At 37.3% G+C, this 144179-nt stretch overlaps 7 protein-coding genes and 3 pseudogenes across 7 annotated transcripts; 5 read left to right on the forward strand and 5 right to left on the reverse strand.

Moving 5' to 3' along the window:
- The first annotated feature begins 2713 nt into the window (after nucleotides 1-2713).
- LOC131535729 (interferon-induced very large GTPase 1-like) lies at nucleotides 2714-8572 on the forward strand. Its single transcript, XM_058768285.1, has 3 exons — nucleotides 2714-2797; nucleotides 3794-5319; nucleotides 5395-8572. The coding sequence occupies exons 1-3, from the start codon at nucleotides 2714-2716 to the stop codon at nucleotides 8570-8572; spliced, it is 4788 nt and encodes a 1595-aa protein (XP_058624268.1).
- Nucleotides 8573-18099: 9527 nt separating this feature from the next.
- Nucleotides 18100-22551, forward strand: LOC131537367 (E3 ubiquitin-protein ligase TRIM35-like; annotated as a pseudogene).
- A 311-nt stretch (nucleotides 22552-22862) lies between these two features.
- Nucleotides 22863-38768, reverse strand: jpt1b (Jupiter microtubule associated homolog 1b). Its single transcript, XM_058771647.1, has 5 exons — nucleotides 38587-38768; nucleotides 35971-36110; nucleotides 31285-31397; nucleotides 27945-27975; nucleotides 22863-23320 (listed from the first exon to the last, which is right to left on the reverse strand). Exons 1-5 carry the CDS (start codon nucleotides 38640-38642, stop codon nucleotides 23205-23207), a joined length of 456 nt encoding a protein of 151 aa, XP_058627630.1. The 5' UTR covers nucleotides 38643-38768; the 3' UTR covers nucleotides 22863-23204.
- Nucleotides 38769-39664: 896 nt separating this feature from the next.
- sumo2b (small ubiquitin like modifier 2b) lies at nucleotides 39665-46010 on the reverse strand. Its single transcript, XM_058768511.1, has 4 exons — nucleotides 45854-46010; nucleotides 44696-44827; nucleotides 41851-41922; nucleotides 39665-40376 (listed from the first exon to the last, which is right to left on the reverse strand). The coding sequence occupies exons 1-4, from the start codon at nucleotides 45872-45874 to the stop codon at nucleotides 40314-40316; spliced, it is 288 nt and encodes a 95-aa protein (XP_058624494.1). The 5' UTR covers nucleotides 45875-46010; the 3' UTR covers nucleotides 39665-40313.
- A 1164-nt stretch (nucleotides 46011-47174) lies between these two features.
- nup85 (nucleoporin 85) lies at nucleotides 47175-57895 on the forward strand. The gene is made up of 19 exons (XM_058768510.1): nucleotides 47175-47402; nucleotides 47768-47861; nucleotides 47969-48125; nucleotides 48213-48283; nucleotides 48357-48400; nucleotides 50381-50450; nucleotides 50794-50915; nucleotides 51006-51140; nucleotides 51257-51379; nucleotides 51459-51590; nucleotides 54050-54156; nucleotides 54243-54326; nucleotides 54526-54591; nucleotides 55230-55381; nucleotides 55531-55648; nucleotides 55737-55837; nucleotides 56757-56908; nucleotides 57152-57244; nucleotides 57326-57895. The coding sequence occupies exons 1-19, from the start codon at nucleotides 47370-47372 to the stop codon at nucleotides 57422-57424; spliced, it is 1953 nt and encodes a 650-aa protein (XP_058624493.1). The 5' UTR covers nucleotides 47175-47369; the 3' UTR covers nucleotides 57425-57895.
- A 1084-nt stretch (nucleotides 57896-58979) lies between these two features.
- gga3b (golgi associated, gamma adaptin ear containing, ARF binding protein 3b) lies at nucleotides 58980-71133 on the reverse strand. Its single transcript, XM_058768509.1, has 17 exons — nucleotides 70886-71133; nucleotides 69988-70072; nucleotides 69840-69912; nucleotides 69637-69735; nucleotides 69076-69199; nucleotides 68901-69004; nucleotides 68432-68512; nucleotides 67819-67956; nucleotides 66081-66162; nucleotides 65880-65996; nucleotides 65527-65778; nucleotides 64702-64775; nucleotides 64462-64613; nucleotides 64005-64288; nucleotides 63118-63287; nucleotides 62360-62470; nucleotides 58980-62089 (listed from the first exon to the last, which is right to left on the reverse strand). Exons 1-17 carry the CDS (start codon nucleotides 70932-70934, stop codon nucleotides 61979-61981), a joined length of 2106 nt encoding a protein of 701 aa, XP_058624492.1. The 5' UTR covers nucleotides 70935-71133; the 3' UTR covers nucleotides 58980-61978.
- An 838-nt stretch (nucleotides 71134-71971) lies between these two features.
- Nucleotides 71972-83236, reverse strand: LOC131535952 (sterile alpha motif domain-containing protein 9-like). The gene is made up of 6 exons (XM_058768507.1): nucleotides 82904-83236; nucleotides 81679-81769; nucleotides 78569-78746; nucleotides 77642-77701; nucleotides 77442-77494; nucleotides 71972-77306 (listed from the first exon to the last, which is right to left on the reverse strand). Exons 5-6 carry the CDS (start codon nucleotides 77463-77465, stop codon nucleotides 72855-72857), a joined length of 4476 nt encoding a protein of 1491 aa, XP_058624490.1. The 5' UTR covers nucleotides 77466-77494; nucleotides 77642-77701; nucleotides 78569-78746; nucleotides 81679-81769; nucleotides 82904-83236; the 3' UTR covers nucleotides 71972-72854.
- Nucleotides 83237-99420: 16184 nt separating this feature from the next.
- On the forward strand, nucleotides 99421-100492 carry LOC131535920 (uncharacterized; annotated as a pseudogene).
- Nucleotides 100493-111210: 10718 nt separating this feature from the next.
- On the forward strand, nucleotides 111211-120316 carry cygb1 (cytoglobin 1). The gene is made up of 3 exons (XM_058770412.1): nucleotides 111211-111452; nucleotides 118723-118954; nucleotides 119404-120316. Exons 1-3 carry the CDS (start codon nucleotides 111319-111321, stop codon nucleotides 119569-119571), a joined length of 534 nt encoding a protein of 177 aa, XP_058626395.1. The 5' UTR covers nucleotides 111211-111318; the 3' UTR covers nucleotides 119572-120316.
- A 16251-nt stretch (nucleotides 120317-136567) lies between these two features.
- The window catches only part of LOC131537405 (uncharacterized), an 8301-nt pseudogene continuing 689 nt past the window's right edge, over nucleotides 136568-144179 (reverse strand).

A 144179-nucleotide genomic window follows, 5' to 3' on the forward strand; every position in this document is an offset into this window, starting at 1 on the left:
AAGTGAAACATTTTGAAATATGTGTAATTTCATTGTCTAAATGTCTCACAATGCCAGGATGTTTGTTTAATGTGTTAACATATAAAACCACAAAATATAAAAGTAGAACGAGTGTTAACACTATGATATTAGAGTCTATAAATGTTTGGCACAAAGGTGTGTTACTGTTCAAGTCTCAGTGTTCAATCATGTGTCCTTGACCTTCACTGTGTATATTTTTATTATAATGTATTGCAAATAAAATACAAATAATAATCAAAAACCCACATTATTTTACTCTCCTCACACTCTTTCATACCTGCCTCAGTCACATTCATATTGATGGCTCATTATGGGAGGCCCTTTGTCTCTCAGGTGTGAAGCACTAAATATTCACGGACATTGTCACTCCCTCACATAAGGGCATTCTATCACAAAACATGTTTTACAAATGTTAAATCAATATATTGTTTTCTGTCAAGTCAAGTCAAGTCACCTTTATTTATATAACGCTTTTAACAATACAGATTGCGTCAAAGCACTTAACAATATCAAATTGGAGGATAGAGTGTCAGTAATGTATAATGATAAGAATAAACACTCAATTTTCAGTTAAAGGCATTTCATTATTGAATTCAGAGATGTCATTGCACAGATACCATTTAAACTAAACTGAGCTAGACAATCAAATCGACAATAATCGCTAGAAATTAAGTGAACGTGTGAACAGGATAATTTTCACATCATTTTGTAGCAAAAACTCTAGTCTACCACATCCAGTTCTCAAAAATATTGTGAACAAATGTCCTGTATGTGTTTTATGGCCTTATTTCAGTGACTTAAAAAATGTAGTTTTTCACTAACCACGCATAAATTGTTTTCTCAAAAACACAAACATGTACTTTCATACTGCTCACATATTATTGTAGCCCAGTTTGTGCTGAATACACTGTTATCAGACTTTAGACATTAATATGTTTTCAAGATACTGAAAAAAACACAAATGTCAGGGCATGTCAAAACTTCTCCAGGGCCCCAAAACAATGCCTAATAATGCTTAATTATATAATAATTAATAATGCCTACCTTGGTCAGGGTGGGAGAACAGAGTCTGATTCTGATTTTGATAACACCAGGTGGCCCAAAGCACCTTAGCTGGCAGAGATAATTCCTCTTCTGTATACCCAGCCATGGCCCCTCCCATTATACACCGACCTCCTGTCCCAACCAAACGGGGAAATCGTCCACCCTCATCCAGACAGGGTGGCTCTTTGGGCTTGGCCCATGAAAGGGCAGATTTGAACACACTGGGTCTTCCCCCATGTGTCATTGCCAATATTCAGAATGCTAGAACCTCTTCTACATGATCCCTGTATGATTGCAAGTAGTGTGTGTTTGAGGAGTGGTGTGAGGAGCACTGATGTGAACTGATATGAAATCATCAGTGCTCAGTCTCTGATATTTCTTTTTTTTTTTGCAAGACCTTATTGATGATGGGAAATCTTTTTCCACTATTAATCCACTGGGTCTGAGGGGGGGTCCTGGAGAAGTTTGTGTGTTTTTTTCAGTATCGTATATTAGCATATTAATGGCTAAAGTCTTCTGAGGGACCTTCTGAGGTAAACCATACCTTACATTGTCAGGTAAATTCTGGGTTATTCCTCTGAGCGAGACTTCTTTCAAAAACAAAAAATAGCCAAGATGAACATGATGAATCTTCACACTTGATGTGGGTTTACCTGTTTGTGCGTCTCACCTGGACGACTGTCATATCAATAGCTGCTCGGCTCGTGAGAGTGATCACATTACAAATAATGAGCTCAGACAGAAAAAAACTGTATCTCTCTTTGGTTTCATACGTATTACTTTATCAGAGAATATTTGTTTTTGACATGATTTACTTCATTTAAAATTAAACATTTCAAGCTTTCTATACATATATTTATTGTGTATGTGAGTTTCTTTATTTTACAAAAGCACATTATTTTGTTGTTATTATGACTATACACAAATAAAAGTAGACCCTTTGCAGTTTCATACAATGCTTTATTCTTATCTATATGGTTAAACATTATGGAGTATTTTTAGTGCTTTTCACAGTCATCAAGAAAAAAATGTGACAGACCACACCAGTGAGTTCTTCAACCCCAGAAGGTCTACTTAGCGGCTATCGCTGCATGTCATGTTGGGTTTGATGACACTACGGTGGGGCAACACCCCCTTATTTGTAGGTTTATGAAGGGCACCCGCCATTCCCTTCTGATCACTAAAAGAGCTGTTCCAGAATGGGACCTCTCCATAGTGCTGGAGGCATTGTCTCAACAGCCTTTTGAGCCCCTGGGAGATATCTCCCTTAAACTTTTGTCTTTTAAGACAGCTCTGCTCATGGCCTTGGCTTCTGTCAAACGCTAACTCTGCCTTTATGCCAAAATGCTTCCCAGCATTCACTTGTGAGGTGATTGAGTTTTCTGCCTTTCATCCTCCAACATTCTCCTCTGCGGAGGATCAGAGGCTGAATGCTTTGTGTCCTGTTCGTGCCCTGCGGGTTTACATCAACAGGACCAGTCTATTCAGAAGGAGTGATCAGCTCTTCATTTCTTAGGCCCCCCTGAACACGGGGAGTCATATTTCTAAGTAATGCCTCTCTCATTGGCTCGTAGAAGCCATCTCTTTGGCATATGAATCCAAGGCAGTGTAACCTCCAGGGGGCCTCAGTGCACCCTCTACTAGAGGCATGGCTGTCTCTTGGGCTCTGTTTAAAGGGGTTTCCATAAAGGACATTTGTGCCACTGCAGGCTGGGCCTCTCCACATACATTTGTCAGATACTAGCAGCTTGATGTTACCCAGACATCAGTAGCTCATCCTGTTTTAGGTGTGGGCTCTTTGTAGCCTTTTGCTCTTAGGCCCTTTTTGCTCTTAGGGGCAGTTCCTTAAACAGAAAGTACACAATCCTGTCTGTCAAGCTAGACTTGGTGCAATTGAATGCTTCTACAGGGGTCTGGTGCTGATGCCTTTCCCATAGGTGGATCTCTCCGCTTGATGTTTCAGAGAACTGGGGTTACGAACAGTAACCTATTGTTCTCTGTGACACTAGTGCCACCTAGTGGAATTACAAAAATAAAGCATATTGCCTCAACAGGTAAAAGCGAACAGCAATTTAGTAAGCTAATACACTGTCTAGAGAGAATGCTATCATTTTGCTTATAATAACCCATCCAGTGTATTTGCACAGGGAGCATTTCACTCAGATATACATCAAAATAGGTAAGAAAATACAATCACAAATTCCTTTTCATGCCAACTTTAAACATTCCACACACATTACAATGACAGTGATGGACAATCTCCACTGACACATAGTGGGGTTCACTTGGGTCACGTAATCAAATAAGACAGTTTGTGATTGATCAAGTAATGTTTGATCATGAGTAAAAATTATAGTTGAAACCTGACAATTAAACATTAATTGATGAAATAATTGATGAATGTCTTTTCCCATGTAATGCATCAACCATGGTCCAACACTGGCTAAACAACCTCTGGCTCAGCCTGCTACAGTAGCCACTCCCCAAACACTCACTTTAGGTTGAGCTTCTTTGGGGGAGATAAACCTATTAATGGCATACTAATAGTACGCAATGAACAAACTCGGTTTAACAGAATGTACAAACAAACAAACACAAAAGTGAACTTAAAAATATATCAAATCGCCTTTCTCGTTACCAATACTGAATGTGATTCCATGGAAATAACTGAATACAAAAAAATTTGTAAGTATGTATTTACTTCTCTATCCATCTATTTATTTAACAGAGAGAGAACAAAGACACTGGAACAGCAGGAGTCAGTCCAGAGCATCACCTACAGCAGGAAAAGACTGAAAGTGAAAAAATAGAGCCTCTATTTCGGAGACTTAATCTTCACAGGGACAACAAACTGAGAGCTGCAGATGTTCTTCAGATAACTGAACATTCATTACAATCCCATGAGTCTTGTGCTGAAGAGGAACTGATTCAGACTTTCATACATAAACTACTGATGATGAACTACAGAGCAAGATACATTAATATTAACAAGGCCAGTGATCAGGATCAAACACAACAAAGAGACAATGACTCATCTGAAGATGAGGGCAATATTTTTGATTATGTTCCTGACAACACCCCTTTGTCAAAAACAAGCCAATCTGAGCGAATCCACCCGATGGATGTTCAAGTGGCTGTGTTTCTTTGTGCTGATGATTTCCTGAAGCAGCTGATGGTGACTAAACTGTCCCAGTGTCAGTACGCTCTGCCTCTGCTTGTTCCTGATCCATTCACACAACAGACTGAGTTTCCTCTCTGGACATTCAGACAAATCAGCAAGAGCTGGAAGATGAGAAACAACAACGAGATCATCAGTCAAACCCAGCCGATCTATAAGGCAGAAACTCCAATGGTGTTTTTCTTCAGGTTTGGCTCAGTGTCTTCATCCAAGTCTCAGCTGATGAACAGTCTGATCAATGAGAAACACAACACATTCTTCCACAGGAACTGCCCAGGCAGCAGCAGAACCAGAGTCCTGATGGATGGAGTGGTGGAGATAGCCTGGTTCTGCCCCTCTGGGAAAAACACTGATAAATTCACTAACTGTGTTGCGTTCTGTAATCTACACGGTGATGCAGGAGACCATGAGAAACAGCTGCAGATCCTCACTGAAATGGCCTCAGTCAATGTTGTTCTTCTACCGCGACTGGACAGGAATGACAGACATGCAGCAAAGATTCAAAACCTGTTCACAATCAAAAAGCCACTCATTTGTCTTCTTACTGAGGATCAATCAACTGTAATGAAGATGAAGAAAGGGAAATTTCAAATTGGTTTGAAATACAGAAATAAGTCAGATGTATCTGAAGAACTTAGAAGAACTATAAATGATTGTCTCTTAGAAACATCTTCTACTTTCAGACTTGAAGACGTGTCCAACCACTCAGACATCAGAGTAGATGAGAAAAATGATGACTGCAATAGAGGAAGAGAAGCAACAGAGCAGATGATGAGTTTACTGGAGAATAAAGATCTTACAAAAATCAAAGAATTATTTCTGCCCTGTCAGGGGAAACTGTGGCATCAGTGGTGCCAGAAGAACAAACAACTACATCGACCACAAGGAGAAACGATAGAAATGGAAGCAAGTGAAAATAAAGAAGAAATGAAGAAAATCCGGGAACAACAGCATGATTCTGTCATGAGTGAGTTTATGACGCTCTTTAATAAAGAAATGAACTCACATAATGAACATGAAAGGATGTTTTTTCTCAAATGGCTCAGAATCCTCCTGGATGAACATACATCAGCTGACCTTTCTGCTTTACATCATAAATATGATAAAACATGGTCAGCAGTCTTAGAACTGAAAGACAACAGAAATACATCTAAAGAACATAAAGCCAAACAAACAGAACTTGAGAGAATCTCTGAGGAACTTCAAGCTGCAACCTTTGGTTTGGAGCACATCATGAGGGAGATCGGTCAGATCTATGAATCATGTTCATCTGTGAAGAAGAACAAGAAAGACCTGCAGATTCACTTCTCTTCTCTCCCGAGTCTTGCAGCAGAAATGATGATCTCTGGATTTCCACTAGAGCTGATGGATGGAGATGCTGCTCATGTTCCCCTGGTCTGGATCTCTGCTGTTCTAGATCAGCTCATCCAGAAACTGGGAGACCAGCGAGTCTTTGTGCTTTCAGTTTTAGGGATTCAGAGCTCTGGGAAATCCACCATGCTGAATGCCATGTTTGGACTCCAGTTTGCCGTCAGTGCTGGCAGGTGCACCAGAGGAGCTTTCATGCAGCTGGTCAGAGTGTCAGAAGAGATGAAAAGACAGATGAAGATTGACTATATTCTGGTTGTTGATACTGAGGGTCTTCGTGCTCTAGAACTGGCTGGAAGATCAACAAGATATCATGACAATGAATTGGCCACATTTGTTGTTGGAATTGGAAATCTGACCTTGATAAACATCTTTGGTGAAAACCCATCTGAGATGCAAGACATTCTTCAGATCGTTGTTCAGGCCTTCATGAGGATGAAGAAGGTAAATTTGACTCCCAGCTGTGTTTTTGTGCATCAGAACGTTTCAGACATCACAGCTGGAGAGAAAAACATGGAGGGAAAGAGGCGACTGCAGGAGACACTGGATGAGATGACAAAACTTGCTGCTAAAGATGAAGTCTGTGATGCAGAATGTTTCAGTGATGTCATTAGATTTGATGTTCAGAATGATGTGAAGTATTTTGCTCAGCTCTGGGAAGGCAGCCCACCAATGGCACCACCAAACCCAAACTACTGTGAGAACATTCAAGAACTAAAGGAATCTATTCTTTTCCATGCCTCTAAATCACATGGAATTATGCTGAAAGACTTAACAGTTCGTATTGAAGATCTCTGGAAGGCTTTACTGAGTGAACGATTCGTCTTCAGCTTCAGAAATTCTCTGGAGATTTCAGCCTACAGGAAACTGGAGACAGAATACAGCAAATGGTCCTGGAGTCTTCGCAGTGCCATGATGGAGACTGAGAACAAACTACACAACAAAATAGAAAATGAAGTAATTCATGAGGTTGAGGAAAATGATCTTCAAACAGAACTGAAGAACACAAGTGAAGAAGTCGAAAAATCAATGTCAGAATTCTTTGAGAAAGACAAAGATAAAGACATACTGATTCAGTGGAAAACATCATTTGAAATAAAAATCAAAGATGTTCAGGGAAACATTGTGAGGGAAACAAAGAAGAAACTAAATGAGGTTCTTCAGCAGCGAGTCTTGAAGAAAGAGATTGATGCTCAGAAGACACATCGTGAAGACACTCTCTATGAAAAGAGCAAAGAACTTGCCTTAAAGCTAAAATATAAAACGAATGATGAAGAAACACTGAAGAAAGAGTTTGATTCCTTTTGGGCACAGTGGATAAAGAAGATAATCAAAGACACTCCTCCAATCAAAAACATTGACCTAATGAGAGATGTGAGAGAGATCCTCAGGGACGTCTATGGAAGTGTTTCTGTAGATCACTGGAGGGAGAGCAGTGAGTACAACAAAGTTGTCACTGTACAGAGTTATTCAGATTATGTACAGTTAAAAAAATCCAGTGGAATTATAAAACAGGTTAAACATGCCTTGAACTCAGCTAAAGAGATGCTTGGTTATGGTCCTTTATCTAATGAGGATGAAACCCAAATAAGATCATTTGTCACAGATGTTGTTCAGCAGACAGACAAAGAGATTCAGTCATTTAACATTTCAAAGATGGGCTACAACAAAAGCTTCATTCAACAACTCACAGGTTACATCAAGGCAAGAGTTGTAGAACATGAGGAAGGACGAGTGAAATATGTGTTCAAGAATGAATTCTTTGTGGATTTGGTTCTTTCCATCTGTAAGAGAGCAAACAATATGATCACTGACCAACACAAGATGTTTAGAGAAGCCAATGATCCTGTCATATATGTTGAGAAAAAGAGAGAAGAGTACTATAGTATTTTCCAGAAATACTGTCGTGGAGCAACATCAGCTGCCATATTTGGTGAGATCATCTGTCAGAAACTTAAAGAGCCCGTTGAGCAGAGTGTCTACAAGAAGACTGCTAGAGATCTGGCAAATGAAATGAGAACAGAATGTCCATCACTGGAAGGAAACAGATTAAAACTGGAGAAGCACATCCTGGAGACACTGGCAGAAGAGGAAGATTTTTACAAATATATGAACTACATTCATAATCCCAGAGATCACTTCAAGAGTTTCATCAGCGATGAAGTCAGTCGGTACATCACAGATAAGTTCAGTGACAGTGTTTTACCCAAGATGAAGGAGAATATTGAAGTCCTGCAGCAGAAGATCATGAAAGCAGCTCATGAATCTACTGAACATGTTCAAGTCAACAGTGGAGATGCTGGTTTGTGGTTGAAGAGTTTCACACAGCAGCTCTCAGATGTGCTGATCTTCTCTGAAAAAGACCTCAGTGGACTGAAACATGATGATGTTAATTTCAAACTCCTAGAAGATGTGATGAGAAAAGAACTTCCTGTGATAATGTCTGACAGTAGTTTCAAGACAAATGCTTTTAATGAAAAACTGGACTTAAAGTTCAGACCAGATGAGCTTCTGTTTTCTCATTTCTGTCAGTGTTGTTGGGTTCAGTGTCCATTCTGTGGAGCCTTCTGCACCAGCATCATAGAAAACCATCCTGGAGATCACAGTGTTCCTTTCCACAGAGTGAATGGAATTAAAGGATGGACTTACTATCAAACAAATGATCTCTGTACTGATTTTTGCACAACGTTAGTGACAAGTAGAAAAAGATTTCGTGTTTCAGATAAGTGGTTTCCATGCAATGAATACAAAGAAGCAGGAGGAGTTTATGCAGAGTGGGACATCACCCCTGACCCTCATGGACTGCCGTACTGGAAGTGGTTTGTGTGCAAATTCCAGGAAAACCTGGAAAATCGTTATAAGAAAAAATTCAAGGGTGACGGTGAGATTCCAGTTGACTGGAAAACGAACAAAAAACAAGATGCTATTCAGAGTTTGAAAAAGTTGATTGTTACAAACTAATGTAACAGATAAGACTTATACCCCCTTTTATACCATTGATTCAAAGAACAATCTAAAATATAAACATACAATTCCCCTTACATTATAAGACTCCAAAGCTGTTTCTTAAATAAGGCACTTGTTTACACTATTTTCCATATAGTGAATGGAACATAGTGCACTATAGAAAGGATAGTGAACAATTCAGACAGTATAAATATGCTTTCCACTTGGGGAAAATTGAAGGATTTAAGGATTCAGTAACACTTTAGAATAGGGAACACTTATTAACTATTAACTACGACTTTTCCCTCAATAAATTCCTAATTTGCTGCTTATTAATAGTTAGTAAGGTAGTTGTTACGTTTAGGTATTGGGTAGGATTAGAGATGTAGAATAAGGTCATGTAGAATAAGGCATTAATATGTGCTTAATTACTACTAATAAATGGCTAATATTCTATTAATATGCATGCTAATTAGCAACTAGTTAAGAGACCTTAAAATAAAGTGTTACCAAGGATTCTTAATAGCAACGTTTCAAGAGAGCAATAATACATTTCTGTTGTTTTATATTCCAATTTGTATTCATTTTTACTCGTTTTTTAAAATCATGAATTTATCCTTTAACAATTTTCCTAAATATGTCATTTAATCATATGTTTGTGTTATATTAAGACAGGGTTCCTCAGATCTTTCCCTGGAGGGCCAATCTGCTACAGAGTTTAGCTCCAGCCCTGATCAAACTCACCTACCTGTGATTTTCTAATGATCTTGAAGACACTGATTAGCATGCTCAGGTGTGTTTGATTAGGGTTAGAGATAAACTCTGCAGGAAAGCGGATCTTGTGGGCCAGATTTGAGGATCCCTGTATTAAGATATTTCTATGTATGCTTGTATCTTCAGAATACAGACTTGAATTATTGAAAGATACATTTAACATAATAAAGAATTTTATATTTTCCTGTCACTTAGGCACGGTGTATAAGATTTTTAGCTTTCTTCACACATTTCAGAAGACTTCTTACATTCTGCAGAGATCCAACTCCTCAGGCACATGCCACCACAAGCCATGATAGAAAGTTAAGGAAAGTAAGAAACCAAGAACAATATATGTCTTCCTTAGATGTAACGTTTGTCCTGTACATCGGCTTCGGAGAGAATACCATTATAATCTCCTTTGCGGTAGAAGCTGCTTACATGTGGACTAGCCACATGGGAAAAAGAGTAATCGTGAAGATATTGAATTAAAAGTAAATGCAGCTTTTGCTTTTTTAATCAGCATTTCCACATACATACTGCCCCTTATAATCATAAACTTTACTTACCAATTGTTTCATTTCTGCAAATCAGTATTTGTGAATGAATGACTTGCTCTACCTGTTGCTTTGGTCTTCATCACCACCTGCTGGTGAGCAACTAAAACAGCTGATGGAGAGCGAATAAAACAGCTGATGGAGATTATGCATATGTACTCTATTGCTGTAAAATATTATAGGCTGTAGTTTTAAAGAGACTGAATATTTTGGAAGTGAAGTCTGGAAGGTGAATATGGATTATTGAATTTTTGATAATGAAAATGTGTATGAAATGTTTTGAATTGAAATATTCACAGCTTTAACTATTGAATTCCAGCCCCTAAAAATGCAATCCCTGTAAATACAATGCATTAAAATGTAAGCACTGTTAATGCGATGCATTATTTTTTGAGTTTCATATGCTGATTGTGGTTGTTTGTCTGAACAATAATGCAGTTCAAAATGTTTAGTGCACAACATATTTTCAACATTCTTCAGAATATCAAATTGCCACAACACTATTGGATCTCACACAGCAGTATTACTGGATTCATGGTGCACAATGTAAATGTATTAACAACACATCACACTTGGTTAGACTTTAGATGAAATCAGAAAATCAGTCCACTTTATGTTGATCATGTTATTATCATCAAGGAGCCAAAATCACCTGATCTAATTTTTTCATTCCTTCTTTTGACAAATGTTTCATAACAAGCACAAGCACAAGTCAATGTGTCCAAAAAACTAGAAACACCATAATCCAACCAAGCTATTATTTTTAATAAACCATAAACAACTAAATCTCTGTTAAATCTCAATAAGAACTTTTGTGCATGTATGACAGAAATAAAGTCAAACTGGTTTGTAATAAGTGAAGCTTGTAATGATGTTTTTGTTGTTTAAATTAACTATCTAAATGAATGCACCCATTTAACATTTCTGCTCAATATAAAGGAACACGTAATGATATCAAAGCAGTTCAGCTGTCAGAAAAATCCAGTGGCGGGCCGTGCATTTCACATCTAGGCCTTCAGTTGCGTCCTACATGAATTAATCCACCTCTTAATACCATCATAATGATGCCACGGCTAGAGAAACCATAAATATTACATAAAAATGCAGTATAACAGGGCATTGCATCACAGACAGGTATCTCATGTAGCGAGAATGAATGCTATTACTAAAGCAAGAAACCCAATTAACACAATTCAACAAGTTGCCGCAGCTGTGCAACGCACTTCATAGCTGAAGCATTAACCTTACAAGGGTCATTCTACAGAAACGTCCAATTTTCTGTCCCTAGACTTTAAAGAAATATTACAATTGAAATACACATTAGGGTTACAATTTTTTTATATTTTAAAATGAAACAATATGTTATTTGAACAATTACACCTTCCTGAGCCGTCAATGTGGCATTATTATTTTTTTTATTAATTATATAGAATTCCAAGTACCACAAAACTACTCGTCCCCACAGCCATGTACAGCAGGAAAGTGCTTTATTTTGAGGTCAAAAACAGGATTTTCTACCATTTAAAATACAAAAGTCTATTCATAACTATCAAATATATGATATAAATGGCATAATAAAACAAAATGCCAAAAAAATATTATAAAATGTATAATGAAAACAGTGGTACAGTGGGGGGGGGTTTGCACACCGGGGCCGACTCACCACCGGTCTGCCTCTGTCAGCGCTGCGGCCGGAAGAAAAGACCAGTTAAAACAGCTCGACTCGGGAAACTGAAATATTCTTGCGGAAACTTAAATGTGGCTTTAAATCTGGCAAATAATATCAGATTACAATAAAGTGATAAAAAAGTCCAAAATAAAAATTAACCTACCATAGTGGTTTTTCATCTTCATGATGAGTCTTTCACAGATCCGTTGCCGAGGAGGTGTGTGGTTGTTTTTCGTGGTCATTTAGTACTATTGTATTTAGATTTACAGAAGGCGAATATTTTTCCAGAATGCACTGAAAATCTACAATAATATACTCAGGGGTGGATTAAGGCTGCAGCCTAGGCCAGCCTGTGCGTAAATCCACGCCTGAACATACTGTACACAGCGTATACAATAAGAAACCTGAGAAACAGTAATAATACTGTGCTGATTGCTAGCTCTGACTATACGTTCTCTGACCATCCAATCATACGACGAGAAAATGGTGATGTTATCGTACACCTGCTAGATGGCCCTGGTGCTGCCAGTTCGAAATCTGATTGGTTAAAGCAACAGTTTCGTTGCCATTGATTTTAAGCTACAGATGCCTGCACTGTTGATTCTGAAGGAATCTTTGACTCTGGCAACACGATTGCTGAAATATGATTGGATAAAAGCTCTAATAGAAATATACACTTCTGGAAGGAGTGCAACCGAGAGAAAAGCTATGAAATGAAGAGAATAGACCAGTGGTCACCAGTGTTGGGCTAGTTACTCAAAGAATGTAATATATTACTCATTATTAGTTACTCCTTTCAAAAGTAATATTGTTACTTTACTTATTACTTTCTGGCAACAGTAATTAGTTACACTACTAATTACATTACTTTTTCTTCACGTCCCACAGAAGTTGTAACTGTATCTATCTTCCACATAAAATTCTTCTAAAATGTTACAACATATTTCTGCCTCATCATTTGACCAAAATCCACATTGAATCACAGTCAGAAGTTATTACACTCAATAGTGATTGATAGTGTTGTATTATTACTCAGAAGTCATATGTAGATTTTACATACAGACCTGTGCCAAACTTATGGGAGTAGAGCATGTATAGATTTTTATCTTCACACCCTTACCATTCATTGTGATCACAGCAACAGTCTTCCCTGGGCTGACCCTCAATGACTCTGATGAACAACCACAAATTTTGTCAGGAATCTCCACAGGTACATTTTGTAAATAGGCCGTACTGAAAAAGATCAAACATGTGAATTAAGATCATTTGTATTGACTGAGTAATATAACAGTGTAATGGTTCAATGGTAATGAAGTACATTGCTGAAAAAGTATAGAAGAGATGCTCAAAAAGCTTCAATTCAATATCAAACAAAGATTAGACAAAAAGGCATTATTAAAATAGTAAAGCTTATGAGGCCTAACGATTCTCGGAATGAAATGTATGTTGTACACTCACAAACCCAACATAACTTACCACAATGGGAAAGAGCCTTATCTACAACACAAGTTGTTGGAGGCAGTGGCTGGTAGAACCCAGGAGTCGTGGCATCTCGGTTATGGAGAACATGTCTGGTGTGCATGCTGACATCACATTCAGCACAGTAGAAGGAGCGTGGTTGACAGTCACAACACCGGACAGCAGCTGGATTGCTCCCACACTGTTGGCAGATGTGTGTTGCCACATTTTCTTGTGCCACAGCGGTGTTCACCAGACGGGGTCTCTCTGCCCTCCACCTCTCTGAGAAGAGACTTTGTCGTGTGCTCCAATTCGAGGAAGCTGGGAGAGGATCTCTTGAGGTTCCAAGAGGTGATGCCTCATCATCTGAGGTATTGCTCAGTGAGTGCTGGAGATCTTGCAGAAAACACTCTGTTAAAATAGTATGGAATATTTAAAAACAACACTTTAATACAATAAAAAGTACTGCATGGAGTGCCTTTGACTATGAAAAGGACAGTATTCTGGCAAATTTAAAAAATGTAAATTTACAAAATGAAGTACACACCAACAGTATCTGGAGCAAAGGTCACCTCACAGTTAGTGTCAGGAGCATTGATGGGAGGATCAGTTTTCCGAATGTGATCAGCCGCACCAGATTTAAAACATTTTCAACTTGTCCCAAGGCTTGTGGCACAATTTTACCTCCCTTATAACCAGCCTGAAATGGCCAAAGCTCACTGTTTAATGTTTAGCTAGAGAGAAGGACTAGCAGACATTTTATTTCCCAAACTCAAATGTGGACAGTACAGTTACTTGCAGTTATCTATAAAGTGTCATAAACAGATGAAAGCAAATAAGAATGCTTGCTGTAGAAGCAGATCATTTAAAAAAGAAACAAGCTGGTTGGCTACTGACAACACACTCAGAACAAACACAGCCTTACCAAGACCACTATTTTAGTGTAGTTTATACTGCTTTACACAAATACTGTATGTAATCAATTTATTTTCATGTCAAAAATCAAATGAGTGGTTCTGGTTTGATTGTTTCCAACATATTCCTTGTTTGATACATTCATAAGTGCCTAATCAATGTAGATATTCAATGGATCTTGAATGAAAAACTATACTGACCCTTATTGGACTGATTCCTGCTTGATCTTGGCCTTGCATAGACAATGTTTCCATCAATGTCTCTCTTTCTCCAATGCACCCTTGGTTCAGGTGTCTTTACCGGTGCTGCTTCCTCCTCTTCCTGCAGCTCACCGAGCAAGTCATCAAGACTTTGGAGTTCATCATTGAGTTCTTGATGATCAACCAGGTTATCCAGCTTCATAAACTGTTCTTGGAGTTCTGAATCACTCATGGTGATGGGCAGAAACACAAACAGACAGAAAGACTCACAACAGAGAAGGACAGATACGACAACTAGAGAGAGAGACAGAGAGACAGCGAGCTACAGAGAGACAAGTACAGGTTAACAAGACAGACGTGGCTCTTAAAAGTGCCTTTGGTTTGTGTGTGTGTGTGTGTGTGTGTGTGGAGGGAGGTTAAAATAAAGGAGAATGTTGGAAGCTGGCAAATTTGAAGGACCTGATAAGAGAGGAAAAAAAATATTGAACTCCTTACATTTTTACCAGTATTTTCTTCGTCAGTGTTGGCAGATTGGGCAGTTTTGAGTTGTACTACGTGGAATAAAATGGGCTTGGACAGGTGACATTTTGATATTTCTGTTGTACTCTTCTATTTCTTTAAGGCAAATGACAGACATGGAAAATGAGAGAACACTTAATTTGCTTTATTATGCCATTTGATGAGCAAATGTTATTGTTGTAGTTATGAATTAATCTGTATAGTTTATTATTGGTAAGATTTGTGTGTTTACTATATAATTTTGTGTGGATTTTGATCAATTACTGGAAAACACACCAATCTGGCAACACTGTTCTTCATCTGAACATTTATAAATGGCTTTATAAAGTGTTGTGATTGAGCTAACTTACTGTAATATGGGTAACTGAACACCAACCTGAAGACACATCATATTTACAAATCATACAATCTCCTATGATATTATCCTGCATGATTATATGTGAAAAAAATAAACAAGCTTGAATTTAATTAGCTAACTTAAGCTAGCCGACTACACATTTGGTGCAGCCCGTTATATTTTTATAATATCTGCTGTCATTTACTGCATCACGAAACTGCTACCTTGCAATTCTTAAGGTTCTAAACACAACTTCTTGACCTGATTATACAGTTTTTGTTCCGTAAATGTAAGGATTGTTCCCCTCTGTATTAATTAACTGTTCTACTTACCGAGCGGGAAATCGCAGTGGACCTTGGGATCGCGCCTTACAATGAATAGATAAATAAATAATAGGTTGATTGCATCTCAGACAGCAACATAGTTTTGGCCCAGATCCAGCCCACATCTGGCCCGTGTAAAAATCCATGCGGGCCAGATGTGGGCCGGATCTGGGCCGACACTGCTTGCTGTCTGGGATCGCATTGCGCTGATTAATCACTGATTAACCAAACATAATCACAGCACATTAAATACGTTTATCATCATCAACAAGCCTCGACCAAAACACCAGCATTACGAGGAATACACTACTGCTGTTGCTCGCTGGAGCATTGTTAAAGTCACCGCTGAACGCTGTTTCACATACGCACTTTGATATCAGGCAACGAGTGGTTTTTAAAATAAAAAATCGGTTAAATATGACCTGGGGGACGCCAATCGTCTCGCCCTGCCATAACTAATTTATTGCAGCCTTTTCTTTTTTATTCCTATTTATCATAGTCTCGAGTCCCGTACACACTGCGGTCTGCTTTCCTGCACGTCAAATGTCAACGCCGCGGGCTCTGGTCAGAAGTCTATGGGAATCCCTGCAAGTTAAAACATGACGCCAAAGGATCCTGACCAAGCTTCAATATGTGACGAGTTGGGAGTGAGAACGTGTTGGATGTGGAGGTTAAAGAGAGTCAGTATTGGAGTGTTGGAGTAACTACAGCATCAAACCAGAGGAAGGGACGTGAATTCTTTTGCACTGATGTCTGGGGTGTGGTATGGATTGTGTGAACCATCTGGTTTTCCTCTCAAACAGAAACTTGAGCGTGTGAGAGTTGATCTGGACTATGACAGAGGAACGGTGTCATTCTCTGATCCTGTAACTAACACACATCTACACACATTCACAACCACCTTGTCTTGCCATTCTTCTGGTGTTATACTCATGACCCTCTGAGGATCTTACCGTTCGATTTTTAGTAAACGTTACACCTGTAGATCTGGCTCCACCTGGTTTAGTGGAGTCAAAATAACACGAGGGGGTGAGGAGAGGGGCATTGATTACAGTCAGAATCAAAAACTAAAGAACTCAAATATATACTCAAAATATATACTCAAGCTATAATAACCATTCCCTGTAATATAATAACTATTTTAACTGTACAAACTCCAGCATCGTCTTCAGCTTTATGTACAGCTAGCAGATGCAACCTGCTCCTTATTTCAGCCAGTTGTCCACTGAATGTTCAACAAAATACACATATATTATCATCATTTAGACATTAATTTGTTGCCAGAGATGGACAGGTTTCCTCAGCTGAGTCTGTTTTTTTTTTACTCCACCTGTAGTTGTTTTTTCTTTTCCACAGTCACATTTGGCTGCTCATGTGCTTTGAAATTATATTTAAAAAAACAAGCATTACTTAAGAAGAGCATTACTCTTTTCATCATATTCCTCCATAAATTGTTTTGGTCATAGTGTATTTATGATCATGACCAAATCTTTATTTCAGAAAAAAAAGAATAATCTATGGCCTCTAAGGGCTTAATGGATACATCTTTTAACAAAATCTGGCATTAACTGTCCAGTGAATGCTGTTTCTTATGCTCAGATCGCATTTTTAAAAAAAAGCTTATATTTCAGGTTGGTCCAGCCAATGCTCATGTATCATAAATGCATGTTTCTATGGTAAACAGAGCTTCTAACTATAGCTGCAGTGATGGGATGACTTTACCAATTGGTGATCGGCTCTTTTGTTTAGAAGGCGGGACTTAATCCTCTAGCTACCAGCATATATGGTAAAGGTAACGTTTACAAAAAGTGTGTGTAGTTCTATGTGATGCAGAACAGATGGAGAGACAGAAACTGGTTTGGTGTTTCTGACAATGACAATCAGTACGATAAGCAGACGTGTGTTTATTACCGTGACTTCAGCATGTGAAGAAATCATTTAGATAAAGATTTGATCATGACAGACACTGGAGAAACAATGTGAGCCTCAAACACTCTTACCAACAAATAAATAAAACACTTGCCAATATCTTCAGTCTTTTTTTATTATTGTTATTTAAAGTTCATTTTGAATGAATTTTGTTCAAATTTAACTTGAAGAAATCCTGACGTTCCTGTCTGACCTGTTTTAACAAACGCAAAGGTTTTAAGACATTTTACCTAATACACTTAACAGGAAGAGGCTGACTTGTTTCTCTTTTTCGTCATACTGACCGTTCTCAATTTCTGTGCAAGATCAAAAACGAAATAGCAATCAGGAAGGAAGACAAACACATTTAAGAAGAATTTTTGAGACATTTGTTTCTGAACAGACAGCAGATCTATTCATTTATTCATTTTTGAAACTATCATTCAGGAAGTGATAGTTGGAGCTCAGATGGCTTCCCTATCTGGAGATTTTTCTTGTCCTGTGTGTCATGACATCTTCAAGGATCCTGTTGTTTTATCATGTAGTCACAGTGTCTGTAAAGAATGTCTTCAACAGTTCTGGAGAACCAAGGAAACTCAGGAGTGTCCTGTCTGCAGGAGAAGATCCTCAAGAGATGATCCTCCTCCTAATCTGGTGTTAAAAAACTTGTGTGAGTCGTTCCTGAAGGAGAGAAATGAGAGGCTTTCATCAGGGTCTGAAGAGGTCTGCAGTTTACACAGTGAGAAACTCAAACTCTTCTGTCTGGAGGACAAACAGTCGGTGTGTTTAGTGTGCAGGGATTCACAGAAACACGTCAATCACACATTCAGACCCATCGGTGAAGCTGTTTCAACATGTAAGGTAAGACAGATTCATTTGTGAGGATTAAAGCTAAACTTCTCAAGTACCATTTTGCTGTGTGATAAATGAACATTACATAAGCCTCCAGGGATATAAAGATTCTGACTCATCAGTGAAGTTGTTCCATCGTGTAAGGTAAGAGTCTTTTGTCTCATGTGAAGAACAATAAATAGTCATCAATACAGATATTTATGCACTCATTATTTCTCTCTGCCATTTTACACAACTTCACATGACATATACTGTGCTGTGAAAAAAAGTATTTAATCAGGACTAGTTTTGTCTTATCCAGCTGAACACCATTATGAATGTAGTTTCATATAAGTAGGAACTACAGTGGCAAATACATTTAATATGAGATATACACAAAAACAGAAGAAATAAGGATAAATACAGGCAAACCTTTTCACAGCGCTATAACATATTCTTATCTTCTGTTCACTATGATCTGGTGTTTTATATATTTCTATATTTTTATTTTCTTCAATTCTAGGAGGAGCTCAGTACCACACTGAAGTCCTTTCAAGAGAAACTTAAACATTGTGAAAAAATGAAAGATGAGTTTGAGAAACAGTTCAACACATCAAGGTGAAGAAACAGAATCAAGAGTCATTTGATTCCAATTTATCATGACAAGCAGTAATCTGCTGCTGGATATGTGTCGGGTATCTGAGTTTATATCAGATATTAATGATGTGAAGTGTTGATGTGTGCTGACTGAGATGACTGAAGTGAATGTGTTTTGATTTCAGTCTCAAGCTGAGCACACAGAGCATCAGATTAAACAGCAGTTTGAGAAGCTTCATCAGTTTCTCAGAGATGAAGAAGAAGCTACAATCACTGCACTGAGGGAGGAAGAGGAGCAGAAGAAGCAGATGATGAAGGAGAAGCTGGAGGAGATCAACAGACACATCTCAGCTCTTTCACACACAATCAAAGACACGGAGGAGATGATGAAAGACAATGATGTCTGCTTTCTAAAGGTCTGATTTCAGATCATGTGTTGATTGATTGATTGAGTTGATGATAAATTGTGTGTTTGTTCTGCAGAAGTTTCCAGTCTCAATGGAAAGGTGAGTGATCTGCTGGTGTCTCTGGTCTCTCTGCTTCTGATCCAAATCCACTGCAGTTCTGATCCTGAATGTTCTTCCAGAGTCCAGATCTCATCACAGCCGGATCCACAGATGCCTTCTGGAGCTTTGATTCATGTGCCACGTTACTTGAGCAACCTGCCCTTCAGAGTCTGGAAAAAGATGCAGGACATCGTCCAAAACAGTGAGTCTAAACATGATCTGTGCTCTTACACATACACTAGAAATGATGCACGGGGGAAGATTTACAGATTTTGGCCTTATGTGCATTATAAGAATTTACCTGTTGATTGTGTCTCATCAGCTCCTGTCATTCTGGATCCAAACACTGCTCATCCTCGTCTCCTCCTGTCTGATGATCTGACCAGTGTGAAATACAGTGGGGACAAACTGCTCCCCAATAATCCAGAGAGATTTGATGATTATTACTGTGTTCTGGGTTCAGAGGGTTTTAACTCAGGAACACACTGCTGGGATGTGGAGGTTAAAAACAGTCGTTCCTGGAGTCTTGGAGTAACTACAGCATCAAACCAGAGGAAGGGATTCATTTCCCTTACCAATGGTGTCTGGACTGTGCAGTATGGACTGAATAAATGGGTTGGCTTTGGTGTTGAACAGGATCTTGAGTGTGTGAGAGTTGATCTGGACTATGACAGAGGAACGGTGTCGTTCTCTGATCCTGTAACTAACACACATTCACAACCACCTTCACTGACACCGTCTTTCCTTTCTTCTGGTGTTATGGACTTTCCTCTCTAAAGATCTTACCGTTCAATAGTCAGTAATCATTAAACCCATAGGTCTGGATCTTCCTGCTTTCGTCATGGTTCCAAAATTGAACAGTGCTGTTGATCTGAATATCAGTGCAGCTGTGATTGGGCCAAAAACAGAGGCCACATGCTGATCACATGACTGATATCCAGCACTGATATTGCCTTTATAGATTTAATTGTTCCAAAAGTAATGAATGCTTGTAAATTAGAATTCCGTTTACACATAAAAGGATTACAAAGCTGAGATGATAGCCTAACATCAGTCTTTAATTAATTAATCTGTGCAAATGAAGTACTGATAACCTAAATCAGGGTCTCAAACTCAATTCCTGGAGGGCCACAGCTCTGCAGAGTTTAGCTCCAACCAGCTCCAAATCACACCTGCTTGGAAGTTTCTAGTGATCCTTGATTAGCTGGATCAGGTGTATTTGAAGGATGGAGCTAAACTGTGCAGAGCTGTGGCCCTCCAGGAATTGAGTTTGAGAACACTGGCCTAAATGTTTCAAATGTTTTAGTCACATTCCTCAGTTAATTCTTTTTATTTAAAAATATATTTAAACAATTATATTTTTTAATTTAATCCTATCAAACAATCCCGTAATGTTGGCATGTTTTTGCACTGTAACATCACTTGTTAAAAAAGTAATAGAAAATGTTACAGTGGAGACTTACTGACATCTAGTGGTGCAATTGTGTTACTGAAGCCTTATTACCACAACCTGACCGTAGAAATAATAAACAACCCCGTTTGGCTCCATTCTGTGGTGTTGGATGTTAGTCAAGCCTGTTTATATATCTTTACCCTACGAATGTAGACTAATACTCTGTCTACACGCGACAAATCGAACGTTTTCAAATCCGTTTGTTCTGTTGTTGTTGTGGGAAACAGCGCGAACACGAACCTGTTAAAAACAACAACAACAACAACAACAAAAAACAATAGAAGCCCAATAGAAACCATCACAGAAATTCCAATGGTTTCCATTAAAATACCATTATAAACCATTAGCTTTTTCCAGTAAAACCATTACAAAATTCCTTTTTGTAGTGTGTTTTGGGCATTTTTCCAATACGATTTAACATCCCACCAATAGAATCCATCACATACCAGTAGACACCATTATAGTTTCCATTAAAACCAATACAATTCCCATTATAACCATTAAAACCATTACATTTTCTTTAATAGGGCAGGGATCTATTGTTTTTTTCAGCAGGGGTGTAATACATCAGAAATAGAACAATGTATTTTTGTTTAGTATAAACTTTTGCTGAATGACTGAAGCCCTATAAAGACATTAAAGTTACAAAAGACCATCCTATAATTTTATATTCAGTGTTTATTTCCAGAGAGGAATTAAAATTCTAAAGTCTAATCAGACACACGAATGAGCTCTTTAACTAAGAGCAACACTATTTCATCATCTGTGTCCAGTGCTGGGTAGTAACTGATTACATGTAATCTGGATTACTAATCAGATTTCAAACATTAAGTAGACCTAATTGTAATTAGATTATATTAAATACTTGTAATCAGTTACGTTTTTTTTTTTTTTTTTTTTAATTGATAAGCCTACATGATTACATATTATTTACAACAATAGCAATAAATTGTTCAGAATTTATTAATTTATCAATTTTTGTCATGCAATTTGGAAATAGGAATACAATTTCTAAGTAATTTACCCAGTACTGTCTGTGTCATTATTAGCATCAGCATCATCTTAACATATATGTATTGCTGGTAGATCATCGGATCAAACCTCATGTCACTGTGATAACATCATGAAACTCCACTCTTTTATGAAACTTACCAGGAAGTGACCAATAATGGTCACTCAATTCTAAACTGAAAGCGTTGCTTGCACCTCTGATTGACCATTGACCATTCAAGAAATCAGCAGACATACTGTAACTATGATTGGCTATGCAGCTCAATGCTATAGAAACACATTGAAAACAGAAACCCATTGTAAACAGAAACCTTTGATGCTCTTCAGAGCGCAAACACAAATACGCACTTGATCATATGCCAGATCTATTTCGCCAATTAATGTTATTAGAAGCCACCCCAGGTAACCTAGAAACACCCTAGCAACCACCCTAGAAGCCACCCCAGGTACCGATCTGTTTTTCCGTGTCTGTTCTTCTGATAGACTGTATTGCCTATAAAACATTCAAACTTTAATCTTTAAAACTATTTTACGTATTTCAAACTACTTCAAACTGAAAACCTTCAAACTTTATGGCTAGGCTTTTTCAAGCCAAACTTTACTATCTGGTTTAAAAATGCAATCTTTTACCCCGTTTAATCCACCTTATTTTTCCCGTAAGAGTGGGCGCATCCATTTGTAAATTTTATGTGCAAGGCTTCCGTTGCATGCAGCTATTTTTATCTGTACAAAACAGCTTGTTTTATCAATGTATGCAGCAGTTTCTTATTCACGTTCATATTAGCTTATTTCTCGCTCTCCTATACACTAATTTCAGTAACATTCATTAAATATTTTTTTTGTTACAGGCTTTAAGGTTATTGGCTGTGTTGTTTTCACAAGTTAGAATAATGGAGGGTTTTTGTCACATGGTGTTGTATCTGTTAGTATTTCACCTATTACATCCTCATATGACATGATACACGAGAAAATGTGAATAAAAAATAAATAAATATATAAAATGTGTGTGTGTGAATTTTGACATTGTATGGCAATGCCAGTGGCATTTGAGAGCTAGTGTGAACTTTAGTAGTTCAGCATTGTTTAATGTGGAAACAGGACTGAATCTTAGGTTTGTTTAAAAACATGCCAACATTTTCTGTACTTTCTTTTCCAAGTAACTACTGATGAAAATGTACAAAATTGAGGTTACATAAATTATGGAATAAAATCTGATTTGACAATAACACTCCAATCAAACACCAACACAGTGAAATTCATATCAATCTTTATTTGTACTTAGAAATTTTGCGCAACAATTCTTTTTTTTTTTTTTTTTTGTCCTTTATCCTTTAATGATTTACACCAGGGCAGATTAAAAGTCGATCTGAATCTCTCATGCCATTATTCCTGCAGGAGTGGCTGAAACGGACCTCTTACATAAAGTGCTTCTGTCAACGATCGCTTCTCTTTTTTTTGCAATAGAAAAAATGAAAAGACTGTGGAGGACAAAAAATTTCCATGGCTCACGAGAAGAGTGAAGGAAGGGGAATTCCTTTTAAAAAAAGAAGGGAAAAAAAAAAAACAGAAAAAAAGACCGAAAGAGCAAAGAAAGTTCAGTGAAGGCCGTTTCAGCCCAGGATCAGACTGGATTTGCCACCAGGTGGGTTCCTCCGGCCGGAGGGGTTGTTGGCAGCAGACGGGGCAGAAGGCTGTGCGGCTTCCTCTTTCTGCTCCACGACCTCCTCTGGAAGACACAAACACAGAGCGACAACCATTAGTGACCTACTCCATCTGACACGCTGATTCTGACGCCAACAGCACTGTTTGCAAGTGTGACAGCAAGTATCAAGTCTATATTAACATTGTTTGAAACAGAGGTGCTCAAACTTTTAATAGGAAGGGCCAAAAATTAAACCTGATTGAAGGCCGTGGGACAAAAGTAAATGCATTATAAAATATTACATTTAAATTTATATTTTATTAAAAAAAAAAAAAAAATTATATATGTATATTATGTATATATATATATATATGTGTCAGACAGATGCAACATAGATGGGTTGATTTTTAAAACTATACAAAATAACACCATATCATCCTCATGACAGTAAACACCGATTAAGTTGAAGTCAGTGAACATGGTTTATAACTTATTTGCTGCATGAAACCAAAGGACATCAATTTTTCCCATTCAGTTTGTTGATCATTTTGCGTATTAGTTGGTCTGTGCAGTTCATGCTAATTTTAACATTTCATTGTTTAACCTTCTGACATCTCAGTACTAAGATGGTTCATCTTAAAAAGACAGTTCACCCAAAAATGAAAATTCTGACATCATTCACTCACCCTCAAGATAATCCAAACCTATAGGCGTTTTTCTTCTGTTGAACAGAAAAGATGATATTTAGAAGAATGTAGGTGATAAAACAGCTGATGGTAACTGTGGACTTCCATAGTATTTTTTCCCCATACTATGGAAACCAATGACTACCAGCAACTGTTTTATTTCAAACATTCTTCGAAATATCTTCCTTTCTGTTCAACAGAAGAAAAACACCTATAGGTTTGGAACAACATGAGGGTAAATGACACTTTTCATTTTTTGGTGATCTGGATCCTGAGGCAAAACCAGCTGAGAACTATTGCTCCACAAAATCTTTTTTTAGTGTTGACATGGTACTGAATGCATGTGAAAGCAGCGGTGCATCAGAACTACAATCACAAACTCACTCAGATTTTAAGGTCAGTATATTTGCATTTTCTGGTGATGGGACCATCAGTCTTCCTGGAAGTGTTGGCTGTAAGTGTGTTTGGTAAGGTGTGACTCAGAAACGTCTCACTGAAGGACTCGTCATACGCTCACAGGATCAGCATTCAGCTCATAAACACTCAGTAATGTACATCGGTACAGCCTGAAATATATTCTACATAACTATATGAATGCAGATGGTTTAATTTGACTTTTTATGCCAACCCCAAATAACAAACTGTGATATAATATATATAATTTGACATATTGTGCCAACAAGTACAAACTGCTATATAATTCTTGCCGTAATGGGTGATATAATGGACATCCATAAACTGACTGTAGGATAAAACCGAGAAGAATCTCGCCGAGCAGGTTCATTAAAGTGCAGTTCTTTATACAGCACTACCTATGTGTTTGAACTCTGAGTAAAGACATTTGCTCAGATGAGCTGAGGCCAGATATTATGCAAAACTGTTTACTGGTAAAAAGCCACAGCCAGCAGACATGGAGAACCCAGGAATGGATAATATTTACACTATTTGCATTAAATAAAGGCAGAACATGAACACTTGAGCAGAACTGGTTGACCCGTTGTGTGAACTCAGATCAACCACTAAACACTACATTCATATAATGAACACTTCTGTGCTTAAGAGTTACAGTTTGGTCATAGCACAAAATTAACAGCATAAAAAGTAGATGTGTTTATAAGAATAAGCATAAGTAGCAGCTAGTTTAAAGCATTTAATAATTTTTTTTTTTTTTTTAAATAAAATAAAATTACTAAAACGTAAATAGCAGCAGTAGTAGTTATTATAGTTTATTATTATTCTTGAAGTACTATCGTTTTGATATACAGTCATGGCCAAAAATATCGGCACCCTTGGTAAATATAATCAAAGGCGGCTGTGAAAATTACTCTGCATTGTTAATCCTTTTGATCTTTTATTTAAAAAAAAATAATAATAATTCACAATCTAACCTTTCATTGGATAATAAGAATTTAAAATGGTGGGGGGGGATATCATTATGAAAAATGTTTTTCTCTAATACACATTGGCCACAATTAAAGGCACCATTTTATTCAATACTTTTTGAAACCTCCATTTGCCAGTTTAACAGCTCTACATTTTCTCCTATAATGCCTGATGAGACACCTGACAAGAGATCAGAGACCATTCCTTCATCCAGAATCACTCCAGACCCTTTAGATTCCCAGCTCCATGTTGGTGAACTTCTCTTCAGTTCACCACTCATTTTCTACAGGGTTCAGGTCAGAGGACTGGAATGGCCAGCAGAAGCTTGGTTTTGTGCTCAGTGACCCATTGTGTTGTTTTTGAGGTTTGTGTTTGGATTATTTTACGGTTGGAAGATCCAGACATGGCCCATTATAAGATTTCTAACAGAGTCAGTCACATTGATTTTTTTATCTGTTGGTATTTGATAGAATCCATGATGCCGTGTGTCTAAACAAGATGTCCAGGACCTCCAGCAGAAATATAGGCCCACCACATCAAAAATACAGCAGTATATTTCATTGTACACATGGGGTACTTTTTATCCCCGTGTTCACCAAACCCATCTTGAGTGTTTGCTGCTAAAAAGCTCATTTTTTTGTTTAATATGACCACAGAAATCAGTCCCATTTTAAGTTCCAGTCGTGTCTGATAACTGAATATGCTGGAGTTTGTTTTTGGATGAGCTAGGATAATTTTTCTTGAAACCCTCCCAAACAACACGTGGTGATGTAGGTGCTGTTTGACAATATATATTTTTTAAAGGTTTTCTGACCCCGAGATTCAACTATTTTCTGCAATTCTCCAGATGTGGTCCTTGGAGAGTCTTTAGCCACTCAAACTCTCCTTCTCACCGTGCATTAGGACGTTATAGACACACGTCTTCTTCCAGGCAGTTTCGTATCATTTCATGTTGATTCGAAATTCTTAATTATTGCCCTGATGGTGGAAATGGGAATTTTCACTGCTCTAGCTCTTTTCTTAAAGCCGCTTCACTAATTTGTGAAGCTCAATTATATTTTGCTGCACATCAGAAATATATTCTTTGGCTTTTCTCATTGTGATGGATGATTAAGGGAATTTGGGCTTTGTTTTCCCTCCTATTTATATTTCTGTGAAACAGGAAGCCATGGCTGGATAATTTCATGTTCATAATCACCCTGGAGTGCTCAAAATTGGGAATATGAATGGGAATATACTTCAGATATATTTTACTCATAAGAATTTCTAGGGGTGCCAATAATTGTGTCCAACGTGTATTTGAGAAAAACATTTCATAATGATATTCAAAAAACACATTTTTCAAATACTGTACATTATTGTACTGTAGGTCCTCTATGCCCCGACTCTCTCAAACACGTTGTTTTCTACAAAGTCCCTCCTTCCGACAAGTGCAGTCTGCTCTGATTGGCCAGCTGACAGTGCATTGTGATTAGCTGAACACCACAAGCACGCGTCGGAAATGTAACGCCCCTTTCCATAATCGCAAGCTTCAGCTTTCAAAGTAAATATAAAGACAGTTAATAATGTCCTTAGTTTTACCATCCGTTCTCTCTCTCTCTCAACTCACAATTCAAGGGGTGCTTTATTGGCATGACAAAAACTATACATTTGTATTGCCAAAGCAATTGCAGCTGGGCTGCTTACAAATAGTGTCTGTCTGTCAATACTTTAATAACAAACATACTTGCAGTCACTGATTCAGAAGCGCCAGATTGTCAGAGCAAATTTTGAATTACCTCCTTTCCTACGTTCACAAAACGGTCGTCCATAAAATGCGTTATGATAACATCTGGGTTGTGCTGTTCTATTGTAAATAATCTTAATGATTCCTAACTGCATCTACTTTCAGAAGGCCAAATAAAGTGCTTTTGCTTTCGCACAGAAACACACAGCGTCTCCCTGACACGGCTGCATCAACACTACTGCGGTTACTGAAACCACACCTTCTTTCTTTGCGTGAACATTTGGGCTGCATTACGCAAATATTTCCACATCGTGACGTAGACATGTGGAGGCGTGTTTGAATGAGCCATTTTAGGGGGGCGTGGCAGAGTCTTAACTTTTATAAAGATTCTTTTTGGGTTTGAGACTTTAGTCTTTGCAACTTTAGGGATCTCATCTATGCACGAACAGCTTGTAACACTCCAAAGAGAAAGGAAAACTTTAAATCGCATCATATGACCTCTTGGAGAAAAAAAAAAAAAAGAAAAAAAAGAAAGAGTCAACATACAACAGAATGAACATCAAATCAACAAATGCAAATCAACATAAGACACAAATCAGGGTGTGACGTTTGTCTGGTAGGATAAGACTAGAGTTAGAGTTTTAGTTGGAGTTCTAATGGAATTCCCTCACTCTGTCCCGCGAGACGAAGCGTCATATGAAGTACAGAATCAGTGTTACTGCAGCCGTCCTTAACGAGAAGACCAGACCGAAGCCGGCAGACGTGGAATCATGGAATAAATGTTAACGCAGAGAGGAACATTCCAGAACTAATGCAGACCTTCAGCAAGCGTTTATTCACAGCATTCCTCAACGAATGAGAGTCACACGTCACCAAACCAACAAGACAACCAAATACTGAAAATGATTCTCACCGTTGTTCTCTTGCTCATATTCAATTTGATCCTGCAAAACAAGAGCAGATTCCAGATCAGATGCATTAATAAACCAAACATGGACAGTATTTGCTTCAGTTCAGAGGATAACATAAAACTCAATTTTCTCACTGGATATTCAGTGTCCCACAGAAATGAATCACATTAAGGAGGTTAAAAACTAAGTATTGTATTGTTCAGGAAGTATTACTGTATAGCATTATTTCTCTCTGCACACACAGCATCAACAGAAAAGTAAACATTTCAGAGTGAGATCAAGTTACTAGTTTTGATTCAAGATCATGTTAATAAAAGTGTTCTATAAGAGCAGAGACATTCGATACGGACACAATAGAAAGAAAAGCCTGTAAAAAGCAACATCTCAAAGACAAGCAGATAAATTCAGTAAGAAATTTATCCTGTGAAGGACAAATGAATCAATCTGTCCACATAAAAAGCTCTGTGGTTTCACTGACCCAGAGAACAGCTGTGTGTGTGTGTGTGTCCACAGACCCTGCGGCTGTTGGTTTGTACCCCACCCAGCTAACGGTGTTATTTTAGACTCACATCCAGTCAGTTAACAACATTACTGTGAGCCAAAAACTGTTACAATAATAAAACCACTCCAAACTTTAGTCACAGGATATTGTAGAGAAATAGCAATAGCCATTCAATAGGTCAATCTGATACTTTTTTACAGAATACAATAGAATAGTTAATTGTGACTAGGGCTGCAACTAACGATTATCTTAATCGATTAATTTTTCGATTAATCGATGAATCGGATTTAAAAAAGAAAGAAAGAAAAGCATTCATTTCCAACCCTTTATTCAAAAACAGAACTAAAATCTTTAGAAAGTGCACAAACATGTTGCTCCTTGAACATCCCTGAGCTGTTATAATAAAATAAAAATGGACTAACAAAAAACATACACATGTATGCTTTACATCTGCCAAATATATAGACTTTTGGGGGAAAAAGTGCAAAAAATTAAATAATTTAACAACACTGCGTCGTTAGCGTTGGTATTGTATCAGACATTTGCACTTAACATTATATGAAAATCAAGCTCAAATGGAGTTAATAATGTTTTGACCAGAGAATGACGGAGATGGAGTGTTTTGTCTGTCATTAGAACGGCTGTAACTGTTACCTGAAGCAGCAAGTGCATTGCATTATGCTTTCATCAACTTTTACAGGTTATATAACTTTGATTGTAGCTATATGAGCGCTTAGTTTTTTCTTCTTGTTTAATACACTTGGCCAAAATCTCAAATTAAGCGCTTATGCACATAATGCACAGGATATTTAAAACGTATATAGACAGCAAATAACTAATTCTTCTCCACTCTTCAAACACACAAAAACATTATCCTTTACTGACATAGTGTTTGAGTAAAGAAAACGCTGTACTATTCAAACAATTATTTATTCACCCTTGCATTGCGAAAAAGCAGAGATCTCATCTTCTCCAGGCTGTGCGCGGCGAGTCAATCTGAATGGAGGCGGGGTGAAGTTACGAGGTCTCGCTGAGAGCTCGATGATCCAATGGCGTTACGAAGTTTTACTGACAAGTTATTTTAGTGCTTATCATTGGTTTACTATTTTTAAAACTCTGATTTAAAATAATAAAAACGAATTATAAGCGACTCAAGTTTGGATAATTTTTCACAGCACCTGACTGGGCTAGGGTATGGCAACTTATACTTATACATACTCTGCCATACGCAAACACCGCCCCTGCTCCCACACCTTGGATGACTTGGGTCGCACGGATTTCTCTGCCTCCACTATGTATCTTTCCTCTACCTCCGCTCTTTTTTTTTTTTTTTTTTTTTTACATTTATTTATGAGGCGCCAAACTCTGCTAGCATCCGTGCGCGAGAGAGACCGAGTGTCTTCACTCCGCTCCGCGCTCAACTAAAGTTTTTTTTTTTTAAATAATTAAACGTCTCTGCGTCGCGAGACACAACGAATCGATTATGAAATTCGTTGCCAACGCTTTTAGTAATCGATTTTTATCGATTTAATCGATTCGTTGTTGCAGCCCTAATTGTGACCCTGGACCACAAAACCAGTCTTAAGTCGCTGGGGTATATTTGTAGCAATAGCCAAAAATACATTGTATGGGTGAAAATTATCGATTTTACTTTTATGCCTAAAATCATTAGGATATTAAGTAAAGATGTTCCATGAAGATATTTTGTAAATTTCTTACCATAAATATCAAAACTTAATTTTTGATTAGTAATATGCGTCGCTAAGAACTTCATTTGGAAAGCTTCATCAGCTTTCAGATAAAAAAAAAAAAATTGACACTTAAGACTGGTTTTGTGGTGCAGAGTCACAATTTTCTGTCTTTCCTGAAAGTCTCTGGTCTCATAATACATATACATAAAAATAAATCTTAATATATTCTCCCATGTCTTGAATGTGTCTGGCCTTTATTGTTCATGATTAATCATTTAAATCAATTAATCAATAATTTATTAATCATTTCAAATATATAATGTTAATGCTATAAATGAGTATTCTTTTATTTAAGGATGCAGAAAAAAAAAAAAAAAAATATATATATATATATATAATAAAAAGCCAGAGATTCTAGACCGACAGGAAATGCATTATTAAATATTTATTATAAATTAATTTATTTTGTTAGACTGTTACCTGCAGGCTTTCATCAATAATAATAATAATTTATGTATTTTAAATTTTGAATGTGTACAGTGGTTAATCATGAACCACTGATTAACCACTGTACACTTATTTCAAAAATTTAAAATACATAAATTATTATTATTATTATTGATGAAAGCCTGCAGGTAACAGTCTAACAAAATAAATTAATTTATAATAAATATTTAATAATGCATTTCCTGTCGGTCTAGAATATCTCTGGCTTCATAGTACTTGATTAAATCATTGCACTTATGATTTTCACATTTTATTTTGATGAAAGGTTGCAGAAAACATTTCACTTTTTTTTTTAAATAATAAAAATTTCTGTATTCATTTATTGTATGCATTTTCTGCTAGTCTTGAATTTGTCTAGTATTACGGTTTTACGATTAATCATTGCACACAAAACATTGAAAATGTATTGTAATTTTTTTTTTTCCTCTGCACTTTTTGCACCGCTTATTTTTCCTTCAGAATAAAATGTACAGATGAATTGCTGACAGTAACACCAGGATCATGCATTAAGTAAATAAGGCTCATGTTGACTAAGAGCATTACATCCATGAATGGGTGTGTGAGTGAACTACACTGAATGACCTACATTCACGTCACACTCATTAGCCTCATGTTTTATCTGAGGTGTGTCTGTGAACTCACCGTGTTGTTGGCGGGTGGTTCGCCGGGAGCTCCGTTATCATAGACAATGACGGGCTGGCATCGCCTCAGAGGAGCCGAGGGTTCACCGCACAGGACGCCAGACGCTTCTCCACCTGAGACCACAACACAACACTCACATCAGACCGCTGGCACCGGTACAGATCACAGTGTCAATAAATACAATACAAACTTCTTAAAAAGAAGTAAAGAACAAAGACTGTGCATCAAATCGGCATTTGTTTGGCAGGTAAATCACTTCCGCTGTTTGCATTTACAATTCAGTCATGTCAGAAATATTTTCCATATTGCTGTTCCATGTAGATGTTAATGACTTTGATTTTAAGGTCATTTTGTAGAATTACTATTCAGGTTCAATGTTGGGTCACCGCTTGATGTTTGAATCATAAAACATCCTGTTTGAAATAACATCACCCTGACATGATACTGCGTTTTCTGGAATCAGACGCTGAAATAAACAAAAGACACATTTGCAACAGGTTTGTTTGAAGTGGGAGGAAAAACAGCCACAGTGATCTGAATAAGCTGCTATTACCACAGACAACATTTATTACCACAGACGACACACTCCAGACGACACACACACACACACCTCACGGCTTTGAGGAGTGTTTGAGTGCCGTGACCCTGAGGTCAGAGTCCTCAACACGTCTAGAAGAACAACAGCAGCCGCTTGCTTTTCAACACGCAAGAAACAAAGAGCTTTTGATTTGATGGACAAACCGCGGCATCCTATTGTGAGTCAAGGGAGTGATTATGAACATCAAATGAGCTCAATAGTGACACACACACACTTCTTTAGCAGGATTTGCTCTGGAAGCTATTTTCTCTATGGAGCTTTTGAGTCACAAAAACCAGATATGAAATAAAAGATGAACGTCACACTTAAATTTGGATAAAAGAAAGAAAGATCATTTAATTTTTGCTAAATGTTCCTAAATGCCCAATGCATACGTAATTAGGGACCGTAGGGAGACGGACTCGATGCCTTCACAGGTCCGGTCACTGCTGAGCCATTTTGCAGTGACTCCTGTTGCCATGGTAACAGTGATTCTGCAGGATTATGGGAAGTGGAGTTTTTGACAGGAATAATGTTAACAAAGCCGCTTTAAGGCAAGCCTTCAAGGTTATCAAAAAAATAGCATAATGCTGCAACACACTGGCAAGGAGACAAGAGGCTGTTCCTTTAAATGGAAGACAGTGAAGAAGCTTTGATACGCTGAACAAACTGCTTGTGGGGCTAAAAGCTTATTTAATGAATCGACAGACTATCGACTAATCTTCAACATGCCTGCCAATAAACAGTCGTTTTGGATTGATCTAGTATTAGCTTACACTGGGAAAACAGCGGTTTTATAAGAGATGTCATGGATAATTTTGTGCCAAGTAGTTCTAATTTCATCTTCTCAGAGTATGGCCATATATGCATTATATTATATTATATATGCGCAACATGTCTTTTCAGAGAAGTGAAAGCATAAAAATGTTTTATTATTTTATTTTACACTTTACAATTTTTGCCTGCAGATTTAAATTACAAGGCCATAAGTTTATTTCTCCAATTCAGCAGTACTTGCATACACCAAATGTTTCAGATTTATTCCCATCTATATTCTGAATGTTATTACCAAGGGGTTTGTTGATATATCATTCACCTGGTTTTATTATGTAAGGGATAATCAACGGCTAGCTGTGCATTAAACGATTTGAATGCATGACGTGGAGGCGAAGAACCACCTGACACGCAGCGGAGGGTGATTGCCTCCGCGAAGTGCATTCAAATCGTTTAATACACAGCTAGCCGTTGATTATCCCGTTTATGCCATGGTTATTTGCCAGCATTCACATATTAAAGATGTTAATAATATTTGTGCTGCAATATTTGACCGGAACGATAAAAATGACGGTTATTTTCATCTGTATTACTATTTAACTGTAACTGTATGTTACTATGGTTACCAGTGTTTATAGGAAGCACATTAATACAGAACGTGATTAAACTGACCTGTGCAGTTCAACGAATTTAATCAACACCTGCCAGCCAATCAGAATCCAGTATTCATACAGACCATGGCATAATGTACTTTATTTCCTTCTGTATATTTCAATGACATATTTTAAACTTAAAATGTTTGTTTATCCATTTCAGCAGCACTTACATGCACCAAACTTTACAGTTTTATTCCCATCTATATTCTGAAGGTTATTACAGAGGGGTTTGTTCATATATCATTCACACTGATAAAAATTGCATTTAATTCCTAAAATATGGTGAAAACTTTTTTTCAGACTGTTGACAGTGTTTTCTGATTAATGCAGTGATAAAGAGATATCAAAAATCCCTTCTGTAAAAACCTTCACGTCCAATACATCAGCAAACTAGGACTTTTGAACCTGGCTTTATCCAGTGTTCAGATTTATTCTCTGGAAATGTTTGCAAATTAGTGCATATTTAATTAGAAAATGCCTCATTTGCTTATTTAAACGAAACATTTCCAGAATACAAAACATTTCTCTCAAATGTACTGAGATTAATCAACTGGGAAAAGTATGATGATATCCATTTGTTAAATTTGTACACTATTCACCCTTGACGTCTTGCTTTAATGGAGAAAAGTGTAATGGGATTTGAACTTCCACAACCAACTTATGCTCCATTAGCTGATACAAAAAACAAATAAAAACTAAAACCCCTTTCAAAACACAATAGACAATCACAACGACATCCTGTCAGGCACCTCTGGCCGACACGATGAACTTCCTGTCAAACACGACAGCAGCTCAATCGTAGCAACACTATAAATCAACAGATCCTACACTCATTCATACTGTACATGAAAGATATGAGTTTTCCCTTCATATCTGTCATTTACCATCTCAAAGACCTGGAGCAGGTTGCATAAGAGGTTTAGACTAGTCTTAAAGTTAGTCATCTAATTTTGTTCTTTAAGACTGGGCAAAATTTTTAAAATTCAGTTACATTAAAACGTAGATTAGTCTAAGCTGAATCCAAAATATAAGACTGATTAACTGCTTGGTTAACTGCTAGTTGGTCAAACTAGTTCTTAACAGAGGCTAAGTTTATGCAACTGGCCCCAGAAGACGTAGAGTTCACAGTATAAAATCTTTGAAAGACATTCCTTTTTTGGAGACGCTTAGATCTGCTAATGCATATCCAGTTTGCTTGCTACTGAATTTAAGCTTTGTTTTCAGAGTTACGGCTGTAAAATTTCCAGACGGCCCAAACGCTGCAGCGGGATTCAACATCTCAGACGGGATCCAGGCAAACGCCTTTAGAGAGAATAACCAGATATACGAAGGACACCTGCCCGAATGAAGCATTAGCGCTGAATCAAAGCTCAGATTATCCCCATACCAGCGTTTATCCGTATATGAGCTTGCGCAGGGCTAAGCGCACGACTACTGGCTGCATTCAAAACACAATGTGTGCGTCTCTTCCAGAAAACGAAGCTGCTGTCAAACTCTGAACATCTAAACACAGAGGCGCCTCGCTGTCTACATAGGCAGCTCCCTTCTGAGGGTGCATCCTACATAAGTGACGGATTTGGAGCAGCGTGTGAAGCACACGGGAGACATGATTTCAGTAGAGTTTGACATGTTGCTAAACTAACAACGTGCTGCTTCAAGCATACAAACACAGCACTGGCTTTGGGGAAATCTCTTTAAATTATTAAATAAAATTCAAGTCAACATTTCTCTTCGTAAAACAGACTCTCTGGACTGCATGCTTCATCATGACGTCACTCGCTATCATTCCCAACATCACGAGTCACTTCCTGAATCACTGGACTGTCAGGATATTTGGCCAGGATATGACATCATGCCAAAGGTATGCTGACACACTTGTGGTCGAGCAAGTGTAAGTGAGGACAGATAAGTGTATGTTAACCCTGGAAAATCTTACAAAGTAAGTTTCTAAACACTAGCTAAAGTCACTGCACCCTACATCTGTTTGCAATGTTGTGTATCTGACCAAGCAAATGTGTTCAAACAAAATGTCACTTATAGTCTCCATGTGCTGACAGATGAGAGAAAGATGCTGGATCTGTTTTAAAGACCTAGCGTGAAGGTCAGTTTTTACATATTTTCCTATTGAAACAATAAGACAATAGTGACTCAAAATTGATAGTACTCTCTTGTGAACAAGATGCTATTATTATTTTTTTAATTCATTTTACTATTATGCACTATAACAGAAGTTTAGATATACATTCAAAACCACATTTTTATTTTTTTTTAATTGATCTAAAGTGACAGAGACATTTACGTTACAAAAGATTTCCATTTTGAATAACATTAATAAGAAATGTTTCTTAAGCAGCAAATCAGCATCTTTTGAATGACACGTGACACTGAAGACTGGAATAATGATAAGTTACATTTTAAAAGATTTTATTTTAGTAATAACGTAATTTTACGTTTGTTTCTGTATTTTTGATCAAATAAATGCAGCCTAGGTGAGCAGAAGAGACTTTCAAAAATATATTAGTAATAATTTATAGCAAACATGTGTAAATCATCTTAGTTTTACAACATGTAAGGGTGACAAGAATGCTATGCTGCTTTTAAATAATGCAAGTTTTAAAATAAAATCAAATCCAGACCTGACCAGAAGCAGAATTTAAACCGTGTGTGTGTGTGTTGTACCTGGTGGGTTGTTCCTCCGATGGGCATGAGGGTCGTCAGGTTCAGCAAAGATACTGGAGGCCATCTTGTTTTTGCGCACAGGCTTCTCCTCATCTGTGCCGAAGGAAATGTTAGAGGCTCCGCCAGGGGGACGCAACACCCTACAAGACATGGGTCAGAAGAATGATGCCCAACAAATCAACTGCACACAGTAGAAAAATGAACAGCACATATTGCATGAAAGAAACCAAGTAGGACTTTATGATGCTTGCACCATGCAGCAGTAGAGATTTAAATACATGATAACAGTAGAAATGACCTTTTTACATTGTTTACATGTCAGAACAGGGAAGCAACATGAAAAATTCAAAGCAGCGCACATCATAAACAAGTCACGAGTTTAGTCATTTATGACTGACAATATCATGCTGTTGGTGCATTCATATAGAATTTTGCTTAACAGCTTTTCTTCTGATAGTGTGTTTCCTTTAACAAAATATCAGAAGTCTATTTTCATAAGCTCAGAGTAATAGAAAGTGAAAATCATCATAATAAAATTTCAATAAAGACAATTACATACACTAATTTTCCATAACAAAAATATATAGCAATTATATACTGTCTTTCAGTTTGATATGACAAAATCTTCCAAGAAGGCTTTTAATTATTTTTTTTCTGTTGCCTATTATCAGTTTAAAGCAGGACAGTTCAATAAAATGTGCTTTTTAGTCAATGAAGTCTTACAAAAATCATATTAGTTTTACAAAATGACCTTTAAATAAATAAAGCGTTTTGCATTATCAATGAAAAAGTACATACATTTATGCATTTGGCAGATACTTCAATCCAAATTGACTTCTTCAGTTCATGCATGCACAGGAAATCGAAACCATGACCTTTGCATTGCCCTACATGAATGCGCATTAGCACATCTTTAATAAAATATGCACAATACTGAAAGTAAGAATATCTATGCTGTGATGCAAATTTGTTATGGTGATATTAAGTGACTCATACAACGAATGACTTGGGTCATATTGCCCACCCCTACACTGAAAGACACACACACACACACAGCTGACCAGACCAGAGCTCATCTGCTCACACCAAGTGCAGATTCCAGTGTTGGATGGTTTTCATTCAGCACATATGTTGATTCATTAAAAAGCCACGAGGGCGGGTGTGGACCGACCCCGGATGAAAAGCAGCAGACCCGTGATTGATGCGGTCGAGGGAAGCCCTAATCGATGCTTTTGAAAAGAGCAGTGCTGATTTCAACACCCCTCCCTTCCGCGCAGAACGAGACCAGCTGACACCCGCCGGCAGCTGTCAGGGTCGCCTCCATCCCAACGCAACTTTCTGCTCCTTTTGTCAAAGGAATCGACGGTGCGGCGATTATAAAACCAACCACTGCTGTCTGGATGAACTGGTTAAACAGCTAATGCTTTAACCAGACTAAAGCTTGGGATCAGATCAGGGGACTTTATTAGGGAAGGCGGCCATTCGCTCGAGACCCCACCCAACTGACACAGGAGACACATGGCATTAAAAATCCCTCCTCAAGCCCAAGATGCATGCTGAAAACATCCCTAAATCAGCCCGAGTGACCAATAAACACGCCTGCTCTCGGCTTGACCTACATTTCTGGCCGTTCCACTGAGGGAAACCCCAGACATGCAGGATTTAAAAACTAAAACTGGGGGAAATGACAGGGAAAAGAGCTTCAAAGGTGGTGGTGAGGGTGGCAACATGTTGCAGCAAGACCCAAAACCAGGATGTCTTGTATTAGGATTAACATACTAGACAATGCCATGATCCTCATTTAAAAGCAACAAGATCCAACCTTGTTTCTGTGCATCAGGCGCAAACAAAAGCCACTGCAACATTTTTGACATGCAAATGCCTGAATGCATCTCCATCCCTCCTTTGAAAGTTACAGATGATATCATTTCTGGACACACAAATGCACCTAAAAAAAAATAATCGGTTAGTTTGGATCGCAAAGTCCTTTGGCCAGACAAACCTTCCACTGGCTGGCTGGACGAAATTCAATGCATCTGTTCCAACCCTAGTATCAGAAACCTTTTAAGGACAATGGAGCGTGTATTTTTGGGCCAGAGCTCGAGGTTACACTGACTGAACAGTCAGATGACTGGGATTAAACTGATAAAAATATAAGTAGCAAAGCAAGCATCCATTCACGAAAACAACGCAATGCACAATGCAAATCAACTTTAAAGCAAATCACCCAGTTTGAGATGGCAGTGGCAGCCTGCCAGCCCCATTCCTTTATGCTGGGTGAAGTTTGGGCACCATCCACATCAAAACACCAGACATCACATCAAACTACATGCATACAATGAGCCTGGAGTGAATCTCGGATCAGAATAAGGGTGGAGGAAGAGGATGATGATGGTGGTGGCAGACAGTCTGGGTTAATTCAGACCAAATGAAAACGTGAAATCAGTCCAAATCCATTAAATCCTCGTATTCAGCCTGATAAGCTTCATTTGCATGCGTGCATTGGAGGAGGAATCCATCCATCAGGCCACCACCATCATCATCCTCATCCTCATCACCTCCAGCTCTTCTTTTGTCTCGCTTCTGATCGCAACAAACCCCTTTAAACGCATTTACCTGGAGCTGTTTTTGGCACCAGGCTCCATGCCTTGGAAGGTGGTCGTCGTAGTCATGTTGAGCGGGTAATGTGCTCGCTAAACCGCGCTAGAAAGCCTTCAGCTGGACTGAATTCGCCTAAGTCCTTTATCCCGCATGGACTCCGCCCGGACCAGCTGAAATCCGAGCGCGCCGAAGCGGCCCTTTAGACCAGCCCACGAAGCCCCGCCCACGGCCGCGACGCGCCACCTGATTGGGCGGAGGACAGCGGACCCTGGCGTTTGATTGGAGGATTGGCCGTCATTCTGACAATAGCCTTCATCGGTTTGTGTGATGTAGTTTACTGCAAAATCATCCATAGGATATTGACTAAAACGTGTTATGCGAATATAGTACTTGATTTTTCAAGCTAGTATTTTAAAATACCCTAAGGTTAATAAACCAAAACACCTACATTAAGCCATTTTATAGTCATTTTAGATAAAAAAAGTATAATTTGAATCATATTTTTAATTAATCAAAGTACAATGGATTCTAATTATGTAAAATTATATCTAACGATAATAATTCACTTAATTTAAGAATAATTGCTCAAATTATGCAAATTAATGCAATGCAAAAACAATTTGTGACCCTGGACCACAAAACCAGTCATAAGGGTAAATTTTTTAATTCTGATACATTATACATCTGAATAAATAAGCTTTCCATTGATGTATGGTTTGGTAGGATAGGATAATATTTGGCCGAGATACAACTATTTGAAAATCTGGAATCTGCGAAAAATAAATATTTTTTTATAAATATTGAGAAAATCGCCTTTAAAGTTGCCCAAATGAAGTTCTTAGCAATTCATATTAGTATTACTAATCAAAAATTAAGCTTTTATATACTTAAGGTAGGAAATTTACAAAATATCTTCATGGAACATGATCTTTACTTAATGTCCTAATGATTTTTGGCATAAAAGAAAAATGGATAATTTTGACCCATACAATGTATTGTTGGCTATTGCTCCAAATATACCCCAGCGACTTAAAACTGATTTTGTGCTCCAGGGTCACAAAGATTCAGCGCAATGACTAAAACACACTGACAGTTTGATAAAAAGAGAATATTTTATTTTAACAAGAGTTTAGACAATACAGACAGATGCTTGACTTGTCTGAAACATGAATTCCCTCGTTCGTACTCGAGTCAAAACATGTTTAACACAAGTTACGCACTATACATGAACACTACAATAAAAAAAAAAAAGTTGTAAAACCAATTTGTCTGAATGGAAAACAGAAAATCAATCTGAACTGCAGGTTTGTCTGCTTCAAGTATAATAGAGCAGAATATTTCTTTATTATTTCTTGAAACGCAATTTCGGAAAAGCCTGTGTGCTCGTATTCGAACCAGAACAAAACCCTGAACTCAAACACACGGCTCTTATCCGCAATGATTATTAAGGGGAATACGTATTAGTTGGTCTGTACACAGATGACTGTCTGCATGATGGTCTAGCAATCGCTCGTTCAAAGACTTGGGCTTAACATGTCAGATTTTACACCAATTAACAATCCCAATGTAATAATTACTGTAGCAGAAACCCTTTATGTACAAAACGAAAGAAACACATGATGAACTGAAAACACTATACAACAGCAGTTACAGATAACCATGAGGAGAACCAGGAACAGAGAGAGAGAGAGAGAGAGAGAGAGGTGCAGAGAGATGGGTCGGGGTCGCTAGAGTCGTCCGATTCAGATGTGTCCTCCCGTCTGTTGCTGGAAAACGTCAATTGTGTCTTCATCCTCCATTTCCAACTGCGGAAGAACAACATGAGGTCATTTATTATTCACTATTATTAATAAACACAAGCGATGTGAGGTCAGTAGAGAGCCACATGAGGACACCTCTTTCAGAATTCCCAAGACTTCCCGTTGACTGTGAAATTGACACCTATCTGCTGTAATTACAGTTCACTCCTATCCCATGATGCAGCTGCACAATGATGCTGTCAAGCCAGATTTATTCAGTGGGTGAGATGCAGTCTATTATGTTTGGAAAAAATTGGTTTTCTTGCCTTAATGTTCATCTGAGAGCACACATGACGCCTGCTCTTTCTAAATCAAACAACAAAAGCTTTAAAGTCAACATGAAATGCATTTAACTTCCAATCTGAGAAAACAAGAGCAGGACTTTATCCACCAGCATTTGATTGGATCATAAAAAGTGGCCTACGATATGGTTTTTCTATGATAATACAAACTGGATTCTGATTATTATACTAATTTCATACTGTAATAAACATTAACATTGTTTTTAAATGGCCATAAATGAAAAATTAGATGTTCGTAAATTAGGCAGTACAAGAAACACTACAATATTATTGAATTTTATATACATTTATATTTGTAATGTGTATATATATATATATGTGTGTATATATAATAAAATATTAATAATATAAAACACATACACACATATAAATACTAGTGCTGTCAAATGATTAATCGTGATTAATCGCATCCAAAATAAAAGTTTTCGTTTGCATAATGTGTGTGTGTTCTGTGAATATTTATTATGTATAAATAAATACACACACACACACACACACACATACAGAATATATTTAGAAAATATTTACATGTCTATCTTTATATTCATATAATTTATATCGTCAATAAATACATTTAATATAAAAATAAAATTTCTCTAAATATATATATATATATATATGTATCTGTGTGTATTTATATATACGTAATAAATATACACAGTACACATACATATATTATAAAAACAAAAACTTTTATTTTGGATGCGATTAATCGTTTGACAACACTAATAAATAAATAAATATAAACATATAAATAAATATATATATATATATATATATATATATATATATATACACACACACACCTTTCCCATGAAGCTGCTTTGAAGCAATATTGTGCAAAGGGCTACACAAACTTGAATCGAGCTGAATATAAAAATATATTTTAATTACAAATTTCATTGCAGTAGCTGTTGGGAAGGAACCCACGTAATTATCGTGAAAACAATGCAATTAGGCTTCATTTTCTTAATGTTTTTAACAATGCCATTAAGCATTATTTTAATGAGCTCAATATTCACAAACAGGTTTTATGAGCTTTGCCTTTTCCTTCACAATGAACAGGGTTAATCTGGACTCTGTGTGTCTAAAAACACCTGCACACGCCACACCTGTGCAGAGGGACGTCACCATTAGAAGAAAAGGTGGACACAGAGTGAAAGGCAGTGATGTCATACCTGTGCGGGCGTGTCTGTTTCGTTAATCGGCTGTCCGTCAAACCGGAATCGAATCTGCCTCATCGTCAGTCCCTGAAAACACAAGCGCACATCAGTCCGATGATTCAGGAGCTATATATATATTCACTGCACTATATATACTTATACTTTCAGTTTTCATTTTCATTTTAGTAAAACATTTAGTACGTTTATGTGCTTTTGACATTATTATTATTTTTATTATTACTTTATTTTTCAGTTTTAGTTTTTATTTATTTACAGTTTGTAAATGTTGTGCTTAAACTTAAAGAAAATTAGAAATGTTGCCTTGACAACTAACTGAAATTAAGTTTCATCTAATATTTATATTTTATTTTAGCTTTATTTGAATTAACATTGTTTTTTTTATATAAATATACTTATATATATATAGTTAATGAACCCTGCTGAAAACAGAATAAATATTGAATTACAAATGAATTTGACCGTTTTTTTTTTTTTTTAATGAATCAATTGGCAACTTAGTCTCAAAAGACGTTATTACGCTCAAAATTGTACTATTATTTATATACTGCTATAGTTTTTTATTAATATTTTGGACTAACTTTTATTTCTACACTTTCATTTTCATTTGAGTTTCATTTTAGTTACGTTTTAGTAAATTTGTTATATTTTAGTTACATTTTATTAATTGTCACGTCCTTTTTATTTTTTTTAATTTTAATTCTTACTATTTAGCTTTATTTTTTTATAATTTTTTTTACAGTTAATCATTTTGTTGCTTTGACTTTAAATCAAAATTCGAAATGTTGCCTTGACATCTAAGTGAAATCAAGTGTTTCATCAAATATTTATATTTTAGTTTAGCTTTATTTGAATTAACAAAAAACTTTTTTAATAGTTTTAGTTAACAAACTCTACTAAAAACCAAATAAATCCTGAATCCTGAATGAATCACTCAATTAGACTGGTTATTTTTAATGAATCGCCTGGCAACTCCAAAGACGTTAAAACGCTCAAAAGCAACATTAAAATGCTAATCTGAAGGTACGTCCACAGCATCCGACATCTCAGCGGACGTCCCACCCCTAAAAGGGAGTTCAAAGTCTGAGATAAAGACGGTCGATCAGCTGAAACCTCAAGCCTTCATATTTATTTTCCGCTGCTGACAAGGATTTCCTGACGTCTGAATGAACATGAACCTCAGGGCAGGGACGCTTCCTTCCCCGCGCGCCAGTAAACGCTGTCCTACTTCTGCCTGTGAAACTCACAGCCCCACAATGAGATTAAACCCTCCGCCTCTGCCAGGAAAACATGTTAGTGACCTAAAGATCACGCGTCTCCTCGCGGAGCATCTTAACCTCGTGTGTTTACAGCGCTGTTAATAAAGCCTGCTTGTGCACATGGACATGAAGACTGCATGGACTTCTGATGAGATGAACGGAGTCAAACTGAGCAGAAATGGTGATCAAGCATCTCTTTCTTTGTCATACGTGAACATTAGAGTCATTGTTCTCTCTCGAACCCTCTCTGACATGGAAGAAAGCTTGGGCCGGACGCGCAGGACCATTAAGCAGACATGAGGGAGTGATAAAGCCAGCAGACGGTAAGCCTGTTGAGGAAATACAGGGATGCGCGAGTGTTTATTGATCAGACTGAAGAGCTTTTGTGCAGATGGCCGTAACGTCTTACAGACTGAGCACTGCTGCAACCCATCGGACACATTCACACTCAGGTTAATACTTGGAAAAATTTACTTAATTCAAAAGTAAAATACGTTTTCATTCCACGCTGATAGACATTTGCTCTTGTTTTAAACATAAACTTGCTTAATTTTATTCAGTTTTTCAGAAAACAAGACTTCATATCCTCATTTTGCTTCTCACGTAAATGTATCTTGATTAAGGACGTTTAGATATTTTTATTGGAAGACAAGATGTTCATTTTTTGCAGCGTGTGCAACATTTAATGCCACGACTTTATCAGTTTAAGACTTTCTGCTCTGATTTAATAAATTTTTAAGGTCTTAATTTGCGAAATGGTCAGTTGAAAAACATGTTATGATGTTATGATATCTTCAAAACATGTTGTGCCACTGTTGAACTGTTTTGTGATACTGAAATGAAATATTCTCCAAAACTGGAAAAATAAAGGGAAATTATATACAAATCATACATGCAAATGCAGATTTGAGGTGAAAAAAAAAAAAAAAAAAGAACTGGCTAGTTTTTTTTTATGAAATGAGGAAACATTTTGCTAAATTAATCAATTTGAATTTTTTTTAAATGACACCTTCGGGTTGGTGTATTTTAGTCATATATAAACAGTGTTTTAATGTATGTACAGCTTACAATGTAGATGGGTGTTGCTGTTTTTTTTTTAATAAGATTGTTCTGGGATTTGCTCATTTCTTTTCTCTTTTTGTGTTGTTTTTGTATGCATGAGTTGGTATGTTGCCTTGTACATTTTTTACACAAACATCTTTTTTGTATAATAATAATTGCAATTTAATTATTTAAAAAGTGCTGTTTCTGCTTAGAATTTACCAAAATGTCATTTCTAAACCCTGTTCATTATATTTCACATAGTTGCACTGTATTATTGTTGTTGGTCTTTTGTTGACAAAGAGGTCAAATTCTATTGTAGTTCTTCAATATGATTGAAATTACGAACAGCTTCTGTATTTTGGGCACAACAGGACTACAAAAAGCTGTCGTGATGGTAAGTTTACAGTCTTGTAGCTGATACAAGCTCACATAGGAGAGTGTGTGACTTCATTTAACATGATTGATGGATGTGTGTGTGTGTGTGTGTGTGTGTGTGTGTGTGTGTGTGTGTGTGTGTATGTGGCTGGCCGTGACCTCACCTGTCTCTCACAGTAGGCCTTCATAAGCTTGCTGAGGGGTGTGTGTCTCTTGATTTTAAACTGGACCACTGACCCGTCCTGTCCCGCCACCTTCAGATTGATGTGGTCGTTGTTCTCTGTCTTTACCCCCTCCTGAGAAAACAAAAACACATATGTACAAACGTAAAAGTTTATGAGATATTACATCATTATTCCTTGCATATTTTATGAACACATTTCACTTGCAATGGTTCAATTAAATTATTTATGGACATATTGGTCAATCACTACACAATATCCACATAAAATACTGTAATATTCTAAATAATGGCTCAGTCATCTATAATTTATCAATAGGAGTGCTGTTTGTAGTTTGATGATTAAAACAGAAAGTGAATTCATGTTATAATCACATGATAATAACATGAACAGGGCAAGCCAGAGGCTAACATGTGACTTTCACAGTCAGCACAGACACTAATTTATATCCTCTAACTATCTGAGGTACACAATATGACATGGTCTTATGAAAAAAATCATAATTTTCATTTTGCATATGAATGCTGTCCATCACAAACCTGACAAAAATGACCAAAGGAACCTATACATGATCTAAAAATAACTAGTTTCCAGTCATTGTGCATGTCTCTCCAAATAAAACAGCATCATCTTTTTATGTTTGAAAATCCACTACAATAATAAACAAGCACGTGCATGCTCATCTCTGTGGTGGTTATTTGTGGCTTTGAGTTTTATTAGCATCATTGTGCACGAGCTGCAGTGTTTCACGTGATGAATGGATTCAAATGTGAGCATCAACTCACATCAACTCAAACCAACAGAGAAATAGTTTCCATCAGGACTTAGTCAACAAATACTCATAGTTATCGCGCCTAACGCGTTTCTGTCAGCACTAAACCTGATATAAAACTCATTTGACCGCATTTTCTCCTTGATATTTTAATTTGAACGCGTCTGCGTGTGTCGCGCGCGGTGTGAGCTCTTCACGCGCGTTCACACGTCTTCTTCCGGTGTTTCTAAAGCGGCAGTTACAGTATTTATCCACTACGCGCGATATTTCACATTAAAAATCAAACCATCTGCGCACTTGCGTGTTTTCGCGAGGCCTCGCGCGCTAACTAACAATAAATAATCCCTTCGTTTTTAAACGCCACTCACCTTGGGTTTCTCGTCGGCCATGGTTATTGTATTTGCGCTTCTCTACGCCGCCACACAAAGACTCCGCGGGGACGCGCACGTCCGCGCCCCCGATTAAAAACAGCCGCGGCGTGCGCGATCCCGAGCGGCGAGTCCGTTGACCGCGCTCCGTCGCGATTGGCCAGAGCGGGGTCACGTGATGCCATGCGCGGGACCGAGGAGCCGGGGGGGAAACATGCACGCGCATTCGTGCACAATGTCTTTTCTTGAAAAAAAAATGTTGGACCAAATATGAACAGAAATAACACAAAATGATTATTTTATAGTGGATATCATATATAAACAGACATATGAGACGGACATCCACGAGAATGGTGTGGATTGAGTGTTAATTGTGTTGATTCTGAGGGAATGATCCAGTTCTCCTCACACTGGACTGAAGGAGAAGGGAAGCCATTTTGTTCTTTATGTATTTCACAGATCAAACTGAACGTACCTCGGCCATTATTTATTAATAATTCTAAAACAGTGAGAGGGAACTACAGCTAATAGGTGATATAATTTACACTAAGATCATGCTGAACCTCTTATGAGAAACATTTTATCCCAATGAAATGACAGTAGGGTTTATATATTGGACAGTACATAAAACAGCATAGTATTTTAAAGAAACACTGCAATCTGTATTGAACGTTTTATTTTATTTTTAGAAAACAGCATATTAAAAAAAAAAAAATCGAAACTAAAAATTAAAAAATATCCTATGAGAAGTAAGGGAACAGTGTTAATTATATTGGTAATGACATACTAGAACAGTGTTTTTTATTTAATTTATTTTTTAAATTTAATTATTATTATTATTATTTTTTTTTTTGCCTTTACAAACACTGACCCTAATTTTAAGCTAGAACAGATCATATTAAAACATATAACATTTTTGCATCTTATAATTAAATATTACTTCATGTTCATTAAATGTTTTACAGTCTATGATTCAAATAGCAGAATTGTCCTCGGACCACTGCAATACTTTCACGGGCCTGCAGGGGTCCAGAGGACAACGCCATACGGGGATTGTTAAAATTATTTAAAAAACAAAAGTCTTATTTTTACTCCTTTATTCGATGCTCAATGGAAACATGAAAACGTTTGTGAATGGCATGTTTTGTCATAATAATGTTTTGCTAATAATTCTGCAACAATTGGCACTTCGTAATAAAAGTGGAAACCAATATAAAGCGCATTATAGAAAAGAAAAAAAAAGTACCAGGTACTGTACCCAGTGGAACCGTACCGTGTCGTACCATGCAGTGGAAAAACGCCGTTATATACCAGTTTATTGCGCTGCTTAATTAAGTGTCGATTGGTATTTTGCTCAGGCGTTCAGTGAGTCGTACTAACCGCGCAGGCATCAGGGGTCCTTCAGACTCATGGCGCTCGATTCTGAGCGCTGAGTGTATTGAATATAGTTTAGATCATACAGCTGTATAAAATTATACTTTCTCTATTATTCGGGAGGATTTAATATCTCAGTGTTATGGAGGAGGTGGATGTAGAGCCCAGTACCACGGTAACTGCTGATTTGAACTCTTTCATCTGTTCATAATATTAATGTACGGTACAAGTATTTATATGCGAAGAATACGAATGTGGGGCATTTATAAAGTAGCTCTGAGGTGTTACCATGGTATCTGAAGGTAATATTCTGATACTGTGATATATACTGTTGCGCTAAATTATTATATTTATATACCATAGTACTCCAAAGTATTTAAATATACCATGGTGAGTGTGTGTGTGTGTGTGTGTGTGTGCATTACTAAAATTAAATGCATAAAAATGTTATTTATATATTTATGCTTAAGATAAAATGTCATGTATTCTACACACACACACACACACACACATATATATAATTGATCATGTTTCTTGCAGGTCATTCCCGGCGCTGGACTTCATCAGAAGCACTTGGGTTTTGAATGGGGTCCTGGAGATCTGTTAGTGTATGAGACAAACTACAAACTGCAAGGTATTCACATCCACACTGGAAAGACTCTTGACTCTGTTAATGTGTGAACGAGGGATGAGGAAGTGAAGGCTGTCAAATCCTCATCAGTGTGTTGTGTTTCTGCTCAGGTCCGAGGTCTGCAGGCTCTCTGTTCGTCCACATCGTGAGGAAAGATGAAGACATCTGCTCTCCCATCCTGCGCAAACTCTTCAACGAGTCCCATCTCATCTTCGTGGGGCTGCAGAAAATCAAAGAGGACGTGCCCAGCAAAAACAAGAAGTCGCAGTGAGTCCTCATGCCTGACAGTGTGGAAGAACGTGAAAGCAGACACGCGTCTGCTGAGATGATCTGATGTGTCCTTGTCTCCTGCAGGTTTGTGAGCATCAGTAAGAACTACAGGTCTGTGATCAGAGCTTGTATGGAGGAGCTGCAGCAGAACGCAGGTAAACATCACACGTCACACACGAGGAAGATGAAGCTTTCGATCAGCTGATCGCGTTTTCTTTCTCTTTTCAGTTTCAACACAAGATGGTTCTTTAGCGTCACAGTATGGAGATCAGGTACTGTACATTACACGGGCTAAGATCGACATCGAATCAAAACTGACTGATATATTGTATTTGTATGAGCAGAGCAGGGTATTTTAATGTTTAATTGTCTGATAATTTATATGCAGTTTCAGTTTCATTCTAATCAGTGTTGGTATTGTTAACTAAAATTATCAAAAAACATTTTCGCTAATTGAAATAAAACAAAACTTCAACTGAATGAAAATTAGAAATGTTGCCTTGGCATTTAATAGAAATAAAATAAGTGTAAGTTGCAGTACTAAAATGACCAAAACTAAAACTTAAATAAAAATAAATAAACATTTAAATTGAAATATTAAAAGAAAAACAGCAAAAACAAAATTATTAGAAAAAAATACTAAAAGAACAGATTTTGTAATGATTTTTATTTAGGATGCTTTGTTTTATAATAAATCATTTGCTCACAACAATGAAAACATAATTTCTATGCATTCTGAATGTTATATGCTTTATTATGTAAAGATAAATTAACGTTTAGACTAGTGCTGGGCGGTATGACCAAAAATGTATATCACGGTATTTTTCAAAATTATACCGGTTTCACGGTATATGACAGTATTTTTTTTTTCCATGCATGATCGGGTGTTAACCACATTTTCTACTGATTGAGAGAGGAAAAACTGCAGTAGATTGACTTAGAATGCCCTATTTTACTGTCATGATGAGCGAATATTGTAGAAAAATTCCACACTAAATAGTGACTAAACACGACCCATTAATACATGTTAACCAGGAGTCATTCTCATTTATAATCGCGACATCGTCTGATAAAATCAACATGCATCTAACGTTATACTAAAGATGCTATGCGGTGGTTTTGGCTATATTTTTTGTCTCATGCAGCGCACTGGCTGCGTCTGAGTAAACAAAAAAAAAAAGTGCATAATATTAACAGACGAACTATGCTCATATTTATAATTCCAAACAGTCGCGGTACGGCCAAATGAATGCGGTGCTTCTCTGCCGCTCGCTGCACAGAACAGACGCAGAGAGACGCGACGCTGCGCTGGGAGTCAGATCTTGCGCTCGCGGGGCAGCACTGGCGACATCTTCCAACTGAACCATAGCTAAGGTTTATCCAAAACATTCGCTAGGTTTGTCAGTTTGTATATTCTATGGAAAAAAAGCCGCTAAAAGGGTCTGAAAGTTGCTAAATATAGTGCTAAAGTCACGCTCGTGTGTGTGAGACGCGGGAGCTGGTGGCGGCGCGCGGTGGATATTGTGGATGAGTTCTTCTGTGTCATCACGTTCTACTAGTTCTACAGCTTCAGAACTTTCACGCTTAGTAACACCAAAGACTATAGGTAACACATACAGCTGCGTTCTTGCCACAATGCAATAGTGAAAAGAGACCCCTCTCAAACAGTGTCGCGTTCCGAACGATATTTAAATAATACCGGTATTGCGGTATTTTAAAAATTCATATCATAAGAAAAATAAACACCGGTATTCGGTATGAACCGGTATACCGCCCAGCACTAGTTTAGACTACTACAACCATAAAAATGCCTGCATTCTTAATATTATTTTACATGCTTTATTTTATAAAAAGTTTGTTAATAGACTATGATTGTAACAATAAAAACAATATGCATGCATTCTAAATATTTTATATGCTTTCTAAAGATAAATTAATCATTAATTCCAACAATAAAAACATATTCATGCATTCTGAATATTAAAAAAAAAAAAAAGCAAATGAATAAAAAGTTATAAAAACAATGATACATTTTTCTAAAGGTAAAAATGTCTTTATTTTTTATTGTTCTGATTCTGAAACGATTTTTCTGACATAACAAAGGTCACATGAGCAGAGAAAAATAAGATCATAATTTATCAAACCCTGATGGATAAAGTCAAGTCCTATCCTCATGATTTTCAACCTAATGTTCTGTTTGACTCAAAAATACATCAAATTACTGAAGTTAAACATTTGTCTGATCTCTCTAGGTCTCTATTCTCTTGGCGATCGAGCTCATATGGAACTTGTGTGAGGTTCTCTTCATCGACGCAGCTCCAGGTAGAGATGTCTAAAACTGTCAGAAACCTAGGCCGTTTCTCAAACGGAAGGCTGCATCCTCCGGAGGTCGCATTTGCAGGCTGCATACGTCATCAAGCGTGATTTCAGTTAACTGAGCATTACATTCGTGAGTCAAAAGCATATTACAACAATTTACACTTACCTAAGAACAATGGTCAAATTTATAACTGTTAATATTCTAAAATAAGATTTTCTTTATGACGTATGCAGCCTACAAATGCGACCTCCGGAGGATGCAGCCTTCCGTTTGAGAAACGGCCCTAGATTCGAGCAGGCCATTTGATCCTAGTTTTTCTGACTTGATTTTGTTGCGATGTTGCAGCCGGATCTCTGTTGCTCCACCTGCTGGATTGGGTGCGTCTGCACAAGTCGGACGTGGACACGAGAGCGCGAGAGGTGTTACAGAGCGACAGCCCCGCACTGCATCAGTCCTACTGGGACGTGGTATGAAACACATGACCCCTGACCTCCAGAACATCTGAACGTCATCATCTGTGTCCTTACGTGTGTGTGTGTGTGTGTGTGTGCGTGCAGGTGATCAGTTTAGTCCTGCAGGGCCGTACGGATGAAGCCCGTCAGGTGCTGTCCAAACGGGCATCTCTGCGGGCGGAGAGCAGCTCTGTGTTCAAACGCATGGACGGCCTGTTACAGACCATGCCCATATTTAACGTACGTACATCAGGACACAACATGCATCTGACACACAAGAGCTTATTGCTTATATAAACATTGTCGCTATAAAAAATTGCTAAAATTGAACTCTGCATGTGTGTTTGTTGGTGCAGCCCTCAGGCACTCAAACACTGACCGAGTTTGATGTCAAATGGAGACACTGGCACGAGGAGTGTGACCGCTGTCTCCAAGACAACACCTTCGCTAGCAACCGTCACCTGGAGACCATCTGCAAGGTGAAGAGTCCCGACCTCTGATGAGCTCTGATCGAGTCTGCTGAGAGCACGTGATCCTGACTCTGTCTGTCTCTGTCAGATCCTGGTTGGTGATGAGGACACGTTACTGGAGCAGAAGGAGCTGCTGAGCACCTGGTATCACTTCCTGGTCACACGGCTGCTCTTCACTCACCCTACAATCAAACCGCCCGATCTGCACTACTACGCACAAGTACAGACAACCAGTTATATATCAGTGTCACTGAGATACAGTTCTAGTTTATGTTAATATTTTTAATCAGTTTTTAATTTTTAGATTTTATTTTCTTTTTATTTATTTTTTAATTGTCTATCTAGTTTTTATTTAATTTTTAGTTAGTAATTTTAGTATACAGTGAGGGGGGGGAAATTACTTGATCCCCTGCTGATTTTGTACGTTTGCCCACTGACAAAGAAATGATCAGTCTATAATTTTAATGGTAGGTTTATTTTAACAGTGAGAGACAGAACAACAACAAAAAAATCCAGAAAAACGCATTTCAAAAAAGTTATAAATTGATTTGCATTTTAATGAGTGAAATAAGAATTTGATTTAGTACTTGGTGGCAAAACCCTTGTTGGCAATCACAGAGGTCAGGCATTTCTTGTAGTTGGCCACCAGGTTTGCACACATCTCAGGAGGGATTTTGTCCCACTCCTCTTTGCAGATCCTCTCCAAGTCATTAAGGTTTCGAGGCTGACGTTTGGCATCTCAAACCTTCAGCTCCCTCCACAGATTTTCTATGGAATGAAGGTCTGGAGACTGGCGGCCACTCCAGGACCTTAATGTGCTGCTTCTTGAGCCACTCCTTTGTTGCCTTGGCCGTGTGTTTTGGGTCATTGTCATGCTGGAATAGCTATCCACGACCCATTTTCAATGCTTTGGCCCTAACGGTACATGGCCCCGTCCATTGTCCCCTTGATGCGGTGCAGTTGTCCTGTCCCCTTAGCAGAAAAACACCCCCAAAGCATAAATGTTTCCACCTCCATGTTTGACGGTGGGGATGGTGTTCTTGGGGTCATAGGCAGCATTCCTCCTCCTCCAAACACGGTGAGTTGAGTTGATGCCAAAGAGCTGGATTTTGGTCTCATTTGACCACAACACTTTCACCCAGTTCTCCTCTGAATCATTGGCAAACTTCAGACGGGCTGTACATGTGCTTTCTTGAGCAGGGGGACCTTGCGGGCACTGCAGGATTTCAGTCCTTCACGGCGTAGTGTGTTACCGATTGTTTTCTTGGTGACTATGGTCCCTGCTGCCTTGAGATCATTGACAAGATCCTCCCGTGTAGTTCTGGGCTGATTCCTCACCGTTCTCATGATCATTGAAACTCCACGAGGTGAGATCTTGCATGGAGCCCCAGACCGAGGGAGACTGACAGTTATTTGTTTCTTCCATTTGTGAATAATCACACCATCTGTTGTCACTTTCTCACCAAGCTGCTTGGCGATGGTCTTGTAGCCCATTCCAGCCTTGTGTAGGTCTACAATCTTGTCCCTGACATCCTTGGACAGCTCTTTGGTGTTGGCCATGGTGGAGAGTTTGGAATCTGATTGATTGATTGCTTCTGTGGACAGGTGTCTCTTATACAGGTAACAAACTGAGATAGGAGCACTCCCTTTAGGATCTGTATAACCTTACACCTGTTACCTGTATCAAAGACACCTGGGAGCCAGAAATCTTGCTGACTGATAGGATAATACTTACTTCACTCATTAAAATGCAAATCAATTTATAACTTTTTAGCAATGCATTTTTCTGGATTTTTTTTTTTTTTTTTTGTTATTCTGTCTCTCACTGTTCAAATAAACCTACCATTAAAATTATAGACTGATCATTTCTTTGTCAGTGGGCAAACTTAAAAATATTATTTGATCCCCTGATGATTTTGTAAGTTAAACTAAATTATGTAAAATATAAAGTTTTATTTATTTTTTTTATACTATTTACTGTTTGATTTTATTTTAGATAAAGTTTATTTTTAATAATTAGTTTATTTTTTTCCTTATATATATTTTATTTTTCATTTTTGGAGTTGTTTATTATTATTTTATTACAATTCTTGCTTTGGCAACTAGCTGAAATAAAATAAGTTAAAAATAGTAATATTTTATTTCAGTTAATGTTTATTTTTATATTTATTTTAACGTTTTCCTTTTAAAGTTTTAGTACTTTTTGTTTGTTTGTCATTTTTAATGATTTGTTTTTATTTGTCTATAGTTTTCTTCTATTTGTCTGTAGTTTTTTATTGCTTTTATTATTGTTTATTTATTTATTTTTATTTTGGTTTATTATGGTTATATTAGTAAATGAAAATTAGAAATGTTGCCTTGACAACTATTATTTTAATATACATTTCAGTTAGTTTTTCATACTTTGAATTTTTATTTTTATATATAAAATAATCAAGTTAAATAAAAATTCTAATTGTTGCTTTGACTACTAACAGAATAAAATTGTTTATGGTTTTAGTTTAAGCCAACTATAATAACCCAGCATGCAGCACAAGTAAAGCTGCCTGATATCATACAAACAGCTGACAATTAGTCATGATATCTGAAACTTGATTTGATAGATTCCTCTGTGAATAAATCTATAAACTCCAGCTGTCCAGCTCCATATGTCATACTGACCTTGTGCTTGTGTCGCAGTCAAGCATGAACATGTTTCTGGGTCCGCGGGCGTCTCCGGAGCCTCTGGACATCATCCTGCTGTCAGCCTTTGAGTTTGACCTGCATCAGGTGATCAAAGACTGCAGGTGCGTTAACACTCTCAGTACAGACACGCATTCAGAAGAAGAGTCTGAATCCTCCAAACTAACTCAGACGTTTGATGTTTCTGCAGCATCGCGCTCAATAACTGGTGGTTCGTGGCTCACCTGACGGACCTGCTGGATCACTGCAAACTTCTGCAGTCGCACAACCTCCAGTGCGTATCTCACATCAGATCAAGCCTTCAGATCTGACAGACATTTAGAATGTCAGATTTCTTGCCCATAAAAAAAAAAAAGTCACATTTTCCATTCATATATGTAAATGAACTAAACATACAGACTCCTGTGGCTCTTTGAGAAGGTTTTGGTTGATGTGATGCTCATAACTCTGTTCTGGTTTTGTGTTTTTTGTAGTTTTGGGTCTAATCTGCGTGAGTTTCTGGTTTTGGAGTATGCCTCAGGTCTCTTCTCGCATCACAGGTGATTAAAACCCATTATTTATCTGAAGTGTTCAATCTCATGAAAACAGGTCTAGATCACACTTTACCCTAAAAGAAAAATAAGAAATTATATTTTCCAAAAAAATATTTTTATCAAGTTATATAGTAACTTTCATGACACACAAATTTCCCCATCATTGTAAAGCATTATTTTCTGTATGCAAAATATAAATAATTATTAAAAAGTATATTTAAACTATTAAATGGTTACACAATTATTAATTAATATATTGAGTAATATTTTAATATTTTATATAATCTTTAGATAAATTTAAATAGTTAGATATAGTTCATATAATGAACATAAATTAATTAATATAAATTTGTTAATGTATAATTTAATTTAAATATTAAATAAAAATTTATTACATTTAAATTATATATTATTTTATTAAGTTAGTTACTTATATTTTGTCAATAAATAGTGTATCATTATATATATATATATATATATATATATATATATATAAACACAATTATTTTTATTTACTATATATATATTTTTTAATATGACTCACATATTCTTGACTCTGAGTGAATCTTGATTTACCCAGTAATCGGATCTAATAATGAACTGCTCAGAATAATGTATTTATCATATATGCGTGTGTGTGTTAGTCTGTGGCAGCTGGCGGTGGATTATTTCGATCACTGTCCTGAGTTCGGTCGTGTGTATCTGGAGCTGCAGATCGAGAGAGTCCCACTCGACACCGAACGCAAAGCCATTAAAGTCCTGCGGATCTGTGAGGACAGACAGATGAGTGAACAGGGTGAGTGACCTCAACCCTAAGTTTCAGACTTAAACATTAAAACAGTAAACATTGTTCGCTTTACAAGACTGTAAATGAGCAGCTCATTTTGATTGAGTGCTGATAATCAAAGACTATAGAGGAAGTAAGAGTGGATCTGTGTGTTGCAGTGCGCAGTATCTGTAAGATCATGGCTAAAAGAGCTCTGAGGAACAACAGACTGGGGTCCGCTCTGTCCTGGAGCATCAGAGCCAAAGACGCTGCGTTCGCTACACTCATCTCTGAGAGGTTACACACTATCTCTCTGGCTGTCTATGCCAATATCCATAAGGTATTATATTGGCCTTTTTTCCTAACCCATGCTTTTTTTCCACAGGTTTCTTCAGGATTACAGTAACAAAGGCTCTTTCACAGATCTGGATTTGTTGGATAATCTGGGTCCCGCCATGCTGCTCAGTGACAGACTGACGTTTTTAGGTACAATATGAGCAGCCGATGCCATTTATGAGATTTATCTGAAGCACAAGATCCTCTATAATTCAGTGTGTGTCATATTTCAGTTCATACTCAGATCCATTGAACACTGCTTTCCTGCACAACTGTGATCGATTCCTCAGCCACATTCATAAAAAAACAAACAAACCGTGTTTGTCTTTCATGTAATAACTTGCTCATCAGTCATTGTTTTTGGTAAATGCACATTCAGTTTTGACTTCACTGCAAAAAAAGCCTTATCTTACTTAGTATTTCTATCTTGTTTCTAGTCAAAATGTATAGAAATTCTTAAATCAAGATGCATTTACTAGATAAGCAAAAAGATATTTTGTGACCTTGGCTGTGAAAACCCAGCTAAAATCATTTTTGGGTGATTTACTGTTTTCTACATAAAATCATTCTTCGTAAGGTAAAGAACATTCTGTGAAAATGTAACCTAGATATCATTAATATTGACTAAGACCACATCAAAGATTTAAATCATAGTGAAATTAATGGTTGAAATCAAAACTTTGATGCTTTTTATCTCATCATTAGATTTTGAGACTTAAGTCTGGATTTCACAGAGAGGGTCACAGTCTTGTTTCCTGAGGGGGGAAAAAAAACTAAATTAAGTGTTTTACTTAAAACAAGTAAAAGAAAAAAAAAAGGTACTCTTAAATAAGATAAATTTGATTATTTTTCTTACCCCACTGGCAGTTTATTTTACTTATTTTAAGCAAAATGCACTTAATTTAGTTTTTTTTTTTTTAAATAAAAAATGTAAATTATTTGTTTTTTTAAGTGTTCAGCTTTAAACCATCCAGTCGTCATGTTGCATATGTAAAAATGATTTCTAATGCAATTTCATATTGTCTTTTAAGGTCTTTTAACCATGAGATGCATGACTCTGTGTTTACAGGAAAGTACCGTGAGTTTCACAGGCTTTACGGTGAGAATCGGTTCTCAGATGCAGCCAAACTCCTGCTGTCCCTCATGACGGCAAAGATCGCTCCACGCAATCTATGGATGACGCTGCTGACCGACGCGCTGCCGCTGCTGGAGCAGAAAGAGGTCAAGACAGACAACTCATGCTTTACAGTCACATTTTACCTCAGTGAAGAAATTCATAGGACCAATGAACATTTATCTTCCAAACTTCAACATTTTAAGCTGATTAATTTAGATCAAAAGGCTTTTAAGATCATTTCCTTCATTAAAATAGCATTGGCTAGTTTGTACTATAGCAGCTTAAACCATAAAACTTGACTATTAGTGGCGTTTCATTTAAATCACTGTGTTTGTTTGCATGTGAAGGTGATCTTCTCAGTGGATCAGACGTATGAGCTCATGTCCTGTCTGGAGGAGCTGAACTCAGGGACCAAACCAGACTCAAACCAGACAGACCAGGTACAAATCATCTACAGCATCCCAGAGAAGCTTATTATAATGTTTAGTTGTGAATTAGGTTGTTTTTCTTCTGTGTTTCAGGATGACGATATCGAGTCCACGAAGACGGAGCTCCTGCGACTGGCTCTGGCTCGTAACCTCGCCATGGCCATCGTGAAAGAGGGAACAATAGAAACATAAATACATCTGATCATCCAATCAATCACTTACAGCTGTTTTTCACTCTATTTGTGTCCTGTACATAATTCATAAACTTGGATAAAAACGTGACTTTTATAAAACTTTTTCCAGTTTTTGCAAAAAAAAACCAAAAAAACTTTTTGTCTTCCATATTCATTTATTTTGTCTTTATGAAAAGTCTTATGTTTGTTCATGCTCCTTTGAATTAGTATTTGAGTTACAGGAACTTACATAACCTATTAACTGTAAGAATTATACAGGGATGGAAAAGAATTATAAACCAACTAGTGCATTTTTATTTTATTTTTTTGGTACAAGAAACCTTACTGGCGTTATAGGTACGCATGCTTAATATGCAGGTTGCTTTAAGCCCCAGTCGCACTAACAACTACAACCATAACATTTTAACAGTCATTCTAAGAGAATAGCAAATTAATTTACATGATCAACACCGATGAACAATATCATTGGAATAATGGAGCGATATGTGACCCTGGACCACAAAACCAGTCTTAAGTCGCTGGGGTATATTTGTAGCAATAGCCAAAAATACATTGTATGGGTCAAAATGATCAATTTTTCTTTTATGCTAAAAATCATTAGGATATTAAGTAAAGATCATGTTCCATGAAGATATTTTGTAAATTTCTTACGTCTTAAGTGTATAAAAACATTTTTGATTAGTAATATGCATTGCTGAGAACTTAATTTGGACAACTTTAAAGGCGATTTTCTCTATTTTGATTTTTTTTTTGCACCCTCAGATTCCAGATTTTCAAATAGTTGTATCTCAGCCAAATATTGTCCGAGCCTAACAAACCATACATCAATGGAAAGCTTATTTATTCAGTAATTCTCAATTTCGAAAAGTTGACACTTAAGACTGGTTTTGTGGTCCAGGGTCTCACATGTCTTACTGAGAAACGATAACCACAAACAGCCAATCAGAACATTTCTTAAAAACGCGTACGCGCGCTGCAATGATGTAACTGAAGCGCGGAGTTTGAAAAAAAAAAAACCGACCGTTATCGTCCGTTGGTGCTGCTAATATAATTAATATTGAAGCTGGCGGTTTTTAACGTAAAAGGCTTTTACTGGAGAGTTGTGACTTATTGATATGACTTCACAAAACGTCGTCATTCAGATTCAGCGATGAGCAAAATGTCTGGGATTCAGAAAAAGAGGTAAATCTCACTTAAATGTGTCCTTCACCGCGGGAAAGTGAAGATTAGACACCCTCAAGTATCTCCTTCATGTGTTATTTTGACTAATTAACAAAGCAGCTGCAGTTCAGAGGCTAATTTAATTAGTTTGTCTAATTTCCAAATGCAGTTTCACTTGATCAACTTGAATTAACTTTAGTGTTTGCATCCCATTTTACTCTCATTCTGGTGTATTTCTGAATGAAACAATAGACAATGAGAGTAAATGTTGCTCAGTCATGACATGATCTGAACTATCAGGAAATGACTGGATGGTGAAATTGCCTCTATATAAGGATTGGTAATTCCCACCCCAACAGGAAACATGTAAAGAAGAAAACTAAGCTGGGTAATCCATTTGATGAAGTCTTTAATGGCGCAGTACACATGATGGAATCGTTATTAAACACCAGAGCAGTGCATCTTCATTGTCATCGTTATCCTTAATAACTTTTAAGAAGATTTACATTTGTCCCACATACTTTCATGAGTCCTCCTAAACCATCATTGTCATCAACATCAGACTGGGGGGCTGTTTTATAAAACAAGTTTACCAAATAAGCCAGGCTTATTTCTGTTAGTCTGACTTATCTTGAACCAAATCAAATGATAATAAGTCAGACTAACTGAAATAAGCCTGGTTTATTTGGTAAACTGGTTTCATGAATCAGCTCCCGGATGAAGCTTTGGCGCTTAAAACAAGACACAATAATTCATAATAATACACAGACGAGGTTCCTCAGAAATACTCGAAACACTTTGATGCAGATGCACAATAAAGCCCTGAAACCTCCATCTTCCTGAAACAAGTCAGAATCAGCAGAGATGCTCCATGATGTTCAGAAATACAGTCCAATGTGTTCAAACGCACAAGAATCTGTCATCAATCAGACGAATCCCATCAAAATCACCATGAATTCACCCCAAAATCAAAAAGAAGATATTTTAAGTTAAGACTAGCTTAAGAGCAAAAATCTTTTTTCAGGTTTCACCCCAAAATGAGTACAAATAAGATGTTAAAAAACATCATTTGTGACCCTGGACCACAAAACCAGTCTTAAGTGTCAATTTTTCAAATCTGAAAGCTGAATAAATAAGCTTTCCATTGATGTATGGTTTGTTAGGATCGGACAATATTTGGTTGAGATACAACTATTTGAAAATCTGGAATCTGAGGATGCAAAAAAATCAAAATATTGAGAAAATCGCCTTTAAAGTTGTCCAAATGAAGTTCTTAGCAATGCATATTACTAATCAAAAATTAAGTTGTGATGTATTTATGGTAAGAAATTTACAAAATATCTTCATGGAACATGATCTTTACTTGATATCCTAATGATTTTTGGCATAAAAGAAAAATTGAAAACTTTGACCCATACGAATGTATTTTTGGCTATTGCTACAAATATACCCCAGCGACTTAAGACTGGTTTTGTGGTCCAGGGTCACATATGCAATTACAATTACTGTTTAATTGTCATGCAAATAAATGTCAATATGCCAAAAAGAAAATATTCATGCAAATATGAATTTTGCTTCTTTGGGTGAAATATTCATAATTTTTGTGTGAGATTCACTCGATCGCTGTTGTCAGAGACTAAACACATGATCGTAATGAATTATACGGTTTGCACACATCAGAGGAGCAGCTGCCCTCTTCTCAAAACACATTAAGGTTTGTTTGGGACCAAAATCACATGCGGCCTTTAGCTGATGTAATAAAATGCTCACTTGCTCTGCTACAGCGCTTAAAAGAATCAAATCACTGTCTGCCAATGCCTCCACATAACTAACAACACACATCCAATCTGACAGACTTATGATAAACTCATAACCAAATGCAGTTCATCCTCTATCAAGATCTTCATCGCATAACCTGCAGGCAAAAACACTATGTAAATATGTCATAATTAAATAAACAAATCTAATATTGTCAATAAAGGCTGTTGACTATCAGAGACAGACTGTAATGCTGAAACTTGAGTCCAAATGTTCCTGTAGCAGCAATAAATAAAACCAGAAACAGTGTTGAACTATAATACAGGTGGATAAAAACTCAAAATAGACAACATAATGCTACTCTGACGTTACGTGTGTAAACTCACAGCGTTCTCCATGTAAACTCGTTTGACTGCAGGTACATTCGTTCTGATGCTTCATGACTTCGAGAGCTGAAGTTTGCAGGAAATGAATCGTCTAGCTCTAGAAACAGCAAAGTTCAAATGCTTGTTTGTTGTGAAGAGCGCAAGAACACCTACAACTGTCAGAACAGAGTGAAATCACGGTTAAATACACTCCACGGACAGCAGCAAGGTCACGTGACACCATCAGTATCAGCTCGGCTTCTGAGTTTACCACCATTTACCACAGTTTACGCCAAAATACCACAGTTACTACAGTGCTTGAAAAAGGTTGATTTTGTTTGATTTCTCAAAAGTAGTCAATGAAAAGAACCACTTACCTAAATATATTTTTGCAAACCTGTTACCAAAACTTCAGACATGTTCAGAGCAGTTTACAACTCTGATTTTTAGTTTTTAAATAAATTTCTGCTTAAATATTTTTTAAATAAACACGACAAAAAAATTGCATAAAATTCTCTTTCATCTTTTGTGTCGTGTTTATTTAAAAAAATTTAACTAAAGTTGTATGTATGTATGTATACATACATACACACATACAAACATATATATATAAATAACAAAAATAACTAAATAAAATGCTACAATGGGTTACAAGTAAGGTTGTTAAATAAAATATGTAATAGTAATAAAAATGACAAAAGACAAGAGAAACTAGTTAATAAAATTGTAAATGAAAAACACAAAATACAAAAATAAAACAATTTTAAAATATTTTAAAAACAACTATTATAGTATCTCGATACTAAAATATCACTGGTAAAAGTTTTAACATTTAGCCTAAATTAATACATAAATCGTTTAGTCAAGTTTGTAGTAATTAATTTATTTCAAATTAATTTAATTAAATTTTTTTTTTTTTCAGTTTTCTAAACATAACTTTGTACTCTTATTTGTTGAAAGTGCCAGTTAATTATTGTTTTCCTATGGTATTTTGACAGAAACTATGATTACCATGGTAAACTGCTGTAATGGCAGCACGCAAAAGATCAATCTCTGAAACACGCGCTTTCGCTTCAGACCATCATGTGTGTCACTGACTTGCGTTATTGTATTAATATCCAGCTTGAATTTTCGCGAATAACATCAAGCATCAAATGCTGCTTCACAAGGCTACAGTAAAACACTGATTGAAAATAAATAAACAGCACAAATGAATGACGATACTTTGGAATGAACATTAAAGAGTTCGAGCAGGTAAATGGCGAGATCTACAGGGACCCCCATCTGTCCGCTGGAGGAAACTGATCCAGCTCTCTGACCTCCGAATACTGACGCTCTCCCAGAAGATACGTCAGCTTATAGCGCAAACGCACACGCTCCTGAAACACACACACAACACTGGTAAACCTTTCTGAAAAGATTGCCTAGAGGAAAATCTATGTGTTTTCACATTTTGATTGGTTTGTTTTATTATCTATTACCCCCCTTTTTAATAATAATAATTAAAATTAATAAATAAATAAAAATAATAAATTGCTTTTAAAATATATTTTCAAAAAATATTTAATTTTTAAGAATAAATTTTATTAGATTTTTTTTTTCTAATTAAAAAAAAAGAAAAAAAGTGTTGGATGTGTGTGACCTCCTACCTTGAGTGGGTTGGCGAGCAGCATGACCTGAGTGATGGATGCGGGGGGCAGGATGGGGTTAAAGGGCGCGATCTCTGTACCTGATGGAGGCTGAAGCTTCACTCGCATAGACTGACACAAACACAACACAATACAGGGTCAAGGGTCAAGATAAAGTAGAGGTCAGAGGTCACGATTAACTTTTGGAACTTCCTGTTCAGAACTTCAGAGAGTCATCAAACATGTTCCAAGAAATCTCTGTGGCATTTTACATTTTATATGGACCTTTTTCACATTTCCGGGTTTCTCAGTAGCCAATGTCGTCATAGTTGGGTTAACTCGAAAAGCAGTGAATGGGAGAGTACCACAAATATATTTTTTGCATTTCCATTTGCTCAAATAGGTTTTCAATAAAAGGAAAAAAATTGAGAAAGACTGATATCAGCAGTCAGAAATGTACCATCCCTCCCATTGACACTATATTAGAAACACGTAGCGTTAACTAGTTTGTTTTGTAATTTGATGCAAAGGTAATATAAGACAAAGAATTGTGTTATAAATGTACATACATTTAAAAAAAAAAATACAAATATGAACAACTTTAGAGGATTTACGATGCTGATGACCGTTAAACGCGTCATCACAGTCTTGTGAAAAGGGTCCATTGAAATAAATGTTGTGAATTGGTTCAACTGAATCATTAAAAAGAATTGATTCAAATGAACGATTCATGTAAAATCTCTGTGTAAATCTGTGTTAGCAGTGTGAGGAGGTCGTACCTTGGGCACGGCTGCTTGCAGCACTATGTTTCGCACGGGTAACGGTGCCGTGTTGAGCAACGACACCACCATGACCAGGACGTCCGGTCGACCCGGCGGACAGTCCATCGCAAAGTGCATAAGAACACGGACTCCATCCTTATCATACACCGTCACAGGTAAGACTTTACCTGAGGACACAAGCAGAAACACTGAGTTATAGCTCAGCAACTAAAACAGTCAAACAGGTAAACTGCAGGATCACTTGGCTGTTTGGGTATTTAAAAAGTCACATTTCACCCACAAAATCAAAAGGGGAAAAAAATTATACTCATAATAATTTTATTATATAACTTTAGTGTAATATAAAGAAATAATATAAAGAAGAAACATATATACAATCATCAAGCCTTTAATATAAATTATAATATAATATCATATAGTATAATATAGTATGAATTATAATACAGGATTTTAATTCAATTTTAATTTTGTAAAGCACAAAACCTTTCTGGGTCACATTTCAGACCAAAGAAATAATAAATAATATTTTATCAAATTTTATATAATATATTTATAATGAAAAGAATTATATTCTTATAATAATCTTTTATATACTTTATATATTTAATTTTTCACAATGAAAATCAAGCCTATAACATAAATATGAATATAGGATAATTAAGTTTTTAATTAGTTATAATTTTGCTGACATTTTGACATTATTTTCAAGCAAATATATTAATTAATTAATTAGTTTATTTATTTTTGTGTTTATTGCCCAATTTTTTTAAGCTTCTCGTCCTGTTAGTGTAATCATCAATTGAAAATGAAATACTGAATCTTTTCAGATCAGTTGAATTAGGTCATTCATCAAACTCGTTCAGATTGACGCTGTGGTCACTCACTGGGTCTGATGGACTCGAGCGGGACGCACAGGTTGGACAGGCTGGGCTCTGAGCTCCGCGCCGGGCTGCTCTGAAGCGAGTGAGACGGAGATGAGAAGGGCTGAAAGAAAGGGCTGCCCGGAGCCGAGCCACTCGTCACCGCCTGAGCCCGGGCCACAGCGGGAGAACCAGGCACCGCCACACTCGCAAACGGGTTAGTGGCCTGAAGAGAGGCAGCTGTGGAGCCCATCACACCTCCGGAAAGACCAAAAGTCCCACCAGCGATGCCACTCAGACCAGAAACACTAAGGAGAGACCGAATAAGATAAGCTGAAATCTCATTTATATACTCAAATAAGCTGTCTACATAGGCAGCTCCTTTCTAAAAAGCTTCATAACATCATGGACCCTCATAAGTGACTGATAAGAATTAGGTTGGTTTGAGGTGCTGTTTTCATCAGGAAGAGCAGAACTGTACCTCTTTCCACCTCCAAAGTCCAGCATGGAGAGATCCTGCAGCCCCTGACTGACAGCTGGTGTGTGTGAGGTCTGCGCAGGTGTGTGTGTTGTCGGAAAGACGGCGCTCTGAGCCGAAATGCTCCCAAACAGGTCCAGGCCCGAATCAGGAGCCTGACAGCAAGAGACCAACCAAAAAAATGAAAGGTTCAGTCATCTCTCTGTTAACGTCTGTAAGTCCAAATGGTTTTGTGTGTCCTACCTGTAAGGACGTCCACTGACCAGACAATTCATCCAACTTCGGTCTGTTTGGCACAGAGGGAGGATCATTCAGTCCTGAGAACAAGATAATATTTATGCATGTTATATTGCATGTAAACTAATAAAATAAATAGTAAAGTCATGAAAACTATGGAAGGATATTTAAATATTATTATTATTATTATTATATAAATTATATAATAATAATGAACCTTGTTTTCAAACCTTTTTATATACTCTTTAATAACAATAATTGTTATTTATTATTTTATTTTTATATAAAAAATATTGTTAATAAAAATAACATTTAATACGAATTGTTATTATCATCAATCATTAATTTTTATTTACTGATCATTGTTTTAAAAACAATATTGTTTTAGTAACAATAATTTTTATTTTACTATTACTACTACTACTACTACTACTACTAATAATAATAATCATAAAAGCTTTCAAACTGTTTTAAAACGTTAATAAAACAATTAATAATAATTATTATTATTATTACTATTATTATAACAATTATTTTATCAATTACAACTTTTATTTCCTAAGTATTGTTTTTATATGCTAAATAAAAATTATATTTTATATTATCAAAAATTTTACATTTTCAAAAACATTAATGTTATTAAAAAAACTCATTATTTTATTAATATTATTTCTTTATTTAATAAGTATCATATTACTTTTGATGCCATTTTATAAAAAGGTTTTACAGTGATTTACACATTTATGTGGGGTACTATGTGACCTCTCATGGCCTGTTTCTATAGTATACATCACCAGACAGTGTCACAACAATTTAAAAGAGATTTATTACCGAGAGACAAGAGTTCATCGTCCAGCAGGGAGAGGGAGGTCTGCTGCTCAGGCGGTTTGTGACTGGGGCTGCTCGTCTGACTGCCGTGACCGCCGGCCAATCGGCGAGGAGGAGGCGGCAGCACGGGGATGGGCGAGGCCGTGGGATTGGCTGACGGGACCTGAAGAGGAAGAGAAGGAGGAGCGACGGTCGGGGGAGAGGAAGGTTCATCCAGTCCAGCCAGATCAATCAATGTGCCTGTGGTCTCGCATCCTGAGAAAACAAGAAACATCATGAAGAAAATATGTTGTATTGGATTATCAAAATATTGCCGTTGAGGGAAGATCTGCAGATGATCCCGGAAGCGACGTCACCTTCACCAGCAGCTGGTCTGAGATCTTCCCCCTCGCCGTCGTCCGCCTGTCCTTCTACGGTCCGTTTATAAGAGCTGATTACTCTGGACAAATCATCGTTTGCCTTGAGAATGTCCCCTACAGGAAGCAGATAAATAATAAACAATCCTCTATCATTTTATATTATTTGTTCAGAGTAAAGCGGAGCATCATGCCGTTTACCCAAACTGGAGTCGTTGTCCTCCGCCTCAGTGGCCAGTTTGAACGCGGTGCGTCGTAGTTTATCACAGCGCTCATACAGCTCCTGAACATACACGTCGGGTCACATATGAGTGCTGTTGTCATGGTTACATCAAGTTAATTATACAATCTCTAACCCCTTATTTACACTGCACATGTCTGTGGTGCGTTATGGCTCCAACAAGGTTTTGTTTCGTCCTCCACACGGTGCCAACTCACACTAGGAGCATTTCAGAGGCGACTGGATTTGCGAAACCATATTTGCCTGTCCAGCATTGTTTTTCTTGATTTTTCTTTTTTTTTCTTCTTGGTTTTGGGGGTTCTACCATGGGTAAATTGGCTAAATGGTTTTATTTTGTCCAGTTTATTGTTGTGTTTATTGCAATTTTTCTGCTTTGTTGTGCTGTAGCCTGCATACAAAGTCAATACACTTCAGTTATGAGTGAAAGGGATTAAAGATTTGTAGCTGTGTATTAATCTGCACAGGCTGTTTATTTTGTATTTGAGCTGTGTGGCTTGGACACAGCATCTGTCAAAAATATACTAGGCGCCTATCTTTAGCGAAGCAGTGTGGAGAGCCACTTCTGGGATGCTTCTGAAACGTGCCACAGCGCAGCTGGTATAAACAAGCATTGACTAGAGTGGCCGTGTCAGAGCTGTAACACACCGCAGATGTGTGCCATGTAAATAAGGGGCAATCGTACATACAGGAAACAGTTGTAATCATACAGTACAGAACTTCTGTAATCTGAAGTGTACAAGTGAAATACGACATTTCACAATAACGAAAAACTGAATTGCTCAAGTTTGGGGCTGGTAACCAAAAGTTGCAGGTTTGATTTCAGCTGCTGGGTTAAAGGGACAGTTCACCTAAAAATGCAAGTTCTGTCATCATTTACTTAAGTTGTTCCAAACCTGTATGAGTTTATTCTGAAGAATGTTAGTAAACAAGCAGTTGACGGCATCTATTGACTTCTATAGTACGGAATAAAATACTATGGAAGTCAATGGCTACCGTCAACTGTTTGGCTACTGACATACTTGGAACAACTTGAGGGTGAGTAGAAGAATTTTCATTTTTGGGTGAACTATGCCTTTAAGTTCAGAATGACATGAAGTGCAATAACCATAGGCACAGTCCCAGCAAAGTAAACTGTGGTTAGCCTGTAAATTTAAAATGAACTAAATTTTGAGGTTTCTAAATGGTTAAAGTTGGTTTAGGTGGGTGATCAGCTGGGAAACCAGCCAGCAGGGCTGAGGCTGACCTAGTAGACCAGCTTGGTGTAACTGGTTTAGGCTGCTAAACCAGCGGTTCTCAACCAGGCAACAAGTTGCTGGGTTGAGCCTGCAGTATTTTAACGATATGTTAAAACAATCTGAATGAAAATGCTAAAAACAAAGACACAATGTGAAGACGTAAACTGAAATCACTTTTTTTTTTCCCCCCACACTGACTATTGTTTGTATTGAAGAAAATACAGTTCTTTAAACTTAATACTACCAGTTTCTATTAATAAGTTGAAAACGAGCAGCTTTGTCATAATTACAGCAAAAATAATTGAAATATCTGAGGGTAAGCTGGTGGAGATTTATGATCAAACTAGTTTCCCGCAACAAACTAACTTAACCACCTGATGCTGAGAAACTCAATTGCCATTTCTTTAAACTTTCTCGGTCTGCGCATTTTATAAACATTGATCGTTGTCGAGTCTGATCTCACCTTCATAAGCTCGCGGTCGGCGTCTGACGATCGGTCCCTGTCGTAGTGACCCAGCATTTCGCTCAGGAGCTTGACGTTGTTGTTCACTTCCTCCAGTGTATTGTGGCGTTTGGTCATTTTCTGCACTCTGGCCTCGTCCTGCATGCACAACACAGATTCAGTCTGTCACATCAATGATACCACACCTGATCCAGAATCAGTGTGTGAATCAGAAAAAAATATTGAAAATATGATCACGAGGTCTGACATTAATACAGATCATACAAACGCCACCACAGATGCAACCACCCTTGAACCATTAGGGTCAACGTGAAATAGATTTGCAAATAAAGTAAATAGTCAAATGTTTTGTAAACCAGACATTTATTAAGGAATTAATAAATATTATGTGTTCAAATGCATTATTTTACAATAAATAAAATATTTTTCTTTTTATTTATTCCCTTATATTCCTTTAAATGCTTTCATTTTCATGCAATTCTTTAATTGCATTTAATGTTTCAATATAGTAAAAAGGAAATGTGGTTTCATGTTGAGTTTAAACAGGAGCTCTTCATCCATCTTTAAATATCAGTCAGATCAACATCTTTATCACGTCTAAAGATCCTCTCACCTCCTTCACCATGTTTTTGATCAGTCTGTTCGCCTCCTGAAGATCTTCTGGGTTTTTGCTCCTCAGAAGTTCAGCCAACAACTGCCATCAAATCACAGAACAACACATTTGTTTTTATTTCATAAATGGAAAACACACTGGGCCTCATTTATCAATCTAACGTAGAAACGAGCACAGATCCGTGCGCACAAATCAACTTACGACAGAGTTCACGTGTGATTCATGAAACATTCGTATGCCGCCAATCTCATCGTACGAATGATCGCACGTTGGTAAATGTGGCAGCAGAAAACAATCATCATTTTAAGATCACGCCCCTAAAAACACCCCGGGCGTGATCTTAAATTTCACGCCCAATTTTCTGTTGTATGTTCGTTTCGTAAATGAGGCCCGTTGAGTTAAACCTCCAAATCACATATTTAAATTCAGATTTTGCATACACAGGAAATGATGCCATCAGGCGTCTCACCTTCCCCATGTCCTCATTGTCAAACACTGGGTTTTTGGGGCGTGCCGGAGGGGACGGGATCAGGGTTTTGTCCACTGTCAGTTCTGGGTCCGACATCACAAGTCCTAAAGAAACCACACTTCGATCAGACAGCCGCTCATGACAGACCAGAGAAAGTTCACTCGTAACATCTCACCTTGTCTCTTGAGCGTCTGGTACGCGTCTGCTATCTTGGCCTCATTGGGAAACGCCACCGTCCAGCTGTACAACATCTCAATGATCTTATTCTTCACCTTGTCAGAAACACTGTCCCCCATATACTGAAACACAAAGTTTTTAAACATATTAGTCAATTATGTCTATAAAACACACATAAATGAGTCCTAAAATCAGAAACAAGATCACATTTTTGCACTTCTGGTTCCATCGTCTTGAATTCAGTGGATTTTTGGTTAATAATCGCACTCTTGCAAACTATTCTAACTCAGACTTTCATAAGAAATGTTTTTAAATAAAGACTGAAAGAGCTGAACTTAATGGTGGTGATGTTGAAGTTTTATAGCCAACATTTAGCTTTTGTAATTGTAATGATTGTATTTAGGCTTAAAAATTCAGTTGTGAAGTTGTGTTCATTTGTTAAGATTATCACGATGAATAAGAAGTGCAAGAAACATGAAGTTTTGTTGGTCACAGAGTTTATTTTCTGCAATAATCTAAAAGCAAATGAAAAAAAAAGAAAAACAGAAAAATCACTAACCTTGGGTGAAACCACTTTAATCAGCTCATTTAAAAACCTATATCTGGCTATTTCGTTGTGAAATCTTCGCCCACAGTTTTTCATACAAGCCTCTAATACCTGCAGAGACACAAAACCATGAAACATCACATCATGTAAACATCATCTGTAAAGAAACTCCTAATAAAGCAGCAATGTTGGACTAGTGTTAAAGCATCCCTCACCGTCAGAGCTTGAAGGGCTTCCCATTCTTGAGAATGGATTTTGTGAACCAGGAGTCTCACAGCTATCTGAGGACTACAAACACACATGCAAACACAGTTAGAGAAGAGATCCTGTCGTTTTCAGTCATGTTGGATTACTGATGCTTACCCTTCTAACTCCTTATTGATCTGGTCACAAAACCCGATTATGTATTCCCAGTCCTCCTGCCTGTTGGTCGGGTGTGTGGCTTTGTCTGTGGAGGACACACACCATCGTAAGGACCAAACAATCGGCCCCGTTGAGCTCTGTGTCTGTGATACACTGGCACAACCGTGTGAGGGCCAATCACAGGGATGCATATCAATACCACCATCAGTGATTTCAAGAAAAATATAAAGAAAATAAAGAAGTCGTCCTTTACAAAAAACCCTATGCATGTATAATATTAGCATACTCATGTACAATTGTATTTGCATGGTATGATCATGGTGCATGTCCAAAAAAAATCATTGTATTATGATGGTTAGTGTACTATTTGACACCCTGGATAAAATCATTTAAATTGATAATAAGTGATGAATTAGTAATTGCTGCTGTAAATCCTGAAGCTCTGGGTCTGAACTCTGGACTTGGAACTTTAATCTGGACTCATGATCTGACGGTCAACATGCACTCTGGATTTATAAATCATACTATAGAGAAGGATTGGCTCATGAATATTAATTACTAGACGTGACGTTCGTACACCGGGCATATCTGATTGGCTGGAAGGCAGACGCTGGTAAGTGGGCGCTGGCGAATTAACGAATCCTACTATGGTGAAGCGTTGGCTCTTAGATATTATTTATGCATTATGATTGGACGCCCCGAGAAGGTTACCAGGCAACGTCAACATGAGATGATTAATATTCATAAGCGGACCTTCGTCATAGTATGATTCGAAATTCCGCTCGAAAAACCCGAACAAGAGCGTCAGACGCGTCGGTATTAATGCATGCATTGAAGACACAACACAGCACAGTTATTTACACTTATTATGAAATGCAAATGATAATAATGCACGTACTGAGCCAGGATTCCAGTGATTCTCCCTCCGGAAACGCCATGATCCTCATTTAAAGCTTTGACTCCATAAATGCACACATTTCCTCCTTAAATACCACCGACATTAGTCAAATTAAAGTGACTGTAATAAAAGCAAACATCATCTGTTCCATCCGAGCTTGTATGAAGCGACAAAATCCTGCTTTATTTATATTTTTAAATGAATAGTGCATCAGCCGGCAGTATCATTAGCTGCCTGTATGGAGGTCCTTGATTTAGACGCCTCTGGTGATTACAAAATAAAAGTCACTAGCAGGACGAGTCTTGTAGGATTACAAAATAAAAGTGAAACTAAAATATTTAAGGTGCTGTTGTTGTTTCAGAGGAGCGATTTGTTAGAATAGAATAGAATAGAATAGAATGGAAAAATCGTGCAAAAACAGTACTAACACAGAGGAATAACATCTTTAATTACACACCAGGGTTGGGACACAGAAATGCAATGGTGGAAAACATGTTTTATATTTTAATAAAACATTGTTTAGTATGTTTATTTAGCAATTAAATTATGGGGACACACAACTGTCTTTGATGTCTAAATGAGGAAACTATTATTTTTATTTAGCTATTTTATACAGTAAGATAGCTTACACTGTAAAAAAAAAAAAAAAGTTGAGCCAACTTAAAATTTTAAGGCAACAAACTTCAGCAGTTTTTTGAGTTTTCTCAACTTGTTGTTTTAAGTTTATACAACAAAAATTTGAGAATCTCCCACAAAAACAAGTTGAGCAAACTCAAAAATCTGCTGAAGCTGGTAAAAAATGTTTTTTTAAGTTCGCTCAACTTTTGTTTTTTTACAGTGTAGTTGTAATAAATATGGTAATATAAATATGACTTTCGTGTGACTATAGATGAGGAAACACAATACTGGACCATTTCGAAGAATTTTAACTAGAATATGTATTAGATTTATAGTGGATTACTTTTTACCTACTTAACACTGGTTATACAACACAAATTTCTGCAGTGTTGCTTTGAAATAATTCTGAAAAGCAATACACATATCTAGACTTGACAAGATGCAGGAGTGAGTACAGAAGCCAGGAACGGAAGTGATAAGAAATAAGTTTATTGGATAACCTTTGTCTTAACAGAAACAAGTTAAACAAGTGTTATGAAAGGATGCAGTGAAAGGAAATTCACTGCTTCTTAACAGTATCAATGAGGGTTAAACATTATTTCTTATACAACATATTGACACGCAGCAATAGTAATACTCATCAAAAAAATAATAATAAATAATTGAATGAAAAAAAATCTGTAGAAAAACAGTTAATGTCTCAGCAGAAAATTACCAGTGTCTCTTCTGTTAAGTTTACAAACATTTCCTTCAACCATAAAACATAACAGAATAATTTAAGATTAAAAATAATAATTCAAAATACATGCAAAACACCTGTGAAAATCATTATGGAAAATTCCTTTATATTAACATTGTAAAATGGGCCCTATTTTAGTTAAAGTTAAATAAAAGTAAATCTAATATTAATGATATAAAATAAATGAGTAAATGTATATGTATATATCAGTATATGAGTAAAATGCATTTAGAATCTGTGTAAAAGAAAAAAAAAAAAAAAACCTAATATAACTGAATTACAACACAGTTGCATGTGTGCTGTCTGGAGGTCATTGCATTACTGGCATTCACCAAACTCTCAGTTACCTCTCACATAAAACATTACTTTTATGAAGTTCACATCAAACACAATTTTGCATTTCTACTAAAACAAAAGTCCAATAATATGCAACATTAATGGTAAAAGATTGATTTGCATCATAATGTGGCAAACCAAACTAATGTGTAAGAACAACTACAGGGCTTTGGGCCCTTTGACTTAAGAGTTTGTCTGGAACTGGAAATCTATAACGTTTTCTCATTCATGTTTCTCGAGTCATCAGTCAGATCCATTAGATCAGGTTTGCAAACCTTATGACTCAAAGTCTATGTCAAGTGCAATTGGTCCATTCATTGAGAATCCGATGAAGAATGTCACTCTTGTGCCATATTCTTTATGTAACTGGCTTCTGAACATTGGTTCGACCTTCACATTTGCAACTCTGATAAAACCACCGCAAATTTTACCAGAAACTCTGTAAAGTTTCTCGCAGCCTCTCAATTGCTTCCATATTTTTTCATCATCCCATTTAGTAGAGATATTCTGCTCAGATCCTAAACAGTTGTTTATATCCCTGTGGGAAATCAGGCCACCATATCCTTCATCCTTCCCCAAGTAAAAGTGGAAAGCTGCTCTCTTTCCATTAGACACAGGTCTCAAGTCCTTCACATATGACAACTTCATTTGTGACACAAAAGTTGGTAATACACAGTCCTCCTCTTTCCGTAACAATAAAACTGTGATGTAGTGCAATGGCAGGATCTCACTGAAGGGTGTGGGGTGGTCGATTATTTGAAGCAGTAAGTTACGGAGGTCTTGGTAAGGCATGATGAACTGAGATTCAGGGTTGATGTTGGCCAGAATTACATTGGCATAGATGAAGTTGACTCTGTCCATCAGTCTGGCCTCTTTTAATTTCAGAATAAAATCATACTGCTGGATGATCTCTTCAAGAGCTGATGCAGAGTTATTCTCATACAAATATCCCAGAAGACCGGTATAGGAATCACCCTTGTTCCTCTCCAGACACTGGCGCGTCTGCTCAGTTTTAACCATGAGGTTCATGTGCTCATTGTTGACCACCTCACTCCAATTTATTTTACAAAAGAGGTTAGTGTACTGTTGAAAGTACCTGGAAACCTTGGGCTTTGTCAGTTCTTTTTGTTTGTCTTTCTCTGCAAAAAAGGGTACTAAATTGACAAAGAATTTGTCAAGAAAATAAAAATGATTCTTCATCGTGTCCTTTAGTTGAATAAGATAGCTCTTATGCTTCTGCAATACATGGTAATATTGCTTGAGTTCAGGGTTCTTCCTTGGCAAATCTTCAAAGGTAATTTTACCTGACAGGACTTGACCAAGGCAGTTAAACAGTGGTGTCTTTTGCAGTATTTGTATGACCATAGCTGCAGTTTGAAGTTCACCAAGATGGCCAGCGGTGTTGTTGGTATTATAATCCTTTAGTCTTTGTAATCGTGTCATGGCCTCTATGTTTGCTGTTTGCTGTGTTTCTTTGCAAGCTTCTCCTGCAGACTTGGCCAATGTAAGATACTCCTGAAGACTTTCTGGCTTGATGGGATCATCTTTGTCTTTGTGAACAGCATGTTTGAGCTGACGTACAAGTACCTGTGACACTGTATCACATATGTATGAGTTGTCTTTTGAAAGGTCTTTGGCCTTCTTTGCCCAATTCATGGCTGTGGTAAAGTCAGATTTTTTAATGTAATAGTACCTGGCGAGGAGCTGGAATATTACCGCATCTTTTCTGTAGCACTTTGCTGCATTCTGTAGAATAATTTCTTCCATCCCTGGGGTCTCCTTCATTATACATTGGATAAGAGGAGAAAAAAGTGAGTTTTCAGCCTCAGCCAAATACTGTCTCCTCACCAGCATGTTGTGAACATCCTGCATTAATTTTTGTTTTCCCAGAGCATATTCATAAAATAGGTCTGTTGTGAGCAGAAGGTTAGTGATTTCTGCCTTTGTCACTCCATGAGAAGCTGAAAGCTCTTTCAAACAGCACTGAGCTATACTTGGGTGAATAACTGTCACACCCTCAAAGCTAATTTTGGAAATGACTGTGTATCTTGTCAAAAGATTGGAAAACCGCTCGAATCCATCTTCGACCTTGCAGGGTTCAAAAGCTGTTTTTGTTTGCAGACCAAGAAACTCTTCACATGTAGAGACTGACAGCAATGCATTCTTGCAGTAGACATGCAGGAGGACAAGGACAGCAAAAAGTTGAGCATGTTTGTCTTGGAAGTTGAAACCCTTCAGAGTATTTTTCACAATACCCTGAATATAATCAGGTGAAAAGTTGTTCTTCAGAATCATGAAGCCATAAAAGGTTTTAGTGTTTGTGTTGGTCCGCTTAAACTCCTTTAGCTTTTCCTCAAACAGTTCCTGTTCCTTCTCTGACAAATTGTTTCCGATGAAAACTGCATCATCATTCTGTTCACTGGATTCAGCTCTCATGCAGTTGACAATTATGACCTGAGGAGACTTTGAAAAAATGTTTTGATTCGAACACTCATCCTCAATTTGAAGTTGGAGTTTTTTAACATCGCAAATGTCTTGGAAGTCATCGATCATGAGCAAAACAGGAAGTCTTATAGGTTGCTCTTTTGTCTCATATGTTAATAGCTGCACTACCTGTTTAGCTGTGGCAGTATAATCATCTGTTGTGTCCTTCAGCACTGCACAACGGAATTTATCCTTGAGTGTCCAAAGAACATGCATGGCTAACGTAGTGCCACCACAGCCTGGAAGATGGAAGATGCTGAAAAACTCACACACTCTCTTCTGACTGCATATGTCTGGAATAATACAATTGATGATATAGTCAAATTTGTCACGTTTGATGAATGGCATTGACCCGGGCTGTTCTGAGAAGTAGAAGTTCCACCAAGACACCTTCCCTCCCTTGTAAAATTTTTCCTCATGATGTTGTTTGTCCTCATTTCCTCCATCACATTGGTTCACACAAAGAACACTCAGCGTTTCTAAGGAGTCCTCAGTTTTCTTTGACAGCACAACATTACTGCCACCACCGCAAGGCAGAAAGCGGCTTGATTTGCGATTCTCTGACCACAGACTGAGCACGGTGCCATTGACCTCAGCAAAACTCAGCTCATAAATGCATCTTGTTGAGATGTCAACTCCATATCGGCCCTCGATAATTTGTTTCCAGTAGGTGTATGATGTTTCATTGTCACTAATGCATAAGATTTGGTTTCCTCCCTTGAGCTCCTGTAAAAACATACTGAAGGTCTCGAGCAAAGGGTCTTTTCCATCACTCACCTGACTTAATAGTAAGAATATGGTGAGAAATTTCTTGTGAGGCAGTACATCTTTTCTGCACAGGAAAGAAACAACATCACGCACAGAGGACCCTTTCTCAGTCAGCCAGTGATCAGCATCAGAGGGGTTTTCCTCATTAATGCCTCCATTACAGAAAATCCAGCTTGTATTTTTAGTCAGCTTTAACTTGCTTGCTATGTCTTCAACTGCACCTGTGATTTTATACTGAGCTGGTAAATGAGCATTGATTTTTCTCTCTTCAAACAGCTTATTCAAGCCATTCTCAGCAGATTCTGGATCAAAATCCAAAACAGCCACTGGATCCATGTGAAGAAGGAACCGCAGGTTTTCCAGCTGAACAGGATGAGACTTGTTAACCACCACAATGTACCATGCAAAGTGTGACCTGTCCAAAGATTGGGTTCCTCCTGTCATTATCTCACACAGTTTAAGGCCTTGCACACTGTTTTTGACAACAGAGAGATGCTTTTCTTCAGCGTCCTTCCTCAACTGGGACAAACGTGGCATGTCCTTGATATATTTCTCATACTCCTTTGAGGAATCAGATGTAATAAGATTCTTGCTACTGCTGCCATCTCTTATAAAGAAAGACTTTCCATCATTTTTATTTCCTGTTGCTTTGGGCTCAGGCATCTTTTCTTTATTGTTGAGTTTTTTTATATTTCTTTCTACTTCATATGTGTTAAAATAAATGTCTTTACATATTATAGAGGACGGCTCTATGTCTACCTCAATAACACACTTTCCTGTGGATGTCATGTCAGCCTTGAGAACTTCAACAAATCGTGGGGGTTTTATACACCTCTTTGCAATTTGAACAGATCTTTCCAATTTGAAATGTTTTTCAATTGCATGTGATTGTTGTACATCAAACTCATCTGTGTTCTGGAGACTAATACCCAGTATTTTTCCATGTGGTTTGTCTGCCACTCCAAAATGAATGGTGCCATTTGTGCGGCTGTTCATGCAAGCTGCTGCGAATCGAATTACTTCGTATGTGTATTTTTTCATTTCGTTCTTTTCTGTTGTGTTTACGTATGCTTTGAATTCATGGCATGGCTGTATGAGGTCTTTAGGACCAGTTTCAGTTACATCTAGAATGCTGTTTTCTCTGTACCTGTGAGCAGCATTAAATCTACTGAAAGGGTAAGGCTTCAAGCTACAAGACTGAGTCACCATGTCATTCTGCTGCTGAGTCTTTTGTTTCAGAATATCTATGTTGTGAATAATCAGTTTTTTTGCATTCAATGATAGGCCTTGAATGTGGTAAAGATCAGTCTCCTTCAAGAGGAGAAGACTTGCTCCATTAATTCTCTGATTGTAAAAAATCTCTGCATCTTCTTCGTCCACTTTTATCTCGAGTAGCCATTGTCTCACATGGTCTTTATTCCAGTCATTGATGTCCAGTGGACGTTCAGATGAAACAGCTATCTGGTCTTTCTTTTTCTGAAAGAAAATCAGCACCTAAAGTAAGGTATCTTTGATGCTTAATGCCTGGATCTTAATACATCAAATATGTATTATCAAACGGAGCGGTAAGATGATGCACGTAAATATATTAGTCTTTCTGGTGCTACTTACCTCAGAATGTCTTGAGGCTTCCATATGGAACCAGAAACTCTTCTGATAATGAGCTTATGGTAAGAAATTTAAACATGGGATCAAAACACAGTGTGTTATGTGGCATAAATCATGATTAGTGTATTCTTCTTATTAATAAATAATAATAATAACAACAACAATAATAATAGTAGTAATACATAAAATCACTGATGACTTACCACATCAAGGAATATAATTCATGTGTGTTGTTTATGGGTTTTGTAACAACTGAATGCCACCTGTAAGGAAATTTTATACAGGAAGGAAATTAAGAGAGATTTTTTTACAGTGCAGCATGACCATCACATGTAAATCCTTGATAGAAATCATGAACTGAAGACTTCTTCGGATTGACTTCCCCCCACCTAGAAGACAGGAACCAGACTGAGATTCCTTCTAAACCCTTCTGACATTTGTTCTTCACAGAACATGTCCCCACGTTCACAGAATGGCAGAAACTGCCTTCACATGTATGCACCTAAATGATGCTAAAATGACTTATGAGCAACTAATCATTTCTATGCATAACTCCATATTATGTATGTAACCCACACATTTGACTATCATGTCCTAATCACTCATTATGTCTTTTGAATGACTATTGAATAGTTTATAGGTTTATATTCATATTGGGTATGTATGAGTTTGAAAATTCATGCTTTAAATGTTTCTATCAATTAATACTTTGTAAAATGTATTATATTCTTGTTATAGAAATCACGTCCAAATTATACTCTGCAAGAGTGGGAAAATTTGCCCCATGTGACTGATAAGATAGCATGTTGATTTATGTATTGGGAGGAGAAACATAACAAAACCCCGAGCTAACACAATGTCTAATTGGTCAAGACATCATTTGGGATTTGGGATTTGTCCGATAGCCGAGTTTAAAAACTCAGGACACCATCAAATTAGGTTTTTTACATTAGTGCTTTTAGCCATGCATTTAGTCATCGCTTTTAGCTTTTTGCATTGGGGCTTTTAGCCATGCTTTTTGCCATCAATTTTTGCATTCTTCGAGCGCCGTTCCAGCGTGCTTCAGCCTGCACGCCCGCTGCTACTTAACCATGATGAGAGAAAAAAAAACATCTAGTCTCGTTACATACTTTTATTCTTTTACTTCAGTTTCTTTTCTTTCCGTTGAGAGTTTTGTGTTCTGAGTTAAGTTCTGCCACAAAGCCGTGTCTCCTGGTCCAACGCCGACTGCGCTAGCATCAAAACTCCAACCAGCCCACAACTCCGCATCCTCAGCCAACACTCAACCATTGGCTTCCCAAGACGTCACTGTGAACGACAACTGGACTTCCAGCCAATCAACAAACTTGGGAAACCCCTTTATACAACAACAACAAGGGAACCCCCTAAACAAGCAAAGCTAGTACCTCCAGGTTCTAGCTGAACTGGTGCATTTAATGTAAATTTTAACCTCATTGAGGAACTCAATGTGAGGGTTAATTAAGTGATTGATGGTTGTTCAGGTCTATGCAATTGCACATATTTCTATGAACTTGTGATTTCACATTTTCATTCTCTTAAACTCATTCTTTCCTCACTTTCTCTCTTCCTGCAACTTGTGTGAATGTGTGAGTGCGTGTGTTTATGTGTTTATGAGTTTATATTGTCTTAGATTTATCCAATAATGATTTGTAAAAGAGAAGTATCTTGTGTTTTGTGCTTATAAGTTAATGTCTTAAATTGCCGAACTTGTTACTGTGCTAATTAATAGTGTTTTCACTATATTTTGGATTTCAATATCCATTACAGAGTTGATGTTATACAGCTCGTTCAATGAATCGCTGGCAGACTCAGTGATCAGCCTATAAAATCATAAGTAATTCTCTTTGAGCTAAATTGACCTGTTTCCCTTACAACCTGTTGATCGATTCAACATCCCATGGTCTCAGGTGCTACAGCCTATGAGCAAGGCATGGGGTCACCGGAAGAAAAACAGCAGCAGCAACATGGCTTTAAGAAAAGTTTAAGACAAGATCATCGTGCAAACAGCTTGCAGTGCTTTTTTTCTTCCCGACGTCCATTTACAAATAAACAATTCTGTTTCACATCATTCCCGTTTCCAATTCTCACGTGTGTTTTTGTGACAAAACATGGTTTGAGGTCTAGTGTTGGGCGATATGCTCAATTTTCATATCGTCAGCCTGTGAGATCGCTGATACACGATATTATTGTGCTAATTTATTTATTTACTTAGTTTATTTATTTACTGAGTTAGTGAACCAACTCCAGCGTAAAGGCCTTTCCACACTGAGCGTGAAAAAGCAAAACGAATTTCGGACGCGATGACGCGCTGGAATAAAACAGCAGCTTCCTATGGATGCTTCCACATAGACCGCGAACATTCGTGCACCGAAAATGCGAATGTTTTTTTTTTTTCATCCAGTCCGACGAATCTTTTCAGTTTAGTAAAGGGTGCGAAAAAGGGTGAGAATGGTGGCTCTGTTTCAAAAACCAGTGTAAACAAACACCGAAGAAGAGTTTCCCGGATAAGAGAAAAGAGTAGATGATGAGTTCTTGTTATCGTTGGTATTTGAGAACAGATTTATACTCACGTTCTTCATACAGAATAACATTTCTAATAATTCTCCACTGAATCATGTGATCTATAGATTGTTTTGTGTGTCAAGTCCTGTGATGGCACACATTCAGCTTATGATTACACTGTAAAAAAAATGACCGTGATTTTAACGGTAAAAAACTGTGAAAAAGCTACGGTAAAAACCTGTTAAATGGTTAACGGTAAGTTCCCCTAATATATACGGTGAAAAACTGTAATAGACATTTCAGACAATTTTACGGTGAAATACTGCTTTTGGAAGTGAAAAAGAATGTAAAATTTACAGGGGGAAACCGTAAATTGACGTTCCCAGAATTCCCTGCGTTGCATTTCAAATATTGTTTGAATTTGATGTTTTTTCTTTGAAATAACTAGGTTTCTTCTGTCATTATGTCTAATGTTGTTAAATTAATGTTTATTGCATATTTCAGTTTAATGAGTCTCACCATGATGGTGTTTATTGTTTGTGTGAATGATACTGTGCACCTTCTATATATGTTATTATTTATGTTATCATCATGTGACTTTCTCATCACCACCTGCATTTGGTGGTTATCAGTGCATTTCAAAAGTACAAAACAGATTTCAGTACTTCAATAGGTTGGTATATTAACATTATATCAGTTAATGAAATTACGGTATTTAACTGTAAATTGAAGTTAAAACCTAAAATGTTGCTACCGTATATTTTACTGTAGAATTCCGGAAACCACAGCTGCCGTTTTTTTACCGTAAATTTTACGGAATTTTTTTTACAGTGTATTTATGTGAAAATACGCACACATTGGAGACCATGTGCATTTAATTTATGTTTGTTTTATGCTGCAGATTCTTTTTTATTTTTTATTTCAGAATTGTGAAGCTAATGATAATACAAATAATTACTGAGACAATCCATGACCCTACTGTTCCTCCTTCATCCCAAAAGTATGAGGTGATGTAAATCTAAAAGTTTCATTTGGAACTGAAACTCTTTCAAAACAGTCATGTTCCAACCCACCCATTTTGACGGTTTCAACAGATTTCAACAGATTTGCAGAAATAAAGCATTCAGAACATGTTGATTGGATAATGCTTTGATTTTGTAAAATAACTTCTGTTTTTGCTTTTCAAATAAAAGAGTGGTTTCAGTTTAGTATGTTGCAGGCTCATTTATTTGTAATAAATAATTGATATTAAACAATATTTATGATAATAATTAAATAATATTGGGCTTGTTTTTGAAGCTGTGGTTGATTATTTGTCTTGAGAGAGTTGGCAACAGTGGTTTCATTGTACAGGGTTACATCAGTATGTGTAAGCCGTCCTGGTAATGTTTTACTCTAGTCTGATTGAAATAATATTCAAGCCAAATACAAGCAAACTTAGCTGAGCATATTAAGTCAAAATTTAAAATAAATACTGTACGTTTATGGAACATTTAATGTGTCTTTACAGTATAGTAAAATCAGTATACAATGTCATCTAACAAATGGTTCATTTACAGTACTTCAGAAAGCTTTTTAAAACAGCTGTAAATATGTGTAATTCGGTGTGTAATATTTGATCAATAGTCACTTTGTTGTAGCCTACTCCACTTTGGCTAAAATGAAGGCTGAATGAATAAATGCAAACATAAATGAAAACTGAAGGAGTTATATTTACCCCAATGTCAAGTGTCCTTGTTGGAAGAGTGAAATAATATGAACTCAAAGTTTCAGTTCTTTGTTTTCTTCTTCTCCTTTTTATGGGATGGCTGGGTATGTAGAAAAGAAAGAAGTCAGAAAAGTTGCCAGATGTTTTCCAATATCACACACATTTCGGCACTCTAAGGTGGGAGTCAAAATTGTGGATTTATCTTGACAAACTTTGTCATTTTAACTTAAATCTGCTGTAAATCGTGAATATACGATGAGAGAAATATTTCTGCAACAAGGCAAAGAAATCAAGCAAAGCAAGTTCCTGATGTATACCTGATGTGTGTGTGTGCATTTTGTGAAACTGCTAGACCAGGGATCCTTAAATCTGGCCCATGATATCCACTTTCCTGCAGGGTTTAGTTCTAACCCTAATCAAACACACCTGAGCATGCTAATCAGTGTCTTCAAGATCATTAGAAAATCACAGGTATGTGAGTTTGATCAGGGTTGGAGCTAAACTCTGCAGCAGATTGGCCCTCCAGGGAAAGACTTGAGGAACCCTGTGACTTGAGGAACCTTATACATATTTGGTAAAAAAAAAAAAAAACACCTCATTCTAATACAGTTGTATTTTAACGTTTTGCAAATAGAAAAGTAATATAGCCAATCTGTAAATGAGTTCTGCAGATTGATAACAACAACAACAACAATAATAATAATAATAATAATAATGCAATATACAAGTTTGTGTGTTTCCTGAATCCGCACAGATAGATTTAGAAATTAATTTATTATATTTAAAAAGAGATTATCTGGAGGAGAAAAAAAACATGCTTTCACTTTTCCCTATGTCGGTGCTCTCATTATTCCTTATATCTCTTCTTGTTCTAACTTTTACTGTTTTGAATAATGACTGAAAACTTGTATTACTGCCACTTCTTGTGATGAATCACTTGTTATATTCCTCAACTTTAAGTCACTTTGAATTAAAGAGTTGACTAAATTAATCAATTTAAATGTAAATCTGCTGTTACCATGAGGCCAAAAAACAAAACAAGTCTATCTGAGTTATTGAAGCTAGAAATAAGCAGTATTGACAAGATACCACTGACAGCAGAACATTGTAACTAATCTATTTTTATTGGTGAAGGAAAAATAAACCAAATATCTGATCATATTGAGTCTGAAATGTCTGTTATTTGATTTTATTATATATATAAATAAAACAAATCTAGCCATAAAGTACTCACCCGCCTGCAGGTTTGTAGTTTTGTAGCTGTTCTTTTTTGAGATTCAGTTTGTAATTATGAGTAAAGTATCACGGGAGGCAATCGTAACAATAAAATATCTTATTTTATTGTTTACAATACACAGCATTTAATGCAAAAATAAAAAATAAAAAATCAACAAACTCTAAACAGCAATATTGAAGATGCTGTAAAGTGCCCCTCGTTAGGGTATCAGGTCTCCTTCACACTTAATGCAGGCAGCATCTGAAGAGTGGTTCGCCCCTACTTTATAAATTTATTTTTGGGGAATTCCAATTACATATCAATGTCTATGATTCGTGTCTAATAAGGCGGATGTACTTCCTCTGTCGCTTACACCGCGGTCTGCCTCTAGCACTCTTCCTCTTCTTAACCGTATGTCCTTGTCTGTTTCGTATCCTCTTGATGTTACAACATGCTCTTGTAATGGGTTGAGAAAATGCCATTTATAAGTTTACTGAAAACAGTGTTTCAGGCCTGATTTATGTTGATTGAGATTAGAAAAATGTTTTATCAGACTGAAATAGTGAGTCTATGCCATCTGTTGTATTGGTTAAGAGTGTTTTAAGAATTGCGTTTCTCCGTGTATGTTATATTCTCGTTTCAGTCGCCATTTTGAGTGTTCAACACGTGCATTGTTTCAGTGTGCACATGCATGAGTTAAATGGAATAGAGGAAAGTAATTATATCAAATTCATATTTCAAGTGTAATGAAATCTAAAGTATTTTTGTTGTGAAATCTGGTCTTTAAGACTTATGTCTATGTATCTTCATATCAACTTATATGTATCTATATATTTTCTTATACAAGTATACACTATCTTATGATCAAAAGTATTTTTTGCATACTTATCAAGTGTACTAATGGTCTATTGTTTAAATTGTATTTCACAAAATGCACTTTGGGAGTGTTAAGTTTTGAAATGTTGAATTTTTTCAGAATTTAAAGAGAAATTATTGCAGTAATAAACTGACTGCCGCTGTGGAAAGACGTAACTTTGTCCTCTCGTTATTTCACAGTTTATTCACCCATCCACAGTGCATAACGCCTGTGTATGCTTTGCTGCTGGCCCAGATATCCCCTAGGTCTGAGGCCGGTAACAATTGGGGGCTCGTCGTCCGGGATCCAACACATATCGCCTGGGGAGATTGTCATTTCAACAGTGGGAGCCTGTGCCCAGTGTTTCAGGGAAGACTGCTGTGTCAAGTGTCATACAGAGAACAGCTGCCACAGGTGATGCATCAAGATGACTATTTTAAGCCAACGCCGGGTGCTGCTCTTCAAGATCCAAAAGAAACTTTCAGATTTGAGTCTTACTCAGCTGCAGACTGTTGCAAGTTCGATAGATGATGGCCGTGAAACTTACCATGATGCAGATCTCAGTGAACTTGAACTGTATGACCTGATTGTCGACTACATCAGAAGTGAGAAACTAAAAGCTGCTGAAGATGAGGGCATGAGTCAACTTCTTCTCCTTTTTGATCTACTCAATGAGGTGCTATCAGCTCCAGACACCAGAGCCGCTGAACCTGGTAATGTTGCACCTGTTTTGATGGGGGATTCACCAACACACCACCATGGTCACACTCCAACCGATGACGATGGAGAAGTTCATACACCACCATCTCATATGGACAGAGACATTCACACACAACCATTACATATGGACAGAAACACACACACAACCATTACATATGGACAGAGACACTCACACACACAACCATTACATATGTTACAGAGACACTCGCATGCGGTCGTTTCAGGGAAGAGACACCTCATCAATGGCTGGTATGCCCAGCCACATCGGTGCTGCTGCTTCGGGTAGGATGAACTCATCATCTAACATTTCTGATCATGTTGTAAGATTGTCTGATGTTTCAGCTTTGTTACCACGCAGAGAATTTAAGTTACATGGTGGTCAAATCTCCGATGCAGGTTCTGATATCTCTTATAACAGTTTGAGTAAACACATGGATGAGGGGTTGCAGGAAGGTTTTAGTGAGTCAGAAATAATCAGAACTGTCCTGAAGATAACCAAACCAGGTACTTTCAGGGAAATGTTGAGTAATAAAGAAGACCTTACTGTAGAAGGTTTAACGAGATTTCTGCGGTCACACATCAGGGACAAAAATGTAACTGAGCTTTTTCAAGAACTGAGTAATGCTAGGCAGCAAGACAGAGAAAGTCCACAACAGTTTCTGTACAGAGTTATGGGGCTAAAGCAACGAGTTCTTTTTGAGTCCCAGCAAGCAGGTGTTGATTTCAGCTATGGAAAAAAATTGGTTCAGGGTACTTTCCTTCATACCATTTACCAGGGTTTGAATGAGAAAAACAGCTATGTACGACATGATCTTAAACCCTTCCTTTCAGACATGCAAGTTAGTGACGACTTCCTATTGGAACAAGTGACTACGTCTACCTCTGAGGAAGAGGGACGTTTAAAACGACTGATCACAGTAGCTAAAACAAGACCAGTGACTATGAATTCAGTCCGACATGACTCAGGTGAGCTAACTAACCAGATTAGACAAACAAAAGTTGACTCTGAATTACAGGCTAATCGTGATGCTATCAAGGAACTGCCAGCCCAAGTGTCTTCATTAACTAAGCATCTAGCCCATCTTACAACATCCGCTAAGACTATGGAATCAATAGACAAGAGCACACCTACTACTAGTCCTCAACCAGCAGCTGAGACAAAAGGAAAATGTCACGACTGTGTCCAGAAGGGAAATATGAACTGTTCCCACTGTTTTATTTGTGGACAAGCTGGTCATAGGGCTATTGGCTGTCTTCAACGTAAGCTGTCGGGAAACGGGAAGAGGTCGCTGGAGAGGGGCAGCCTGTGACCTCAACCAGTTCTGAGCCCCAGATAAAAGCCAAAATCCCAAGGCATCCACAATCAAAACCACAATGTCAGGTGGACCCAAATCGACGAGTAGCTCAGCTTATTGCCAAGCGATGTATGGTTTTGACTTCAATTAATGGTGTACCTCTTCAAATGTTGCTGGATTCCGGGGCTCAGGTGACAATGGTAGGAAAGGCGTGGATAGAGAGAGAATTGCCTACTGTCAAAATACAGCCCCTTGAATCTCTCTTTGCTAGTCAGTCCCTGGAGATAACTGCAGTTAATGGCACTGAGGTACCTCTTGAAGGTTGGGCTGAAGTTTACCTCCAGATCAGTAGCCAGAATCATGGACACATGTCTATCAGAGTCCCCCTTTTAATCAGTCGGAATTGTAGCTGTCCTGTTTTAGGTAGCAATGTCATAGCCGAGATTATAAAAGAAAATGCCTGTCAGGATGAAAAACTTGATGTTTCTACTATTTTGGAAGAAGCTTTAGGCATCAGTGCATCTACTGTAGAAGCACTAGTGTTGGCTCTCCAGCAGATAACTCTGGCTGAGACATCACAGCACAATGTCCGCACTGGTAAGAAAGGTGTAACAATACCCGCTGGACAGATTCAGGAAGTTAAGTGTCGGATTCGGGGATGGTCAAGTGGTGGGACCATGCTGTTTCAGCCTATTGTGGAGAATGACTGCATTGATGGTTTAGAGCTGTTTCCAGCTTTAGTGGATGTTCCTGGGGGGTTGTCAAATTGTGTCAAAGTTCCAGTCCAGAACTCCACTAAACATGCTGTCTACCTGCCACAGAGAACAATTCTTGGCACACTCGAAGATGTCGTTGATCTTAAACCCATCCAACAGTCCACTGACATTTCTGAGTCCAAAAGCCATGATACTCCCCAATCATGCTCAGTTCAGTTAACCCTCTGGGGTCTGAGGTCATTTTGGGGCCCTTGAGATGTTTTGACATGCCCTGATATTTGTGCTTATTTCAGCTACTTAAAACATACTATGTTTTAAGTAGCTAAAACATACTATGACCAACATTAATTTTTTTTTGTATTCAGCACAAACTGTGCTACAATAATATGTGACCAAGATGGATGTACATGTTTGCATTTTTTAGAAAAACAAATATTATGCGTGGTTAGTAAGTTTTGGGGGAAAAAATGTAGCTGAAATAAGGCTATAAAACCCACACTAAATAGTCCTGAACAAGACTTTTGAGTAATCAGTCTTGTAGGCTAGAATATTTACTTCAAAATTATGTGAAAATCATTCTGCTTACTCATTCACAGAAAACAATATATTGATTTAAAATTTTCAAGACATGTTTTGTGGTCGAGGGTCTATATGCGAGGGAGTGGCAATGGCCATGAATATTAAGTGAGTCTCACCTGAGAGACAAAGGGCCCTCCCCTAATGGCCCCTAATGGCCCATCAGTGTGACTGTGACTGTGAGGCAGGTAAGAGAGAATGTGAGGAGATTGAAAAAAAGGGTTTTTTAAATTATTTGTATTTTATTTACAACACAGTATAAATCAAAACATACATAATGAAGGTCAAAGACACATTATTGTGCACACTGATCTAACCATAGAGATGTGAACAGACTTTGAGTCATTCCTGCAACAGATTCTGTTCAACAAGTGTGTGACGGATCAGTGGCCCTCCCCCTCATCATCATCACCACCCCGTCCCTTATTCGCCGCCCTTCACCAGGCTCCCGACTGGAGTGGGTGGATGAGAGGAGGGGCGTGGGATCAACGTGGGCTGGCGGCGTGTGATGAGGCACAGCTGGACTGAATGAAGCCTCATCACCGCCGCTGTTAAATGCCCAGCGCGCCTCTCCTCGGGAGACCGGTCTCTTCCCCCGTGCATGCACGCTGGTGTCCTCGTGGGTCCAGGAAGGGTGCGTTGAGGGATGTCGCGCCACCGGAGCTGTGAGCAGCAGGATCCAGAGTCCAGGAGAAAAGCCGCACCCGTATTACGGCCGTCGAACCAGAGATGTCGGGCCGTCTAAAGTCCCGCCAATGCCCGTAAGAGGCAGAAGAGGAAGAGCCGCCGCTCAGGAGAAGCCGCCGCCCCTCGTGCCCCGGACCGCGGGAGCGTGTGCGGCCACCGGACTCCGCCCCTTCCTTGGACCCCTCCTTCCTCCCGGAACACTGCCCTCCTTCACGAGCCCCGCAGCACAACGAGGACACCAGATCCCCCGTTTTGTTGGACACTTTTCCCCCTTGGACACTGTTTTATTATTTCTGTTAAATAAAAGCCTCTCCGAGGGCTGACGCCACACCCACTGTGTCTGTCGTTGGCTCCTCCCGTCACAAAGTGAAACAAGTAAATCATACCTGATATTTACGTGTGTTATTTAAGTGTTTCTACTTCTTTCCATGGATTCAAGAAGAAAAAAACATAATCAGTAGAAAAGGAGCTTGTTTTAACATAGAATATCAGTGTAGTTGAACATCTGATGTTGGTATAGAGAGGTAAAGGAATATGTTCAAAAGCTGCTTGATCACGGGTGGATTCAGAAGTCCATGTCACCTTACTCCTCCCCCGTGGTTTGCGTAAGAAAAAAGGATATGAGCCTACGTCTTTGTGTGGACTTCCGTGGACTAAATAGTAAAACAATCCCAGACCACCACCCCTTTCCACGTATTCAGGACCTATTGGATAATCTGGGAAGTTACTCATGGTTTTCCATATTAGACCAAGGCAGTGCATATCACCAGGGCTTTGTCGAGGAGAACTCTAGGCATCTGACGGCTTTCAGCACGCCTTGGGGATTGTATGAGTGGATCCGCCTTCCCTTTGGCCTGACCAATGCACCGGCAGCTTTCCAAAGGTGTATGGAAGGTGTGCTGAATGGCCTAAGGGATGAGTGCTGTTTCCCATACTTAGACAATGTTCTCTGTTTTTCCAAAACCTTTCAGGACCACGTCAAAGACTTAAAGAGAGTTTTCTACCACTTACGGGAACATGGTGTGAAATTACGCCCAAAGAAGTGTGAATTATTTAAACACAATTATTTTAAAATTATTTACTATCGATCATTCATTCAGGATTTTTCCAGAATAGCCCGCCCACTGTTCAAGCTTCAAGAGAGTCCTGGTGAGAACGGGGAGAATCCTGTCAAAACTAGGCCAACTAAACTGGGTGTAAAAAAGGGTCAGTTACCCTCCAAGACACCAGTTCAGTGGACCTCTGAACACAGCGCTGTGGTTGCCCGCCTTGTTGACATGTTGACTTCCACTCCTATCTTGGCATACCCAGACTTTAATTTACCTTTTGTCCTTCACACCGACGCATCCAATGAGGGTCTGGGGGCTGTACTCTATCAGGAACAGGGGGGAAAATTGTGCGTAATTGCCTATGGCTCAAGGTTGCTCTCGCCTGCCGAGAAGAATTATCACCTCCATTCCAACAAGCTGGAGTTCCTCGCTCTAAAATGGGCCATCTACGATAAATTTCGCGATTACCTCTACTATGCCCCCACGTTCACAGATAATAACCCCCTTACCTATATCCTGAGTACCGTGAAGTTGAGTGCTGTTGGACATCGTTGGGTGGGTGAATTGGCTGACTTTCACTTCACCATAAAATACAGGCCAGGCAAATGCAACACCGATGCCGACACCCTATCACGGTTCCCGTTGAAGTTTCAGGACCACATCCGAGAATACTCAGAGGTTTTACCTCCAGATGTTATTTCTGCCATTTGGCAGGGAGATAAAGCAAAGAAAGAAGTACCATGGGTTGCGGCCCTTCAGCTGGGTTATAGTGATGCTGATGATCTTCCTGCCAGCACACCCATGTTTCCTTCTGAAGACATTCAATCTGCCCAAAGGGAAGATACTTCCATCTGTGAGGTCATTAATTTGAAAGAGAGAGGATGGAACCCCAGTGACAAAGACAAGAGACACATGGGATCAACCACATGATGACTGATGCACGAATGGAACAAACTTAGACTTGATAAGGGAATCTTATACAGACAACATAGACAACTGGTTCTCCCTAACTCTCTCAAGTCTCTTGCGCTCAAACACCTTCATGATGACATGGGGCATGTTGGGGCGGACAAAGTCATCCACCTGGCAAGGCAAAGGTTTTATTGGCCTTTCATGCAGCGTGACATAGAAAATTATGTCATCCGCCAATGCCCATGTATCAAGAAAAAGCGACCCACTGTTCCTGAAAAGGCACCAATGGGCTCAATCACAACTAGTGTCCCATTTGAGCTATTGTCTGTCGACTATCTCCATCTTGAACCAAGTAAGGGAGGCTACGAGTATATCTTAGTTCTCGTAGATCACTTCACCCGCTTTGCCCAGGCCTACCCAACACGGAACAAATCGGGCAAAACAGCTGCAGAAAAGATTTTCTACGACTTCATACCATGCTTTGGGTATCCACAAAAGCTTCATCATGATCAAGGCCGGGAGTTCGAGAATAACTTGTTCCAACGATTTCAGCAACTGGCTGGCATTACTCATTCTCGAACGACCCCCTATCACCCGCAGGGGAAACCCGTTGAGCGTCTGAATAGAACACTGCTTCAAATGCTCCGAATGCTATCAGAGGAAAAGAAATCTGAGTGGAAAGACCACTTACCACACATAGTCCATGCATATAAATGTTCGAGGCATGAAGCCACGGGCTATTCGCCGTTTTTTCTTCTCTTTGGAAGAGCCCCACGTTTACCCGTTGATTTGCTTTTTAACCTTGAACCTGAGCCACAGACTGAGACCCATCAGGAATATGTGCAGAAGTGGGCTTCCCGGATGCAGCAGGCATATAAGATCGCCTCTGAAAATAGTAAGAGTTGCTCTGCAAAAGGAAAAAAAATACTATGACCGTGGTGTCAGAGGAATTGTGCTTCAGCCAGGTGATCGCATGCTTGTCCGCAACCTGTCCGAGAGAGGTGGGCCCGGTAAACTCCGTCCTTACTGGGAGAACAAAGTTCACCGTGTTGTTGAGAGGATGGGAGACAGTCCTGTATATCAAATTCAAGCTGAAACCGGTGACCGCACCCTCCGTGTTCTGCACCGTAATCTCCTTTTGCCTGTGAATGATCTGCCACTTGAACATGATGGTCAGGACAATCAGACACAGAAACAGCAAAGACAGAAACGACACCATATGAACAGCCGGCCTCAAATGTCTGATACCTTGGGGAATGAAGCCAGTGATTCTGGAGACGAAGAAGGATATGCCTGTAATCCCAGACCAGTACCAGTATATGAAAGAAAGAAAGTCATTCTCAAACAGTCCCACGATAAGCCACACAGTCACCTTCGAGTAGCAGCACCAGAGTTTCACCCGGTATGCCACAGGGCAGAGCCTGATAACCTTGAGACATATGCACAGCATCCCCAGTTTGTGATGCCAGAACCAGAACCGGCTAACCTGTTGCCATCTGTGGAACCTCAGGAACCATTGGATTGCATAGCTAGGAGAAGTGATGAGGATACTGACCTGGGAGCACAGCAGCAGCCAGCGAATGAGGAAGATGTGATCCTGCGCAGGTCTACACATGCAGTAAAGCCAAAGGAGGTGTTCACATACAATCAGATGGGCCAACCTACATATCAAGCTTGGAGACTAGGAGCTAATGCGATGCATGCTTGTGTACTTTATCCAGTCCAGACTTACCCTGTACTACCTGACATACACCACTACCCAGTGCCAGCAGTATGGGCCTTCTAAAAAAAATAATAATAATAATGATAATGATAAAAGAAGTCACTTGACATTCTAAAACATGCAAATACATACAATGAACAACAACCTAATAGTTCACCTTTTGTGACAACTGTAATTACCTAACTAGTTAGTTCTAGATGTACGGAGACATCTCTAAAAGCAGGGGAGAGTGTAATGGGTTGAGAAAATGCCATTTATAAGTTTACTGAAAACAGTGAAACTCCCCCATCTTTGTGGCATTACACCACCATGCCAATAGATGGCGCATCAGGCGCTCGTGGAAGAGGCAAGAGATTTATTTCCCCCTGGTCGGCGGGCTTAGTAATAAACTGACTGCCACTGTGGAAAGACGTAACTTTGTCCTCTTGTTATTTCACAGGTATGAATATATTTCATTAAAATGTTCATTTCATTGTATTTGTGCAAATCGAAATGTGTAATACAAAGAGTTTGAGTGAGTTTTGAAGTGTATCTAATCTTAAAAAAAGTGTTTTAATTCACTGAGGATTATAAAAAAGGCTGAAGAGTGAGTTAAATCGTGTTTCAGGCCTGATTTATGTTGATTTAGATTAGAAAAATGTTTTATCAGACTGAAATAGTGAGTCTATGCCATCTGTTGTATTGGTTAAGAGTGTTTTAAGAATTGCGTTTCTCCGTGTATGTTATATTCTCGTTTCAGTCACCATTTTGAGTGTTCAGCACGTGCGTTATTTCAGTGTGCACATGCATGAGTTAAATGGAATAGAGGAAAGTAATTATATCAAATTCATATTTCAAGTGAAATGAAATCTAAAGTATTTTTGTTGTGAAATCTAGTCTTTAAGACTTATGTCTATGTATCTTCATATCAACTTATATGTATCTATATATTTTCTTATACAAGTATACACTATCTTATGATCAAAAGTATTTTTTGCATACTTATCAAGTGTACTAATGGTCTGTTGTTTAAATTGTATTTCACAAAATGCACTTTGGGAGTGTTGAGTTTTGAAATGTTGAATTTTTTCAGAATTGAAAGAGAAATTATTGCAGTAATAAACTGACTGCCGCTGTGGAAAGACGTAACTTTGTCCTCTCGTTATTTCACAGTTTATTCACCCATCCACAGTGCATAACGCCTGTGTATGCTTTGCTGCTGGCCCAGATATCCCCTAGGTCTGAGGCCGGTAACACTCTCTTGACCCCTGTATACCCTCTTGTTAAACTTTGTAGTTGATTACAGTGCATCCAACTAAATAAAACCTTACTTTCACAACTGATGCTAATTCATCCTACCTTAAAGTATTGTAAGTACAAGCATCTATACATCAAAGCTTATATGGCATTGACATAAAAACACACAAATAATATTGCATTGAAACGGGTAAATAGTAATTTCAATATCCATATCCAAAACACCCCCTTCTTGTTATTTCCTGGTTCCTCATTTATTACTCTCTCATCTTTATTTGCATGTAGAGGAGCGCGGGGCACACCCCAACACTTTTTTTACTTTTAATTTGTGTAAATCCACAGGGTGTTCAGAGTATAATTTCACACTTGTCTAGTACAAATATTTCACTTTGTTTCATAATTACACTGTATATGTTTTACTTTATTTTACCCTCAAAAATGGAAGTGCCCCGTTGGTGGGGTCCATTGTAACATCTGATGGGCACGTTGTAACCCTAACCCTAACATGACCATATAACAGCTTAAAATGTTATTTGATCTAATGAAAAATATATATACAAGACGAACTCAAATATTTTGTCAATAAAATACAATTATTATCTTTTTCAAATAAAATAATGGCATTTTTTAAGAATTAAAAATAATCTGATTTTGGAGTTTGACAATGAACACATTGCAACCATGCTTGGGATGGCCCACATAAACGAGCCAAAATGCTTTACTTGAAATAATAATTTCTGAACATTAAACATTGATTGTCAGTCTTTATTCACCTGTTTCTTGTGGTTTCTCATTAAGATTCATAAAAGTAAATAGTGTAAATTACATCGCTTATGTCATAGAATAGCATAGTTTAAAGGGCACCTATTATGCAAAATCCACTTTTACATATTGTTTGGACATAAATGTGTGTTGGCAGTGTGTGAACACAACCACCCTGCAATGATAAAAATCCACCCACTCTTCATTTTTAAAATCCTCTTTAAACCAAGTCAGTCTCACTAGGCCTGCCGTTTTGATTCTCACTGCAGTGTGACATCACATTTCGGAGGGCCGGGCCACAGGGGTTGATTGACAGCCCTGTGTTGCTATAGTTTCTGCCCTCAGCGGTTACACTGTCCTTCATTTTTCAATCAAGTGGATGGGGATTATTGGGAAGCCATGATTGACAAGGACCAGTGGAGGGAATATGGCCAGGACACCGGGGTTACACCCCTACTCTTTACGATGAGTGTCATGGGATTTTTAATGACCACAGAGAGTCAGGACCTCGGTTTAACGTCTCATCCGAAAGACGGTGCTTTTTTTACAGTATAGCGTCCCCGTCACTATACTGGGGCGTTAGGACCCACACAGACTGCAGGGTGAGCACACCCTGCTGGCCTCACTAACACCTCTTCCAACAGCAACCTAGTTTTCCCAGGAGGTCTCCCATCCAGGTACTGACCAGCTCAATCCTGCTTAGCTTCCATGGGCAACCGGTCTTGGGCTGCAGGGTGATATGGCTGTGAAAACCCATCGTGTACTTCAAATCTGTGGCAATTTCGTTCAGTTTCAGGTTGATATCTGTTCTGAAATTTGCCAAATCAGTTTTCATGTCTCTGGAAAGAATCTCGTGGAAATTGTTTAACTCTGTTTTTACGTCCGATCGGATAGCCTTAATTTCAGCGTATATGGCGCTGATACTATTTTGAAAGGTATCCTCGGCTTCGTGCTCGCTGGCGTTGTCTTCATTTTCCGCTGTTTGTTTTTCATTTTTCTCGGGTTTTTGGGATGCTTTTCTTCTAGCCTTTCGTTGCTTCTCCCCTTCCATGTTTACTAGATAATTTCAAAGAATATAATAAATTAAATTCGGGGAGAAAAACACGTTTGTCTGAGAGGTCTCACTCTACGCTGCCACTCGCCCCAACGCCATACTGGAAGTCCCCCATGCATACCACTATTTCGATTTGATTTGATTTGATACTTTATTTGTCATTTCTATGTGTCACATAGAAACGAAATTGTGTTTCACACGTCCACATCTTACAATTCAGTGCATTATATAAATACAGAAATAATTATTTAAAATACTAAAGCATAAATATTCTGGTAAAATTATTTAAAATGCTCTAAATGTGTTAAAAAGAATAAACCACAAAAAAGTCACAAACTCTAATTTAACAGCCTAATTGCTGTGGGAAGAAAGCTATTCAACAGCCGAGTAGTTCTGGTTTTTATGCTGTGGTATCTTTTTCCTGACTGCATCAATGAGAACAATCCATAAAATGGATGTGTACAGTCTTATGGATTGTTCTCATTGATGCAGTTCTTCCTTGATGTAAACAAATGAACCTATTTAAATACTGCCTTAGTGTCCCTTTAACAGCCTTTCTTTACATCTTCACGCTATATGTTGTCTTTATTGTGATTTTAGATATATTATAGATGCTTTCGCATAGAACAAAAGTTAACACTTTAATTAAGTGCTATCTAAATACTACCAGCACAATAACTCTCCACCATGAGGTGGCCAGACTTTAGACCATTGTTAGCAACACTTGAAGGGTTGGTCTGTTTTCGATATTGTGATCACATTAGCTACATTACTGAAATGTAAACAGGTGGTTAGAGCAGTCCATTAACGCAGTAAGGATATCAAGTGAACATTTTTTTTTTTTTTTTAATCAAATGGCAACTGCAAATTGTGTTTGTTTGTAATTTGAATGGGTCGGGCTGTGAATGACAGCAAAGGCAAGAAATAATTTTAATGAATGATTCTACGTGTATAATCATTGCAGACACAGAAGTGCAAAAAAAAAAAGCAGGATCCCAAAATCTATTGGAAAAAGTTATTTTTCTTACATTGCTTGGCATTACATGTGCTACAGGTGCCACATTTAACTCTACTGACACACCTGGAGATATGAATTTATGGATGCTGTTTAACACCATAAGCATTTAACACCAACATTCCCTTCAAACTTCTAGGCAATAAAACAAACAAACAAACAAACAAATAAATAAAAGATGAAGGGCTAACTAGTGCAAGATCCAGGACTTCCTGATATCTGCACTAGTAATTTGCATTTACCACATGTCCTCCAAAATATATCGTTTTAAGGTCCTACATGATCCAATCATAAAATCCTGCACACATTTATCATTATGTTCAAATGTGATCTTACCTCGCTCAGCTCCCTCTTGTATTTGTCATTCGTCAAGGGTTTCGGTGATGATAACCGTCCAATGATGTGCTGACCTGAACTACTCCCAAACTTACTTCATCTTTTTTCATGACTCCTCCCTCCGCCACCACCACCTGTACCTGTGTAGCAGGTGGTAAACGCCATACTGCCCCCTAGTGTGTAGCATGTGAAAATGGAAGTGTGATGAGTAACCTGGGGTCTTATGTATAAAGCCGCTCAAAAAAAAAAGTTTTGTCTTAAGTGTGTCAAAATTCTAAGAATGACGTAATTTGTTACTATTAGTAATTTTACTATTATTACTAGACTTATAAGAGTGATTCATAAAGGTTCCTAAGTGTTAAGACTTGGTCTCAGCTCCTAAATTATTTAAGAGAGCTGAAGAGGTCTCCTAACCTAGTTAGGAGTAACAAGATGGCAGCAAAGAGGAGAAATACACTTTCCAGCGAAGATATGACGTATTGGAGTTATATGATGACATGGAGTTGATAAAACGATACAAACTTTATCATCAAGATAATGTTTTTTTTGTTTGTTTGTTTTTTTTGTAAATGACCAAGTAAGAAACGTAATAACTTGTTGTTGTTTCACACTGAGGTAATGCTTTTTAATAAACTTCCTTTAGTTAATGTTAGTTAATGCATTAACTAATATTAGCAATACATTTGTTACTGTGTTTATTCATCTTTGTTAACCAGCTCAGGCAAATGTTAACAGATACAACTTTTAATTTTAATAAATATCCTATTAGTAAATTTTAAAATGAACATTAACATTACAATTACTAATGTTAATGCATGCTTTAGAAGTGCTGTGTAATAAACCTTGGTGCTGTATTTTTTGTAGGCAATTTGACATGCAGTTTTCATATGCTACACACCTGGCCCACCCAGTTTTATGTAGGCCCACCCACTTAAACATTTCTGGCTATGCTAGTGGAGCAGGGTCTTAAATATTGTGGCACTAGCCCCACCAAACACAACTGTGGCCAAAAGTGATGCGTGGAGGTATTTCTTATGACCCCACATTTCACTTAAACCATCAAAATAAGAATGGGGGAAAAAATGACCAGTGTTGCTAACTGCTTTCAATTGAAAGTAGCTAAAACAGTCACTAAAATGTTGCTATATGAGGTCAGAATGTTGAGTTCACTGATCTATATTAATATAAATTTAGATCAGTGGGAGAGTCTTGGAATCTAAATAAGGTTTGTCCAAAAAAAAAATGATGTTGTTGCTAAGCTTTTGAAAAAAAGTCTCTAAGGGGTGAGGAAGTCACTAAATCTAGTGACAGAATCACTAAATTGGCAACACTGACATTGACTACAACATAATCAGTTATTAATATTTCATTGGTCCTCTATTGTTTTTGCATGTGTTCATAATTTCTTTGTATGACAGCATGGCCAAAAATGATGACCACTCAATTTGGCATGTTTCATTGGATTATTATAATAAACAAAACAATTGACTCTAAAAAAACTATGCAATATGCTTACAAAATAATTAACAAATTTTTTTTTTCCTTCTTTGGGCCACTACTATATATAACATTCTATATAGCCACTAGTATATGGTTCATTGACTTTCCAACTGACCGTCAAACCATGCTGCAAAAACACGCCACTTTTATAAGGATTGTGGGCTTTCCTGGAGTTGTTGGAGTTGTTGATGGAACGCATGTTCACATCATTGCTCCAACTGTAAACGAGGAGACACCAATAGAAAAGGATTTCAAAGCATCAGTAATCATTTGTGATACATTTGCACAATGCAAAGCATTTTTAAAAAATACATTTATATATTAAATAGTTTTGCAATTAAATGCTTTTATTGTAGTTGCATTAAATGATTGGTGTTGTGCTGCTGTGACTTCATACAAGCAGGCTCACTATTGGCTGATTCAGAGGTTGAGGTCAGTCATTTTGTCTTGACATCATTGTAGTCCTTAGTTTACAACACTTAAGTATCACCTCAGTCAACACTTAAGAAAAGAAAGCTGCTTTTAGCTTCTTTATAAAAGTCTCCTACTCTTAGAAAAGTCCTACTTTTTACTGAGAATTTTTTGACACTTAAGTCAAAGCTTAAGACTATTCTTAAGAGCATTTCTGAGAAGTTTTATTTATTCACCAAATATCTTAAGGCTAAAAGTAGCTCATAACTTGCTGATTTAGGAGAAAATCTTAAAAATAATGGGCGTGTCAATTTAGGACTCCTAAATTTTTGCTCCAAGAGTATTTCGCAAAGAGATTTAGCACTAAAACTATAGCTCCTAAATCTGTGAAACGTTAGGAGCAGTGAAGAGGACTTTAACTAACACTTATGCTGCCTTCACGTGCTATCGGAATTATCGTAAATACGCGTTTCCTACCTATTTCTATTCTGCTTTTTGTTGTGGTTTATATTTTTGACTGCACTTACTGGTCATTATAATAACTGCCCCTTTAGCTTAAACTCCTTTCCTGCACTTAAGTGCGAAGTGTTAGTTTCGATTTGAGCCATTGCCCTGCGATTGGCTGGCGGTTGTGCTAATTAAAAGTGGCCACAGCGACTGTAAAAACTATTTAAACTGTTCGGGCACTGTTAGACCCCGGGAGAAGGCAATTAGTCACCAGAAGAGACGGACGGCAGCGCGTAAGTGTTTTAATACTTGTTCTTAGTTCTGTTGTTTAAATTAATTACTTGCTGCTAGGAAAGAATACTTCGTTTCCTACCTATTTCTATTCTGCTTTTTCGTTGTGGTTTATATTTTTGACTGCACTTAATAACTGCCCCTTTAGCTTAAACTCCTTTCCTGCACTTAAGTGCGAAGTGTTAGTTTCGATTTGAGCCATTGCCCTGCGATTGGCTGGTGGTTGTGCTAATTAAAAGCGGCCACAGCTTTTTTTCACTCTAGACTGTGTATTTGTTTAAGGTCTGTGCGCTGACGCGGAAGCGTTCAGCCGTCGTGTTCAGCCTCCTCGTGTGTAGACCGAGGAGTGTAAAGACCTGCGACTTTTTCCTGCGTGACTTTAACCGAGCAACGACACCAAGCTACACACTTAAGTATCTTTTTTTCCTTCCTCACACACTCTGCTTTCCTATCCTCTTTCCTTCTACCTCTATCATGTGTCTCCAAAACATTCTGGTTCTCTCTCAGCCACGCTCTAACATCACTCGCAGACGGCAACGTAATCCTGCTAACCTACGCCCTATCTATACATCTTCCACTACACCTCTGGCTTTCTCTGTGGGTCTCTGGAATTGTCAGTCAGCCGTCAACAAAGCTGACTTCATTTCTGCCTTTTCTTTAAAATCCACTCTCAACATCTTGGGCTTGACTGAGACCTGGATTCGTCCAGAAGACTCGGCAACCTCAGCTGCTCTCCCTACTAATTTCTCTTTCTCTCACACTTCGCGTCAAGTTGGCCGGGGTGGGGGTACTGGCCTGCTCGTTTCAAACAACTGGAAATACTCAACCCGCTCTTTTCAGCGGTTTCAGGAGTGGCCATTCAACTGAGACTGCGCTTCTCTCGGTCACTGAAGTCCTGCGAATTGCAAAAGCCCATTCCAAATCATCAGTCCTCATTCTGCTGGATCTATCTGCCGCGTTTGACACTGTCAATCATCAGATACTCCTGTCCACCCTCTCATCACTGGGCATCGCTGGAATTCCACTTCGCTGGTTTGAATCCTATCTCACTGGTATGTCTTTCAGGGTGGCCTGGGGAGGGGAGGTATCCAAAGCACATACACTGATCACTGGGGTTCCTCAGGGATCGGTTCTTGGACCCCTCCTCTTCTCCACATACACTACATCACTGGGTCCCATCATACAGGCACATGGATTCTCCTACCACTGCTATGCTGATGACACACAGCTCTATCTCTCCTTTCAACCAGCTGCAAGGATCTCAGGTTGCCTGTTGGACATCTCGGCATGGATGAAAGAACATCACCTTCAGCTCATCCTGGCAAAGACTGAGCTTCTTGTCTTTCCCACCGATCCAACTCTACAGCATGACATCACGATCCAGTTAGGTTCTTCTACAATTACCTCATCAACTTCGGTCAGAAATCTTGGTGTAATCTTTGATGACCAGCTGACCTTCAAAGACCACATTGCAAAGACTGCGCGATCTTGCAGGTTTGCACTACACAACATCAGAAAGATCAGGCCCTTTCTGACGGAGCATGCCGCACAACTTCTTGTCCAGGCCCTTGTCATTTCTAGGCTGGACTACTGCAATGCTCTTCTGGCTGGACTTCCATCAAACACAGTCAAACCTCTACAAATGATTCAGAATGTGGCGGCACGACTGGTCTTCAAGGAACCCAAAAGAGCCCATGTTACACCTCTCTTTATCTCATTGCATTGGCTACCAATCGCAGCTCGCATCAAGTTCAAGACACTGATGCTTGCTAATATAACAACCACAGGCTCAGCACCCGCCTACATGCACTCACTATTAAGAATCTACATCCCCTCCAGAAGTCTGAGATCTGCTAGTGAGCGACGCCTCGTGGTACCATCACAAAGAGGCTCAAAAATCACTCTCCAGAACATTCTCGGTCACCATTCCTGGCTGGTGGAATGATCTTCCCACCCATATTCGGAGTGCTGGATCCCTGTCAATCTTCAAGCAACAGCTGAAAGCTCATCTCTTTCGACACTACTTGACTTCACCCTACACATAAAAAAAAAAAAAAAAAAAAACCTCTTTCTCCTTATTTATTCCTTCCCTTGCTAGCTTGTACTTATTTAAACAATGCCTGAGACTTGGTGTTACAAGCACTTCGTTTGTCGGATTGCCTCTTCAAGATGAATCGCTTTATGTATTCCCCAAATTGTAAGTCGCTTTGGATAAAAGCGTCTGCAAAATGACTAAATGTAAATGGCTGACAATTAACTGATTATACTTGTTTAATTAGGGACACTTAAACCCTATTTGGACGGGACTAGTTTTTATTTACGTTTGAGTTTCGTATCTTATCACCTGACGTCTGCGATTTTCATGTTCGGACGGGACTAACATCTCCGTGTTTATCACAGAGGTGGGAGGGTCTGTTTTGAACATCTGGGCGTTTCAGAGATCACGCGCTCTGTATGCGTGCATTGCGTATAGTCATTCGGACTGATTAACATTAGTATAATCACACAAATACCATGGTGAAATGGCTAGTATAGCAAAACCATGTTAATGTGTGGTTACTTTAGTTATTTATTTGTAGTAAACCCGTGTTTAATTTTCATAAAGGTACATACGTCATTAAAACATTATGTAATTGAGTGCAGAAATGAACGTGAGTAATTTTACCTGACGCTGATATTACAATAGCCAGTCTTAACAGTTTACGTGATCTGGCTCTTGATTTTATTATTGTTTTTGTTTTTTTTAATTATTATTATTTCTTTGCCAGGAGGCAAACATATCAAAAGTGCGGGGCGGCGCGTCTATGGTAATTCACGTTGGCCAAAACACAAGGAAACGCGTTGTGAAAAAAAAGAATAATCACCGGTGTTGTGCCCATTTTCGACCCCCTGCAAAATTATTACCCCTCTCTTTGAAATCGCTATCTGATTGCCTAATCCTAACCCCACCCCCACACCTAACCCTAAACCTACCAATACTAGGGGGGGTAGTACTCTGGCAGGGGTCAGCATTGGGCACAACACCGGCAATCACAGACATTGCATTTGGACGGGATTAGTTATCTCAGAGGATCACAGCGTTTGCTGAAAAACAGTAGGTAATTTGCTCTGGAATTATTGCAGCGGTTGTGTGAGAAAAACACAGATGTGGCAGATTCGGACGGGATTATCACCAAGTAAATCTTTGAAACACAAATTTCTCTAAGGACCCCCTGGAAAATTAGTCCCGTCCGAATAGGACTTTAGGCTGCATTTTAAAATCTTTATTGGCATGTGGCAATTAACATTTTTATTTTCAAACCTGAACATTTTAATATGGCAATACAATATTGCACTCTACAATATGTTCAATGAATAAATCTGACAGAGACCTCTCCTCTATCAGCCAATCACTGTGTGCACAGGTAGTAAGCATGCTGACATCATCCATAGCAACAAGGTCAACCCCGCCCCCTTACTCTTAGCTTAAAGGCCGAGACACACTGCGCGATTTCCGGCTGTCCCAGAAGAAAGACTGGCATCGTGAAACAATCAGAAATCGCCACGATTGTTTCACGATGCCAATCTTTCATCTGGGACAGCCGAAAATCATGCAGTGTGTTTAGGGCTTTGGACTTCTCTCTTTTCCTAGTAAAAGTTTGACTCAGCAGCTTTTTGATAGTGGTGGGCAAAGCGAGGCTTCGTGAAACACTGAAACAGTCGAAGCAAATGTGTCGAGGCTTCGAAGCAATTCGACACCCGTCTCTACGGTGACACCTAGTGATCATTTTCAAGTATTGCTCTGAAACAATTTCGACAGAGAAGCAGTTAGGCGAATATACGAATTATAACCTATGTTGTGTTCGTTGCTTCGCCAAGTGATTTGGGGGAGTGGTTAGTGTTCATGATTGGAATGCTGTCACCCTGGTTTTGAATCCCGGGTGAAGCAGTAATTCATAAAATTATAATTAGAATTTGTGTTTTTATTGTTCTGCTATTCTAATGTGTTGAAACATCGGTCTGACATCTGAATGAACTCTTTATGAATAAATGTTATTTTGGTCATGAAAAATGAACATTAATAAAAGACATCAAGCCACAATGTCTGACTTCTTTTTTTTCCCCCTTTTTTTTTTACATATAAAGATTTTTATTTTAAAATATGGATTTTCTAAACAGTGTCTCAACACTTTGTGATCTGAATTAGATTTCATACAATGTATGCCTTGCTTAGATGGCCCAGCAGTGTCAATAGCAGGCAGTGTTACCATCCTCTGCAAGGGCAGGATGAGTGCTCCTCAAATGGCCCATCGTGGATGTTGTATTATTACAGTAGGCTAGCTGCCTATCACAATACATACATCCAGGCCCGTAGCCAGCTATGAGGTCACCGAGGTCCGAACCTCGGTAAATTTTTCATGTTCAAAAATAAAATTTGTTCTCTGAATGACCAATTTGCTATTAAACTCCTCATATGTCTGTATGTATAATTCAGTTTAGACAGTTTGCAAGAATGTTTAGCGTCCGTGGTATGAAAATGATCGCTGCGGGACGCTGGCGGAGTGAACGAGGCTTGAGAGAGTTGCGAGTGAGGACGCGAGCGCAGTCTCCGTGTTGCCAAATCCAGCTAATATGCACGTTTTTGACTTGTCTTTCCCACTTAATTTGACACTTTAGAAAGTTAATAATGTAGGACCTTGCGGTTTAGGGTCAGCGATATCTTTATCTTATCTTATTTGCAAAGATTTGTAATATATTCAGTTTATTTTTATTTACTGATGGGCTTTGCTCATCTTAATAGCAATATCTGGCAACACTGCATCGCCGTAATCACCAGTAATCAAAAAAGCCCATTTCTGACATAGCCTACCATACGACATTCGATAAGGGAAACGCAAAAAATAAAAATAAAAAATTCATATTATCTGTCAGAAACGTTATCAACGCTGTCAAAAACAGTAGCATTTAACACTAGTGCAGAGATCTGTAGAAAAAGTAGGTTACAGAATAAAATGAAATATGCAAACACTATGAAGAAGTATATGCCAAGTCATTCATAGTAGTTAAATTTTCACAAATCATGCTATAAACATTTATAAGAGCACTAGACAAAGTTATCAGCTACACCGCAATGGTTATAAATAAAAACTATAACAGTATTGTTGCATGTATAATAAACAACTGATAAAATTATCCACCCCATAACTATAGAAATGTATTAACAAATTTTGATGCAATAAATAGGGTATGATTTAAAAATTAAAATCCCTCCAAAACAGAGAAAACTTCTTTCTTTCACAAAAATTTCTGTCTATTTTAAAGTGTTAATAGTGTATAATGAGTTGTGTATATATAGGGGTTATTATAGCACAATTCTATAATAAGAGGTTATTATAGCATCCGATCTCCCCCCAACCATCCCCCCATCCGGACCTCACTAATTTTCAAAGCCTGGCTACGGCCATGCATACATCTCACTTTATTTTGTGTTTCCAAATGGAAATGCTCCCACACCACAGATGCATGGCATCTCTTGCATGGAGCTTCCATTATTATGTAATCTATCAATATGAAATAATCTATGTATCAATTAGCCTATGATATCCTATCTCTAACTTGCTGTGCTTGTCACTATCTAACTTATATTAATGTATATGTATGCCTATATGAATGTATCAGTATATTTATCCTAATTATCTGTCAATGTCTATAGCCTATATCTATCAATATCTTAATAATAACTTTTCATCTAGCCTAAATATAATTAACAAGATTACACTATAAATATCACTATATCGCAAAATCTTTCTCCTCTCACAAAAACCCACGAAGTGAAGATGCATTAACTTCACTTTTATACTTTGTGGGAGTTAGGTTGAGACAGATGTGCGATTGTGTGATTTGTTCCCGACCCTGTCAATCAAACGCTGATTCGGCAGGTATGCCACGTCTCGAAACACTTGTGACACGCCCCGATGCTTCGAATCGCCTTAGTCACGTGACATGAGTGTTTCGAATCGCCTTAGTCACGTGACATGAGTGTTTCGAATCGCCTTAGTCACGTGACATGGGTGTTTCGAATCGCGCTTCGGAGCAGTGTTTCGAAACATCTGCGCTTCGGGATCTCGACACTGTGTCGAAATATCAGCTTCGCGTCAGCCATCCCTACTTTTTGAATAAAATTTAAAGCCCGAGACACACTGCACGATTTTAGAAATCCTATAAGATCATTGTATGTCACACTGTGCAACATGGATCTAATAAACTTGGCTACAACATGTGTGTACGATGATGACACCTATTGACTCTTAGGCTACGACACACCTTACTATAAAATAATAAAAAGTCATCAATGTGTGCTAGTGGTAAACAAAAAGAGCACGATAAATCACACTTTAGCAGTTGTATTTTTATGTGTGCTGAAAAAATGTGGAAGCAGTGAAAGAGGAAGGGATAAGAGCTTGAGGTAAGCAGTTTTATGTTTTAGCGCTGAGTTTTTTTTATTTTATTTATTATTTACTTGTTAGTTTTTCAGCTGAGGGCACTGGATTTATCGATCGGAAACGTCTGAACCAAGCATGTTTGACACATCATATTAGCATAGGCAGTGTTTGATCCACTAAACAGATGCGTCCTTTGTGGAAAGAAACACATAAACATTATGCTAGATCCTGGTCGTCACAACAAACTGCATAATTTGCAGCTGTGCACATTTCTGCGGTCCTCGATGTGCGTGAACTGACAGAGATGCTTGATTATGAAATCATCAGCGAAGCCCCGTTGTTTCACACTGAGGTAATGCTTTTTAATAAACTTCCTTCAGTTAATGTTAGTTAATGCATTAACTAACATTAGCAATACATTTGTTATCGTGTTTGTTCATCTTTGTTAACCAGCTCAGGCAAATGTTAACAGATACAACTTTTAATTATAATAATGTCCTATTAGTAAATTTTGAAATGAACATTAACATAAATTACTAATGTTAATGCATGCTTTAGAGGTACTGTGTAATGAACCTTGGTGCTGTATTTTTTGTTGGCAATTTGACATGCAGTTTTCATATGCTACACACTTGTCCCACCCAGTTTTATGTAGGCCCACCCACTTAAATATTTCTGGCTACTCTAGTGTCTCACTGTGAGACATAATAGCACCGATTAGGAGCCACGATCACAGAAATCACCACGATTGTTTCACGATGACGATCTTTCGTCTGGGACAGCCGAAAATCATGCAGTGTTTTGGGCTTAAGAGAAAACTCTTAGCTAAAAACTTTTCCTGCCATTTAAGAGAACTCTTAGTGGTAAGATAATATGTTCTGTGAATACAGGCCCTGATCTGTAATATCCATCCTGTACCATTACACATGATTGTGTTGCAAAGCACAGTTCCAGTGTAATCTTTAACTGTGCAAATCAATCAACCACCATAATCTATGAAGTAGTGCTAGACCACAGGTCTGATGGGAGGAACTGCCAGTGAGAGAGACATCCAGACTGGAGTGAGAATCTGTGAATGAGTCAAGACACATACCTCTGTTCATGTGATTTACTAGCATCTCTGACAAGCTGTTAATGTTCAAAAGAGAGTGCCATCACTGCATTAATGCATTTTTCTGTTCTGTACACACAGATTTTATCGTAGAGAATATATAGAGAATATCGAAATTGAAATGGCAAAATTTGCTGTCTTTGGATCATTTTAAAACAGTTACTCGGCAAATGGAAATCGATTCAATGATATGTAACTGTTTTTAAGTGTCTCTAGTTTGTTTGTGTTGTAATATTTTGTGATGTAACTGATGTATTGCTGCCCATTTTGGCCAGGACACTCCTGCGAAAGAGATTTTTAATCTCAGGGAGTCTTTTCTGGTTAAATAAATAAAAATTTAATGCAACTGAACTCTGTGTACAGCAAGATTGAGTATAATTCAGAATTGAAGAACTGGTTTATAGTTTAAGAACTAGCCTTTAAGTTTATAAGTGTGGATTTGGCCATGACACACAGGAAGTTGAGTTGGATTGACAGGAGGTGGAATTTACTCAATCATAATTCAAAAGAAATTCAGAACAGCTAATGCATTCTGGAAATAAAGTCTTGATCCACCTTTTCGACTTTTCAAATTCAAGAACTGAACTGGAATTTGAAAGGCAATTATTATTTAGTTCAGAGAATTTAGTTCATTTAGAATGGAGCACAACTATGAGTACAGAATACTCAATAGAGGTGTGACGACCATATTTAGCTGAAGGCAAAATGTCACTTTTACACATCACCAAATAGATTTTAATTAATAATTAATTATACGAAGGAAATTAAGAAATTAATTTCCGTATATCCAAACTTATCTGAAAACATACAGTATTCTGCAGTTTGTACTATAGCAACTATGTGATTGTCTAAACTGTTGCAAAAAATACAATATATACTGTCATCAAACAATATATTAAAAGTGGGATAGGCCTATAGTGCATCCTGCTTTACTTGCAGATATTCAGTATAATCATGAAAAGCATCATATACTATATAGAAAATCTTAGCTGTATGATGTTTATATCACTGCACAAAATGTAACTGTATTATCGTCCAGTTCTAATCTTCTAAATGCCATTATAAGGCATGAAGATATAAACATATTATATTCATAAACATCATGACTTTCTGTGAAGCTGCTTCGAAACAAGGAGAGTTGTGAAAAGTGGTATATAAATTAAACTGAATTCTTTCATTCTATCAATCGTCATATTAACATAATGCACACACACTATCCTCTCTTTATGTATGTATGTAGCATTTACAGCGGGTAAAATCAGTATTGAACACATCACCATTTTTCTCAGCAAATATATTTCTAAAGGTGTTGTTGACTTGACATTTTCAACAGATGTTGGTAACAACCCAAGTAATCCATACATACAAAGAAAATAAAACAAATAAATCCAGAAATTAAGTTCTGTGTAATAAAATGGAATGACACAGTGAAAAAGTATAGAACACATGAAGAAAGGGGGTGCAAAAATGCATGGAAAGCCAAGACACCAGCTGAAATCTATCAGTAATTAGAAAGCAATTATGTCCCTCATCAGTGGAAATTAATATTAGCTGGTTCAGTCCCAACACCTACAGTACTAGGATGCTAAAGATGAAACAAGGGTGACAATGATCCCAAACACAGCCAAGGAAACCCTCGATTGGTTTCAGAGAAAGAAAATAAAGCCGCTAGAATGGCCAGCCAACACCTGACTTGAATCCAATAGAAAATAAGAACTAAAGATCGGGGTTCATAGAAGAGACCCACAGAACCTTCAAGATTTGAAGACTGTGGAAGAATGGGCCAAAATCACACCTGAGCAAAGCATGCGACTGGTTTCTCCATACAAGAGACGTCTTGAAGCTGTTATTACCAACAAAGGCTTTTGTACGAAGTATTAAACACATTTCAGTAGTTCAATACTTTTTCCCCTGTGTCATTCCATTTTATTACACATAACTTAATTTCTAAACTTATTTGTTTTATTTGTATGTATGGATTACTTGAGTTGTTACCGACATCTGGGGCCTGTACCATGAAGCTGGTTTAGTTGGCTAGCCAGGTAAGTTTCAGTTTAGTTTGCGCCAACTCTGGGTTTTAGGTACCATGAATGTGTTTTGACTTTTATGTTCATCGCCATAGTAACTTGCGCTCCACAGCTAACCTGCTCCGGGGCAGGCTATGTTCTGGTTTAGAGATCTCAAACCGAAATTTGACCAATCAGCTTCAAGCAAAGTGACACATCTCTGACGCAATAAAGCCACTCTTCCAGGTTCTCTTCCTACAAATCAAAGGACGCTACATAGTTAAACATTTTTAAACATAAAATCATCAGATTTTTAGAGATAATTATTTTATATTATTTATATAATTAGTATACCCTTAATCCATTACATAAGCCAGTTTAGTTTAATAGTAATTATTAGGCTTTTATTTAAAATCAGTGTAAACATATAGATAATAGCCTATGCATGTTACCAACAAAGCCGGATTGGACTGGTTTGGTTTTGTCAACTCAAAACTAATCCTGTAACCCTGAGTTTGTTCAGTCACCATCATGGTACAGGCCCCTGGTGAAAATTTCATGTCAACAGCACCTTTATATTTACCAGGAAAAATGGTGACATGTTCAGTACTTATTTTACTCGCTATATATACCAATTTATATACTTGATTATTTGTGTTGTTTCGTAATAAACTTTGTCATAAATTTTAATGCCTAGTGAATTTATAAACATTTGCTGTGCAAATACACAAATTTAAGTTCTGAATGCCTTTCTTGCATGTAACTGCTTCCAGCTTCCACTAGAGGGCAGCAGAAACACAGTAAATTAAAGGATCATTGTCAGGTTACATTCACTGGCCCAGGCACTGAATCCACTCAAACATGGTTGTGAGCAGTTCAGTTTGTTCTGTCAAGTGCACTAAAATGTCAATGTACAACTTATACTTAAGCATAAAAATGACTCTGTAATTGCTCTTCAGAAGTTGAAGTATGAAAAGAAGGATTAAGGTAAATACTTTAACGAATCGGCTCACAGGCCTCAGGGTTGGGATGTGTCTTCAACAGGCACACATCTGCCTTTCATTCAGATTCCTGACCTTGAACACCAAAATATACACTCCTATAATCCGTACGGCTCATATTTCAGTAGCAAAGCCCTGATATATGATTGATGTGCATTCATGAGAAATATTTGGGGTCAATGTTCAGTCACATGCATCATATGCAATATTTCACTTATTGTTATACAAGCAGTTCAGATTGAGATAAAGACCTTACAATTGTAGGATTCATTAAATGGATAAAAAGAGAAAGTAAATACATTTATGATGTTAAAAAATATTTCAAATACAGTAAATTATGTCCATTCTATTAAAAAAAATCAGGGTTTACACAAAAATATGAAGCAGCACAACTGTTTTCAACATTGATAATAATCAGAAATGTTTCTTGAGCAGCAAATCAGCATATTAGAATGATTCCTGAAGGATCATGTGACACTGAAGACTGGAGGAATGATACTGAAAATTCAGCTTTGATCAAAGGAATAAATTACATTTTACAATATATTTACCTAGAAAACAGTTATTTTAGATTGTTATAATATTTCACCATTTTACTGTTTTACTGTATTTTTAATCAAATAAATATAGCCTTGGAGAATAGAAGAGACTTCTATCAAAAACACTGCAGAACCTGCACTTTTAAAGCAATGTATGAAAACTACTGAAGCAGGGTGATAATCACTCAGATCACAGCTCACACTGCGGACAGGGGTCAAACTGACCTGACGACCACACAAAAAATGCCACCCCCTGAGCAATAAAACTAAAACCTCTGATCTGTCCCCGAACACCCAAACACCTGCCGCTCTCCAGAAATGAGCTCAGTCTGACTAAACCTCTCTTTAAAAATCTCTCTGTTTATTGTTCTATCGATGTATTTATCTATTTATCTATCCATCTATCCGTCTGCCAGTAAACCAGTCTTTCTGTCCTGTTGAACTCATGGTGTAACTGAGTCTCTCCCTCTGTGACTATGTCAGTGTGAAAGTGTGTAAAGTGTGTCACACAATCATACACGCACGTACACATGCTTCACACCCACCAGTCTGTATGAACTCAAACATTTCTCAACCAATGAGCTGTATACTTTTACTGGAAGACCACTACTGTCCTGTTCGAGCCTGTTTTTATTTCTCCTGTGGGGATTCAAAGGAATAACATCTGAGACAATATTTGTACTTCAATAAATCATTACAGTAAAAGCAGTTGAAACATCAGCATCCGAGCAATAAAACAATCTTCTGGATGTGCAGCTGTTCGTCTGAGGTGCGACAGACGCAGTCGAAGCAGATGTAAGGTGGAGTGCGTCCGTTTGTTCCTGTGTGTGTTTGTTCAAGATAAAGAATAAGGATTTACGGAGTTCTCCACTGTGTTTCATGTCAACTCCATCTCAGACGTTTTTCCTTACAAGAACAAACCAAATTTAGTCAATAGTTGTCATCCATTAAGAGTAAAGAGGCATAAAAAGGATGTGCAGTTCATATTGAACTAAATTCAATGTATTTTCATATATATTTTCAGTGGACCCTTATAAAGTGAGAAGACAATCTCCATAAAGAAACAGTTCAACCAATGACCTTATGTCATCCTTATTTCTTTCTTCTGTGGAACATAAAAGATGTTTTAAAGAACATTAATGACCAAACCCCACTGACTTTCATTTGAAACCTCATAAACCTTTAAAAACAAAAAATCATTTTGTGTTCCACAGAAGAAAGCAAGTCTTTAAATGAAGTAAAATCACTTTTGGGTGAACTGTACCTTAAAGATATTTAAGGAGATGGGTAATTGTGGTGTCTCGTTTAAGGAAATGTTGATATTTTACTATAAAACAAGACAAAAACCAAAACTTTAGATTGCAGATTTCTGTATTTGAGTTAAGATGTCTTCTGAAACTCTAGAGGAGATTAACACAAGTTTGCTCTTCATTTCATCTCCTTGCTCTTCAGGAGAAACAAATGAGATATTATAGAGATCTCATCTGTTGTCTTTCCTGTGGGTGGCCAGCAGACGTATGCAAGAGTGTGAGGGAAAAAAACAAGTAAACCGAAGGGGGAAGGTGTGATTGTGAGTTAAGAGGAGAGTGTGTGAGTGAGTGAGTGAGTGAGTGAGTGAGAGAGAGAGAGAGAGAAAGAGATAAAGGGCAGCGGGTGGGAGGACCTTCTTCATTCAGCAGTAACTCTTCATCAGACTCTTGAGGAGACTGAAATAAAGACCCCAGCAGTAGCACACACACAGCTCAAGTGTTTCTCAGCGAGCGTCTGGATGGAGGGAGACAGAGGTGTGGAGCTCACACAGAGTCCCGAGACTCTCACCGAGGACGACGTGTGTGTGATCCAGGACACGTGGAGACCTGTCTACGAGAACCGAGAGAATGCTGGAGTCGCTGTGCTCATCAGGTACACCTGTCCGTCTTATTTACACACGTCAATCATTCACAAAAACTACCATGTTATCACTGTGATTGTTTGCACATAGATTTATGTTATACCCAGGTTTTATTGGGGCATGAACCATAGTAATTCCATAGTATTTTGGACATTTATAATAAGTAATATTGTAGTTTTTGGAAATACACAATGGTAGTACCGTGTTTTGCTTTTTTGTTTTGTTTTTTTGAACAGGTACCATGATAATGCTTGGTTGTTTGGACATTTACCATAGTTATGCCATAGTTTTTGATAAGCACTATGGTGGTACAATGATTTTTTTGAACATGTGCCATGGTGTTTTTGAACATTTACCACCACAATATGGTGTTTTGACATTTATAATTGGCAATTTTTGATTTTTATTTTTTTAATTAAAATGTAAAAATGTTAAAAAAAATAATAATTAATTTGTACAATGATAATATTATGGTTACCAGTTTGCAATACGCACAGTGATAGTACAATGAACATACCATGGTAATACAGTGTTTTTGACCATTTACCATGATGGTTTTGACATTAATAATTGATAATACATGAGGTTTTGAAAATGCACCATTGTAGGACCTTTTTTTTTTTTTTGTACTATTGTAATACTATTTTTGTTTTTTACCATTTATCATGGCTACACCATAGTTTTGACATGCACATAGAAATACAAATATTTTAACATATACCATAACAGTGTTTTGGGGCATGTATCAAGGTGTATTCATGTTTGTGTATATATATATATATATATATATATATATGACATATCACATACTGTACATATGCCATACATAATGACAGTCATTCGGTAGCATGATATATTTCCAAGTACTTGCAATTGCACTGGTGTTTCTGGTCTGGAGATCCAATTAAAGAAACACACTCATTTCTATCATGGTAGAGAATTTCCATCAATCTCTATTAATTTCATACTGAGGTGATCATCATCTGGTGTATGTGATAAAAACATACAGGTGAATCCAGCAGGACCGATGCTCTATGGTGATATCACATGAAAGATGTGAAAACTAATCCCACTGGCGCTGCTCATGTGGCCATAAATAAAGATTGATATCCATTGTACGGAAAGAGAAGAAGTTAAATTGGGTGCAGGAGGACTGTGGGTAGAGTTGAGGTGTGACTGCTGAGATTTGGTGAACACACTGACCTTGAACGCTTGTTGGGATCTCCAGCTGCTCTTTATGGTTTCAGAGATGACAGCAGAGATGCAGAAACTTCTCACGCTTCTTTCACACTCCTGATCTTCTGTGCTGCAAAAACTTCACCACATTTGCACTGGTATGTCCTGATTTAGATACCTATAAATCTGCGTGTGTCTAAATCAGGACATACCAGTGTTGTTATTGATAACTACAACTTATTTCAATTCACTTAAACCCAAAAAACATATTCAATATTCAATGGCAAATGTTGCCTCTGAAATAAGCTGAAGTACTACAATTACCAAAATTGATATTAAAAATAAAGCTGAACTGAAGTAGGCCTTTTTAAAAAATAAATAAATAAATAATAAAATGGCAAAGGCATATAACAAATAAATTGGATATTATTAATACTGCAGAAAATTTTCTCAGTGCCAATGACAAATACTAATGAATCAGGAATCACAGGACATTAATCTTAGACTCGCTCGAGAATTCAGGCCAGATATCTGAAACTAAAGCTCTTGAGTCATGATAGTTTGTGATTCGTTTTGAAATCAGTTCACAGAAATCACAGACTAATTCTATTTACTTCACTGTCAACTGTATCTCTCTTCTAGATGCAAATAAATAAAATTATGATTCAGTGCTGTTTTTTGCTTGTAATATTTGATATCATATTATCGTTAAAGAGGATGTCCTGCTGTTCTGATGTTCAGGAATCTGGTGGATGTGAAGTTTTTCCACATGAAAGCCTCACGTGAGCTCATATTTCTTCATTCCTGACCTGCACGCGTCTAACAGCGCTTGAGGACTGTGATGGATGTTAGCAGTAATTTCTCTCTAAAGATAACAGCTCACATCTATCTGAAGATCACACCTGAAGGGCTGCAATAAAGATTCATAATTAAACTCTTTCAGCTCGTGAAATTAGATTTATTTCTCAGAGGGGACGTGCTTTTAAGTGGACGTTCACAGGACGAGACTTTATATCTCCCTGTGATGCTTTAATTTAGCAGGTCAGTGGATTAAACAGATGTTATCATCCATTTTTCTGTAAATTTTATTCAAATCACCCTTCAAGACACCCTTTCATCTCTGTTACTAGTCTGTTACTGCAGCCAAGAAGTAGTTGCAAACGGCAAAAACATCTCAGTTGTGAAGTGTGCACACTGTCTCTGACATGCAAGAGAGCAGCAACAAACAACAGTTTAGGAAAGTGAGAGCAAGTGAAGGGCGAGACAACTGGAATCAAAAGTCAAAAAAGAAACAACCAAACTATCGAAATGTCTATATGCTCCCTACATCTCATCTATTTTAGCACAATCTTCTCATTCTGTGTAAATAAGTCAGGGTGAACCGTCCTTCATTTTGTCAAAAATCAACACAACATGACAGAAAACAAGAATCTGCATGTCTTAAAGAGATAATTTAATCATTTAATGTTCATTCACAAGAACAATAACTATAGCGATAACTAGCATCTACACCAATAGACAATAACTATATTAGCATCCACACTAACGAACAATAACTATAACAAAAACTACAATCAAAAACAACTTCAGCGAGGCAAAATAAGGGACACCCATTCACGACCCCCATTTTTATATAAATTATTTTATTTATTTTTTACTTTTTAAAATGCCAAATTGTATATGACATTTTGATGATTTATTATGTATATATTTATGATTAATATAAATGATAAATTAATAAATAGGGTCTAACATTAATTATAATCTATTAATTCATCTGTCTAATAATGTAAAAAATATAAATAATTATGTCTACCAAGCTCTGATAATGTATGGAATATTATATTAACAGACTATCCAAATTTTAATAAAACAATAGGCCTATATACCTTGAAGCACAGATGTGTCTGTCACTTTAAAAAATATGAAAAATATTTGTTCTAAACCTACATAAAGTTCTTTTTTTCCCCCTTTTGAACACAAAAGAAGATACTTTGAAGAATGTGGGTAACTAAACAACTGCTGGTCCTCAGTAACTTCGAGAAAAAAATTAATAAAATACTATCAGAGTCACTGGGGACCAGAAACTCTTTGGTTTAACGGCGCGTGTTCTGAAGACTCTGTCGCTATGGAAACAAAGACGCCAAAATGAAACTATATTAGCATCCACACCAGCAGATGATAACTATACTGGTGTCCACAGCAGTGGATGATAAGCATAATGCTCGGTTTATTATCCCCATGATTGTTTTCACGTTTCCAGGGGATTTTAACTGTCTTTGTTCGCCCTCCAGCCGCTGAGACATGAATCTGCAGTCAGAGGTTAAGAGCGCATGTACTTAAACATGAGTTATGGCCTACATTAAGATGAGAGATATACACAGTCTCTCTTTATATCCTGTTTGATTTGGACATGTGAGGGCATTTACTAGATTCTGTCTCTGTTTAATGGGACAGATCTTCCTGTTGCGGTTTGACTCACGGTTCAGCTCTGTGGGCCGCGAGAGGTGAAACATCGTAGAATCAACATCACAGCCACTCTGGCGCTGGATGCATGAGGCACGACTGTAAAAACACAAAAGATGCTTCAGTATAGATAGATTTACTAATCATAATAAAACAGTATTTCAAAGCAAACATTAAATGAAATTTAAAAGCAACATGAAATCAAAACCAACTCTATTTAATTTTAAGATTCCTCTTTGTTGTTTGTCTTCAAAATCTTTCATTGAAATATTATTAATAATAATTACATTTTTTCCAAAAATCTGATTCTATTTAGGCATTAAACACTCACTATTTTATGATTCAACACTTAAAAAAAATGTCAGACATTACTAGTCAATTCCACAAATAATTACAAAAAAATGGCAAATAACACATTGGATTTAACATGAAAATTTTAGGTAGAAAAACTGAAATAGTATTTTATTGTAACTTTGTAATTTTATTTTATTATCTTATGAGTTCCCTTTGTTTGGTTCTTGCTTATAAGTCCTCAGTTCTCCCCTAGTCTTTGTCTTGGATTAATGTTTTGTATATGGTCAACGTGTGTTGAAGCCTCATTAAAGAACTCTTATGTTTACTCTGTCTTCGTGCGCTATTATTACAACCACGACCTGTGACAGAAGATTCGTTCAACACACAATTAAAATTAATTTAATAATTTAAGCACTCCTTTGTTATGGAGCTGGAACAGATTCTCTCATGGGCTCATTTAGTTCGTACAGCAATGGTATTTTTAATAGAGGAAACTAGTCCAATCTTGTTCTGCTGTATGAGTGCAGTCTAACAGCCACTAACTAGGATTAACATGTCTGTTCTCTTCCCAGGAAACCTCTATCAAACCTTTCACCCAGCAACATGATTCAACCCAAAAAACCTTTGAGGATGATCTGACATAAGATATCTAACCACATCAACCACTTATATAAGTAACAGGTGTGAGGTCCACACGATTTGGCCCAACGGAGGTGTCCAACGGTGGATGAAGATTTCCTGCATGTTCGGTCTTTTCAGTGCACAAAGTTATTAAATTTAGGTCATATCATTGCTCCAACTGTAAACGAGGAGACATACCAATAGAAAATAAAGCATCAGTAATCGTTTGTTTTAATTTTTCTCAATGCAAAGCAAATACATTTAAATATTAAAATATCTCAGTGTCTTAATTAAATGATTTTATTGTAGTTACATTAAATGATTGGTGTTGTGCTGCTGTGACTTCACATGAGCAGGCTCGCTATTGGCTGATTCAGAGGTCGAGGTCAGCCATTTTGTCTTGACATCATTGTAGTCCTTAGTTCACAACACTTAAGTGTCACCTCAGTCAACACTTAAGAATCAGTCTTAGACTTTACTGAAAATTGCTTTTAGCTTCTTTATAAAAGTCCTACTTTGTACTAAGAATTTTTTGACACTTAAGTCAAAGCTTAAGACTATTCTGAGAAGTTTTATACATACGGGCCCAGATCTTCTTGCAAGATTTCCTTAAGTACTCAGCCCAAGTCAAACATCCTCCAAAATGGAGACAGGAACTAACAATTTGAATTTGTATTGATCAAGCCAAATCAACACCTTTTGGGACAGAAGGTAATTTGATTACCTTTTTCTAATCTTAATGGCTGTCTGTCCTATTGTTAAGAGAATGAGACCTTTTACCAGACACACAGAGACCACTCAAACGACATCAAACATGAACAGCTGCATTGTTATAAACTCTGATTAAGAACAGTGGTTTCAGTGATCTCTGTAGTGTCCTGTGTTTAGATGGTAACGAGGGCAGAGAGGGGGAGAGTGGTTGAAGGAAGTGGATGTGGAGAACCATACATAAGATGTGAAACTCTTGTCCCTCTAAGCTGGGTGCGTTGTCTTGAATGAGGATGATAGGCTTACGAGACAGAGTTCAGATTGTTGGTTCTCGTAAGAGTTCTTTGTCTTTTCAGACTGTGGCCCTCCTCCAGTTCGGACAAATGGTATCAGCTTTACAGTTTATAAAAGTGTCTGAGTGTATCTCAGATGATCGACAGGTCTGAGGTGTTTGATCAAAGGGTCTTCAGGGATTTCAGACGTGTGAAATATGCCACAAGCATCAGATAATGTACGTTATGAAACATTAAAATGCTTTAAAGGAAACTGAAGTGATGCAAGTGTTTAAAAGGAGAAGATGTGCCAAAACACACCATCATAACAAACACTCATCTGTGGTGAAACTCACTCCATGTGGGCATTTCTGAAGCTCAGGATTGCAGGATTTACGAGCAGCCTGTTATCATGTTTGAGGCCTGGAGACAAAAAAATAAATTATCCAAGACAGTTTTAATCCTGCGGCCTTCAAATGGACATCATCTGAACTGCGTTACATCAGAGCAAACACATACAGTAGCGTTCAGAGCAGAGGTCATTTACAGTAACACTGAGAATGTCACTGATGCAGCTGAAATATGAATTTAGTTCATATTTAGGGCTATTCGTTGCAACTGAAACTATAAAAATAAAAGCTCATTTAAAATTGATGTCAACACAGAAACTTCTGCTGGATGAGAATAATAGCACAGAGAAAGTACAATCACAACACAAACACGCGAGCATGTGTCAGGGACGACGGCACCCATGTCACACACACACTACAGAGTTCAACATGCTCAACACGTCCCCTTAACTACTTCTAGGTCATTTTTTATCACTAAGTTGAGTGAGTTTTATTGCATGTATTTATTGTGAGTGAAGGAGAATTTCAGCAATGCTGGTTAAATATTAGATTAGTATTATCTCAGGAATGCTTATCTGTCCAGCTGGGCTGAAATAAAATTTCTCACACACGGCACAGCTCACTTTCACGTGTTTGTCTTTAGGATCCTCATGGCCCTGCTATAATGTATTTCCTATTAAAACAGGAAGTTTGCAGCCTCAATCTGGAACCTAACCCCCCACTACATACTACACATATTTATTATTATAAATAATCATAAATGAATGAAGATTGGTAACTTTACTCTGATCATGTGATGACGGGGATCTTCTGTTCCAGTCCAATAAAAAAGCTTCTGTGTAAGAAACCTCACTTGTGCATGTCTGTAAAATCAATTTAACATCACAAAATGAATTGTATTTCATTGAAACAATTCAACAAGACATTTTTAATGTCCTAAACTGGATATTTCACCCAATCATTTTTTAACCTCATGACATTCCAAACTGTATGACTTTCATTCTTCTGTGGAACATAAAGGTGATATTTTGACAGATATTGGGAAACAAGAAATATTGGAGCCCATGTCTCAAAATATCACCGTTTAACTTTCAAAAAAGAAAAAAATATCATAGGGGTTTAAAGGAATAGAAAGTGAAATTTGCTGAAAATTTTCTCACCTTCGGGTCATTCAGAAGTAGATGAGTTTATTTCTTTGGACTTTCATTCTGACGGCACCCATTCATGTGATGTAATGCTTAATTTCTCCAAATCTGATGAAGAAACAAACTTCTGGACGGCCTGAGGATGAGTAAATTTCACTTTTGGGTGAACTATTCTTTTAAATCTTATGAGGGGGGTCAGGGTGTCAATGAATTTTTGTTTTGAGAGTAACTAAAAGTGTGTTTCTCCAGGTTTTTCTCAAACTTCCCGTCAGCAAAGCAGTACTTCGATCAGTTCCGTGACATGCAGGACCCTGAGGAGATGAAGCAAAGCATCCAGCTGAAGAAACACGCGCTGCGGGTCATGACCACCCTCAACACACTGGTGGAAAACCTGCGCGACGGAGACAAACTCAACACCGTCTTCAAGCAGATGGGGAAATCACATGCTCTCAGACACAAAGTCGATCCAGTTTACTTCAAAGTGAGTATGAGGAACAAACAGCATGATACAACGTTATAAAGGACGTTTTTGAAAGAAATCTCTTCTGCTTACCAAGGCTGCATTTAATCGATCAAATTACAGTAAAAACAGTAGTATTGTGAAATATTATCACAGTTTAAAATAATTGTTTTCTATGTGAATATATTGTAAAATGTAATTTATTTCTGTGAAAGGCTTCAGTGTCACATGATCCTTCAGAAATAATTCTAATGTGCTGATTTGCTGCTCAAGAAACATTTCTGATTATTATCAATGTTTAAAACAGTTGTGTGCGTCATGATTTTGTGGAAACAAGATGAACAGAAAGTTGAAAAGAACAGCATTTATTTGAAATAGAAATCTTTTGTAACACTATAAATGTCTTTACTGTCACATTTGATCAATTCAATGCATCCTTGCTGAATAAAAGTAATCATGTCTTACTGCAGATTCTGGCTGGAGTGATTCTGGAGGTGCTGGTGGAAGCTTTCCCACAATGCTTCAGTCCAGCATCGGTGCAGAGCGCGTGGTCTAAACTCCTGGGCGTCCTGTACTGGCAGATGAACAAAGTCTACGCTGAAGTCGGCTGGGAATCCATCAAAAACTCTGCAAAGTGAAGGAGAGAATATATGCATGATTATACGAATTAAACCAAAGATTATTACAGTAATGTCATGTATATTTGATTCATTTCTATAAGTGAAAGAAAAAGACGTAGTAGAAAATAAAGATGTGTTGTTGTAAAATGAGAAAATAAGCTCATACCAGACAATGCTTTATAAATGTTGATGGACCCTACATGATATTTTATCTGGACTTTATCGATGTCAGATCCCTAGCAACTGTTATTCAGCGCAGTTAATAAACACACATATAAATCAGAGCAGAAATCTTGAGCTCTCTGCAGTCCATCTCCCATTAAATATTTACACATACTCCAGATAAACCATGGGCCCGTACACAAACATGACCTCCATCAGATACAAAAATGTGCATTTCTGATGAAACATTCGGGTCTCAGCTGGAGCTTTAGATAAATATTCAGTTCATCTGAAGCGGATGTTTTTGAAAGAGACGAGTTATTATTTTTGTATCAGTCGCTTCCCCTGCGTGCTGTGAGCAAAATGAGTAGAAAGGACTGTTCTGTGCAAAAGCAGCTAAACAGATTTCTTTTTGTACTTATTCAAATGTTTTGTACATGTTAAATAATCACTGATTCAGAAATAAACTCTGAAACATTAAAGAAATAAACTCTGAGTCTTTTTATAGACCATAATACTGTATATATTCAGATTTTATGTTTGTTTCTAGTTTGTCTCTTCTGCTCACCAAGGCTGCATTTATTTGATCAAAAACAGTAAAAACAGTGAAATATTATTATAATTTAAAATAACTGTTTTCTATGTGAATATATTGTAAAACAGACTTTTATTCCTGTGATCAAAGCTGAATTTTCAGCATCATTTCTCCAGTCTTCAGTGTCCACTGTAAAAAATGTCCTTGTAAATGAACGGTAAAATACTGGCAGCAGGGTTTCCAGCAGTGTACTGTAATTTTACAGTTTTATTACTGTATTCTGAATTACGGCTTTACTGTAATCTTACAGTAAAATGCTGGCAGCATGGTTTTCAGCAGTGTACTGTAATTTTACAGTTTCATTACTGTATTCTGAATTACAGCTTTTTTGTAATTTAACGGTAAAATGCTGGCAGCAGGGTTTCCAGCAGTGTTCTGTAATTTTACAGTTTCATTACTGTATTCTGAATTACAGCTTTTTGTAATTTAACGGTAAAATGCTGGCAGCAGGGTTTCCAGCAGTGTTCTGTAATTTTACAGTTTCATTACTGTATTCTAGATTGTTTTTTTTTTCTTTAATAAAACGGTAGAACTGGCAATTTTGTCAATCATTAACTTTATTATAAATATCTGTACTTGAACAAATTTACAAACTGGCATTGCAATTTCATTTATACAAAAAGTGGCAGCAAATACACAGAAAAGAGAAGACCAAGACGATATTTCTTATAGCACAGTATTTATTTAAGTGCCCAAGCAATAATTCAAATGCTTTCTCAAAAAAGCAATCAAAATGGAAGAATTAATTTGCAGTCCAATGGAACAATCAGTCTTTGTGTATGTTAGAGAAAGATGAGATGAAGAGAAGAAAAATGAACCATAGCATGACAAAACAGACAATGTGCAAAAAGAACCCTGCAGAAGTCTGTAGACATATTTAAACTGATTTAAGTTGACTTTATAACCACAAAATAAGCTGCCATTTAAGGTGGATCTGTGTGCTACAAGTATGACATAGCATGGGCATGGGCTTGGGGTGTACGTTCCCCTAAAAACAGCCTTTCAGAAATGGCAAACAAAACCTGGCAAGGATTTGCAGAACAATCCAAGAATGTTTCAGAAACATAAAACATAAAACTGTCACCAACTCTGATGCAAGTGTAGCCAGGGACGGGTGTAATCTGAAACATAAACATTGAAAAAAATCCTTTGTTAGTTAAAATAACATCAAAAGAATGTCAAAAGAACATGACAACAAGCAACATACAATACTACGCAAACAAAAAAATTTGCTCGGAGCCAATCTCCACCGTCTAATGGACCTCCCAGACACCACGGGATTGTGTTGGAGAGAAGCTGTTTTCCGGTGTCTGGGAAGTGTCCGGGCCCGAGCCGGAACCAACCCGCCTGCCGTTGCTCCCCCTCATCAGCCTCCATCCTCGGCTTACGAAAACCAGCCGCCGTCCGCGGTTCTCCCAAACCCGCCTTCCGCAAAGAAGTTCCCGCCGCCGTTCGCAGCCCTCGCAAGCCCGCCGTCAGAGAGTATGGCAAGCCCGCTGTCAGAGAGTATGGCAAGCCCGCCGTCAGAGAGTATGGCTGACCCGCCGTCTGAGAGTATGATTTGCCTGCCAGTGCCTGCTCCTCGCAAGTGTCCACCAGTGCCAGCTCCTCACAAGAGCCCTCCTTCGTCTCTGCTGGTCCAGTCCAGCCCTCCTTCATCTCCACTGGTCCCGTCCAGCTCTCCGTCATCTCCGCTGGTTCCGTCCAGCTCCGCGCTTCCAGAGCGCCCCCAAGAGTCCGAGCTTCCAGAGTGCCCCCAAGAGTCTCCGCTGGTTCCGTCCAGCTCTGCGCTGCCAGAGCGCCCCCAAGAGCCCACGCCGCCAGAGTGCCCCCCAGAGCCCTTCCAGAAGATACAAGTTCTAAACCTCACCAAAAAAATTTGGGGGGGGGCTATACCCCCGAGAATCCTGCTCCGCCATGGCCTCCCGAGTCCCCGGACCCGCCCTGGAGGCCTCACTTGTCCCGGTAGAACTCTGCAGTGCGAGACCCGCCTTCCGGGAGGGGAGGGGGGGGAGGGGGCGATATGTCACGTGTCTGCCCTTCTAAGTTCCTGTTTTCCTTTATTTGGTTTAGTTCTGGTTCTTGTTAGTTAATCATCGTTCATTGTCCCCACCTGATTTGGATTATCTTGTTTGCTCTTTTGTTCCTGTCATGTTATAAGTCCTCAGTTTTCCCCTTTTTCTTTGTCTGAGCTAAACGTTAATAAATGGATATGTGTGTTGATGCTACTTCATTCTCCTGACCTTTATTTAAGTTAACTACAACTACCAACCCGTAACAACAGTATTTTTTTTACAGTGCATGATCCTTCAGAAATCATTCTAATATGCTGATTTGCTGCTCAAGAAATGTTGAAAACTGTTGTACTGCAGAATATTTTGTGGAAACGTGCCACAAAAATTGATTATGCTTTCACGGGAATAGCAATAACTGTAATAAATGTGGTATTTTGACTGACATTATGGATACCATGTTAAAGTTATGGAAGCAAACACTGTTTATTGAGAGCTGAACATGATTAAATCTCTATTAAATTAATAATTTTATCAGCATCTTCACCTGCAGTCTGTGTCCTTGTGTGATAATCTACAGTGAACCAGAGAAAACTTTACAAAGGAACTAAGAAAACTTCATTATCAAGAGCTGCGTGATAAGATGAGCGTTGGAAAGAAAGATGAACCACGAATTGAGTAAATGAGCAGAACTCAGCAGGACAAATGTCAGTATAAAGCTCTGTCTGTGTGTGTGTGTGTGTGTGTGTGTGTGAGTGAGGGTGTGTTTACACAGATGTAGAAATGGCCTGCAGCATCAGACAGATCTGACCACCTACCGCTCACAGAGCTGCACTTCATTCACACAACATTCTTTCTCCATTTTATCCATTCAGGGATCTTCAATGCTAATCCAGTTCTTAAAACTCCCATATCTGCTCAGAGAAATTTACCCCTAAACCTATCCCTCACCTTTGGATTTTTTCCCCCCAAAAAACTGCATTGATTTATAAGCTTATTTCTTCAAGGGGCCTTGGCAACAAACTGAAATAAAACAATTCAAGTTGCAGTGGTAAAATGAATGTCAAGTTCTGTTTGAAACTTTAGATGGTGCAGGCTGATGATATTCACAGCGGTAAACTACTTGGCACAAGATGATTGATTCATGTTGCATAGGCAGCCAATAAGCTTGTTGCTTTAACACTAGAACCGCCACAGGGTAAATTTTACCCGTAGCTGTTTTTCAAATGTACATAACATTTTCAACAAAACATTCAAGTCTCCCAGTCATTGACTTTTACTAAAATTATGTAATTTACAACTCAATATTGTTAAAAATTATTTCGATAAAACCAGATCAATAAACGGAGCATTTATACCATAGACTGTAAAAAAGATGGACGATGCGTCTCCGCTTCCTTCCACTATAGAAAAGTGAAGCGAATACATCTCAGTATGGCCGCTACCATCTTGACTAAATTACGTCATTTGGAGCCCGAGTCTGCGCAGTAGAGATTCGTTTGGAGCCCGAGTCTGCGCAGTAGTGTCGTGAGGTGGAGCCGCGGAATCAAACTCCCGCCCAAACTCCCGCAGACCCAATCAACCATAACGACACGCCCCATTTTTATAGCATCAAATTACTAGCTAAAATCAAACCTATCACAAAAACGAACAATTGAACATATATCAGCGTGATAAAAACTATCTTAAATGACCAAAACCATATTTCGGAAAATTGTATTGGAAGTGTAATTTATTTTTAAGTCCCATTCGTTTACATGGAGAGGGCGGAGTTTATGACCTGTACTGCAGCCAGCCACCAGGGGGCGATCAAAGAGCCCGCAGCTTCACTTTTAAGGACGAGTGAGACACACCAGATTTATACCTATAAGCGCCGCGCGGGTCAAATTTACCCACTATATAATGCATGTATTTTCGCTCTGTCATTTTCTTGCCGCTTATGTTTTAACATTGTACATTTCTAGGCAACGCCTTTCACTCGTTGATTTAGCGGTTATCAGTTTCATTAATAAAGTCAAAATGACTAAAAGAAGGCTATTTATGGAAGGTCGGTATTAGAAACACTAAATGCCATAAGTGATGGAGAGTCTGATGGTAAGTTGCGTCCTGGGTCGGCTCAGCATCTGACGGCTCATCTGACAGTGATCCAGACATCATATTTAGATGTTTTAGCCTAAAGTTACTCATAATTGGTCAAACTTTGGTTTTATTATTTCATTTTTGTCTTGCCATATCGTTTATTGTTCGCTACGGTGCTGCTATTTTTATTCTATTCTGGCCGTTTCCTGAAGAAAAAAAAAAATCCGATCTATGATGTAATGAATAATTTTATTTATTTATTTTTTTTGATTACCCGAAGTTTATTGTTGTTGTTCTCTTATTCAAATTATAAATGATATAACTAAACAAATTAATAATTGGGCCTAGGTGAAGCTGTGCGCTTGAATTTGTCATAGCATCATCCTATGCAGTGTGGAGAATTATTATTGCTCATTATTGTCTATTGGCTATTTTAGTAATTTAAATAACATGGGTTATCCTAATATATTGATTAATGACATTGTATTATAATATTACAACACACAAATATTTACTACCTTCTAATTTTCGTTGTCAGTGCAGGCTTTTAAACATAAGACAACAGGGTAAAAATATAGTTGACGAGTAGACATAATCATTTCATGACTCTAGACACTTCTTTGTGAAGGCAGTGGCATAATACAGTGAAATAATATGTTCTTTAGCCATATAAAAACAGTTGCCATTAAAAGCTGGCGCTTTTAGGTATACAGCGACCTCTGGCGGTTCTAGTGTTAAATTTAAATGGCTGGTTAGCATTCACTAGAACATTTTGCACCGTGCTTTCAGAGTTACTCTGAAACCCTCCACCTTCCCCAGCTCCACCTGTATAGATCTTTTATGGGTTAGGTTATTATATATGCTATTTGTGCAGCAGCAGTATGTCTTAGAGCTGTAACATGACTGTGAAGAGAAGCTCAGATCATTTGATGAGAAAAGTTTGAGGTCATATTGAGATCTCTGACTGTTGACTGCTTGGCAAATCTGAGTCACACATTGTTGAGATCTCTTCTAGAACTCTATGGGCCAGTTTTACTAAACAGGGCAAATTAGCATGAGAACGCAATTCCAAAACAGCACCGATAGGAGTAAAAATTTCTGTGGGTGATTTACTAACAATGCGCAAATTAAAGAACACAGACGCAACATGTCGCAAATAAAGACTAAAGAAATAAAGAAGCCACAGTACGTTGAAAAGAACCGGAGGCCAAAAAATTAAGGTTTTGATAGACCTGGTATTGCGTGACACCTAGTTGAGGGTTCCAAGTCGTCTTTTATTTCCTGAAGCAAATTAAAAATAACATGGCTTGGCAAACGATATTTTCGGATAATGCGTTCTTCAAATAAATTAATACATGTGCAAAAAATACTCTCCCTTCTACTACGCGCTCTCTGTTCTCTGCGTTGCCTCCTCCTAGCAACAACAAATGCAGCCATTTCAAGTGCAAAATTGTTTAAAACATGCTTTTTTGGTTAAATAATGGTGCAAATGCAAACGTTAGTAAAACGCGTTGCATGATTCATTTGAATACTCTCCTCCCATAAATTTTGCGTCTGAAAGGGAAATTCCTACAAATGCATATTCAATAAGGTCAGGCACAAAAATAACTCTGTCAACTTATTTTCAGTGCTAATTCATCACTGCGCGTCTTTAGTAAAACCTGACAGCACAATTGACCATTCGCAAAGAGCTTAATTGACAGGCGATCTGACCAATCAGAACGCGGATATTATGTGCCGCTGCTGCTATCCGCCATCTTGCCCGACATGTTAAAACGGGGTAAAAAAGATAGACTGAATTGAAACTTTTTCAATATAACTACATATAAAAATGTGTGGAGGGTTAAGCTGTGCTGTTGTAGGCTACCACAGTAACGGCAATAAGCTAAGGAATTCCATTAAATTACTTGTTTTGCGTACCAGAAAACCTGTCATGTCTGGCGCTGTATGCATGGCTTGCAGTGCTTAAGTTAAATACTGAGTGTTAAATAATAAAATAATGTGTTAAAACGTGTGCTTATCATTCTGTGGATAAAATCCCACGAACTTTGCCCCGATCGGGAGCTGTATATGCACATGTGCACTCATCTGTTTTCAATGCCACTAACCTCGCGTCGCTTCATTTCATCTTCCTACTCATTAAACTGTGACAGGTCCTTTACTGCTAAAAGACGGTCACTGCGACACTCTAAAGTGATGAAACTATAAAACTTTTTAAAACCATTTTCATAGGTTTCACATTATATTGTTGGCTCGGAAAATATGTAAATGCGCATGTCCAGTAGCTGCAGCTGTATCCCTTCTAGCCTTAACCACAAATCAGACAGGAGAGCAGATTAACTTCGGTGGATTTTCACTTGAAAAAAGGTGTGTTCCGCAGTTGAAATAAAATACTTTCTGATGTTTATTCATGTTCATTTCGTGCTTTACGAAAAGATGATCGGTTCACGTGTTTGAACTGAGGCAATACAGCAATCTGTCACGACACATTAAAGAGCCACAAAACGGTATTTATTGTTTGAATTTCTTTAAAAAAGACAGTTTAAAAGTTGAGAGTCCTGAGATCTTGCTTCATACCAGAAGTAAGGAGGGCGGGTCTTTGCAAATAGTCAATTCATGCCAAAAGACGGTTTGCTTTGGCACAAGCTGTTAGTAAAACTGGCCCTACGTGTGAAAAAACTCAAATGACAGTCTTTGTCAGGAGAAACATCTGACTAGCGGGAATGTTCAGCAAAAGTCTCCAGTTGCCCAAGAGTTGAGATGTTACAGAGATCTTGTTTGTGATTTTCTCCCCTGCAGGATCTGAAGGATCTCTGGTTTAAAGGTCAGATGAAGGTTTGCAGCACAGCAGATAAATGATTGACACAGACACACATTCTTTATCAGTTTCCCCTCAAACAGCAGCTCTTCAGCTGTGATCATGTGATTGATCTTTGCTGCTTCACGAGAGTCACAGTGACTCACCATAATTACATCACTGAAAAATACAGTGACTCAACAGGATTTTCACCATGTTTGATGAATGTGCAGTTCACTTTAACACACTTGTCATCCCAGTTCCCATGAACTCAGTCACATAACGCAATAACCGTTAGCTGAATATTTGAGAACAACAGAGTGCTTCAGACCTCGCTACTACAATGCTAGGATGTTGTGATTTGTTGCCGGTGGTTGCTACACATTTGCCAAGACATTCAGTACATTCTAGTATATGCATAGCTAAAAAATTCCATATAAATTCTGGCAGTCACCATAAAACTGCCTAGCAGCTTTCAAGCAACCTAATACACCATAGCAACCCATTAGCAACCCAAAATCATTAGCAACTTACTAACAACACTCTGGCAACCACCCAAAACTCCCTAGCAACCTCCTAACAACCCAAAACACTATAGCCATCTCCTTGTAACACCCTGGCAGGTACCCCAAATCCCTAGCAACCTCTACGCAAAACAATTTAGTAATCACCTAGCAACCCCAAGCACCATAGCAACTCCCTAGCAACACTCTGGCAGCCACCCACAACTCCCTAGCAACCTCCAAGCAATCCAAAACACCCTAGCAACACTCTGGCAGCCACTAAGAACTCCCTAGCAACCTCCAAGCAAACACAAAACACCCTAGCAACCTCATAGCAACCCAAAACACCATAGCAACCCCCTAGCAAAACTCTGGCAACCACCCAAAACTTTCTAACAACCCATTAGCAATCCCAAACACCATAGAAAACCTTCAAGCAACACAGCCACTAAAAACATTCTGGTAACCACCCAAAACTCACTAGTAACCTCCTATCCCCCCAACCCCAGCAACCTCTTAAGAACCCAAAATATCCTACCAACCTCCTAACAACACACTGGCAAGCACCCAAAACTTTCTAGCAATCTAAAAAACCCTATAGCGACCCATTAGCAACCCCATTCACCATAGAAAACCTTCAAGCAACACAGCCACCAAAAACACCTTAGCAACCTCCCAGTATCCCAAAAATCCTAGCAATCTCCTAATAACACTCTGGCAACCACCCAAAACTCCCTAGCAATCCAAAACACCATAGCAACCTCCTAGCAACATTTTGACAGGCATTCAAAACACCCTATAATCACTTCAGCATCAGGCAGCACTGCACAGGCTGTGTTTCGGAATGTTGTTGGTTTCCTGTGGTTTCGCTGCATGTCTCTGGGGCTGTGTCGAGTGTTTAGGTTCAGCTCTGATCAGGTAAACTGCTGTGTCAGCAGGTGTTAACAGCTCCGACCCCCCACGCGACTCACGCTGGCTGAGATTAGCGCTAATCCAGCCACATAATCTGACTCATGCGCAGCGCATGGTGAAAGAGTGTGACCCCAGCTCACTTCCTCTGCCTGCTGAGGATGTCCTGAGCTTTGTTTTTGTATTCGCTCACAGTTTCACTGAACTACAGCAGTCATGTGCACCACTATCATGGTCCTGAGCACCATCGCTCTCCTGCTGCGACGGATGTTCGTCAACCGCGTCAAACCGTGAGTCCACATCATTCTCTGTAGGATCAGAACAAAACATTGCACAGACTGTGATGTAAAAACAGTGTTATAGTTGTTGTTCTTGTTGTGTAACAGGAGCCATTTCTACCTGAACTGATTCTACTGTCGTACACTGTTAGACATTACAGTAACTTTGCCCCCTCAGATTTTCAAATAGTTGTATCTCGGCCAAATATTGTCCTATCCTTTCAGATTCTGTATAAATCTCAATTTAAAAAAAACTGACCCTTATGACCCTTATTGTCCAGGGTCACAAATATGATTTCAGTCATACAAAATGGGGGCCTTAAAAGAGAAAATTAAAAGAGAAAGTACACATTTTAAAACTGTAACATATTTTAATATATATTTTATATAATATATTTTAGTATATAAGAATATATAATTTTTCATACTTACATGATAATATATAAATAATATTTATATTTAAATATTTATTGTAGTTACTGAACATTATGTATTTATATATTAAAATAGTACATATTACTTTTACTTTACTTTTAGTCATTTAGCAGACGCTTTTATCCAAAGCGACTTACAAATAAGAAAAAGTAACTAAAACTAAGAGTTAAAACTTTATAAATACTATATATACACATTTAAGAAAATAAAGAAATTAAATAAAAATGACAAATGCATACAACAACATTTCAAAACTACACATTTAAATGAAAACAAAACATAAAGCTAAAAACACTAAACCAAACACCAAAAAAAAAAAAAACTACATATGTGTATGTACAGCCACACACACACACACACACACACACACACATATATATATATATATATTATTTCATTTACGTTTAGTATGTTGAAGCACTAAAATAACTCAAATTAAATAAAACTAAAACTTAATAAAAAACCTATGCAGACATAATAGTAATCCTAAAAAATAACACTGAGCCAAACACACATGCTAAAAAATATATATATAAAAATATAACATTAGTTATTTTATTAAGTTTTATAATTATATTTTACAATATATAAAAATAATAATATAATTACACAAAATATATTCATATATTCAAATAGATTCAAATAGTATTTAAAGATATTATAATATTTAAATTACAATATAATATAATATAATATAATATAATATAATATAATATAATATAATATAATATAATATAATATAATATAATATAATATAATATAATATAATATAATATAATATAATATAATTACTACATGGGCAGCAACTCCTCATGTCACAAAAATTGTGTTCCTCATGTAAAGCACAAGAGATTTGATTTACAAATGAATTCAGAGTTAGCATGTTACCAAACCTATCATTAAAAATAAACAGCACAGACAAATATACACTAAACTAGTTTACTCAAATTGTCCACCATTTTGGATGACTTTTTCTTTTTGCATCAAGCTCAGTGCTTTCTAGGATTGCTTTCACTATGAAGAACACATGTGATGCTGCTTTAGGATTTGGCTACAAGAATAAAAATTATAAAGCAATGTAATGTTGCTGCCTACATTTTAGAGCAGACCGCCTGGTGCCTTAAAATGCTATTCTAGATAGGGAGCTCAGCGGTTTTTAAAACAGAGCATGTACTGTATTTTTGAGAGTTATCGCAGGTTTCTTTTTTCTGTCCATATCTCCAGACAGCCAGATGTGAATGGGACAAAGGAAACGCCGCATGAGAACGATGCAACAGCTTCAAAAAAATAATGATAAGAGACATCATTCATCCAGCTGAGACTGTGGGCATAGAAAGAAACTCAGTACATCCTGTGAGGACCTTCTCAGGGACACTTTCACAAAGTAAACGGTCATCCTGAAATATTTAAGAGCATTGTCAGATTGAATACAAGACGACACGTGTGCAGCGCACACAAAAGAGAGAATTCAGAGAGAAGAGAAGGGTTTTGTGCGGCTCCACTGGACGACTCCATTCCCAACGCAGCGAGGATGGTTTCAACTGGACACAGGAGGAATAATAACATCTGTGAAAAGTGCTTTCAGGACAGGATGCCATGAACTTGCCTGCTCCATTTTAGAGCTGTAAGTGCTGTCCGCGGCTAAACACGGATGCAGCACCCTGTAAATCATTCATACCCAACAACCGGCCATCAGCTGCTTGCAGGACTGGACCAGCAGAGACCTTGATCTTCACCATCACCGTCATCATCCAGATATGTTATTAACCGAGAGGGAAAGAATATGTCACTGAAAGAGTTTTAAATGAGTAATAGAGGCTCGTCTGATGAGCTCCTCGCTGGAGGAGGCAGTTTAGTGCATGAAACATTGATGCCTTCACATGTCAAGTCTTTCTGTGGATGTGAGTGTGTGTTTACCTCGCTTCAGTGATCACACACACACACACACACACACACACACACACACCTGCTCCACAGCAGTCAGTTCTTCAGCTCAGGGCACTCTAGTTTCCTGTAACGGTCAATCCAAATGAACTGTTTCTCATAGTCCATTTGATTCATTTCATTAATGAGACCTCTTTAAAATCTCAATAGTTTCTCTTAGCAATGACATTAAATGAAGATCAAACTTCATTTAATCAAACATCATTTCTCCCTATTTCCCCCCTTTTTTTTCTCCTGAGGCCTTCAGCAATCCATGAAAGACCATCTCCACCACATAAAAAATGCTTTGGTAAATCATTATTATGAGAAGTCATAATTATGAGATAAAATGTATACATTATGAAATATAAAGCCATAATTATGAGACAAAAAGTCATAATTATGACAATTGTGAGATAAGTTAAAATTATGAGATAAAAAGATGACAGTCAGAATTGAAAAGTCAAAATTAACGGATAAAAAGTCATAATTGAGATAAAAACCTGAAACAATTTAAAATTATGAGCTGTTACAATTATGAGATAAAAAATCAAAATGAAATACTAAGCCATAATTAGGAGAAAAAATTATTTAAAAGTTAAAATTATGACATAATATGAAAATACATAATACAACATAAAAAGTACAATTATAAGAAGTCAAAATTGTACTTAAATATGAAATTAAGTGAGAAGATACTGAGCCAAAATAATGAAACAAAAAGTCAAAATTGAAATAAAAAGTAAAATTTTGACAGTCAAAATTGAGATATGTCATAATTTTGACATAAAAAGTCATTTGACTTTAATGATGAACTCAATTTTGTTTTAGCAAAATATGTTTTGTTTTTTTTTGTGTTGGAAATAGGCTTCAATACTCACACGTATCTCCTACATATTCAGAAGAGATCTCAATAATGTCTCACACTGCGCTCAGATTTGCCAAGACACCAAAGTCTGCAATCAAAATTCAAAAATCTCAATACGAACTCAAATATTTTTATCAAATGATCTGAGCCGCACCACATTTATTTTACAACTCTAGATAATTCTGTCTATTTTACATCTATTAATGAATTTCAGAAGAAACATGGGAATAATGAGAATAACTTGATTCTTAAACTAAACAGAAGTGAGAATATAACTTAAGAAGTCCATTAAATCTTCTGAGATGTAAACATTGAACATTAAAATCTTCATTATATCTGCTCATGTACCTCTGGTCTCTGAGCGACGTGAAAACAGAAAGCACAATTTACAAATAATGCGTTTCCAAATAACACAGGTGCTCTTTGGACACAAGGTTTATGCCTCAGAATTCATGATTATTTGTCATTGAAGATTTGAGCAGCTCAAACTCTCCTGAGAGAGAATCAGAAAACACAGCTGCACTCAAGAGGGAAACTCGAACCACAACGTCCCACTCCACACATCTGCTCTACATACGTTCATTCAATCCCAGGTGTCTTACAAGAGCCCGGAAAGCTCAGATTCCACACACATATAAAGACAGATAAAGTTTCAGTCGGCCGTGTGTTTATGATCTCAAACAAGGAAACATCTTGTAGTCCATAAACCCACAAATGGAGGTCTTACAGGCGATGATTAGGGAGTGGATGAAAATGGACACCTTGTACAAAAAGAGTCCATTATCTTCAACAATAAAGGCACAAAAAACATTAATAAAGCACTTTTAGATATTTGATCAACTATTATTTTATAGTAAAACTTAAAGTACCTTCTGTAAATAATTAAACTCAGACCCCGTTACCAACATTTGTAAGACGAAATGATTTATATTATTGTTCTTTAAGAATCTAAACATAAAATGTATCAATAACTGCAAAGCAACTTTTGGTCCCAAACTTGTGATTCATAATTAATTTAGGCCAAATCTGCATGTGCATTCTGTCATGTTTTAAAAGTTTGTACTTGTTTGGTGGAATGTGAAAACTATTTTTTTTTAAACCAATTTTGCTTTTAGAACAATAAAATTAGTTATGATCTAGGAAATATGACCTTGTTTCTCAAGAGTGTTTCATTGTGTTCCGCTAGTATATAGTATCACTGAATAGATGGAGACCATGGAGATGGAAAATCCTGAATTAACTAATAACTGAATAGTTTGCTTTAATGAAAAAAAGAGCCTTAATTCCAATGTAAATAATAGGAAATACATGCATAATTCATGAATTTGACTCATAGTGTTTTGAGATTGACAAACAATTAATGTCATTAGAGTTTCCAGCAGCAACACTCATAATGTAATACACTTCAAATAATCACAAACATTAATCTTTATCACACAGACCGTCGTGTTGAAATATTGTGTTTTCCCGTCTCTAGGTTTTTGAATGCTCTTTACTCTGATTCATTCTCTGGACAATGTAAAGTCATTGTGTCTGGGAATGTGTGTCCCGAGTGTTTCGGCATGTAGTGTGTGTGTGTGTGTGTGTGTGTGTGTGTGTGTGAAAGCAGCTGCTGGGAACCTGTGGGATGTTGAGGGTCTTTACGACACAAACTCCTCACTTAAGTCCCTATTGAAGCAAGCGGTTTGTTTGTGTAATGTGACACTGGGTCTCGTTTTAAATCATTCTGTGCATGTCACACTAAACTCACTTCCTTCGTGGAATTGAACAGATTTGACATTAGTCTGGAATGTGGTAAAATCTATCAAACACAGCAAATGGTCTAAAAAAAAACCTTTTCATTTTCTCTTTGTGCAATAAAAATCTGAATGTGAAAAACAAAAGCTGGTTTATTGTCTGTGAAATAATTATTTTATAATCTCATGTGATTATTAATGGCCTGTATTATGGGTTTCATGTAAAATGAGTTTTAGGAGAATGCACTGCAAATTTTGTTAATAAAAAATCCTAAATGTTTACATCCTGCTGATAACCGAATGAACAAATGCGCCAGGCTATAAGACTAATAATATTCTTGACTGAAAACAATACAAACAACACAGAATTAACACTCTCTTTACCTTCTCAGAAAAAATATATCAAGTCAATACACTTAATAAATGTTCACAATGCACATTAAAACATTCTTTAAGATGTTTTTAAAACAAAATCTTCATGCAAGTTGCTGCCTGGGTAAAACTGCTTTTAAAGTAAAAGACAAGAACAGAAAGAGAGATGCAGTCTCCATCTGCTGGCAGTCAACTAGATTACAAGACTAGCCATATACTCCCTTACTGCTTTTCTTTTTTTCAAATGTTGACAAAACTATTGCACAGATGGGTAGAAATTGCACATGGACAGTGCATCTTTAACATAAATAATATAGTTTAATCATTTAATAATAATACCAATGTAAAAAAAAAAAAAAAAACATTTTACTATTTTCCCCAGAAATAAAAGTCAAAGTATTTAGTCAAAAGTTTTTTTTTAACAAAAAATGAAATGTTTTTAGTTTTGGACCCAGACTGATGAAAAGTCAAAAGACGGAATTGATTTTCTGTTAAAAGGAACTTGATGCAACACTAAAACGAACATGATTCCTACAATTTCAGTGTTCAAATATATTCAGGTAAACAAATCAAATTAGTCCTGTCTATGTAAACTTACTCGTCTGACTCAAAGTTATGTAAACTACATTTCTCACAATGCTCTACTACTGCTGTGTGCCACATACTAGAAATAATGCAGTTATAAAGTTCAGGGTTTTTAGTTTCAGAGAAAGGTTTACTCCACTAGTGTCCATTGTTTAGAGGGATAGTTCACCCAAAAATGAAAATTCTGTCATCATTTACTCACCCTCAAGTAGTTCTTTCTTTGTGTTCAGCAGAACAAAGACATTCATACAGGTTTAAATGAGTAAATGATGAGAGAATTTTCATTTTTGGGTGAACTATCCCTTTAATGCACAGCTAGAAAATTAATTCACTTCGCTATTTTTTTTCTCATAGGTATCTTACAAACCAATTAATGTCTAAAAATATTTCCTTTCAGAGTCCAAAACATAATCATGCTCAAAACAAGTAATGGAAAGTTATTTTTGTAACAAAATATGCATGCAACATGCTGTTAAAGTAAATGAGCTGCAGTCTCCATCTGCTGGCAGTCAACTTATTTCTAAAATAAAATTTATAAAATCTTAATATGCCTATTAAACATTATGATAATTAATTATATTATATAATTAATTATGATATACTAAGAAACTGAAGAGAAAGATGGCACTTCATGAATGGATCACATCGCTCAAGCCTCAATGACTTTTTCTGCAGAACACAAAAGATGTTTAGCACAATACAGTGAATGTGCTGCACAATACAGTTTAAACGATATGTTGAGATTATATTCTGAACATTTATTCTGAATTTAGTTTTCAGGAACAGGTATTAAATTGGATGCATATCTATAAATGTATGCAATAATATTGTTTAAAGATGATACAAATATTTTCATAAACTGTTTAAAATTATGAATTGTTAGTTAAATTGGTTTGACCAAGTAAATCTTTTTAGCATGACAAACAGTTTAATTTTTGTCAGTTGATTTCAATTTAGAGCGAACTCTTCCTTTAAATGTGGCCTTATTCTCTAATCAAGTTCTGTTCATGTCAAAGCTGGAGTATAAAACATGACGGGGGAAAAAAGATTAGCCTCTGACACTATACCAGGGTTATTATCTTCAAAAAAAAAAAAAAAAAAAATTAGACCTACTTGAATTTTTTTTTTTTTTTAATGAAATACAATAAAATAGAATATACACTGAACAAAATTATAAACGCAACACTTTTGTTTTTGCCCCCATTTTTCATGAGCTGAACTCGAAGATCTAAGACTTTTGCTATGTACACAAAAGGCCTATTTCTCTCAAATATTGTTCACAAATCTGTCTAAATCTGTGTTAGTGAGCATTTCTCCTTTGCCGAGATGCTCCATCCACCTCACAGGTGTAGCATATCAAGATGCTGATTAGACAGCATGATTATTGCACAGGTGTGACCTCTTGCCTCTTGCACTAAGTATAGCATCTAACCAGTATTAGCCTATTGCAAAGGAAATACTGCTAATTTTACATAGTGTAGTGTAAATAGCATATTGCTAAGAAAATACTGCGCTATTTTCACTCAGTGTAAATAATCCATTGCTATTTGCACTATAGCATCTATCGCTATTTGCACTTAGTGCAAATAGCCTAGCCGCGAACAAAAATACAAACAAACAAAAAAAATCACTCATCAGTGATACTAAAATAACATTGCATTGAACTGTATGCCCTACTCACCAGGTAGCTACTTATAAAATCAGCAGAGACAAAGCCACGAGAGTTTCAGATGAAATAAACGTAGCCTGTTTCTCAGATCCTTCTCTTACACTCACTGTTCACCGTGGAATAAAAATATTACAGTAGAGACAACATTTAATATAAACCATTATGACTTTGATGTTATCGAAATTCATACATGCAAATAGTCTCATAATAACAGAATGAAACTCACTTAACTTCAGTATCCGTTCTGTCGTCACTCTAAAAGTGTAAAAACATGAACAGATCCGAACAAATACACAATGATACTGCGAGGACAAACTGAAATGTAAATTAAAACATTGCAATTGTCAGTTGTCATTTATTAATGTGACAAAACACTGTTTAGTCAACAAGTTTGTGCACCATTAACAAATGTAACAAATTTAAAAATAATACAATTTATTGTATAGAAATATACAAATAACCTTATCTCCATATAGAAAGACAGCAGAGCTCATTCGTGGATTTCTGACATTAAAAAACTGAAGCAATAACACACAAGCACCCAAATTTACATAAAAACAGAGCTAACTCAGTGTACAGAAACATGGTCCGCATGGTTCATACATACACAATACACATAAACAAATATAAAAAGCAGAATATCGACTAAGAGCAACAAGAGGCAACCAACATACTAGATTACACACACACACAGTATGTAATTGTATTGTATATAAATAAAAAAATAAAAAGTGGAACTATTATACAAGTATACACAGGTTTTGCTTTACACAGTAAAGAACCAAAGAGAGTCATGCAGCTCCATATTTGTGGTTCCCTTGACAAGAGCCTGCATTTTTGCACTGAATGACATGTAAAATGTAGTTTGTGCAACTAATAGTGTTCACATATGCATATATTTTCATATTTAGTGTTATACATATACCGTATATTCATGCATGCATATATAATTTATATTAAACCAACTCGAAAATATCAAGTCGAATTTCACATAACTTATAAGAAAGTTGCAATGACTTACTGTACATACCATTTTGTACATATAGTCTGCATTGCAAGGTATTAAATGAGGAAACACAGAACTGCAAGTTGCCGAAGCACAACTTTGAACCTTCAGTCTATGGACTGTATTATTAAAAGCAATGCTGCATGTTTACAGGATCCCAAAAGTGTTTGTTCAGTCACATTTAAAACAGTCTGAATGTGATTCATCAGATCACAGAAGTGTCTGTCTGCAGGAGCTTTTTTCATACATGTTTCTTCGTCATGTCTGAAGTCTCAATGCGTTTGAATCAGCTGGTGATTTTTAGTGGATCTGTGATACTAGTTCACTTCAAGTTCACACAGGTGAAGAGAATCACATTCGCTTTCATCGTGATCCACTGACCACAAACTCACACTATACTTCTGTCTGTCAGATGGTTTGATTGTAAAGTGAGTTAATGACACTTGATTTGATATCTTTTTCTAATGCAATGACATTCAGATGTTTTTAAGTGTTCAAACGTTTTGGGGCCACTGTAAATATTCATTACGTTTAAAACAAATTAACAAAAAAACTGAGCTCTCAGCTTGACTTCTGAAGGGACTCATGATAAATAAACAGTGAGGATGAATCTGTTTCTTGTTTTCTCATTGCACTCATTCTTGAAGCTCTGAATTAGGCTGCGTCTCGTCCGTCTCTCAGTTTATCTCATTTTCCTGTTCTTCAGTCTCTCTCAGAGGTCTCTGTTCATTCATTTGTGTTGCGTTCTGGTTCTGATTTGATAGATTGTATGAAGCAGCTTCATTCTGTGTTCAGGATGAGACACAGGAGTTAAAAATATATCTGCAAAAAATATCTTGTTCGCTTATAGATGAAATTACAGATGGCTCTGACACTAGCTTTACAGAAAAATGATGTTGAAACACTCCATTTCAAGATTGCTGGGCTCTTGCAGATTTTCATCAACAATGGTGCACCAGTATAAATTCAGTTTGCCACAAATTATGATAATGCAGATTATCTCTAATAAGACTTGATTGACCCAACAATGCTCATTCTGTCATCATTTACTCACTAAGATATTTTTCATTTTTTCATGATATTTGGCAACCAAATGTGGACCCTATTTACACTGTGTGAAAAAGTATCTACATTTACATTCTTCAAAGTATCTTCACAAGGCTTGGATTGACAAGGTGAGTAAATAATGCCAGAACTGTGTATTCAACAACCTGTCTGAAAAATTCAAATACTGGAAGAATGTTCTGTTGTTTACTTTTTGCTCATTAACTAAAAGTTGCTTGTTTGAAGAACCAAGAAGCGCAGCTGCATCATTATAACGTCATCTATCTCAAATTAATACAACGTCATATAATATCTGTTGGCTGCTGTAAATCCCATATCAGTCAGAATCAAATACATAACAAATCTTATATCAAACTTTAAATATATAATACTAACCTGAATATGCAGCTGAAACTGTTTAATGTCTGTGGGGAGAACAGTGGAAAACATATTCAGTGAATCAGTGTGCAACTGATCAGTCTCAACTGAAGCACAGCTTTACTAAATTCATCAGATTGCAATGGCTGATTTGTGGATTCAGAAAGAAAGTGCTATTAGATAATCTACAGTACACCTTCAAAAAAGCTTGGCTGTACTTTCTGAACTGCTAGAAACATGTCCTACACATTTTCAGATGTTTCTCATTGGTTGTTCAAAAAAATAATAACAGAGACCCGAACATCAGTGATCAAAGATTATTAACAGTGATGGTTTATAAAGATAAGTCTAATTTTACTCACAAGGTTCGAAAATGATTAACAGCAGCACTGAAGATACAAAAAGGCACTCAGAGGAAAAGACAGCTTTTCTCAGATCCTCCATCGCACGCTCACCATTAACTGAGGAATCAAGATGTTACAGTTTGATCACTCTAAAAACCATACAAACTCCTCTATTTGTAAAGTGTGCTTGTTCTGTGGTAACTCTGCATTTGCTTTAACCTTTCACATATCTTAGTAAAACCTAGTAGACCCTGCCAAACCCTGCCAAGTGTTCAAGTTCTTCTTCACAATGAGCTCAAATCACATCAACATGATGTGACGTCCGTCTTATAAAATGTGGAGGTGGGAACATAATGTAAATATAAAAGATGTAGTCCTAAATATTGTTTTGATTATACTTCTGTAATCATAGACTTTGATTCACATTAATTAAACTGTTTCACTTCCTTTCAGTGGTCAGTGTGATGGTTATGTGTTAACTCACCCACTTTCATGATCAGTTCTGTCATCAGTGCAACAGAGTTCACTAGAACAACACCAACAGACCCAATAAGGTAGACAACGGGTCTAAAAGGCAGATCTGGAATGCAGATAAAAATGTAAAAAATAAAATTAAAAAAAGGTTGCAGCAATTAAAAAAAATGTAAATGTAACTACAGAATAAAGTACAGTATACTTTATAAACTTGTAGTGAATGGGTGCCGTCAGAATGAGAGTCCAAACAGCTGATAAAAACATCACAATAATCCAGAAGTAATCCACGAAGTATAATTGTGAAGAAAAAAGTTGCAGGTTTATAGTAAACAAATCCATCACTACGATTAAAAAAAAAAAAAAAAACACACATGGATTAATGGATTATGGATATCAGCTGTTTGGACTCTCATTCTGACAGCACCTATTCACTGCAGAGGATCCATAGCTGAGAAATTGATGTAATGATCAAATAAACTCATATACATCTTAATGCATTTCATTAACATTTTAATGTTCTTGCTTAATTTCAATTCGTTTGAACCTGAAGCAAGATCTGCGTGGGGAAATTCTTTGCAGGGAACTGACCAGGGTCAAACCAGCATTTAAGACAAGCTTCAATGAACCAGACTCTTAATGTAAGATGAAAGCCATCTTGGAGATGAAAAACATCACACACAAGAATATTAAAAATAAATCAATACTGTACCAATTTTATCAAAAGAGTGCTTCAGGACGACAATTCCCCAGAGACCTTGAAGAAACGCAGCTACGCAGACCCATCCAACGCAATCTGCAATTGGAACGAATTTGAGGAATAAATGAACACTTCACAGTTTTCATTTTAAATGGACATTTTATATAATTGTAGCCATTATTATACCTTTTTCTTTTTTCAGTGCTATGAGGTAAGAATAGACCATTATGGCATTTACTGCAATCATGAAAATCAACCACGCTGCTCTCCTGACCGAGTGTAAACCTGGAAATGACGAAAGTGTAAGAATGTTTATGTATTATCTAAATTTCAGATAGCAGTAAAAGCAATTTATTTATTTTTTTTTAACTTTGCAAAGAAAAAGAAATTAAGGAAAGAAAGCTGCAGATGGAAGATTTGACTTTTCCTGAAGATGACATTTATTTGTTTTCTTATTCAACAGTAAGCAATTTAAAATCAGCAAAGATAGAGTTATTCATGAGAGTTTCATTGATTTATCTATGATAGTAATTGATCAAATACTCACATTTTAGTTTTTCTACACATGTTTCGTTCCAATTATATCTGGTCAAAGTTAAGAACAGCGGAAAAACTCCAACAACAAAAAGTGCTGTATATAGAAAAGAAAAAAGAAAAAAGAAAAAAAGATTTAGTAGGCTATTTGGGCTCAATTATACAGATTCATTGTCAATTTTTTTTCTTTTATTTACACAAATGTCTCTGTCTTATTTTGTTCACACAAACAGATCCACATGGTTTATCAAAAGGTCTTACCTCCACTGGCAGCTCCAAAAGCGTAGAACAGGAAGATGAGTTGTAATGGAGGCAGAACATCATGACCAATATCAGAGACCAGGTCTAATACAGCATGTATGCGGGCGTCTTCATTTTTAATGAGTTCAGCCAATACTATGTCAAAGAAAAATATATGCTTTTATTCAACTTTATCACAACTGGTTTTTAAAAGCACAATAAACTTAACAACTGGGACAGAGAAATACACTGAATTGAATTATATGAGGTTAGTATAAAAAAATATCCTCAATAAGACTAACCCAGCAATAAAGTAACGGCCTGAAATAAGTTATAACACAAAAATAGCTTGTTCTGTTGGTGTGTTGTGTGAACTTGTGTTTTTCTCCAGCAAATTTAAGCCAATTTGAGTTGAAATTGAAGTAAATTCTACATAGGTGACAGCTAAAATCTACGTTCAGTGTCAGCGATACAATTAAAATGAATGACAGTAACACATTAACATGATGAGCTGATGAAATGTTTTATCATTTGCTTTTGCAGCATGGTTATGGCTAAGAATGATACAGAAAAACTTACAGAAAACGATATTGACGATGCATATCATAATCATTATCCCAAAGAGGATTGTTATCAGGACTCTGTCATATTCTTCATATCTCAGACTTTTCTCCCAAAACGATTTAAAAAGAACTAGGACAAAGGAAGAAATAAGCAATCGTCAACAACTGCATTGCAGTATTTTAAAACTAAGTTACACAAATGCTGCTGATTGAGCTTAACTTGTATTCAACCCAAAATCCTCGTTTAAAGTTTCATTAATGGGCATCAGTATCATATAATTCGATATGGCCAAATATTCAAATTCACCTACCTGAATAAACAACATTTGTAAAGAGGGAATATTGTAGATGAACAATGCAGTGGATAGCTGTTTCACGATTGCCTGTAACAATTACAAAATGTATAATGTAATTAAAACAAACAAACAAAATTGAGTGGAATGGAAACTATCCTTTCAAAATGATTTTTTTTTTTTTGAAAGAAGACTATTATTACTCATTAAGGCTCCACTTATTTTATCAAAAATACTATAAAAACAGTAAACTGTGAAATATTATTACAATTTAAATTTAACTGTTTTCTATGTGAAAATATAGTCAAATGTAATTTATTCCTGTGATCAAGGCTGAGTTTTCAGCATCATTACTCCAGTCCTCAGTGAAATCATTCAAACAAACATTTCTGATTATTATCAATGTTGAAAACAGTTGTGCTGCCAAATATTTTTGTGGAAACTGTGATACATTCCAAACTTTTGACTGGCATTGTAGGAATTTACACTTCTGGAAACATTTGTTTTCTGTTCATTTGTCTATTTGCTAGCAAAGTTGCTCTGGAAATTCTGAAAATCATTGAACTAACTTTGATAATCTAATGATGTTTATTAAAGTGAACAAACCTGGGAAATGTTCTGAATGTGGGGCTGTCCATAACAGAAGGAGAGGCCTCAGGAAATAATGAGCACAGCAGGCCACAGTCTCACTCAGATATCCTAGAAAAAATCAAATAAAATCAGAGAATTTAATAACAAGGATGACATCAAGGAAAAAAATGTTTTTATTTTGTTCTACAAAACTATTATTGGATCCATTTTACGATTTAAATGAAACTAAATTGATATAACCAAACAGTTATAAGATACAGAATTATTACGGCTGAGATACTCACCTTCAATAACACCCCAGACCAAAAAGGCAAAAAACATAAAAAGGTTTGGTACAGAGACTACACATATCTGAAGAATCAGGGCTGCAGGTAGAGAGAAATGAATTTCAGTCAGAAATGTTATTTGTTTAGAATATATAATTTGTACTGAATATCTCCAATTGTTTAAAGCCATAAACCTACTAACAAATAAACAAATGAGAATAGTTTCTGTGCAAACATACATGTATTTGGCGTTCTGTGTCTTAGACACCACAGAACTGACAGCAGCAGTGCAGATGCAGACGCAGCAATACAGAGAATCAACACAATTATGTGTAAACCAGAGAAACCTGTGACACACAAACATTGCAGTGCTTTCACTTATTAAAGGAAAATCATTGTGCAACATTCTCTGTATAGTGATTCATGTAGGAAAACCATTAAATCATTAAAATTGAAGTATCAACACAACTGTGGTTATACAATGTAAACAGTGCATTGCTAAAATAATTGCCAACCAATCATTAAGTGCAGTTAATTAAGTGCAAGTTTGTTAATAATCAGTTACAAACATGAACACTTTGGAAAAAGAACATGCAAAGTCACCACTGGTATATAATGCAGATTTTTTTTTTTTTTTTTTTTTAACAGGCAAGTTTCTTAAATTTGTTTGATAGACCAGAGTCTGAAAAGAGTTGGAAAAACCCATTTGAGAACATGCACAACATCATTTGTAGGTTATTAACATCCAGCAAATAGATCATGGGAAGCATATGCATCAGAAATTAAGCCAATAAGCTTGATTCAAATAACACTGAGCATGCAATGACATCTTCATTTAACTAAACTAGGCTTTTTTTCCTGCTCACCCAATTGCTCCAGTGCTGCAGTTGTGTTGGCTGAAAAATTCCCGGCATTCACTAGACACATATAAACTCCTTTATCCTCAGTTCTGACACTCTTCAGTCTGAGAGAGAAGTTTCCTTTGGAGATTTCAGCGGTGAAGAACTCAACTCTGTTTTTGTATCGCTCATCTGATGGAACTATTTTATTCTTTGCAAAAACAGAACCTGGATGATTTCATTTTTATCTGTTTTCCTCCATGAAACCTCGTCAATCTCTTCAGGTGTGATGTGAGAGTCTACAGAGCAACTCATAGTAACATCTTCACCCACATACGCAGATATGGGATGATTAGACCCTGATACCATCAGATGCTCTGGAAGAATACACAAAATATCGAATCATACAATAAAGTGAAATTCATTGGAAAATG

The sequence above is a fragment of the Onychostoma macrolepis genome, chromosome 03 (assembly GCF_012432095.1).
Source record: "Onychostoma macrolepis isolate SWU-2019 chromosome 03, ASM1243209v1, whole genome shotgun sequence".
NCBI classification, from domain to species: domain Eukaryota; kingdom Metazoa; phylum Chordata; class Actinopteri; order Cypriniformes; family Cyprinidae; genus Onychostoma; species Onychostoma macrolepis.

Excerpts from the sequence above, each read along its gene's own strand:
- jpt1b (XM_058771647.1), bottom strand. The coding sequence starts at position 38,642 with ATGACTACGACGACCACCTTCCAAGGCATGGAGCCTGGTGCCAAAAAC. Across the intron at positions 36,111-38,586 it reads GGTGCCAAAAACAGCTCCAG|GGTGTTGCGTCCCCCTGGCG; the intron begins GTAAATGCGTTT and ends CATGTCTTGTAG. Across the intron at positions 23,321-27,944 it reads ATATGAGCAAGAGAACAACG|AGGAGGTCGTGGAGCAGAAA; the intron begins GTGAGAATCATT and ends TGTGTCTTCCAG.
- LOC131535952 (XM_058768507.1), bottom strand. The coding sequence starts at position 77,465 with ATGGAAGCCTCAAGACATTCTGAG. Across the intron at positions 77,307-77,441 it reads AAGCCTCAAGACATTCTGAG|AAAAAGAAAGACCAGATAGC; the intron begins GTAAGTAGCACC and ends ATTTTCTTTCAG.
- cygb1 (XM_058770412.1), top strand. The coding sequence starts at position 111,319 with ATGGAGGGAGACAGAGGTGTGGAGCTCACACAGAGTCCCGAGACTCTC. Across the intron at positions 111,453-118,722 it reads GGAGTCGCTGTGCTCATCAG|GTTTTTCTCAAACTTCCCGT; the intron begins GTACACCTGTCC and ends GTGTTTCTCCAG. Across the intron at positions 118,955-119,403 it reads TCGATCCAGTTTACTTCAAA|ATTCTGGCTGGAGTGATTCT; the intron begins GTGAGTATGAGG and ends GTCTTACTGCAG.
- nup85 (XM_058768510.1), top strand. The coding sequence starts at position 47,370 with ATGGAGGAGGTGGATGTAGAGCCCAGTACCACG. Across the intron at positions 47,862-47,968 it reads GACAAACTACAAACTGCAAG|GTCCGAGGTCTGCAGGCTCT; the intron begins GTATTCACATCC and ends GTTTCTGCTCAG. Across the intron at positions 50,916-51,005 it reads ATCAGTCCTACTGGGACGTG|GTGATCAGTTTAGTCCTGCA; the intron begins GTATGAAACACA and ends GTGTGCGTGCAG.
- gga3b (XM_058768509.1), bottom strand. The coding sequence starts at position 70,934 with ATGAGGATCATGGCGTTTCCGGAGGGAGAATCACTGGAATCCTGGCTC. Across the intron at positions 65,779-65,879 it reads CAGACCAGCTGCTGGTGAAG|GATGCGAGACCACAGGCACA; the intron begins GTGACGTCGCTT and ends TTGTTTTCTCAG. Across the intron at positions 62,471-63,117 it reads TGCAAGCAGCCGTGCCCAAG|TCTATGCGAGTGAAGCTTCA; the intron begins GTACGACCTCCT and ends TGTTTGTGTCAG.
- LOC131535729 (XM_058768285.1), top strand. The coding sequence starts at position 2,714 with ATGGCTGTCTCTTGGGCTCTGTTTAAAGGGGTTTCCATAAAGGACATT. Across the intron at positions 2,798-3,793 it reads GGGCCTCTCCACATACATTT|AGAGAGAACAAAGACACTGG; the intron begins GTCAGATACTAG and ends TTTATTTAACAG. Across the intron at positions 5,320-5,394 it reads GATGAACATACATCAGCTGA|TAAAGAACATAAAGCCAAAC; the intron begins CCTTTCTGCTTT and ends CAGAAATACATC.
- sumo2b (XM_058768511.1), bottom strand. The coding sequence starts at position 45,874 with ATGGCCGACGAGAAACCCAAG. Across the intron at positions 44,828-45,853 it reads TGGCCGACGAGAAACCCAAG|GAGGGGGTAAAGACAGAGAA; the intron begins GTGAGTGGCGTT and ends TTGTTTTCTCAG. Across the intron at positions 40,377-41,850 it reads AAACAGACACGCCCGCACAG|TTGGAAATGGAGGATGAAGA; the intron begins GTATGACATCAC and ends GTTCTTCCGCAG.